General features: G+C 36.8%; 9 protein-coding genes, 1 long non-coding RNA gene, 1 other non-coding gene and 1 pseudogene across 19 annotated transcripts; 7 read left to right on the top strand and 5 right to left on the bottom strand.

Moving 5' to 3' along the window:
* Positions 1 to 3,416: 3,416 nt before the first annotated feature.
* Positions 3,417 to 11,555, bottom strand: LOC128221862 (uncharacterized). The gene is made up of 4 exons (XR_008259008.1): positions 11,215 to 11,555; positions 6,147 to 6,188; positions 4,730 to 4,935; positions 3,417 to 3,952 (listed from the first exon to the last, which is right to left on the bottom strand). It is a non-coding gene; the product is annotated as an uncharacterized LOC128221862 (long non-coding RNA).
* Positions 11,556 to 17,535: 5,980 nt separating this feature from the next.
* LOC128217795 (uncharacterized) lies at positions 17,536 to 23,934 on the top strand. Of its 2 annotated transcripts, none has more exons than XM_052925197.1 (5): positions 17,536 to 17,685; positions 19,126 to 19,797; positions 20,174 to 20,422; positions 21,178 to 21,280; positions 23,313 to 23,934. In XM_052925197.1, exons 1-5 carry the CDS (start codon positions 17,681 to 17,683, stop codon positions 23,505 to 23,507), a joined length of 1,224 nt encoding a protein of 407 aa, XP_052781157.1. In that variant the 5' UTR covers positions 17,536 to 17,680; the 3' UTR covers positions 23,508 to 23,934. The 2 variants fall into 2 exon arrangements, with proteins under 2 accessions (XP_052781157.1, XP_052781147.1); XM_052925187.1 differs by having other exon boundaries at positions 21,178 to 21,439.
* Positions 23,935 to 24,570: 636 nt separating this feature from the next.
* LOC128217808 (uncharacterized) lies at positions 24,571 to 35,471 on the bottom strand. The gene is made up of 8 exons (XM_052925208.1): positions 35,451 to 35,471; positions 35,061 to 35,159; positions 34,407 to 34,475; positions 33,243 to 33,380; positions 30,960 to 31,407; positions 30,024 to 30,195; positions 29,084 to 29,281; positions 24,571 to 27,897 (listed from the first exon to the last, which is right to left on the bottom strand). Exons 3-8 carry the CDS (start codon positions 34,472 to 34,474, stop codon positions 27,611 to 27,613), a joined length of 1,311 nt encoding a protein of 436 aa, XP_052781168.1. The 5' UTR covers position 34,475; positions 35,061 to 35,159; positions 35,451 to 35,471; the 3' UTR covers positions 24,571 to 27,610.
* An 11,065-nt stretch (positions 35,472 to 46,536) lies between these two features.
* Positions 46,537 to 52,593, bottom strand: LOC128219699 (H/ACA ribonucleoprotein complex subunit 1-like). The gene is made up of 7 exons (XM_052927623.1): positions 52,446 to 52,593; positions 51,030 to 51,200; positions 50,698 to 50,754; positions 49,470 to 49,618; positions 48,974 to 49,033; positions 47,798 to 47,900; positions 46,537 to 47,218 (listed from the first exon to the last, which is right to left on the bottom strand). The coding sequence occupies exons 2-7, from the start codon at positions 51,157 to 51,159 to the stop codon at positions 47,073 to 47,075; spliced, it is 645 nt and encodes a 214-aa protein (XP_052783583.1). The 5' UTR covers positions 51,160 to 51,200; positions 52,446 to 52,593; the 3' UTR covers positions 46,537 to 47,072.
* A 3,407-nt stretch (positions 52,594 to 56,000) lies between these two features.
* Positions 56,001 to 68,226, bottom strand: LOC128223504 (ferroxidase HEPHL1-like). The gene is made up of 14 exons (XM_052932786.1): positions 68,143 to 68,226; positions 67,221 to 67,536; positions 66,512 to 66,756; positions 66,059 to 66,271; positions 64,353 to 64,547; positions 63,958 to 64,090; positions 63,023 to 63,129; positions 62,193 to 62,358; positions 60,860 to 61,128; positions 60,265 to 60,464; positions 59,363 to 59,507; positions 58,500 to 58,712; positions 57,691 to 57,907; positions 56,001 to 57,115 (listed from the first exon to the last, which is right to left on the bottom strand). Exons 1-14 carry the CDS (start codon positions 68,168 to 68,170, stop codon positions 56,188 to 56,190), a joined length of 3,375 nt encoding a protein of 1,124 aa, XP_052788746.1. The 5' UTR covers positions 68,171 to 68,226; the 3' UTR covers positions 56,001 to 56,187.
* Trnah-gug (transfer RNA histidin (anticodon GUG)) lies at positions 63,600 to 63,676 on the bottom strand. Its single transcript has one exon. It is a non-coding gene; the product is annotated as a tRNA-His (tRNA).
* Positions 68,227 to 77,967: 9,741 nt separating the features above from the next.
* LOC128246425 (uncharacterized) lies at positions 77,968 to 95,169 on the top strand. 6 transcript variants are annotated; one of them, XM_052964641.1, is made up of 13 exons: positions 77,968 to 78,090; positions 82,345 to 82,431; positions 85,801 to 85,976; positions 86,612 to 86,750; positions 88,272 to 88,322; positions 89,575 to 89,673; positions 90,305 to 90,454; positions 90,776 to 90,892; positions 91,239 to 91,382; positions 91,569 to 91,595; positions 91,950 to 92,100; positions 93,209 to 93,291; positions 93,665 to 95,169. In XM_052964641.1, the coding sequence occupies exons 1-13, from the start codon at positions 78,058 to 78,060 to the stop codon at positions 94,532 to 94,534; spliced, it is 2,127 nt and encodes a 708-aa protein (XP_052820601.1). In that variant the 5' UTR covers positions 77,968 to 78,057; the 3' UTR covers positions 94,535 to 95,169. The 6 variants fall into 6 exon arrangements, with proteins under 6 accessions (XP_052820601.1, XP_052820574.1, XP_052820591.1 ...); XM_052964614.1 differs by lacking the exon at positions 77,968 to 78,090 and adding an exon at positions 78,959 to 79,453; XM_052964631.1 differs by lacking the exon at positions 77,968 to 78,090 and adding an exon at positions 80,241 to 80,291.
* A 1,318-nt stretch (positions 95,170 to 96,487) lies between these two features.
* On the top strand, positions 96,488 to 107,195 carry LOC128222165 (solute carrier organic anion transporter family member 2B1-like). Its single transcript, XM_052931046.1, has 9 exons — positions 96,488 to 97,346; positions 97,511 to 97,597; positions 98,247 to 98,444; positions 101,875 to 102,039; positions 103,066 to 103,255; positions 103,951 to 104,080; positions 104,775 to 104,932; positions 106,021 to 106,085; positions 106,304 to 107,195. Exons 1-9 carry the CDS (start codon positions 96,692 to 96,694, stop codon positions 106,624 to 106,626), a joined length of 1,971 nt encoding a protein of 656 aa, XP_052787006.1. The 5' UTR covers positions 96,488 to 96,691; the 3' UTR covers positions 106,627 to 107,195.
* An 8,159-nt stretch (positions 107,196 to 115,354) lies between these two features.
* On the top strand, positions 115,355 to 115,816 carry LOC128213593 (uncharacterized). Its single transcript, XM_052919473.1, has one exon. The coding sequence runs from the start codon at positions 115,355 to 115,357 to the stop codon at positions 115,814 to 115,816; it is 462 nt and encodes a 153-aa protein (XP_052775433.1).
* Positions 115,817 to 117,787: 1,971 nt separating this feature from the next.
* Positions 117,788 to 121,853, top strand: LOC128244163 (toll-like receptor 4). 3 transcript variants are annotated; one of them, XM_052962197.1, is made up of 2 exons: positions 117,788 to 117,829; positions 118,757 to 121,853. In XM_052962197.1, exon 2 carries the CDS (start codon positions 118,771 to 118,773, stop codon positions 121,519 to 121,521), a length of 2,751 nt encoding a protein of 916 aa, XP_052818157.1. In that variant the 5' UTR covers positions 117,788 to 117,829; positions 118,757 to 118,770; the 3' UTR covers positions 121,522 to 121,853. The 3 variants fall into 3 exon arrangements, with proteins under 3 accessions (XP_052818157.1, XP_052818149.1, XP_052818143.1); XM_052962189.1 differs by lacking the exon at positions 117,788 to 117,829 and adding an exon at positions 117,842 to 117,898; XM_052962183.1 differs by lacking the exon at positions 117,788 to 117,829 and adding an exon at positions 117,992 to 118,098.
* A 1,015-nt stretch (positions 121,854 to 122,868) lies between these two features.
* LOC128213586 (toll-like receptor 4) lies at positions 122,869 to 128,692 on the top strand (annotated as a pseudogene).
* A 3,262-nt stretch (positions 128,693 to 131,954) lies between these two features.
* LOC128213580 (toll-like receptor 4) lies at positions 131,955 to 135,625 on the top strand. The gene is made up of 5 exons (XM_052919450.1): positions 131,955 to 131,964; positions 133,864 to 134,043; positions 134,421 to 134,645; positions 135,155 to 135,364; positions 135,492 to 135,625. The coding sequence occupies exons 1-5, from the start codon at positions 131,955 to 131,957 to the stop codon at positions 135,623 to 135,625; spliced, it is 759 nt and encodes a 252-aa protein (XP_052775410.1).
* The last annotated feature ends 8,554 nt before the right edge of the window (positions 135,626 to 144,179 follow it).

Here is a 144,179-nt window from a genome sequence, read left to right as displayed (position 1 = left end):
GTGGTTGTGATGATGTTGTTGATTATGGTGATGATTAAGATTAGGGCGCTGTCATTTTAAAGAAAATATGGGAAAAGTTGGCAGGCAAGTTAAGTCAAAATGGAAATTGAAAATAAACCATTGGAGTGTTCAAATGACTAGTGCATAAAAACACAATCAATGAAAGAAAGAAGTCCATGATGACCCTATTATCAGTTTGAAATGACGTTGAAAGTATGTACGTGAAGTTAGCGGCCTAGCGGTCCAGCGGTGTGAAGTTAGCGGCCTAGCATCATAGCGGCCTAGCGGTGTGAAGTGAGCGGCCTAGCGGCCTGGCGGCCAAAAATGCTATCCTATTTTAAAATTATGTATACATGCATTTTCTTATAAAACAAAGAAATATAAACTGATTTTTTAAGCACACACTATCACTCTGAGGCGATTATCAACATTTTTTTCAAAAAGTCGAACAAGCAGTGAGCTTTTCAAAGCATGTGAACATGCCTCTCCTTCTATTTTTTTGTATGTATTTTCTGTTTTTATGCCCAAATTATAACTCTTAAGCAATTATAAACATTTTTTTCCAAAAAAATCGATCGAGCACCTCAGCGGCCTAGCGGCGTGAGCCTAAAATGGTTTCCTATTTCAAAGTATGTATACATGCGTTTTCTTCCAAAACAATGATAAATCTATGGTTTAACAATTCGGCTAAATCAAAAAATGAAAATGCTGATATTCGCTATAATGGATTTTTTAGGCAGCTTGGTCGAGTTTTGGGTGAAATGCAGACATTCGCTAAAGGATGGTGATTTGTGAAAAGAAACCATAAATTTGTCATTTTTTTTAGAAGAAAAGGCATGTATACATGGTTTATAATAGAAACCAACTTAGGCCGCTAGGCCGCTTTGCCGCCAGGCCTGTAACTTCACGCCGCTGATCCGCTAGGCCGCTGAACTGCTTGATCGACTATAAAGAGAAGATAGTTGCCTAATATTGATAAATTGTGCATAAAAACAGTAAATATATCATTGTTTTAGAAGAACAGGCACGTTTAATGCTTTGAAATAGCTGACTGCTTTATCGACGTTTTTGAAAAAAAATGTTGATAATAGCTTCAATGTGTTTATTTGTGCATAAAAACATTTAATATGTCATTGTTATAGGAGAAACTGCATGTATACATGCTTTGAAATAGGATTCAATTTTAGGCCGCTAGGCCGCCAACTTCACGCCGCTAGGCCGCCAGGCCGCTAACTTCACGCCGCTTGGCCGCTAATTTCACGTACATGTTGAAAGTGCGCATTGTCAAGGATACAAGCCCGTCAGTCTGACAATAAGGCGAAAATATATGTTACGTCATACGACGATTCAGTTTTCTGATTGTCCCAAATGACGGTGTTGTGCTTTGTCGCAACATTTATTCCAGCCTTTAGTCCGGTTAAACGTCATTTCAAACGTTTTCGCAGAAAGATCAATTGGTTTGGTTCACATTTAAACCGATCTTACTTAATCGTTGTCAGAATTTACGTCTCTAAAAGTCTAGTTTATGGCTTGGTTAAATGGACATAAAAAACTAAAACCGATCTTGATGAAACTTTATCAACCACTATTGTACTAGTAACTGTTTTAATTGCTTTTTATGCGGCGAAAATGTGCCTTTTTGCCACATAAAAAAATCCTTTTTATGCGACCTCTGGATTGACAGTCAAACTCGTAACCATTAGACCACGGATCCGCCGCATCTAGTTTTTAATCTGTTTGAGCTGCTATATACAAGTCCAATAACCTCCATTCGGAACACCTCAGCCAATTTCCATCGAAAACAACCTCGTATATATGCTGGTACATCAGTAGAAGTAGTTCGTAAAAATAAAATAAAAGTATTGATGAATTGTTGTGTTTTACGTGTATTTTGTATTACTAAGTTTAACTTGAATGCCAGTGAAATGTGATATTTCGTTTATATGTAAGATTAATTAAAAATAGCAATTATTAAGTTTAACTACTAAATTGAAATTAATACGTAATATCTACTTGCAGCGTAGTTAAATGTAATGATTTCTGACATTGTAAACCTTCCATATACATCCGAGGTTGATTTCGATAGAAAATGGCCGAGGTGTTCCGAATGGAGGTTAACGAAGGAGTTCCGTATTGCACAAACGTGACAAACACATCAGTATCGCTTGACAATAACAGCATACATTTACAACAACATAAAAAAAAACGGTTAAAACGACATGAATAGAAGTAGTTCTTTGGAGTTTGCGGTCTTAAGACTACCTGCGCGCATGCGCAGCTGTCTAAAAATCATAAAATGTTGCGGTAACGTGCTGTACATATATTCCAGGAATTCACTTGGGGTTGGCGTGGGGCCGGGTGTTAGGTAACCAGAATACACGTTTATTTAAGTATAAAATTTAATGTATGAAGTTAGTAAAATATAACATTTTAACACAGAATCATTCACAAGAGTATATAGACGACAAATAGATGGCCTAACGAACTGACAGATGTCTAACAACACTCGTTCGATAACTGGCAAATTACATGATCACCATTACGTACATATACCTACATAAGGCATCTTATAAGAATATAGTTTAAACGCATTTTATTTAATTTCGATAATAACTTCTGAATTGCTTTAGCATTTCTTTTTTCAGACTTTCATACATTCTATAACCGATCGCCATGTATATATGCAACATATTCAATTTATTAATGATCAAGGGCCATCTTAGACTTATATCAGTATGTATATTGTGTGAACTGTTTAATACGAAATAAACTTTGTTTTATTCTGTTCTGTGATTGCTCAAATTAAAAATAACAATATGACATCTGTGGCTCTTTGGTTAAAATAGCTTAAAACAGGTTTATATACGCTTGATCTGGAGCAGTATGCATAAAACATCTTAAGTAATTTCTTAATTTAAGTCAATTTTCTAAATCTGTCGTAGTCAAATTAAAATTCGTACATAAAAGTATGCATCTTGAATCAAATTAGGAAATCATTAAGATGTTTCTGAATACCGTCCCTGCGGTGGTATTCAATATTCAAATTAGGCCAATCTTATGGTCATACATCATTGCCTTCACACACTCTAATGGTCAGTTATTAAGTAATCCGATTAGTTACATCGTTGTGAGATCCAATTTAGACCAATATTGAATACAAGCCAAGGTATATAAATGATTGAGCTTTCTTTTGGTTACAATCTCTTTTCACGAACCTATTTTAAAAGCCAAAATTTCAATTTAAAACAGAAACATTTTAGAATGTGTGTTAATATCATTTCAGATCTATATCTATAATAATTAAGGTATCCGACCCCCCAAATAATGTGAATCTTCGATGTCTTGTCACCCCATATAAATTTGGTACCATTTGAAAGGTTTTATGTGCAGAAACAAGCGTTAAAAAAGACAGAAGATAAAGTAAACAAACGTTTATGGCATTGAAACATTACAAGTATGTCTTTCACATCATATTTCACATGAAAATAGAGCAAAAAACAACAACTAACAAATTGTATAGTATATTAGTATTAAGTTATTTATGTAAAACATAAGTAACCAGCAAGAAATACCTTTTCCATACCATAATTACATCGGGCCACAATTATCAACATTTAACAGAATGGTTAATAGAGCTACCAGTGATATAGCTTATGTGTGGGGGTCTGAATCCTTAAATTGTTTTAATCAATATGTAATGAAACAAAATACATCAAACAGAGTTGTAGACGACAAACAAGACATACACGATCGACGAGAAGTATGACGTCACAACTAACAACGTGTGACGTCACTGCACTATAACGTCTGGATTGGCGCGTGACTACATAGGTGCCCCGCAGTGTGAACAGCGTCGTTCTGTCATCATTAAGCAGCAGATAACACCAAGAGGGAAAAACAGGATCGCGATGATGATACCGATGACACTGTAGTTTTCTCTGGCGACACCGACCTAGAAGCAGACGAGACTTGATAATCACTGTGCGGAATCACGTGACATTAAAGGGGTTCTCACATGGGTCGCCACGGGTCACAACCGATGTAAACAAACAAGAAAGAGACGTTAATTTCTTAATAACGTTTTTGACACAAAATATATGAAAATATTTCACAGGCTATAAAAGGTTTATATGATATTTTCTGCTTCTACATGTGTGAAATATTTAAGATATTCTTGTATTTTGATGGTGCAATCCTTTGCAAAGATTTCGGAAACTTGACGGAATTTTGTAGAACGAAACAACGCTGAAAATTTGGCCAAGGATCCAGGAATTTTATAAAAAAGCTAAAATAAGTATTATCAATGTCATCGATAAAAACATTTCTTTGTTTACTTCATGAAGTATTTTAAAATGGTAAATTAGCTGTTTCAAAAAAGATTGATTTTCATGACGTCCATTTCCATTCAAACAAGCTATAGATATGGAACTTATCAATTTGACCATAATCACAAGTCAAATATTTACGGTGATCGCTTTATAAAGACAGACCTAGCTTCAAGTCATTGTTCATCATCGACTTACCTTCAATGACCGATAAGTAGACAGAACAAAAATATTAATGGAGATGTCCGCCTTCAAGCACTGACCCACTTTCCATGTGAACATGTTATTCACTGACTGAATAACAATCTGCAAACTACCCAAGTTGCAAGGCAACAAACGTTCGATCCAAACAAGAAACTACAGATCTACTTCGTCTTCTGAAGTGAAAAACCAAGTAAACTAACCCCACATCTACCGCAGGATCCCACGACCCTCGTTCCCGGCTGTGAGACGACTACCACGTTGTGTGTCTGCCCGGTCATCATCGGCTGGGGCTGCCCATAACCCTGTTGTGGGGGATAACCCGGCTGTCCTGGGGGTGGGGCATACCCCTGGCCCGGGGGTTGGTATTGTGGCGGTGGTCCCGGTTGCTGCATAACTGGTTACTGTGCTGAAAATGTGGGTAAAATAGCGAACACATTTGAATCGAAAATATTGTATAAATCAAAAAGTACTGCCATGTTCCATATCAGTTATGAACCAACGGATTAGTAATTTGTGGGCTACATATTTGAGTAAATAGGGAAAAAGACCTAAAACTTCCTGGTCCATAAATGTAAAGATCATTATAAAACTATACATGTCATGTTATCAGAAATGAAAGACAGCATTGAAATTACAAGCGGAAAAGAAATGTCACGATAGATATGATAATTGTATGTTTTAGTGTAAGATCATGATATATTCCACCGAGTGACAAAAAAAGCTATATATCATGAGTAGCCGAGAGTGAACTATAGCTTTTGGTGCTCACTCGGTGGAATATAATGTTCTCTTACACTTGAACAAACATTTTTTTCTTCCTTTTACTCTATGACTAAAAAGGATATAAAATGACATTTAATAGTGGTTTTTCAGAAAAACGCGCCAAATTGTATGCCAACGTTTACCGATGCTTATTGAATTTTTTAGTATGTTGTAACAAATGTTACCATGACAAATAAAGGTAATTGTTGTTGTTGTTGTTGTTGTAAGGTCATTTCGAAAATGACGTCATTAAAACTGAGTCCCTGCCCTGTGCGCGCCGACATTTGATTTGGAAGTGAGAGCGCGCTTAAATTTCAAAACAAAGAAAAATACAAATGTTATTTCACTGTTTAAAACAGTACGTGAAGTAACTTTTTTTGACTGATAAATCTAGATAAATCTCCGGAAAGTATATAATAAATGAGTCTAATATGAATGAATGTTTTTTTCCCCGCTAGTTAAGGAACAATAGCTGTGCTATGTGGCCAGTTGCCGCACCCTTTATTAACACAGTTATTCTTCAAGATAGAAAATAAGGCTGTATTGAATCCATATGTATATTTCTATTCTAAAATATACTTTTTAGCAAACACAGTACATTGAATGACGTGAACAGTCGAACCCCGTTGGCTCGAACTCCCAGGGACCAGCGAAAATACCTCGAGCCTCGGAAAGTTCCAGCCAAGCGGCAAAGCTTATATTAAGTTTAAAGAAATTCGAGCCAAGCGATTTCGAGCCAACGGGGTTCGACTGTATGTGCTCAAATGAATTACAATCTTCCTGGTTACTTTGGTTTGCGTTTCCTTATAAATCATGAAATAATCAACGATAATACTTAAGAGAACTGAATATTACCTGCAGTGGTTTTATTAATGTCCTTTTACACCCGATTCAGAACTGAAAAGTATAAAGAAAAAAAACTTACATGTATAAAGAAAGAAAAATTATTTGACACCTGACCCCAATTTCTCAAAACTGCTTACGCTTAACAGGTTTAAGTTACTTATTTCAATTAGCCAACATATATTTAAATTTGATTTTAATTCATAAAAAAATGGTTTAATCATCATCAATAGAAAATCTATTTAAAGTCTATAAACTCTCAACGAAGTAAATATTAGGCAAATTATAGAAAAACAAAAATAACGAGCTTAGCTTAAACCTGTTTTAAGGGACTAAGTTTCGAGAAATTGGGGTTTGATGTTCACATACCTGGATATAATCCTTGTTATTATTAATACATCCGTTGTTACACCTAAAAGTCCCCCGTTGTATCACTAAAGCATTCGATTTTTGAAGTTAGGCCATGCCCAATATATATAATGATTAGCGTCATCGGGCGCGTGGGCTTTCAGTGTGCATTCAGAATTAACGAATGATAACATTGCAGTGTAATATTATTGGAAATGTCGTTTTGTAGCACAGAAATATATCATCATGTTTGTTTTCTAAATAATACCCAGCTTGAGTAAAGACATACATGTATTGCGTTTACAGGGAGGATTTTATTTGTCTAGTAGATGTATGTGGGCCAGTATTCAATATTGATCTTATCCTTATCCTTAGACATGCCTCAGTGATTCCATTCAGCCTATTGGTCAGCTAAATATACAGGCCAATCAAAACGCTTAGTTTCTTATCTTAAATTTCAGTTCAATCTAAGTTGGTTATTAAATATAGCCACAAGGCTGCAAATGTTTACAATGATGTATACGATGTTCAACGTGATACGACTATAGGGTTTAATTAAGCCAGGGTTTAAGAAGACAGGGTGCTGCAGAATTGGGACATGATGCTAAGGGTGAAAAGGGCACGTTTTGATCAAGCTGTAATTAACTTGAAAACTATGAACTTGACATAAAATGTCCAGAATTAAGTTTAATTAAATGAATAAGTTTTAACTTCCAAATATATTAAAATTGTATGTATTTATAGTCATATTTTATGATTAAAACTAAAGAAATAGTTGACAGTCTTAAGTCTTAAGCATTACATTCAACGAATGCAGAATGGTGCCCATGTTGGTATTAATGAGGGCAGACGTGTGCTACCTTAAAACGACAGGGTGCAGCAACCTCCCTTAACTCTTTAGATCAAACCGTACGATGATATGATTTTCATCGATGATTCTATTATCAAGAAAATTTGTTGTTTCGAGATTCAGATTTTTAAAGCACTTTTTCATGGCAGGAAAATCATGATGGCAGATTTTGAAATTGGAACCTGGCTATAAACACAAATCCTATTTCATGTGGTCTTATGATATTGATAAAGTTCAGTTCATAAGAGTGTGTTTAAACACTCTGTAAACTTGAATCTCAAGTGGTACTGAAAGTGAAAATATGGTTTTGTCTCATAATACTTAACTAAAAAATCCTTATGTTTGATATAACACTTTTGCATTTGAATGTTAGCGTGTTAACTTTTTTGCGTATATTGTATATTGTGCAAAAAGTTAGTCTTATCCCAAAAAGTATAACTTGCATCTGCTTCAACTTTAAGAGTTTGTCAGGGGTTATTACGGCTATTATATGAGGAAACGGGGTTCTTTTTTCGATTTGTTAATTTCAGTGTTTGGTAGTTTGTTTGTTATTAACCAGGGCTGGTATTAGTTTAAACGATACATATTTTACAAAGATTGTGCAGAAAGCTACGCTAGCTTATACTAAGTCACTCTCGTTGGCATGATGTTGCGCGAGAGTGTGGTCTTGTGATTGTGGGGGAAAACGGAGTACCCGGAGAAAACCCACTTGTCCGGCTTGGTGACCACTCACCAAACTCACATATGCCCAGGCCGGGAATCGAACCGGGGTCGCCTTGGTAACCGGACAACCCGCTGGTATTCAATATAGGTCTTAATTTGGTCCAAGAATGATGTAGTTAATCGGATTACACGTTATTAATAACTGACCAATAGAGTGAATTAAGTCAACGAGGTGATATGATTAACTTAGTTGATTATTGAATACCACCTCAGACTGTCACAGATAATCTTCTAGGTTTAGTTTCTAGATTTTGTTTAAAATGACTTTGTAAATGACTGTTATTGAGAAGTGTATTTATAGATTTTAATTTTGATCTAAGATACATAGTTGTTACTGTTTCAGATTTCATTGCATTTGTTTTGATCCTCTACACATTAATATGATTAAAGTGACACTCTTTTATTCTGAATACTACACCTTTAACTACTTCAATTCAATTCAATATTCAATTCAATATTCTTTATTTCCACCAATAATTGATAGTAATTACTGATAACAAGATTATAACCGTGTACTTAATAACTGAAAACGCAAAACTATTAAATGATTGGTGAGTGGTAAAAGATTAACTGTGCTCTGCTTTAGTCTCATAAGAAAGAAATACCACGTTTTCTGCACCTTTCTTTCAAACTAAGCTCGTTATCCTTCATAAGAACTATACTTGTTTTCGACATTTATTCCTCCTTTTTCGGCATATCAAAACAATTGTGGTAAATCTTATTTGGGAGTAAGAGTGTACTTTAAATATTGTCGACACGTCTTTTAAAATGTGATTTATTAATATAAAACAAACTTGTGTGCATTAGCTCTCGACAAAGTTTCAATTGCGGTTTGCAATACAAGTATAAGGTTCTCATCATTGTTATAGCTTAGCGATTATACAAATATGTTAAACGACTTCACTTGTTCAGTATTCCTATAAGACAGTTTGTTATTATCTATATTATAAAGACTATTTTTAAACGTTACGTCGACTCGTCTCAAGATTCAATAAAGAACTATTGTACAGGGTCAATCGTTAAAAATATATTTCAGAGTAATCATTAGCGGACTCAGGGGAGGGTGGGGTGGGGGGCGATCGCTCACCGCACCCCCTAAATATCGTCCAAGTTTACTTTTTATTTCAATATAGGAGAAAAAAAGTAATAAAATAGGCCAAAAATATAACATTTTGGACTAGATCTTTTTCTACGGGGAAAAAAACCCAAACCCCCTTGCCAACGCTTTAAATCAAATAAATTTCAGTTCTGAGAAGAGGCGCAAGTCAATAAGGTTGCACCCCTGAGTTAAGCCCCTCTATTTCTTTTAGACCCACCTGGCAGATACACCCAACGACCGACTGGCAGACATAATATACAGTATGCATTTTCACCCAAAGAAAATGCAGATAATCTATCATTTAGTAATAGGTGTAAACATAAAGAATTTCAACTTAAACGGGTATTTAAGGTCCGCCTACTGCCATTTATCCGAAACGACAGTCCCTGAGCCAGATGTTGCGTTGACAATGTGTCAGCCAATGAGGTAGTATTCTAAGACATTTAGATGACATGAAGAAAACTCATAATGATTTAGAATGGGCTCGTTTGCTACGCTCACTCCGCTTATGCTTAAAATCATTTAGATTTTACTTACTGTCGTCTAACAATTGCGTAGACGAAATTGATCTGCATTTATAATTAGTTCGTTTGTTACCTAATGTTATCAGATCTGCATATACCAAGTTTTAACTGCTAAAGAATGCAAAATAAGGATAAAATTACCAAAACATGTACACAATAACATCCGTGTTGCACACTGAAAGTGTTTTAATACAAATAATTCGTACTTAAATCATTTCATCCATTTTATTTGGTTTCTAAGCGTTTTGTCTTTTTTTGCTTAAATAGCTTTACAGTCGAACCCCGTTGGCTCGAAATCGCTTGGCTCGATTTGCTCGTTGGCTCGAACTGGATGCTTGCCTCGAATTTTCCGGGGCTCGAGGAATTTTCGCCGGTCCCTTGGAGTTCGAGCCAACGGAGTTCGACTGTATAAATATTTAAAACATTACAATAATTTAAGAGCTCTTCTATACCATACTTTATGTGAATAATTGCTTTGAAAAAACAGGCATTCAAAAAAACCATACTAACACATAGAACAAGACAAATTTTCGAAGGGACACCTGACAGGACGGGACAATAGATTTCAACAGGTGGCGTTCCTTCGGAATCCATACAGGAAAGAAAATAAGTATCAACTCCTGCATGTAGGCAGAACATTGACGACACAGACACACAAAAGGGCAGACAATCACACAAAAAAGTAACGAAAAAACTAAAAACAACAAAGAACTTGCTACCATTTTTTAGTTCAATGATGCAGAACGACTCTATTTTTATAAAATTTGATTTTGTTCGATGTTTTATAGATATAATTATAATAAATATATTTTTGACTAGCATATTTAAAAATCGGCCCAAAACGGTCCTATCTCCGGTTTTCTCTGCGATTATTTTGATAACATTGTATAGCAATTCGAACACTTCGGCCGTTATAGAACAGGTATGACTATTCCGAAGATCGCCGGATATGGCCGAGTCGTAACGAGTGACTCGTGAAGGTTTTACTGGTGTGGATTACACACTATGGTCCACTTGGTACACCATATACTTAGTAATATGTTTCGGTCAAGAAACTAGGACTTGAACGTACTTGTCATCAGAACGATCTTAATTGTTTAATAGAACGCATGAAAACTGTCCAATGTACATGCTGGTCATCGGAGTAGTCTTATTTGTATAATAGAAAGCAGGAAAACTAGGTCAAATTCGTATAATTGAAAAAAATCAATTTAAAATAGAAGATATCACATTAAAAGGATACATGTAATTGAGTAACATAAAATAAGCGTTTAGACTCAAGAACAGCATAAAAAATCATATTAATCTATATATATTGCGTAATCAAAGCCACGTCTTTAGACTTGAACTGCAAACATTGTTATGCTACCATAGTCGTGTCAATGTGCAGCGATTTTGAAATACAATGTTTGATCGACTTCGTTTCTGATTTATCTTTTATGAAATCCTCCAATACATAACTTAATATAATTATTAAAAAAAGCTACATTTACAAACACGTTATAGTTTTATACGAAAGAAATGCATCCAACTTACCTGCTTCACAAGATACGGTAATCCTTAATACAATCGCAAGCAAGCTGGTTGCAAAACTGTGTTCAAGTATGTTGAAATTTTGCAATGTACAATTTAAGTTATTCAACCATATCATACAGGTTGAGAGCTTCAAGTCACGTTTGAAAGTATCCCCACGGATGTTAGTCACAATTGAATGTCGATGTTGAAATACAATATTAAGCGAGTATTGATAAAATGTTGAAAAATCGATGGCGATGGACAATCCTCTCTCTAATTTAGCAACTATCACCTTGCTTGGACGAGACATTTATTGAGAAATACAACGAAATGGCGTTTGCTTTTGCTGTTTGTAGGTCACGGCTGACAATTGTGAACTTAAACGATGTTTACAATTTAACGCTTTCAACCTATATTTGGACATTAACACAAGTGTTTATAAACAGTCTGCGTTCTGATGTTTATGAGACTACGGTCTATTTTTAGCGACGCTGAGCCGTGCGACGCTGATCTGTGCGACGCATTGTAGTAACGCTGGAATGCAATGATCACAAGGGATCAAACATTTGCATTGAATTATTCAGTAATTCGCATGCTTTGGAACCAATTTTTTAAAGGGACCGGTTGACGTTTTATGGGTTCAGATTTAAAAACTAAAGTTACACCAGTATTTAAAACCAATACATACATATATTTTAAGCGATAAACCTTTAAATACTTCATAAATAATGCATTTATTGAAAATATTAATTACTGATAACAAGATAGTAACCTAGTATTTAACAGCTGAAAACGCACAGATATTAAATGACTAGATGGTTTTTAAAATATTAACAGGGATCAACTATCGTCTCATAAGATAGAACTACTACTTTCTGCACTTTTCTTTCAAATTAAACACGATATCCTTCATAAGAACCACTGTTTTTGATATTTATGAATTCTTTTCGATAAATAAAAACAATTGTATTCATTGTAGTACTTTTTGGGAGTAAGAGTGCACCTTAATTGTTTGAAATGCGAACGAAATGCGGGTAACAATGATAAAACATCCAAAAGCTCACTCTTAACCACTTTTCTAAAGAAATATGGTAAAAAGAGCTTTATTTCGCCGAACAAAAGTAATGCTATTGAAAATGGAATGCCTTTAGGCTCGAATTCTCAAACCATGTGTTAAAGTGAGAATCTGTAAGTTTAGTGCTTGTTAAATAACTGAATTTGAAAGAAAAAAAGGAAAAATGTTACAAGCAATTTTTGATGGTGTCACTGTGAGTGCTATCAGGATTTTATTTTGAATGTTATCAATAATTTAGCGCTGAGGCGCTCGTGCATAATTCCCTTGTGGGTGTCATACTGTACAGTTTTCACGTGAATATTGAACATTAAATATTCAAAGTTGGAAAGAAACCGCTTAAATTATGCACTTTCACATATTGTGAGACATACAACCAACATATTTCCTACCAATGCTGGATGATATAAACATGTCATTTACTGCAAAATTGTAGTAAAGATATTGATATTTAAACTTAAAGACATAAGAATGTCTGCCGATATGCAGCGATAATAACTGGCTATCATAAGTGACGTCATAACGAAACCGGAAACATTAGGAACACACGAAAAGACTCGCATTGGTAATTAATGCTAAAATTAGCACTAAACATTTCAAGAAATCACATGATTGAATGATCTATGTACTGTAAAGTAAAAGAGGCAACGTCAGTCAGTCAACATATTAGACGGTTCCTTTTTTGACACCGATCTACACATAGGATGAAATAAAACACACTCATGACCCAAAAAGTATGTTTATACTATCGACAATTTATAAATATAGTTGTGCCCTATTGATAACGATGAAATACTGTACTGTACAGTACATCGGCTTTCTCAACAACAGTTATTTCTTACAACGATAACATCGACTTTTCGGTTTTCCAACTATAACTAAATTATCTCATTCGAGAGAATTTTTGCGTTATTTTATGCAAATTTTAATAGAACACATATACATTGGATTACTGTGCCTTTAAATCAAATATATCATGACAAAATTCTACAGTTTACCTTTTAGACCGATATTAATCGAAAGAGGATGTGACGTCATATAATCGATGACAAAGATGAAGTATTTGTTACATGCAAGCCGGCTACCGGAATCGAAAAATACAGTAAATCTTCATATGTATCGTCAACATAAATTATATAGATCATCTGAAATACGTTTCTACCGCTAATATAAACAAGATAACACGAAATACAAAACAAACGAAAATAGGTAGGTGGCAGACGTTACAATCAGTACATTTGCATAAAGCTAGCACTGGATTTTGACTTATGACATTAACAAACCGATAACAATGCATCATATTCGTTCCATCTTAAATCAAGGTTATTTCTTGACATCTTAAGAATAAATTGTTAAACGAGAAAATCTTACATCATTCTTGCATTAAGATAGATTTCAGACGTATATTGAACCAGTCCGCCCCAAAGCGAAAAAAATCAGACAATTTTTGGAAGGTCGGGAAAACAACAACAACAACAACGCATTTTGGTGATATATAAAATAGTAATGCAGGACAACATTGGCACACTGCCACAGCACCGTTAAAACAAAAGGGGGGTCATTGTGTACGAAGGTACAGACAAGGCACAGATTTTCCTAGAACAGTTCAGCTCAGTTTTCACACAGTAATAACTTCCGGCGCTTGAAAAACAGTACAAGTATGAACTTTCATCATCAAATATTACTGCACCTGGCGTCGAGAAACTGCTCTCTAAACTGAACAAATCTAAAGTTTTGGGTCCAGATAAAATCTCAAATGTTACACTGAAGAACTACCAACTAACAGCGGCTTGCTAACGAACGACTAGGTAAAAAAGAGGCACGTTCGCCTTGCTGAGAACTATAGGCCAGTGTCCATTACGTCTATACTATGTAAGACACTTGAACATATTATATGTGAACACCTGCTTAACCACATGGAAAAGAATACAATTTTAACAAACTTGAATCACAGGTTCCTCTCAGGATATTTATGTGAAACACATCTCTTAGAAATGGAGAGTGAAATGTAAGGCAGTGATTACGAACAGTCTCAAGTCTGAGTTCAGACTCAAGACTCATTATGGCAAAACTTCATTTCATTGTAATATTCCTTCTATCGTAGCATTGAAGGTAAAATTTGCTGAAATACATTACTATTTGAATGTTTTATTAGTATTTATAGATTTTTTTTTGTAAAAGAAATGGAAAATAAAATATAAAAAAATGGAATAGATATGATTTTTTTGTTCCTTTATAAAAATGCTTTTCTGAGTCTGAGTGTAGACATGGACTTGAGACTGTACGTAATCATGGCCCAAAAAGTGCTATGTTTAATATGAGCGTCATTAAAAACGCACATTCTTTACTATGTGTACATGTATATGAACAAGTTACACAAAATTCGTTACTTATGCACCAGTCAATTATAACCACGGCCCCAGGTCCGGGGAATAGCGGGGACTTTCGGTCCAGCCAACCCCGCCTAAAATCCCTGCCCTGCGGGAACGAACAGATGGTAAAATCCCTGCCAAATGCCCCCGCACCCCAGGGACCCTAGGTAAGGTCCATTCCCCGCTATATTTAAAGCGAAGACAAAACCACCGCATTCACCCGGCACTGCGCGGCCACCTGAAAGGTAGGTAAAAACACGGCCCATTTCCCCGGCTATCCCCGGTATACCTCCGGACCTGGGGGGGGGGGGGGGGGGGGGTCGTGGTTACAATTGACTGGTGCATTAGGCTAACTATCTACGATAATTTTACATGGTTAACCACTGTTAATAGAAATGTAGAATATCAGCATATCAGTAAGTCTATCCTTCATTATGGTGCTATTTATATTTGCACAGCCAAGTTTCCGCAGTTCATTTGTGGCAAAAGGGAAAAGGAAGAGTAACTCCGAAATGGTTTGAAAATGTCTGGCAGGTATAGATTTTGCCAGACGGATTTATTTCTTAAGTTTTAAATTAGGAAAAAGGTTTGTAAAGTTTAAAAAACGATCACAAATTTGGACCCATATCATTAACAGGACCATTTAAAACTGGAAAAAGGATTCTGTTTTATAAACTGGGACTACAGGTCCTGAGAAAAAGGGTGTGTGTCAAATATACTAGAAACTTTCAACTCTTCAAGAACGACGAACAGGCAGCAGGCTGATCTTCTTCTTTACGATAGCCTAGATTTCTACAGCCATCTAGGCAAATGAGGCAAATAAGAGGTACTGAATTCAAGACTGTATTACATCAAATATTTTTGACAATAAGTGATTAAACACGACAGAGGATTTATAACTCGACTGTGTAAAACTGAAACAATTATTCTTTGCCAAAACGTGTCAGGACTTGAACCATCTTGAGAACAGGGTAGTCCACGCACAGATAGTGTGGGGGGGGGGGGGGGGGGGCTTTAGGGCCGCCCTTCATTTTGAATAAACGCACAACTCCCCTTCCCTATTCCGGCGTTCTCCGCCGTAACAGGTCCTTCTCCGTATCCAGGCAAAAGCAGAATGCTAACATAGACCGTCTATTTTAATCAATTAAATATGACATGGCCTGGCATATTAAGATCAACGAAAACATTTGAAATTTGGAGACGGTAGTACAGAAATCGCGAGACAGTTCAATGGCTCGATATGATACCGATCTAAACCTATCATAGCTTAGTCGGTATTTACAATCTTGAAGTGAATGTAAACTTGCTATGTGCGTGTTTGATACTCGCATGACTTCACCGGACAAAAACACTACCCATTGGAATACTCACATTGTAATACCAAGATTCTGTTTGGAATGTTTGTACCCATTGGGGAATTCACTCAGGGCGATCTCTAACTACTGGGATATTCACTTAAAACGTTTCGTATAAGACTCAAATTTAATCAGTTCAATCTCTGAAAAGGTTCTCCATACCATTCAAACATTCCAACCTCCAAAGGTCATGCCAACCTCTCAGTACTTTGATATACATGTATAAGACAGGGTTGACAATGGTTAATTTTATACATTTCGCAATTACACTGTGGTTTATTTTTAGCGGCATGGACATCCGCGGGGATTCCACATACTGAGGTGTTTTTTTTTTAATTTAATCATATTTTATTTAATGGAGATTTATGAATGGGGATTTGTTCATGTAAAAAAGCCATGTAAAGTGATATGTACTGGGCTGTCGGATTACCACCGAAACCAAAAGGCATAAATGCGTGCAATCAAAGATCATTTGGGCACAGACATATGCATTAAATTGTTCACATACTGTAGGGAAAAGGTAAGGTTTGCTATCAAGTATAGTTAAAATGTGTTAAAATGTGACATTTGCAGCGTAATAACATCTTCCATTCACATTACTATACACCGTTTTAAAGAAAATATAAGAATAAAATATAGTTTATATAAATGTGTATATTTGTCAAAAGGAACCCAATTATTTAATAGTTTTACTTTAAAGCTGCACTCTCACATGTGCAGAAACGTTTTGATAACTTTTATATTTATATTTGTCATGGAACGAGCCAATGTATGCGAATATGCATTGAAACCAGTGATATATGACTATTGACAAAAATCAGATCGCAGATTTTCATATTTAATTTCAAAAAAGGATGTTTTATGCATTTCTTAGACCGTTAGTAACGCTTTTAGCCATAAAACATCAATTTTCGAACGGAAATATGAAACTCTGTGACCTGATCTTTTGTCAGCAGTCTTATATCACTGGTTTGCTGATACTGACGCAAAAATTGGCTCATTCCAAGACAAAAAAATAAAAAAAGTTGTCAAAACGGTAAATCTGTATGGAAGGGATTATCCGCCAGTTCACTCTTTATGCTTTATGACATTCTAACATACAATTCATTTCGTATGTTGCATTTTAGAATTGCATTTTTGCTGTTTCTCACTTGTGTTATTGATTAATATGCTGTTATTAAGCTGTTGTACTTGCTGACGTGACTCGAGTTCTTATTGAAATATGCGAACATTCAATTTACACTTCAGTTCTAAGGCTGTAAACATGCAAACTATGATTAGATATTTAATTTGCTAGCTTTCAAATATTCTTTCCTTTATTTGAATTTGCATTGTAAAATTAATTTGATACACATTTTATTCTTACAGTATTTCAATATTTATTTTACAAAAATCATGGTAATTTTAGTCGTATGCTGACATTGTGTATTATGTATTCGAAACAGCAGTTTGCATAGCACACTAAGAGTTTTTCAAAATTAATTAGTTTTGTGCGCTAGAATTGGCCCTTTTAAACGACGGGGGATAACTGGTAAAAATGTAAAAAATAATAACCGCTCCCTGAACCGGTGTTGACAAATTTGATACTACGAAAACTAATCCGATCATGTGGAGAACAACAAACAACAACACATTAACAATTAAGTATACATGACAAGGAAATAGGAAGACCTTGACTCTTTCCAACAATGAAGTATGTAGAAGTATCCAATCGCCAACATCGATTGTATTGTAAACGGGTACAATGATCATTTAATGATTTAAGCTAGGCTGCCGTTTTTCCTAAAGCCAGTAAAGGTTGTATGTATTTTCGGATAATTATTATTCCGGAAATTCGGTAGTCTAAGTATTCTAGTCAATTGTGTATGTGTTAGAGGCACATGCAATGAATACTGATGATTCCACTTGTGAAAATATAGGTGCATTATCTATGTGCAGAGTTGCAGGGGTAGGGTTTTTTCCTCATCATTGGGAAGGGGACAAGGCCTAGTCATTCTAAAATGCCGTCCAGGCCATCAGTAAAAAAAAAAGCCTGGAGGGCATTTTAGAATGACTAGGACAAGGCCCCACTTCGTTTTGGAGTAAAGTATCGCAAGTTTATTTATATATTGGAAAAAAAGCACAGCAGGGAAAGAAAATATCCTGGGGTTAGATTAAATTTCATTTTTTCACATGAGAGTTACTGTACCTTTGATGGCAGAATATGAGCAAGAATTATGATTTATATGACCAAATTAAGTCAATATTCTATTGTAAAAAGGATAGCAACAGTCTTTCACAATTATAGTTATGACATTTTCATTAAAATGCACTGCTCCTCCAAATATTGGAGTGGCAGTTGCCGCCCCAACTTGACACCGTTGTTCTGTATAGTATTATTATTGTATTACACTTGTCCACAATCAAAAATTTTACAAATGTTGTGTGCAAGGCCCATCTCCAGAGGTCAAGGATCAAATGGACGGGTGAAATGGCAAAACATGTACAAACATTTTTTAGTCAAATAACTTAAATTCATGGTAATAGTTTGCAATTTTTAACTTTTGACTGCCACTGGTAACCATAACTTGACAGAGCTACATATAAGGTTTTTCAGGAATTGGGTATTACCCAATGCCTTTTCAATGCATTGGGTATTTCTAATTTTTAATAGGGTTTTTGTCAAATGTGAATTGGGTTTTCTGTATGGTTTGAATATATTTTTCAACTGATAAATCAGGTTTTCAGAATTTTATTTGCTTTTTGTTACCATATGATTTTGAAAACTATTGCTTTGTTGCCAAAATTAATTAGTATAATAGTTCTTGTCTGTGCTCCAACTTCCGCATGCATGGACAAAAATTTAGTAATTTGTTTTACATACACATCACACTATCTCATAGTGAACATTGAAAATAAATTATTTAAAAGTGCATGAGGAAGTTGCAGAAAGGACATGATCTTTTACATCTTTTCACATTCACCTCTAAATATTGCCTTGACCTACAAAGTGGGATCTTGAGTGCAACATGTCATTTCAACAAGCTATATACATTTGTGTTAAGTTAGTGTTCTCGCTAGAATGCAGTTGAATAATTTAACATTGCTTATCATGAGCAAAATGCATTATGAACATTTTTATTCGTATTTTCAGTGTTGAGGAACAGCTATCCTGCATCAAAGATCTCTGCAGACAGAAGATACTGCATGTGATTCAGAGTTTAGAGAATGCCCGCACTCTCAACATTACTATAGAGCTACAAGAGATATTAAGATATTTGTTACAGTTATCCAGCTTAACTTGTATAAGAAGCTGTATAGTATTTGTTCAAGAAGCTCTTCAGATCCTAGAACAGTTACCAACAGAGAATGAAATTTCGGAAATAGAAGTTTGTAAAAGACAAGGTAGAAAATATGATATCCCTGGTGAAACACTGCAGTATCTAATTGAATCCGGACTGAGAGTAAAGGAAATTTCAGAATTACTAAATGTGAGTAAGAGAACAGTTGAGAGAAGAATGGAAGAGTTCAACCTGTCAATCAGACAGACTTATAGCAATTTATCTGACAATGATTTAAGGCAAGAGGTTGAAGAGCTCTGTTCCAGTTTTCCAAATGTTGGGTACAGAACTATTCAGAGTCTTCTTCTTTCACAAGGATTGAAGGTACAGGAGTTAAGAGTAAGGCAGGCTGTAAGAGAGTGTGATCCTTGTGGGGTTTTGTTTCGCAAAGTTTTCCTGACTTCATGTAGAATACAGAGAAGAACTTACTCTGTTAGTGGTCCTCAAGCCCTTTGGCATATTGATGGAAACCACAAGTTAATAAGGTTTGTTTTATGTCTCATACAATGTATTTAACCAATCACCATATTGATTTTCAAGCCACAATCTTTTTCTTATGAAAGCAGAAACACACATTGTTTTTCGAAGCTTATGAAAGTGAAAACAGATTTGGCTCAAAATTTCAAGTTACAAAAAATTGGTAATATATAAAAAGATATGCTTTTTAAAGTTCACATACTTGTTCTGGTAAATAAAAACCAATTTTGTGCATACAGAATGAGTATTGGATAACAAAAATAAGATACATTGCTATATCGAAAGAACTCTGAGTTAAAAAGCTAAATATTTTACTGACAAAACTTTAAACCAGTAGGGCACAATCTATTCCTTAGAATATGACTTTTTGTATTTGTTTTACAGATGGCGACTTGTTATACATGGAGGAATAGATGGTTACTCCAGGTTCCCAGTATATCTGAATGTCAGCAATAATAACAGAGCAGACACCGTTCTATATGCCTTTTTAGAGGCTGTACAGCAGTTTGGTTTGCCGAGAAGGGTCCGATCTGACAAGGGTGGTGAAAATGTCTTAGTGGCTGAGTACATGGTTGAACACCAACCAATAGTCAATAGACCATTTATTGCAGGGAGGTCTGTTCATAATCAAAGGTATGTCATGTATATGACACATTGTACTTATTATACCTATGCTTTACAAGGTCAAGTGGGGGCTATTTATATATATATAGGAATCATGCTGGTTGTCGTGTCCCATCTATTACATCCCTGCCTGTTGTGTCACATCCCACGTTATACAAGATAAGTGCAGTATGTCAACAATGAATGCTGAAACATTAAGGAAACTTGGCAAATGCATTCAGTGACACAACATAAATTACACAGAGAATTAAAATAACTCTGTCATGTCTTTGTCAAGAGTCATGTGTATGTCATTATAGATGCATGGGACATTGTCTACTTTAATCTTTGAACTAAGCCTGGGTATATTTTACTTCACCTTGCATGGATAATGGTATTGTTTCGAAATAGTCTTTCTTTTTTCAAATTTTCAATGAACTGCATTTTTGGGCATAAATTATTGCCTTGACCTGCATATTTATCCTGAAAATGTTTGTCTTGCATATCTGTTGAATAAGTCATGCACTTGTAAGATAAAATCTGTTGCTAAGGAAATCTTGTGTATATATAGGCAAACGCCAATAAATATCAGATTATGGTACTTCCAAAAACATGGCAAGGAAACATATTAAGACACTCTTATTATTTCTGATTTTTACCTCTTTTCAAATGATTGTTACTCACTTATAGCCACTGTATTGTAAGGTACCTTTTTGCCAGTTTGACATCATTTATGATTTTACAACTGCAATTTCAAATCATTTTGACATGTGTTTATGTTTAAGGATTGAAAGGTTGTGGAGAGAAGTGTGGGCTGGCGTCACAAGCTTGTACTATGCCATATTCTACGGCCTAGAAAATGAGGGTATCCTGGATCCCACCAGTGAGGTACACATAATGATGCTACACCTCGTCTTTGTTCCACGGATACAAACCCATTTAAACCGATTTGCAGAGGCACTGAGGCGGCGTCCACTTAGAACAGAGAACAACCGTACTCCTCTTCAACTGTGGATGACTTCTAGACATCCACCCACTAATGAACAGGCAAACCCACAGCAATATTGATTAAATAATAATTCTATTAGACTTTTCGAGCATTAATGTTGACACAATACAAAATTTAAAAAAATGATGTTTTGCAGGGTTCAAAATATATTGTTTAATGTTATATTGTAAAATGCTCTATCAAAATACCGTTCACGATAAATCCAGAATTACCCAACCGATTTCATTTATTTTGTGCACATAAATGAAAATATGAATGACATATTTTAGCAGAGTTCAGACAAAATGTTGACAGATAAAAAGCTGATGGACAGAAAGGCATTTTACAGGGGGTCTGAAATGACTAATAAGCAGTTCCATTTGTATTATAATCAAGCACTTGTATGCTTAAAACCTATTTTAAGCTCTTCCATGCTCATAGCCATTGTCTGTTGTCATCGACTTGAATGCCAACACTGCTTGTTAACACTAGAGATCTAAGCAATTATCAGACCTTCATCAACCTTGCTGAGTATGTTTGATTCTTTAAAGTTGCACTCTCACAGATTGATCGTTTTGAAAACTTATTTAGTTTTTGTCTTTGAATGAGCCAATTTTTACAAAAGTATCTTGAAACCAGTGATATAAGATTGAAACCAGTGATATAAGACTGCTGACAAAAGATCAGATTGCAGTTGTTCATATTTACATTTGAAAATTTGTTTTAAGGCTAAAATCGTTACTAACGCTTTAAGAAAAACGAAATTTTGCACAGTTTTCCAAACATTTGAGATATGTTCTACTGCAAGTTATCTTATATGACTGAATTGAAAAAATCAGCTGATTCTGAGACTAAAAAATAAAAACATGTCAAAACTGTCTGATAATCAGTGAGAGTGCAGCTTTAAAATCTAGTTCACTTTTGAAATTTTGTCACATGGGCTCAAAAAACATTGGCACTTGGTGAATCTTGAAAACATACATGTTAATATTCTAGAGGTCACATTTTTATGTGATCTTTGCCTCAGTGATATCTAGATAAATTTCAAAACTGTGTCATTAAGGGTTAAAAATATGGTCACTCTGAAATCCTGGAAAAAACATGTGAATGATGTAGAGGTCACATTTTTTATCCATCTTCATGTCACTTGGTCAGTGTTTCTCTCAAATCAAATCTAGGACAAGTTTGAAATTGAGTCATGTTTGGTCAAAACCTAGGATACTAGGTAAAGCTCGTAAAATATGTGTGAACATTGGTAGAGCAATTTTGAAATTTTGTCAGAGTGTTTGCCTCTATAAAGTCTAAGTCAAGTTTAAAGCTTGGATCAAAATCTCAGTTCCTAAATGCAAGATGTTGAAGTTAAAGTTTTGATTTTTTTCTTTGTGGTGCACTGTAACTCCTTTATAGCACTATATTTTTGGTCTAAGAATGCCCATAACGTAATAAAGGGTTTGTTATAATTTATGACTGTTAGATAAAAGGGGTCTTATTTCGGAAATACAATTATACCAATTGATGGTGGTTTCTTATAATACCACTTCTCATCTACTATTTCTAAAATTGAAATCTGGAATAGTTTTGGAGATAGCGCTTTGAATATTGTAAGTCTTCAGCTTTAGTCAATAATATAATCCAGGCTCTGTTTTAAAGATATTATTTCCAAACTTCATGTGTTTCATCTTTACTTGTAAGTTTAAAATTCCTACATGTAAGATATTAAAGCTCAAAGCTTTCATTTTGTGCCCAATCTGTTACAGCACGCATCATGCTTTTGCTGAAAGTCATATGTCGTTCATACGCACATGAGCCCTGAAAAAAAAGCAACATTGAAGATAGTATCTTGTTTGTACATACCATATAATTGTTTGTTCATACATGTCCATATATACGGCACATATAACTGACTGTTCTCTATCTTGTCTGGTATTGCAGGTCGATACAGATGTTTATGGTATAGACTACAACCCAGAGACAGTGTTATTCCACCAGGAATCAGTTGAAGTTCCAGCTACCATGGAAATAGGCGATGATCACAGACAGCGGATACAAGATATTCTTCAAAAAGATTCAAACAACTTAGGTGTTGATATTTACAAAGAAATACTGGAATTTTGGACTGTAAATTGATTTAAGTGCACTGTTTCTAAGGGGAATTTAATATTCTCAAAGAATGATACGATTCTGTCAATAATTAAATGTATAAAAAGAAAATGAAACATTTGGACACCTAACCCCTTTGTATATTTTGACTGAGTTTGATGACTTTGGAAATTGGTTAAATTTGTATTTGAGTTAATGTCATAAGGACATCAGTCAACATCACAGAGTTCAAGCCTATATTTTATAGACAAAATTTGCTTCAAGTGATGGACTCATAAATGCAACCATTATTATTATGTAAAGAGAAATATGTTGGCTATCAGATTATGCCAGTAATAGTTCTGTATCAGTTTTCATGTAGTCAAAATGTTCAATTTACAAAAGGAAGGGGTCCAAATTATGAAACAGTTGATGTTATGTTTTTAAAGAAATAATTAAAGCATTGCAATATTAATCTTTTATACTTACAGTTTCAACTAAAAACACTGTATATTGTCATTCATAATAGAAAATGCTTTTTTTATGAAGATATTCGGGAAAAAAATGACCGGTTATTATTATACATGTATATTTATGCTCAACATGATTATAAATCCTAACACATGTTTGTAGTGTTTTGATAGATTTGTGAGAGTATTAAGCATTTAAATGCCTATTGAACAGTATTTAGTTATTAAAGTGTTTATCCAAGAGAACAATGGAAATACAGCAACATTTTAATTGTAAAGTTGCCTTTCAAAATTAATTATCTAGTTTTTAAACATGCATATTTTATGCTTGCTTATTAGCTGTGCTGAGCACAAAGTGCTCAAGGGTGAGCTATTGTTGTCAGCTGTTGTCCAATGTCATGCATCCAACAAAAATTTATTTCAAACGACATCTACTTAAGCCACTCCATCTAAATCACAGGACCTTTGTTCTTCAAACTTTACATAAATGTTTCGTTGATGGTACTTTTTCAAAGTTATTTAACAGCTCCACTTGGCTCCACATACATGTAGGGGCTGCTAGAGCAAAAAATAGAAAAGTGTTTGACTGCATCTCCTAAACCGTGGTTTGATTTAGATTATTTCATAGAAATGGTCCATTGGTGACCCTCCAACAAGATTGTTCAAAATAAAATAATTTGTAAAAAAACATGGCCAACAGGGGGCAGCGCCCCTATTTCTTATATGTACATATATATAGTAGAAACTTAAAAAATCTTTACAGAAACTACCAATTTACCTGTACATGCCATAGAAGCATCATTTTAATTAGATCTTCTTGAAATTTTGTGTTTATGATTTTCTAAACATGTTTGAAAACATGGACACCAGGTCAAATATTGAGTTTCTGATCAATATCTTTTGAAAAGTGAACTAATTTCAATCATATTTTGCACAAAGATGCCAATCTATTTTTTTTCTCTGCCCGAAAAGGCCACTCTAAAATAACAATTGAGAGTCTGTCAAGATTTACACAGTTGGAAAATGATTTTGGTCTAGACTTTCTCATAATTCCCATAATTCATTTGAACCTTAACATGAGAAAATCAACTGAACGTTTGTGCCCATTTTGTAGAGCTATATTGAATAATGCCTGTGCAGAGTTCTCACAGCTTCCTGTAGGAAACTTCAGTGACTGAACCGAGGGTCACGTAACTGAGCAAACATGTAGGCAGATTCCGGTGTACATTTTCGATTATAATAAGTTGGAATTCTCACATTCCCTAAAAAGTTCCACATCATACAAGGAATCGATTGAAAGGTCCCTTGACTTATGTAAGAATGAGTGTAAGAAAGGTCTGGTAATTATTTTTTTCAGAATTTAATTTAATGGTAGGCTTTTACAAACATTAAAGCACAAGGCTTGACTAACTTTAAGTTAATAATAAGGCAGAGGGTTAAGATATATGATTGAACATAAAATTCCAGGCCAAAGAAATTAAAGTTCTGACTTCCAGTTATAAGATCTATGACAATGCAAAACGTAATTTCTCAGAAATATCAATTTATTGTGAATTATTTTAAGCAGAATATCGCCTAGGTTCATAACATCATATTTCAATGTTACAACATGATTTAAGCATAAATGTGACTGAAATAATACAACATTATACAAACTATAACCCGGGCCTGGACCCTTCAAGTATTGAACAAAATTTACTGGTAAATGTGTCATAGTTACACCTTAAAACATTATAATATAACTATTTTTTTGTATTATCTGAAAGGCAGTAGAAATAAATTAATATATTTTTAGTCGTTTTAGATAATTTTGTACGGATTTTACACATTGAGTGATACATAAATCAGACAAATGTCTTTCTAAACCCAAAATTCTCCATGAAATTGTTGATGATGTGATGTCATTAATTTTATCTTCAAAGTTTACACAATATATGTGGTCGATGATACATGCTAAGTTTCAAGTAATTCAATTACATATTTATTGTATCATCTTGATTTTCCTCCAAAATAAAACTGTTTCAGTTGAAGGGTTGAACTTATCTTTTTCTCGTCTAATACAGATTACTGTATTTGAAAAATAATTTATTTGAAAATGACTGCTAATTAGTGGAAGACTATAAGTATCTCCCATGGCCGAGAGTGTAAGATAGGATCATTCCGACCCGAGCGTAGGGTCGGGATGAAACTATCTTACACGACTGGCTATGGTAGATGCTTTTTCTCCCACCTCAGTTAAACAAAATTAATTAAAAATGTATTTTTTGCTGGAACTCTTTTGTGCTTAGTGAAAATAATTGCGTATGGATATGCGATAGCACGTGGTAGTCATGGATACGCGCGCAGTGATCAAGTTGATATTAATAGTCAAATCGGTATTTTTAAATAGTTCTAAGGAAAATGAAGCATTATTTCTTGAATGGTGCGTAAAAACTATTTTATGGTGACATTTGAAGCGAGAAATAATTAATAAGCGTTCTAAATATTACCATAAGACAAGATTTCCTTGATGCTACTGACGACAGTCTTCAACAAGGGAGGTTATTATAATGTGGTGACCATTAAAAAGGAGTTCCATACGGGCATTTTATCTTCGCCCGTGGGCAAGATAAGAATATCTAGCATGGTTAAATTATTGGATCTACTTATCTGAGGTGGGAGAAATCCACAGCTTAAACACTTATCTACAGACACTACATAAGTGATGTCGTGAAACTGTGTAGGTATTTTTTCCTTCATGCTTGAATGAATACATATTATGATTATATCACTGTTAGTGATTATATCACTGTTAGGAACCACTGCTATGTGCTAATATTAATTTTGAAAAGTTATGACTATTTTACAATAAAGCTTGTTAAAGTCAGACATCAAACAAGAGCTGTCACAGTATGTGACGAATGCCCCCGAATGTGACATTGACCTATGAACAAGGTCAGTACATGAAAAGTTAAAGATCAAACAATTACATATGGCAAGTTATTTTAAATTGCCTCTGAACATAAAAAAATACCACCCATACTTGACAACTTACATTCTTATGTCCTTATATTCAGCATTCCATTGTGAATAAACACTAACTGTATCTTTCACCTTAGAGGTAGGGACATGGGCCTTGCACATGACACGTAGACTTGGTATGTCGAACACATGTGGCAAGTTATTTTATAATCTGTCCATACAAGAAAAAGTTACAGCCCGGACATAACAACCAATACTCTGTATCCTTATATACAGCACTCCATTGTGAATAACCACCTGACCTTGACCTTAGAGGTAGGGACACGGGTCTTGCACCCAACACGTCGTCTTAGTATGCCGAACACATGTGGCAAGTTATTTTAAAATCTGTCCATACAAGGGAAAGTTACAGCCTGGACACACGGACGGACGGACGGTGTGATTTTAATATGCCCACCTTCGGGGGCATAAAAATAACTTTGGCTATAACTGAAAGTGATTAATACAACAATAGCAACAACAATGGGCCAAATGTCTAATTTCTAAGGCCTGTGGTTTCAATAAAGTGTTGTAATATTATTTCCAAAACATGACTTTAACACACTACACCGTGCCCTCTAAAAGGTCCTTTACACAAGATATAGTTTCCAAAATAAAACCTTTAATTACCTCACCAGCCTCTGCTGGGGCTCTAAACATATAGATCTGCTAAATTAACATTTATTCACGTCCAAAGCCATATGATCCAACAATGACATTTTTCATCAGTTCTTCAAATGAACTATAGTTCTTTATCACTGATAATTTGCTGAAGTTTATTGAAGGGGCACATGTGTTTACAGTTGTAAGATAATCACTTTTGTGATCAAAGGTTATTATTCCCTCTGTAATACAGCTTGGGAGAGCTGGGCATCCAATCAGTGCTTGAAGGAGATGTCCTGTGTTGGGGTTTACTTCAGATGAGGACCCAGTTTCAGCATCGATGCTAATGCATGAAATTTTCCCTCCTGGAATATACAAAAAAGGAAAAAATACTGATAATGAAATGAAAAACATACTGTACCGGGGTATTTGCTGCCATTGTTAGGACACTAATAATATTGATATGGGTGTTTCTAGAAGCAGATGGAATACATGTAAAACTGTCCAAACACATAAAACACTTTTCTTACTATTAGTGGTTATTATTAGAACATAAATGGCAAAGTTAAGATTTAAAATGCCAAAATTAATCATATTTTGAAATTGAATTGAACTACACCTATATTGGATTAATACCCTGATCATTCTGCGTTGTTGGAACAGTGTTTTTTAATATAAAGATAAGTACTGTTTTTTTTCTAATAATTGGATTTAATTTGACCATAAAGCTTCAATAATCATAATTTAGAGGTTGACTCCATACTCACTATGTCATTTGAAAATCAAGAAGGCTTTTTTCAGGACAACTTTGTAAAAATCACTCGTGTGTTTAATTACATTTTCTGTCTTAGTGGAATGAGTGTGGTATGCATTCACAGACAGGTCTTCATTATATATATATTGACTATTTCTATTACCCAAATTAAAACCCATGTTTCAATCTGAACATAAAAAAAAAATAATTAAACCATGGCCTTTATGTGCAACTTTGGCCAGTAACCTACAGACATGATTGTACTCATGGTGAGCATTTACACATAGCCAAGTTAATGCCTGGACAAGCCGAACTAGAAGGAACTTAGACTAATCTTATCAACTCCAATTTTGCTCAGGTGAGCTTATAATATGTGTGTTACTCTTCAAAACATGGTTTAAGAACTTTTTTCTCAGTAAATCTGTTGTAGGAGCTCAGAAAGTTAATCAAAACAACAACTACAAAGTAACACTAAACAGTATGCCAGGGGAGATTACTCAATAAACATGCATGATAGGATTATGGTTCTTGTGCACTGCAGGACGCCACAAATGGATACATACGTGACTATCTCAAATATATTTTTAGCCTCGTAAGAGCAATTTAGCCTCCTAAGAGTTCCTAATGAACTGTATATATTGTTTTCCTAGCCACCCAAGTACCCATTTTTCAGCTCCGACAGACAAAGCAGCAACTAAATCTTGTCAAATACCAAACCAACAAGTCATAGTGACTTTATGCCTAGTAAACTACAAAATCACCTTTGGTGTATAGTAACGGCTACAAGTGATACATACGTTCAAGTTTCTTCAGGAACTGGTGAAAGTTGCATAGAATTACTTCTTCATCTTCTTTTTCTGCTTTATCGGAAGAAAATACAGGCTTAAAAAAACCTTTGATGGTCAAGCTGTCCACATGCTCTGTCTGCATAAGGTAACTGTATGCCTTCTCCGGACATTTCCGCAACATGTCTAGCATGCCATGAAGTTTGAGACCTGAAACAATTAGGGTAAGAAGATTTGTAAAACTTAAATTTTCCTATGGGTATCTCTGTGCTCCAAACCATGAGTCATATGCTTTAATTTTAAATAATTATTATTAGAATATTGTTATTAGCAAAACTGACATTACTGAATTATTGTAAAGCTTCATATTTTAACTTCTAAAGAAGAATTCAAATAAACCACCAGGAGGGCCAATATTGCCCTAAATCGCTAACCTGCTTAAAATGACCAAATCGTGAGTGGTTACTTAAGGAAGTTGCTGCTTGCTAAGGAAGTTAGTGGTTGATAATTGATTTTAACGGTCGTTTGTTAAGGGAAATCAATAATATTGCTAGGGACATCGAGACGATGTCAGCTGGTTATTCTAGGGATGTAAGGAGCTGCCGAAGATTTCTGTGATGGCAGACAGTGGACTGCTATGGTAGTCAAATGTCCCTAAGGAGTCCACAAGTTTATTAAGTGTATCTGTTAACGCACCAGTCCTATAGATTTTAACAATCTTTACTTAAAACAGTGGAACAATTTTAGTGGGGTCAAATAGCTCAATACACAGATGCTCAGTCTTAAGGCAGACACACAGTGCCAGAGCTTGGTATTCCTTACACCTGTATATGAGTAGCAGTGCAAAGAAGCTGGCCAAGATAATGCAATATTGCAACTATAATATACAATAATTAATCTACACTGAACACATTATCCACAAATATTTAGGGGAAAACACAAATACACATACCTTCCACAAACTGCAGTAGACTTGGAATAAATCGGTTGAACAAGTAATAGCTCTTCATCGCAGACACAGCATTTTGTCTGCTTTCTACTGACAAGACTTTTCTAAAACCACAGGCTTCCAGCAGATCCCCATATTTCTCTATCATCTGGTTGCAATCAACTGAATCCGAAATCTGTGAATAGCAAAGTATTTGCATGTATTTATATATAAGAGATTAATTTCATTTAAACCATACATGCCATATCCCCCGGCAGGGGGAAAAATCCCCCGGAATTTCTACCCATCCCCTGGTCCCCCGTCGGGGGATCCATATCCCCTGGAATTAAAAAAAAAAAAATGTTTAAAAACTTGCTTCAGGTTGACAGTGGAAAGCATCAATAATATTATGAGTGTGAAATTCCATGAAGGACCATGATGACTTTGTCCAAAAATTATTGTAATTTGAATGTATTTCTGTATTTATTCTTATATTATAAATGCAGATATTGCGCAAATTTTCGTCGTGTAAAAATCCCCTGGTATAATATCAAAATCCCCTGGAATTCAGACCAAAATCCCCTGGGAAGCCTCTCAGAAATATGGCATGTATGTTTAAACAGTAATTATTACAAAAACAGAATAACATGAAGTGTACCATGACATTCCTTTAGGTTATAGACAACCAAATAAAATTGTATAGTCACTTCCTTATTGGTGTTGTTTGCCCTATGCCAGAAATGTGTCAATAGTACATAGACACCCCAACTTCTGAATATTGCCAAAGAAGCAAGGGCAATTATAACTTATGTAGTTGATGAGTGTGCATGGAAATAACTTAATAAATAACTTACAGTTTTTTTCAGAGCACTAGCCTATTCCGTCTGGTAACAGAGCACAACAACTAGCCTGAAAGCTTTTTATTTAAGCCTAAAAATACCATTTAAAAATATATTTTACCTCTTGTATAGCTGACACAGCATCCAATCGGCCAAGTTGATCTACAGGTATATCTGTTATACCTGTGGTTCTTCCACTGACAATGTAGTCCACAACATGTTTCATGAGATTCCTTGGTCCTGGATGGCCACTTAAAATGCCCATTGTAACCATTTGTCCCATTAAGAAGTAATGCTTTTTTTCAAGTAATTGTGCATCAAAGCTGAGAACACTGTTCTCAAAAACAGGGGAATGGTCATAAAGCAATGTTAAGAACTCTCTCGTCAATCCGCCGGAGTCCAAACCTTCTTCCCCTATGAATGTTATACAAAACTTCCTGTTCCATTCTTCTTCTGGCGCTTGCTCAATTTCTTCCATGGCCTGCTGGACAAGCATTCTTCGGATTACTGATATGTCCCAGAGCTTCTCCCCATTCAGAGTCTTTGATGACAAATAATCATCAAATGAGCTGCAATGATACAAATGAAGAAGTGTGACATCAGTGATTTTTTTACCTCTGCGTCCTGCGTCCTGGTTCTAAGAAAAAAGATATTTTAAGTTGAATACCAAGAGCCATAAATCTTACAATATTTCAGTTCTTATTTTATAACATGTAAAGAAAAAGCACATTGTCACTGTAACTAAGTGTATGAATTTTGAAGACGATCTCTTCAGTGGTTTAAGTTATTAGGAAAAAACTTGAAATGTGTAATTTAACAAAAGTTGCAAAGGGCCATATATCTTAAAATATTAAAGTTGGAAGTATATTACTTGCCATGAAGGAGCACATTGTTCCTATGAGTAAGTGTATTAAGTTTGCAGATGATATTTTCTATGGTTGTAGTAAAATTATTAAGACTAGATGCCAACAGGCGAAATGTCGAGCCCGTTGAAAGAGCCTTTGACACAGACATAATGCTCTTCCATGCAATTGCACCAGTTGAACAATAAGCAGTTATATATATAATATATATATATATAATAAGTATTATGAGGTGCACTTTTATGTAATTTAGAAAGTGCATTTCTTTATTTAGACGCAAAGGTCTAAATATAGAGAAGAATCTCTATTATCAACCAATTAAGTAGAGGTGCACTTCAAAATTTAGACCTGCACCTCTGTCTCATAAATTTTGACCCAAGCGTGACCTTTGAGGTACAGACCTGGGTCTTATGCGCGACACGCTGCCTCATGATGGGGAGCCTTCAGAGAAAGTTTTTTGAATATCCTATAATGCATAATCACGACACAGCCTGGACAAGGTTCAGTACTCATTCAAACTTTTGACCTAAGCATGACCTTGACCTTTGAGGTACAGAACTTGGTCTTGTGCGTGAAAAGCCGCCTCATCATCGAGAACCTTCATGGAAAGTTTATTTCAAAATCCTTTAATGCATAGTCAAGATACAGCCTGGACAAGGTTCAGTACTCATTTCAACATTTGACCTAATTGTGACCTTGACCTTTGAGGTACAGGCTTGGGTCTTGTGCGCGACAAGCCGCCTCATGATGGGGAACCTTCATGGAAAGTTTCTTTCAAAATCCTTTAATGCATGGTCAAGAAACAGCCCGTACAAGGTTCAGTACTCATTTCAACATTTGACCTAAGTGTGACCTTGACCTTTGAGGTACAGACCTGGGTCTTGTGAGCGACAAGCCGCCTCATCATGGGGAACCTTCATGGAAAGTTTTTTGAAAATCCTAAAATGCATGGTCAAGATACAGCCCGGACAAGGTTCAGTCCGGATGGACGGACGCACGCACACACATACACGGAACCGGCATTGTGACAACTATGTCTCGCTCACCACAAGAGGGCTCGACAAAAAAAAGAGGAAAATGTTGATGAACTGATAGACGAATGGACAGACAGGGTGATTACTATAGGGCACTTGCATTTCTTTGCGGGCCCTAACTAGCATGTAGTTTCAAGCAAAACTTGAACCAGAACTTATGAGTTGAAAAGTAAACAAAACGATACTTGAAATAAATGCAAAATAGAGTTATCTAACTTAAAATATTAAAGCTGGTGTGCAGATTGGGAAGGCTTTTAAAAAGATATAGATTTGAGTGTAGTTTCAGACAGAATCTTAACCAGAGGTTTTAATTTGAAACTTAAAGGGTCGTAACTTTATCCAAATGTTATTAAATATATAGAATACTGTCAGTAAATACTGATTTTCATTTTACAATCTAATTACTACAGGACATGAATTATTAGATTTGGCCGACTGTAAAACTATCATCATGTGGTTTGATCTTTAGCACCAGAAATAAATTCAGTGTATTGTTTTAAGGCTTACTTGAACACATGTTTAGCTTCAGCTTCCCCTGACTGGCAAACTTCATCAGACTGGCAACAAACATCAGCGTGCTCTGGTAACAATTCTATCGGGAAGATTTTATCACAAACTGGACATACACCAGACTCAGTCTCTTTCCTGAAATATTTATGAAACATGATATTCACTCTGTTTGAAAGCTAACAAAATGGTGAAATAAAACATCTGCATGTACATAACAATTTTAGATGAATTCACCCAAAACATGAAAAAATAAGACAAGAGGGCAAATGAGTGAACGCCAACACACTTTACATAATAAATTTTCAAAACGACAACTTCAAATGCAATGAAGAATGTTGGATTTTGGGCAGGAATTGTCCTCCATATACCTGTCTTCCTCATTGTTTTTATGCCTCTAAACCTGTGTGCCAAATTTCATTGCAATATCACTAGTCATACTCGAAATATTTAACTTTGTTTAATGAGTGACAGGACGGAACGGCGCGGGATGTGACGGACGTGACATGTCAACATGGGTGATTCTTACATGTATACTTCGTAAAGCAGGGGTACAATAACAGAGAACAGAATGACAATTGTTTTATAATATCACCATCCTGGAGCATGAACTGTAACAGTCAACAGAACATAAACTTCAACATAAACTATAACAATATAGTTACTGTGAAAATGGACTTCCAGGGCAGCTGCTGGCACTCTGGAAAAATTGTGCATAATGCTACACAATATCAATGTAAAGATACATGATTACCTCTTCAGGTTTCCAAAATATTACCAGACACAACATTTACTGGCATAACACGATTTTGCATTAAAAATTCCAAAGCCTCAGGCAAACATTTCATATATTTCTATAAAAAGTGTTTTGGCTCTACGTCTGCAACATCTAATTCCCCCCATTAGTTTCATTGATTTCCTAGATATAAGATCAAAATGTATAAGAAAGGAAGGCAAAACAGGTCAATTTTTAGGACATCACTAAAGATGTTAGGAAAAAAATTCAAGAGTGAAGCTACATTAATTAGTAGTTTGCAATACTCTACCCATGATCCTAGTTTCATGTCTATTACATGTATCTTCTAAAACTCTACCAAGTAACATTACATTTTGTAGTCCACAAACTTTTTGATCACCCTTCATATATATGTATTAAATACTTACACAAGCAAATTGGCACACTGGTGTCTGTATAACATTTCTCTTCTTGGGAAATGGTGGTAGAACTTCATCCTGAATTTAATACAAAACTAGGTTGTTTATACACAAAAAACATATTGCACCCCCCTCAGCTATAACCTTGACCTTTAGGACATGCAGATGGTTTATGGGTTCTGCTTGGATGGTTAATGGGTTCTGTACATCGTCTTGATGAGGTAAATATTTGACAAGTTTCATGAAAATCCTTCAAGGGGTTTAGGAGAAATTGAGTGGACAAGAAATCCAAGGCTCAGGCCTTTGACCCTCAGCTGTATTCCTGACCCTGAACTGGTGCGTTGGTTCATTGGTTCTGCACATCGTCTTTATGAGCTATTTTGGGAGTTCCATAAAGTTTGGCAAGTCCCACATTTAGTAATCATAGTTAATTGGTTCTTTTATAATGTGTGCTCAACTTCTGCAGACACTGAAATATGGTCTTCAAAGCTCTAGTAGGAGAACCTTTGGCTGATCATATGAATATTAATTAATCACTAGTAAAATTTTAAGCAAGAATGAATGTTTTAAGCAAGAATGAATGTTATACATGCGAAAATGTAATGTTTAAGTGGTTCAAATGCCCTGGGATTATTGTGAGGATTTTAAGTAAACATAATTCACCTCCTCTGTAACTCCACAAGTCACAGCATGCTCCCTAAGTAGTCTCAGAGGAATCATCATGTGACATCGAATGCACTCTTCCTGAATACCATCATCATCCTAAAATAACACAATGTCTTTAGCCATAATTCACTTAAATTAAAAGTACAATTTAGTGTGCAAACACAGAAAAAACTGCATTTTTCATAGACCAAGTCTCATAACATTTTGTCTCGCCTTCTGGTTAAATCTGGCAAATAATCAAGGTTATCCAAGATCAAAATCATACACATATTAACTGTATATCATAATGGATTGGATCAATGCAGAAATTAAGTAAGAAGTCTGTATAACAATATCTATTACTAAGGATTGTTTGGAGACAAATCCCTTATAATTATGTTTACTTACAGTGAATTCTTGTCCTTCCAGAGACAGATTATTTTGTATAGGTCGTATATAGCAGACTGCCTGACCAAGGTTACTTTGATTCGACAGGAAGTTTACAGTATAGCCACCAGGAGGCACACTTATCACTTCCAAGTCGCATCGGCTCCGTGCCTGGGTCCTCAATAACTCAAATCCTCCAATTCCACTCAACTTGGGGTACTGCTCCTCCAACTGACTCTTCAGATACGTGGCATCATCATTTTTTTCAAATGATATTTTTTTTTCACCCAAGTTGGCTTTATACAGCCTGTCTTTTTCTTCTCGGGTAGGTGCAACATTCTAAATGAAACAATAGGAAAAGGTAAACTGTAGTGATACATATATGTCCACCATTAAAGCTATCATTCTGAATATGTTGGTTTAACTAGATGAACACTTCTATCACCTGCATTTTCCAACAAAAAATCACTGAAACCTTTACTAACAAACCCCAGAAACAATATGGGTCAAAAATGAAGTTTGAGGATCAAACCACAATTGTTTTTTACTACAAAGTCACTGTGACCTTGACCTTGTGACCCAAAATCTGTGTGGAACATCTATTGATTTGTCAATAACCAATAAGCCTGCCAAGTTCAAGGGATCTAGGCCAAAGGGTTCTATGGATCATTTACAGACCATGACCAATATGCCTACTGAGTTTAAGGATCCTAGGCCCAAGTTATTGAGCTGAAACCATTTTCAACTACAAATCAAGGTGCCTAGTGATCCCAAAATCAATAGGGGTCATCTACTGACCATGAACAATAAGGTCTGAGAACCCAAGGGTTCTTAAGTAATCAGTCGGAAACGAAATGCGTGATACCAACTATGGATGACAACGCCGCAGCCGACAGACCAACCAATGGCCATACTGCAATGTTCATGGAATCAATAAATCAATTTTGATGCTCCAAATTCAGTGTACAAAGTAAGAAATTTTAAGAAAACAGATCAAATGGATAATAAACTTACATCTGAAGTCTTCCCAAGAACACAAAATCTGTGTGTCCAGAAACTACGTGCTTGAGTAGGATTAAAACGTCTGCCACGAGCCCCTGTTCTGTTGGCGCTGTAAGGCTGGTAGGGAGCAAATATGTTCCTTACTGCTGCCATAGTCCTTGAAGTGGAGGTGGCTGACTGGCTAGTGTTAGCAGTTGTGGCAGTATCAGTATTAGAAGTAGAAGAAGTAGTAGAATTCCCCCTCTCCAAGGCAGCAGCTGCCTGTCGTAGGAGTTCAAGTGCTCTCTGTTGACTCATGTCTGACAGTAATAAAAATATTCATATAAAATACATTGCATCCAACACTGGATGTTTTTCCCCAACATAACCATACGTCCACCCCCTCCCCCACTCAATATCAACTTATCGCTGATATAATTTTTGGAAGTAGGAAAGGTGAGAATGGTAATAAAATTTTAAATTTTAATCAGGCCAGTCTATTAACTGACATTTCATATGTCCCTGAAGTCATATTCATCGCTTAGTGTAACCTTGATCTTTAAGATGAAGAACGCATTTAATGCCCAACACCTTCCCATAATGATCTGCAGTTATAAGTAGATTGAAAATATTAATAAAAGGTATTTGTAGGCAAGTTTTTATGCCAAAAGTGAGTAGATACCAAATTGTTTAGAATATTTGACAAAAGAAAAATTCTGACAAATCTTTCATCTGTGAGTGTGTTCGCTCATGAATTTGGCTTTGTATTGTAATAGATTCTATATTTATAAAACTGTTAAGTGTTTCAACTCTGATTAGAAAAATATATATCATTTTCTAAAACGTTTTAGTTTTGAGTTCACAAGATGTTATAGATAACGAAAGGGCAAAAATATAACATGGAAGCTGATATGTAAAATATACTAGCATGATTTAACTTAAAGCTGCACTCTCATAGATCGGCAAGTTGACAAAAAAATATTTTTTTATCTTAAATTGTGCACATTTTTGCTAACTTGTCTTTATGCCAGTGATATAAAGTACCTCACCAAATTTGCGAATTCCAAATGACAGGAATAAACTCTGAAAAGCACATTTTCCTTAACCCATTATAAACGCTTTTACCTTTCAAAAATAAAAGTTGATACGGACTGTTTCCTAGGTTAGTTTTGCATTGACTTAAAAGATTGCTTTTATAGAATTATATGTTACGATCAGTAGCATGTTAGCCTTTTGATCAAAAGGATGTGAGTGTTACCTAGGTTTCATATTCATATTTTATTAAGTTAATCCCTTAAGGAAAAGAGCATGTTTACTTAAAATGTGAACTCAAGTGTGACTACGTGGTCAGTTGTGTTGTATATGTATTGTGCTGTCCACTGTCTTCATGGGTATGTGTTTACAAGAACTGGTTTTTCAACTTATTTATTTTTATTAAAAGACACTAACATTTTTGCATATTTCCCGCTCTTATTTTCACAAATCACTTTCGAGTCAGGTTTTGAGGTGTCAACATCTCAAACATAACTTTTCCATATTTTTATTCCACTGCCCGGTAAGTTTTTGCTTTACAGTACTTTGTTTTATTGGAGATGTATTGTAAATGCATTTGAATTTATCTCGTGCTTGATGTATTAGATAATTATTCATATTATCTGAATTGTGTAATTTATTACCTTTCCAGTATTAAGAAGTTAATTGGATTATTTTGTATATTTTAGGATTTTGTCAAAGTCAAACCTTTGGAGTTTAAATAAAGTGTAAACAAAAAACCGTAATCTTCCTTATGAATACTAAGAGACGGGGCACGGGTAACATGAGTAATATTTATTTTTATTAGAATAAATAAATAATAAAACATAGACAATAAAGTCAAGTTTTCAAAATTCGACCCAAATCAGTAAGAAACAGCTTTTAACATTGGCAGAGCATAAGATGCATTCAGATTTATATTCCGACTGGTCAAACTGTAACCAAACTATCAAATGTCATGATTTTAAAAGCAGCCTTTCCGCAACAAGTAAACATGTCAAGATTGTCTAAGCTTTTACCAATAAATTCCATCAAAACTCTGGAAATTTTACAATAAGAGTAATAAATCCCAATTACAGGCAGTAAACATAAAGGGATGGTATTAAAATAATAATGAATTAAGCCCGATTATTTTCAAGAAAAAAATGCTGTCCGAACCCTACGTCCGAATACACGTTCGCATAACTGAGGGCGGCAAGAACTCTTATTAAAAGTATTGGCGTCCAATAACAGATATAACAAATATATTTCAACAATAAATAAATATCAACAATAAACACTTGATTCTTTGTCGTGTTACCTTCGTTGTTGTTGTAGTAACAGCTTTCTTGTTGTTGTTGTTTTCTTCAACTTCAGGCAAGGTTTGACAAGGTTTGATTGAATCTTTTCCATGAGGTGATTTTGACGTCCACACCAAAAGGGATCAGTTAGTATTAAACAGTGACCTCTGTCGTAAGAAAACGCACTACAAAAATTGGTTCCCCGTTTCATTTTTTGATAACGTCAACATTGTAATGCAGACGATTTTGTTTAAATGTGTCAATGTTAAACAGCATTTTATACTGCGAATGATGTTTCCATTTTTTTTATTAAGTGTTGAACATTTTATTACAAATGAATTAACACATATTTGGTAGCCTCCATAAACTGAATACCTAATGTTGATTTTAATGTTTGATTTTGAATTAAAATGTATTAAATATATTTTAAGGGAAATCTTATCAATTTTCAGAATGAAACAACAAAAACGTGTATAAAAATAAAATTAACATATAACAAAGATAATTTCAAAATACGTTTATAATTATAAAGATACGAAATACACTAAGTCTTGAAAATAACCAAAATCTAACATCAAATTCACTATCGCAAAAGTAAAACGGAAATTGGAATGTCATAAAGCATAAAGAGTGAACTGGCGGATAATCCCTTCCATAAATCTGTGAAAATGCAGCTTTAATACGATCAATAAAATATGGTAGCAGAATATTTATGAGCTTACAAACTGAAGCTTGTAGTTAAATAAGGTAAACACCGTCTGTAATCATGCTGACCTTTGTCCCTTCATGTTCTTGCTCGAAAATGACGAAAGCTGATAGGTCTACAAGCGCCATAGGCACTTATATGTGTATCCTGGGTGGGGATCCGAGGTCTACAAGCGCCATAGGCACTTATATGTGTATCCTGGGTGGGGATCCGAGGTCTACAAGCGCCATAGGCACTTATATGTGTATCCTGGGTGGGGATCCGAGGTCTACAAGCGCCATAGGCACTTATATGTGTATCCTGGGTGGGGATCCGAGGTCTAATGGTAACACACTTGACTGTCAAGCGAGGGATCGCAGGTTTGATTACCCACTGTACCACTAAAATACTTCTTCCGGAAGAGACATTAAATTGGGGTGTACTTTACATAGACCGTGTGACATTGCTGCACACTGGTGCACGTTAAAGAACCAGGAAAGCTCTAACGAGGGTTACAGTTTGTCTGTACATTATGCTCCCAGACATAATATGACTAACAATCGCCGAATGGGCCTTGCCTGAGAGGGAGTATAGATAACCTTACACACCAATTTTGATGGGAGGTGGATACAGAGGCGTAGCCAGCGTTACGCATTTACGCATGTGCGTAACATCAATTTGAAAAAATAAATATGGCCAAAAATGGCATCAAAGTCGAGGGTTAAGCTAAAAAATGATATCAGAATAAAAGGAAGACCAGCTAAAGAAAGCATTGATTCTTTGTGATAGATAGCTTACTGAGCCTAAATCAATCACTTGGGCACTACAAAGTCGGCGGCCTCGAACCTATAAATCCCTCCAAGTACACCTCAGAGCTCAACATGGTAATTCCATTTTCCATTTTTTCCCTGGGGAGGCCCCCGAACCCCCAACCGGCTCCAGGGATATTCCCCCTCCCACACCGCCCCCTTTCGTGCGTAACATTCAGTAAATCCTGGCTACGCCCCTGGGATACCAATCAACCTGATAGGAACCAAGCAGTCAAGATAAAGAACAACAAGTATGAGGATGCAATACATATACAGAAATACATTATACGACAAGCATAGTGTACATAAAGATGATTAATACATATATTTAATTATTTATGTCTTGACAATCTCCTACGCAGTGATCTCCCTTGACTACCAGAAAAGAAAGTTGTACTGCAGAAAGAAATCGTATATTTTTCCTGGCGCGTATTTCTCGTTATGCCCTTTCCCCCCGAAAGACATGACTGTAATAAGAATGATGTAAGACATTCATGTAATTTAAAAGTTCTTTGCAGTTAATAAAAGTACCTTGCTCTGGTTTAAGTATTTAATTTGTACAGTTACTCATGCAGGGGCTTATAAAGTCGTGTCCTTAACATTATCTAGTTGTAACGATTCGGATTAACTCGACTTCTTTCTGTGAGTTATCGTTTTCAGTGTAATCGGGTGGTGAGTTATCGTTTTTAGTGTAATCGGGTGGTGAGTTATCGTTTTTAGTGTAATCGGGTGGTGAGTTATCGTTTTTAGTGTAATCGGGTGGTGAGTTATCGTTTTCAGTGTAATCGGGTGGCGGCGGAGGATTCTCCTCGTGGCGGATTGTCCACCGAAATATGTATTTCGGGAAATGTTATTATATATATATATATATATATATATATATATATATATATATATATATATATATATATATATATATATATATATGCTATTGACTCGTATGTTTTGTTTTACGATATTTCGTAAAAACACTTTTATGGCAGTACTAAATGCCCTATTTTCATTCAAAGATTGTGTTACGTTTTCCCTTCATCCATACGAGTTCGACCCGGCCTGTGACTTAGTACCTTGACGTTGGACAATGCATCAAAACGTATGTCACAACGAACCTTCATTGTAGTATTCTATAATCGAGTTTCAGAGGGGAATGTGGCTATATTAAACCATGTGTACGCGCCTTATTTATTTTTCAAAATATCGGTAAACGTAGAAACTGCAAATTCCAAACACCAGTTAAGCCTTTAGATTGTCAAACACTACTTTAAAGCACTGTACTAATTGGCACAATCGATCACTTCCATAATGGACACAGAACTGTTCAGCATTCTACCCTACCTCTCGCTAAGGTTACGAGAAAGTTGGTAATAATTAGCTTTTAATATTCAGATGCGTATAATTATAAAATAAACAACCGTGAACGGTGATCAATCTTGATATATTTCCTCCGTACTCTTAATTAAACTGGGAATTAAAATAACAAACCAAAATCGATAATGTCACAGTAAGTGACGACCGAAGTGCCATGCAGTTCAATAGAGCATGCAATTACTAATATGCCTACATTCAGGAAGAACTATATGATAAACTATAAATATGTGCCGGTTCCTTTGATGGTAAATTTGAAGAGTGGGTCAGTGATGCAGCAAGAGAGGGTCGTGGTTGTTACACCCGACACGTAGTCTTTATGTACCAAACACATGACGTGCAAATTATATTTAAAATATCTCCGTGCATGACACAGTTACAGCCCGGACTCGACCAGCGCATTCCGAAATGATCAAACTAGATCTTAGATGGTAGATCTTGCACGCGACACAAAGCCTTAAAATATGTCCGGAATACATGGGCCATTTTCTTCTAAAACCCCATTCGGAACTCCTCGGCCATTTTTTTTCAAAAACAACCTCGGATGTATTAGGACGGTTTACATTCTCAAAAAGAGGTACGTTTAAGTCCGCTGTAAGTAGATCGCGTAGTAATTTTATTTAGCAGTTAAACTTTATGTCTTTACTCTTGAAAATCTTAATTATGTTTGCAATAATATACTTCACTGGTAATCAATTTAAACTTAGATCAATTAATACAACTCTAAAACACTAAATTTAATTAACGATATAATTTAAAAAATACGAATTACTTCAACTGATGTACCGGCATACATCCGAGGTTGTTTTTGAAAAAAAATGGCCGAGGAGCTCCGAATGCTAAAACCGCTTCGTTTATGACAACGGTACAGCCCCGGACACAGCCAACTATGCTCTATCTACATGTGTGTGCATATAGTCATCACTCCATAATGGTTAAACTCAAAAGAGTGATCTTGATCTGCAAGGTAGATTCGTAGATTTTGCATACGATACATCGCCTTTATGTGCCGAACATATGTGCAAACTTATTTTAAAGACCCTCCGACCATGACAAAGTTGCAGTCCGAAGACGACCAGCTATACTAGTAGTATATCTATGTCCATATATGCAGCATTCCATAATGATTAAACTCTTAGTGTGACCTTGAACTTTGGGGTAGGGTCTATGGTCTTGCAGTTTCATATCGCCTTTATGCCCCATACACATGTATTTTAAAATCCCTCTGTGCATGGCAAAGTGACATTCCGGACACGGCCAACTTTACTTAAAAATGCATTTATGCAGCATTCCATGTCGAATAAAGTCCGACATAGAACTTCGAGCTAGTGACGTGGGTCTTGCGAATGACGTGTCGTCTTTATGTACCAAACACATAAGCCAAGTCATTTTGAAATTCCTACGTTCCTGTCAAAGTTACAGTAATGCAACTACCAACTACACTGTACAAGACTATATGCAGCACTCCTTACTAATAAACATGTAATTTGACCGAAACGTTTCATTAAATAATACAAAGGAAACTACAGGGGTAGTACAATGGCAAAAACATACAAAATATATGATGACAGTGACTTATTTTAAAGCATTTACTCGACTACAGGTTTTTTTTTTGGTTATCGTTTTTAATTTATAAATTTTCAAACACTGCAAAAAAAACAACTGATTTATCTGAAACTGTTGTGTTCATTAAAATTACAAATACTAAATTATGTTAATTATATTCGTAAATGAAAAGGAAATTGAAATAGCTAGTATGAGCAAAAGATGCAATTTACTTATAGACTTAGGTTGAATCTTCTTTTAGTGACAGCAGGCCAATATACAGAGGACAGAGGACACATGGCCGCCGAATAACAAGCAAATCAATATTTAAATTAAGCCTTTAAACTGTCGCTTACATTACTTAAAGATCTGTAAATGCATCAAAGAAAAAACCTATGATCATGACCCTATAATAGGAACATTTTCAAAAAAATGCTTAAAACATATAAAAAAATGTTTCAAAAGAGAAAAATAATGTTCCCAACATTCAAAGTCCTTGATTCAGGTACAGTTTTGCAAAGATGACACACGTTGTAGCGGAATATGTAATAAAGAGAATATACGAAACCCAGCGATCGTATGTATTGCCTACTTCCGTCCATGTTATGGTGGGACGGTTTGTTTCGTCGTCATGGTGCTGGTATGGTCGTTTCTTATTGTCACTGTATCCATCTGGAGATATTTTTCCCCCTCGGGCACTATGCCGACAACACCAACAACGAAGGCATATAACCGCCGATTTTAGACTGTCCGCGACTGGCCCTTGTTTACCGTGGATGATCAATGAAATGAGGCAAAGAACATTAACTGTTGAGCTGTACACTAACAAAAACAGGACGTATATGTATAAGTAAGCCATTGGAGATGAGCTCTGTGGCAGATTGGCGTTGATCATTTCCAAGTATACAATGAACGACAGAAACGTAGTGACGGAAACAGACATCCTTTCACCAGACGAAACCGGCATTGCGAACACCATGTGGTTTATTAGTCCGAGAAATACCAGGGGCACAAGTATGTACACGATGAAAAATTGGCTGCGTCGTGTTAGGGTCAATTCTATTCTAATTGTTGACAGATACAGAAAATCGGGTCCAAATTGAGCACTACTGACATTTGTATCTTTTAATTCCCATTGCGAGTTTTCGCTGTACCATGATGTATCAATCTTGTCTAATCCTGCGTACATGTAAACCTCATCAGCGTCATACGACCATCCTGATAACGTAATAACACACTTCTGAACGTCAAACGGAAAATAGGTCACGTCAACGGAGCAAGAAACTTTGATAACAGCTCCTGGATTCCAAGATACGGTACCATTCGCGTACACTCTGGGCATAATGGAATTACTGCCAATATCTTGTAATTTTCCAAATGATTGCAAAATAATTAACTGGGGATGCCAAATATCGTCATTACCGACCAAAATAGAATCTATTCCACCGTACGCCAAAGGATCCCAAGTAATTCTTTTCTCGAGCCACTTCGCAAAGAAAACCATCGTGAGATCAAGTTCTCCAGACACCTCATCGAAGTTGTTCATGCTTATTATCGCGACGGCTATCTCCACAATGACGACGTCTGTATAGTTTGCAAGTGGCAAGATATTTTTGTTGTACCCCCTGAACATTTCATCGTACAAACTCCAAAAATGTGAGACGTTCTTCGTGGAAGATTGGGCGCTTGAGATCCGTTGCAGTAAACTTCCTAAGAATATCAACACATTCAGTGTGGTAGAACGAATCTTCATGGTGGCAAATCGAGTTTTAGAGCAAATTGGACAAAATAAAGACTATTCACTTAATAAATGCATCATATCTGGGAGTTGTGTATTATTGGTCCCAGATCATATCTCTCTTCAAAATATAGGTTTATTAAGAACATTTCTGAAACTATTTAAAATATCCTTGTTTGATTTTACAATTGCTTTTAAAAGAAAGTCGGCGGACTAAAGAGATACGTGTATGGTACTGATATTTTTATGATAAACACAAATCTGTTCCTCATTTTTTTCTGTTTCGGAACCTCTCGCGCTAAGGTTTGCAAATTCAGAAGCGTATAATTAAATGAGTCATGTGACTGATCATTTAACCATGGTACTTTTAATTAAACTGGGAATTAGAACTGTAAAACATGTATGAGCATCTCTCATTATCTACAAAAAATATCAACAAATAATATCACGCTTAATTACGTATTTAAACCTTGAATAAGCACGTTTCTCCCACTCAGATAAGTAGATCCAAAAAATTAACCAGGCTAGAAATTCTTATCTTGCCCACGGGGTAAACCTCGTTTCCGCAAAGCACCCTACGCTCGGGGCGAGATGAACCTATCTTACACTCTCGGCCATGGAAGATTCTAATAATCTCTTTTTGCTATTTTTGATTCTTTATTTCATTGAGACTGAAATAAAATAGGCTCAAGGGAATTAACTGTTATCATAGATGACGGTTAAGTTGGGACGTAGTTGGGTAATCGAATATTCCATTATTAGTAGTAGTAATTTGTATTTTTTTAATTATATCATTAATTAAATGTAGTGTTTTAGAGTTGTATTTATTGATCTAAGTTTAAATTGATTGCCAGTAAAGTGATTAAAATCCAATTTATCTTAACAAATGCCTTCAAATTAAATTTCAAACGTTATTGTTGAGCTATGATGTCCATATTGCGCAACACTGACTTCCAAATATGACCTTGACCTTTGAGATGAAAGCACAAATACCTTGCACGACACAGCTTCCAATGGAGCTTGACAAATATGTGACTTCATTAATATCTAAAACGTTATGGCTGAGACACAAAATACTGCTATGAAATCTATCGTGCAACAGTAACTTTGAGGTGTTAAATTGGCCTTTGAGGTGACATCATAAATCTTAAACGTGACGCATGATGCCTTAAACAATTATGATGTGCGATTGATTTCCCATAAATAGTAACAGAATTATGGCTTAGACACCAAGAAGGGCTTTTAAAATTGTACTACTTTGACCTTTAGTGTGACCTTGAAATTTGAGATGAGAGCATAGACTTCATGCGACCCTACTTCTGATGGAACTCTACAATTTTGATCGAGTTGCCATCAATAGTTAAACAAATATGACCTAGACATTAGTTTCTAGGAAATGCATATGCATAACATTGACATTTGTCTTATATTTTGTGGATGCTGTCAGAGAACCAGAAACATGCAACAGACGGATAAAGCTTCATTCCCAAAAAGCTTTGTGAAGTTTTTACCACATGCAAAACCCCACTTTATATTAACCCCACCCTTGGCTTCAGGAACAAGAATAACCTTATAAGCTGTTTGACAGAGGATTAATGAATACCGAGACATTCAAACAACAATCATGTCCAAAGTTGAGCCAATCAACTTTCTCTTGGATTTGTGATAAATCTAAAACATTTGTACTTTTGAAATTTTTTAATGTAAAATATTTTCAGTCTGCTTCCTAGAGCAGTTCCTCATTACAACATGATTGAAACATATAATCAAAAATGAACACATGAATATAAAATCATTTAAAAATGAGCCTTCATATCAACATAACAATATCATTATTGACATATTTTTAAAGTATAACATTAAAACTTTTTAAAGCAAAATGCTTTTGAGAAAATTCTTAATGATGAAGAAACATTTATATCAATGAACATTTATGAATTTTTTTCCTAAAACAATATACATGGGATATAATTTGTTTTCCATTTCAAATGAAATATGACATATCTCCAAATGTATGTCAGAAATGTCTGACCAACAGACAAGAACAATATCAAGCTGACACTGTTGAAAGAAGAAAAGTTGTTGAAAAAACAGACAATTCTTCGACCTTTATAATACATATACATCCTCCATATGTCACTCACAACTTTCCCCTGGCGTCTGATAGAATCATTATGAAAATCAACAAAACAAGTCACTGTGGGACGATCAGAATCGATTGAAGCCACCACCTCTCCCTCCTCCCCTGCCACCGCCACCCCTTCCCCCTCGGAATCCGCCCCCACCTCCTCGACCTCCAAAACCACCCCTGCCTCCGCCACCTCGTCCCCCAAATCCTCGGCCACCTCCACGACCTGTAAAAATACAAAATGGGACAGCATGAAATACAGACAATCTTGATTAATACAGAACCTACACATCATTTCCCAAAAATCTGCACTAGCCAAAGTAGGCTGAAGACAAAACTGCTGAGGTAACACTTCAGAACACACTTATTCAGTCTTGAAAGTCAAGAGTTCCTAACCCTTTAGACAGATTGTCACAAACTTTCACTGTTTTCCAAAAGACCACAATTAATAATTTGTAAGGCACTTCCCTGCACACATTTATATTTTTGTGTAGGTAGGTTTTAGTTTGTGTCCACCAGTTAAGCTAACAATGTCAACAAGGCGGTTGAACTATTGTGGCTTATAACCTTTTTGTAAGGATTGCTGGACATGCATAAGAAAATGCTAAATACAAAATCAAGCATGGATGTTGATAAACATGTATATTTCCATTCGACTTATCATTGTAACCTTGGCTACTATAATTTCATGAGCTTATCATAAAATTCTGAAAAGTAAACAATAGACAATCAAAAATACAATTTCCTTAGGTAAACTTATTTGATGCTTGTTCATTTAATTTGTAGGGCCGCACAATATACATACCTCCACGTCCCCGGTCTCCCCCACCGCGCCCTCCTCGACCTCGTCCTTTTGGCTTCTCTAGGAAGCGCGCCAGAGGTAGCAGTTTGTACGGGTCAATGTAAAACTAGAATAAGAAAATCAACTCTTTTGACCAACTCTCCTTCACGGTTTAAACAGCAGGCCCCAATTTCTCGAAACTTCTTAAGTCCTTTATAACAGGATTAAGCTAATCTCACTATTTTTGTTGTTCTATAAAATGTGTTCTATTAACTTCTTAAAGAATTTTTAGAAATTATGTAGGAATAATCTGTATGATTATCAGAATAAATCAATTTTCATTTATCAAAATCCATTTTCAGTATGTATTTTGGCTAATTGAAATAAGCGACTTAAGCCTGTTAAGCTTAAGAAGTTTCGAGAAATTGGGGCCAGGAGTTGAAGCCTGACATTGTTTATAAATTTATTTAAATGAATTGCGGAGGCTGGAGCAAACATTTAGAAACTTTTTTGGACGCTTCTAAATGTATTCAATAGTAAACTTATGGCATACTTTTACCAGCTATTTTCTAGGAATTAGAAACCAGAAAATGGCAGAACTGTATCTTAAATACATGTTTGATTCAGGCTGGTTTCCGGCATGGTTCATGGTGTATCCATGCCAAAAAGTATGTTTTTTTCCCAAATATAGGGTATAGATAATTTTTCCCCAATACTGGAAAGAACAACCGTATTCGAAGTTATTTAAAACATCACCAATGGCAGTACTAAAAGATAAGACATCAGTGCTCCAGCTATTCCTAAAAAGCGAAGTGGGGCACCCCTTGCCCTTTCAGGCTCCCTGCTGCCTTCTTATTTCACCCCCTTGTGCCCTATTGTTTGACAAAGTCAATTTTCAGAATTAAGTATAAAAAAACAATAAATATATATGCATAATTCTGACCTTTAAGTAAAGATAAGAGCTAAAGGTTTTCATAACAAACTAGAAGTTTTTAAAGTTGTTACAACACATACACAATATGAATTGAACATTGACTCTTGCAAGAGTCCCATTAAGGCTCATTCAATGTGCATCAAAAGTGCCATTTCTGACCAAGCACACTGCCCTTTTTTAAATCCTGGCTGGATCACTAAGACAGTATCAATGGAAAACACTAAATGATAAGACATCATAGTCAATATTAGAATGTATACTCTTACCTTTTGATCCTTAGAAAACGAGCCAGATTTCATATTTTCTGATAACTTTATGGAGAAATACTGGACAGAGTTAAGGAAAAGGCAACAGAAGATCATGAAACAACATCTAATGATGCATTTGAGCTGATATAAATTGAATATTTCCAAACATACTAGTGCCATTTAAACTAGAAACAGGAAGCTGTTTATAGCGTGGAAATAAATAGCTGGAATATTCATATTTTGCGAATTTGTTATATTTCAACTTATTTAATCAAGTGCGTATGTAACGATTCACCGAACAATATGCAGCCGAACTACTAGGATTGAGTACATGTAAAATCAGTAATGCTTAAATTATTTAAAGAAACGAGACACTATTTTATTTCATTGTATATTTAGAATAAATGCGACATCGATTTCTCAAACCTTAAACAAACATACATGCATTTCGTATTTAGATATACATACATGTACACCGTAACATGTGTATATAAGCAACAGAAAAAAAGGATACAAAGTCTTGTATTTGGCCGAATATTTCATCCACTTTGCCGATCTGTTCTTTGTTTTCAAGGAATATTGGTGCATTGAAATATGGCACCTTTTCATTTGTGCCTTTACACACTAGGTCATCTTCACAAGTGTGGGCCATTGTTCCCATTTCTGAAATATTGGCAATAACACATCAATGTATCAATAAAACAAATCATATCTTATCGCATTATGAAAGGTACATTCTAATCCAGCTGATATGAAGTATATAGCTACATAAACCTGCTTCACGATGTTATTTTCAAAATGAAACTATGAAAAGGTAATTCGTAACTGCAAATAAGATTGAGTGCACTGTGAAACTTGTCCCACATGATAACAATTGTAATTTCCACCTTGCAACTATTGTCTTTTCTTCTTTTTCACCAATAAATTTATTTCATAGTTTTCTATCATGATCTGTCTCATAATCTCCTCAACATAAATAGATTTTCAAAATACTGAATTGCATCATCTGTCTCCTAAATCAATCCTTAGCTTGTTAGATGGTTTTATATTGAGCTTATACAAGTTTGTTTTTTCTATAAACTCTTCCCACCTTTGATGTTAAGCATAATTTAGATACAAAACTGATCTGTAACATTCCCTTTTTGGGACGGTTCAGCCTAATGTCATTGAAAGGTTGTCTGGTCACCAAAGAGACCCTGGTTCGAGTCCAAGATTAGGCTCATGTGAGTTTGGTAGAAAGACAACAAGCCGGACAAGTGGGTTTTCTCCCGGGTCTCCAGTTTCCCCCACATCACAAGACCACACTCTCGTGCAACGTCATCACAGTGAGAGTGACTTAGTTTTTGTTAATATAACCTTCACAATTGTTGTAAAATAAATAAAGTTCAAACTAAAGTTATTTAGAACCTTAGCTCAATAAAATGTATCAAAACCAACATGATAACAGACAGTTTTACACATGATGGACATCATTCTGAATAGAAGATAAATTTGAAAAAGTAGGCTGAGCAAACAAGTAGAAAACTTTTTTTACAGATATCAACTTTTGGGACAAATTCTAAAGAATGGCATGTCTATGTCTTCGAAAATTGCTAATATCACAAGATCTCCTTTAAAACTGCAATTCAAGTTGAGTTAATAAATAAAGACATCGCAAATTTCACATGTGTCATCACTGGCCAAAACCAAAATATCTTTAGAAAAGGACCTCAAAATTTAAGTTATCGACTATAAATACATACCAACAACCTGGTCTGGGGGACCCTGATCAAAACCTCTGTTAAAACCACCTCTGCCACCTGAAATAGGATATAATAACTTTAAAATCTACATTTACTTACCTCATATCAAAACAAAAGCCTGCAAGCCCTGCATTAATGAACATGAATTCAAACACAACTTGCCTGTTCAGGTCACAGATATATAAAAATTACTTGCAAACCGGTAATTATACTTTTCCTTGGCTTCGGGTAAGTTGGCTATTTTGAAAACTGATAAAGGCATATATCTCAGTATATTGGATTGATCATTCAAAATTTGATGATGCTATTTCTGAAAAAAGTAAATGTCCTACCTCCTCTCCCTCCAAAGCCACCTCTTCCCCCGCCCCGGAAACCTCTGTCTCCTCCACCTCTGCCTCTACCACCGCGATCCCCGCCTCTACCGCCTCGAAAACCTCCCCCACCTCTATCTCCAAACCCCATGACTATCTGTAGTGTTCTGTACTTTCAATGGGTTTCTAAAACTATACAAACAAATTTTATCTTAAAAATCTTTCATTGATTTGAGGACCTATAAACCATCGATTAGAAACATTAATTTATGTCCATATAGATTATTTTAATTCTTATTTGCAGCGAGTGTCTATTCCAGATCAGATCAGCAACAATATTTTCATCGGAGGAATTCCCCAATGCTTGCATAGTGCTCACTTATGATTGGGGGTAAATATAAATAATATTTTTTTTACCAATTCACACATTTCTAAATTATTAATATCAATTTAAATCAATTCATAACCACAGGTGCTTGAAACAAACTTTTCTTAATGTTCTTGTGGCGTTATAGGGAACACAATAAATATCCAAATGTTAAAAAACGTTTCCTAAACGCGCATTATTGTGGCTATATATATACTATAATTAGATATAAGGTCTCCAACGGAACAAAAACATCATGCTGAACAAACAAGAACACTGCTGCAAGAATCGAACAGATCACAGTTATCTGATTGAAAATAATGGCATTTTGTGAAACTTTTCTTCATTTCTTTGCTATTTGAGGGATTTTAATAAAATAAAGAACATCAACGCTTGGATTGATGCTTTCAAATGGCTTCCACAAAGAGATAGCCGTGATCTGGTCGTTTCTTGCAGCAGTGTTCTTGTTTGTTCAGCATGATGTTTTTGTTCCATTGGGGGCCATGTATCTCAATATACAAATATATAAGCCGATTTTGTAAAATATTTGATTATGTGACTAGCGTTGTGTTCATAACTAGATACATAGCAGACCGAAGGAATTTAAGGAGCAAGGTTGCTGATTAACCAAGATCCAGGAACTGGCAGAATTTCTTGCCACATGCCTAATGCGAGCTTATGATTGTGGGTATATAATTTCTTCTTTAATATAGCTTGACAGATAACCTGCTAATTCCAATGTAAGGTTTATCACTATCAGTGCATTTTTTATACAATTATTTATTTTATTTTTCACAATACATTTCGTTTTCATTGATTCTGATGACAGTTTTATAATCTCAGTACTGCAATGATATTCGTTACCCTAGGGTTGCCTTTGTTACACATTTACACTTAATAAAACTTAATAAATGATTTTTTAAGAATTTCGGATGAAAGTTCGGATTATTCACAGAATGCGAATGTTTTAGTTGTAGTTATTAGTAGCGCATGTCAGGATTTAACCATGGAAATATCACATTTTATGCAAACATGCTAACGATTATTAAAGTTAAAACATATAAGATCACCTCTGAAATGTTGATTTTGTTGCGGCTTTTCCACAATCCCCCACGTGCAATTTCAAAACAGTCAACAAGTAATCTTGATGTGATGTCGTAAAACTATATTTTTTTTACAAACGTGATTCCTTGATAAATATTAGGCTTTCAAAGACAAAGTCAGATAAAGGTGTTTTCCAATCCATTAAAATATATTATAATAATAGTTTACGACTCACTTTAGCGACAATGCATTTGCGATCAAGGTTACAATAAACTAATACAAGCCAATACACAGTGACGTCCCCTTACAGTTATCTGCCCGAGCAAGGGACCGTTTCATTAAAGTTGCACTCTTACTCCCAAATAGGATTTACCACAATAAATAATATTGTTTTATTATTCCAAACAGGATGAATAAATGAGGAAAAACAATGGTTCTTATTAAGGACACCGAGTTGAATTTGAAAGAAATGCGCAGAAAACACGGTATTTCTACCTTATGAGACTATAGTAGATCACAGTAAATCTTTTAACATTCAACAATTACTTTATATGTTTGTGATTTCTGCTTTTAAATACACGGTTACAATCTTGTGATCAGTGATTTATATTTTCCATACATGCATTATTTAGTAAGTAGTTAAAAGTTTATCAGTCAAAATTGGTTTATGGTTTATAGGTCCGTGTACATGTGTATGTATTGATTTTGAATAAGAGTGCCACTTTAAAGGTCGTAAGTACCGATATCGTAACTTTTTATCACAACTTTTAGTTTTTTATCGTAAATACGTTTCATTAAATATTGTCGTAGCTAAAAATCATAACGTTTTTTGGAAACTTAACGCGTGCTTACGAGGTGCTCGTAACTTTGTCGTAAGGCCAAAAAAAAATAAACCTGTGTTTCCGGTAACACGGCGAAAAAAAATAGTGTCGGTCGGTCGTGATAATTTTTTTTTTTTTTTTTTTTACAGTTTCCATATCATGCAATTTTCTGTTGAATCAGATCAATTATGTTATATCTAACCGTTTCATCATTTACAAAAAGTCGGAAAAGAACAGCATTGTTTAATGTTTGAAATCATTTCTTTACCTTCGACTACCTTATTTTCCCGCCCATTTTGCCCATGAAATCTGGTGATTTTTTTTGTATACAATACTCGTTTATAAGTTGCGATCGGGTTTCAGAACAAATCCAACACTTCAATTTCTACAAATTTGTGATAATGTTCTACCCAAACAGTCAATTATCAACTGAATTTGTTAATTTCCTTGAGGAATCAAGTGGAGGTAGGTTAAAAATAGAACAAGTAAACGCGGATATGGATTTATTTTACTTATCTTATTTTCGTACAATCAAAGTTTCATTTATATTTATAGTGAATTCAAACATTTCAGTCATTGTTATAAGATTCCCAGACGACGACTATTGATTATTATGTTTTCGATCGTATGGTATTTTCTTACCAGCCTAGGCGAAATCCTGGCAATCAAATGGGATCATACGGTATCCGACTGACCGAATTAAATACAAACTATAGCCACGCGCCTTTGATATTATCACCGCTCGTGCTCTGACGTCACAAATTGTACCGTTTGATCTGCAGCCGACACATTCCAACAAATGTGTCGTTAACTTTCGAAGTTTTTTGTATGCATTTCAGTTGATGGGACTTATTAAAATAAGGCGAAATAAATAACCATTGATAATTGCGGATAAATTAATATAACGATTAATGAAATGTGTATTGGAACCTGGCAGTCAGCCTGCATGAATTCGCAAAGCCTAATTGTAAGAAGCCTGCATGACATACGCAAAGCCTAGTCTAAAATAATAGACGTGTTATACGGGATTCTTCCAATCCCTAACGTCTAAACGGGAATGTGCAAAAAACGGGGGTGTTTTAAAAATATTGAAATTGTTTTAAATGAAGTATTTTATGGTTGAAATTGATCATAAAGAGTTATATTCATATTTCACCATGTAAATGAAATGCTATTTTGCACTAAACAAGCATTTAATGCATTAAAACAAGTTGTTTACCTTTCCAACAAAACGAAAGTTGACTGACACAGACAACAATAATACGAAGGGGAACAACTCGATACAATCGTTATAACTCCGACAAAGCTTCGAGATAGACCTCGTTATACAATCGTAACAACTCGGCCATGGCCGAAATGTTCCGAGCGATTTAAAACTGCGCACTAGAGCCTTGCAGGTGCCCTTCATGTATATATCGTTATGTTTTGACAGAATGAAATGAAGAAAAGCCGTCAAACTCATAATTATAAGTTGGATATTTATTTTTTGTGTACGGAACTAATATAAAATAACATTATCTGGTAATATTTCTTGTTTTTATGATATTTTATAGACGCTATATGCTTTAACCCGGAATCCTGATCGGAATAACTACCCACTTTTGATACTTAACAATTTGTACGTGAAGGATTTGCCATATCAAAAATCTAAAAAAAATCCGTCAACGTACAATTATTTGGACTAACGCAAAGCCTAATCGTAAAAAAGTAAGTTTTATTTTGGACATGAATAAATAACACCGCGAGCTGTAATCTTAGATATTTTCATTTTAGAGACAGCAAAATATGTCTCTTGTGATTAAACACGTGTTTGGACCGTAAACATGCGTTTGCCAATTTGAAGATATCAGACAGGGTTCGCCGCCCTCCGCCATTTTGTTTTCCTGTTGACATAGCGTCTCGGTAATACATAATAAGGATTAAGTTTATTCTCCGGGGACATAGAAAGACAAACAACGAAAATAATGACGATATATTTAAAAAAAAAATACGATAGAATTATTATTATTTTTTACTTTATTGCCAAAAAAAAAGATTAGGGTCGGCGAGGAAAAATTTGGGTCGGTCGGGTTACCGGAAACACAGGTATTTTTTTTTTTTTTTTTGCCTAAGCGTTCGTCAACATGGCTGCCATATATGGCGTCCTTTACGGTCAGCAGAGAAATCCTGCACAACGTCTATTCCACCTACGCCTTACAATGGCTGGGTTGTGTGATCATGAATTCATCAGTCTGCATCGACTGTCAATGCAATTAATAAAATATTTGGTCGGTTTGATAAGAACGGACATCGATCCTAGGACGACCGTAACCGAAGTGGTTTGGGTTAAAGGAGCGAATACGTAGCTGGCCCAAACTTTCCTTAACTCTTCCCTTTTTTATCTGTCCAAGCTCTTCTCACTATCTTTATTTTGGCCTTCAAATTTCTCTTTTTCTTGACCAGTGACCACCCGTTGCGTAATAGTCAAGTGTGACTGCGTCGATGTATGATGTAGATGTTGATGTAGACCCATCGAGTGACTAAATGCGGAGACGAAGGTATGACCGTATGTTAACTGTTTAATACTTAATTATTATTGTTTTTCGAGAACAGCACAGAACACGTTAGCATATAAAATCCTACTTCTAACGATACAGCAATTTTGTTGTGACCCTCAGTTAGGATATGCACGAAGCTGTGTCTTAGACTCTAAGTCATGGTCACGTGTTGCCCAGACGAATGCAAACATACTAAACAGAATTGTCGAAACATCACGGTACATATTTATTTCTTGCAATGAAATGAAAGAAGAAACAAAACATCTTTTGTATAACACTTGTGAATGTTACCTCACTATATGACCTCATTTCAAACACGTATGTTAATTACATGAACCAAAATTGCTACAAGCGACCCATAGTTAAACACGGAAAATAGTTCGACTGAACAGTGTTTTAGTTGATAAGAGTTATTCAACAGTGTATGTGGCTATCATGCCGTCGACCATGTGTAACCCTACATGACAGTGTATAAGCCACGTGCCCGGGTTACTCGCGTACATTTCAACCGTCTCGTACGTGCCCGGAAACACTTCTATGACGTCACCTTCGTGCGTCTGATCGGTGCGGTAGATGTAAGTTTGCCCGTGAAAATGAACCGTATGGGTATCACCTTCTTTACCGAGAGCGGATATGTACCAAGCTACATTGTCACCAGATTGCATGGTTAAACCCTTTACATTGTTAAAAATGTATCCATTCACACTTGCGTAAATATTACTTTTCAGAAATTCCTTTGTTGTCGTGTCTGCCCCTGGACAATTTTCTTGAATGTTTTGACTCAGATACCAGCTATGTGTTTCATAGTATCCAACAAAAAGCAATGAAAATTCTTTTTCAATAGAGTCAGATCGAGAACCGTCATCATTTAGGATTCCTTTCCGACAAACTACAATCGTCCCGGCCAGCCCCGAAAAAATGTCCTTATCTAAATTCACCGCGGAGTAATACAGGAAGTTAACACAGTTGGGACCGTTTCCGGAGGGGGCGGCAGTAAAAGGGACCTCCCATCGGTATGTGAACGTCGCTCCCGGCGTTACACCGTCACCGGAAGTAACCGGCTGTCCGTCCGCGTAAGCCATTCCCTCATACGAACTATTGTATCGTAAACCTTGAGCATGTATAGAATAAGGCCTGGAAGCCATGTTTTTGAAAACCACCTCAACAACATCTCCGACTTCTGCTTTGATCATTGGACCTTGGATGCCGAGATGAACTTCGTCTGCAGTTCTCTGTTTCTCAGATGCGAACGTTTCATCTGTAAATTCCCGGTAGAAGGCCTTTGTGTAGATACTGCCGACAAATTGACCGTCCTTCTGGACCAGTATGTGCATATTACTGAAAGAAATGTTTCGACTGTAATACATGATTATTTGAACGGCTAACATGGACACAAAATACAACCAAAGGCTGGCTGATTGGAAATAGCCAAAGAAGGAGAAGAAGAAATAGGTACACGAGTTTTCTTTTTACTCAAGTTGTTATGCTTTATTAAAATACTGCAGCTATTGTATTTAACTCAGTCTGGTTAAGTCTTTGGTTTGGTTCAAGTTGGTCAAAATATTTATTGATTGGTCAATATTTATCTGATAATACCTGTTGACCAATCAAATTGCTTTAATGTGCAAACTAGCCAAAAGATAACCTGTTGATAAATTATCCAGTTTAAAACGATTGGCTGCTAGTAACACACTTGACTCTCAACTATACACTGGAGCACGTTAAAGAACCACAGTAGCTCTAACCAGGGTTTCATTCTGTCTGTACACTATGCTCCAAAAAACACAACATAAAATGACTAACAATCTTTTCGGAGCACTCACCGAAAGGGCAAGGCCCGAGTGTGAGTATAAATAAGCTTACACACCACCTCATGCTCTTGCAGTCGAATAGGCAAATAAATGAATACTTACTGGCCAGGATCTGCAATGTCCATGCCGTCCAGGGGATGTGATGTGTTTGGACAGTAGTTCCATTTCCGCTCGACAGCCGCTATAAAATACCGGCGCGTTCTGCCCGTGCGCTCGAGGAAAGGAGGAGGGTTAGGAGAACCACACGCTTCTACGTGATAGAGGGCTGTCATTCCTGCGTTATATTCCACAGAATTGTGGCAATGGAGCGACCAAGTTCCTACAAGGTAATCAACTTTCTGATAAGCCAGTGTTACGTTATATATTTGTAACCATTAGTTGTGATTGGACAGCAGTTTGTTGTAGAAACTTGTTTGTTGATTTTAAGATTACATGTACAAAGCAAAAACATGAACAAAAATGGTATGCGTATGTTAATTCAAAGATAAATCAAAATTGCATTGATACCAAGCCTATAACGAAATTATTGATTATTTGCTAAAATTTCATCCATTTTTGTGACATTTTATTTTTCATAGATGACTGTTTCACCGTTGAATATGTGTTTATGCTCTTTCTTATCGCGTGGACCATATAATTATGTTTCTAGACTATTAAACCACCACACCATAGTGTTAATTCTTATGTTTTACATGAATGTTTACATCGACACCGGCTGGTATGAATAAACACCGTTCCCGGACGGTACTGGAAATACAGATTCCATTTGTATTTGAGTCAATGATGCGGCGGAAAAAAGAGGGTGCAGCTGGGGTTGAAAATCTAGCATTTATATTATAGTCGCCTGAACGGTCTTTATGGCATTTCCATTTCATAAGAATTCTGTTTTAAACTCAAACATGGCTACAAACCATCATTGTCCGGCTTCATGAAAGCGTTGAACGCCTGACCGGATATGATGACGTGGGAGTCCCTTGACCTGCCGTCAATGACGACGTTGTTTCCATTGAACGTCACCACGTGCAGGCTTTCCGTCGACCCGAAGCTGAGCACGTGCCAGACGACGTTCTCGTACCGACATAAACTGAGTCCTTCCAGGTTACCGTATGAGAAACCATTTATAGCTAAAATGCAATTTATCCAGAAAGTCTAAATGTCGTTACTATATTACAATCGGCAAAAAAGGATCAAACTTGTGATACCATTAAGTATTAATTAAAGAAGTGATTTACATTCAATTCAGCTCATTCCAATTCCATTAATATCTTATTTTCTCCTAAATAAAACTGAGCCTTTATCACTAATGATACGTTTAAACAGTATGCACACTTCATGAACTATTTTATTATATGCTTTCTAGTATTGTGGCTTTATAGGGATTTATCTGTGAAATAAAAATGGTATTTCATTGTTTCAATTTCAACCCGTTCTCATGTCAGATCAAACATCACCGCGCTCAAAGCTGGGACACAATTTCAACGACGTCATTTCCGAAATGACGTTCCTTTAACATACAAAATGGGGCGCTTTTCTGATAGACTAAAATAAAATCGCATTTAATATCTTTTTAAGCATATAACAAAATGAAAAACTGTTCCTTTCAGTCAACGATCGGAACATATTTCACCTCGTGAACACAATAAGTCAATATTTCACTTCTGGCTACACCACTCGTAAACTATATCTTTTGGCGCTCACTCGGTGAAATATATAATGCAATCTTTCACTATAACAAACAGTTATCCTCTATTTTACATTAATGTGTTGCAAATACCGCTCATGACGTTGGACGCAACAAAATCTGCGCCATTCCTGTCCACGGAGCCGTTAACGTACGTGGCGACGTTATGGTCGATGTACCAGGACAGGTTCTCGTCAATACTCGCGAAATACAGGAACATCTCACGATCTATGAACCTCTGGAAACAGACATTATTTAATTTAATGATATAATCAATATTTCGTTATTATACTCCTTTTTGTAGATTTTATTTACAGTCGAACCCCGTTGGCTCGAACTTCCAGGAACCGGGGGAAAAACCTCGAGCCTCGATAAATTCGAGCCAATCGAGAATTGTTGTATTCAGTAGGAACACATCGGTCCTTTACATCCAATTCGAGCCAATGAGGAAATCGAGCCAAACGATTTCGAGCAAACAGGGTTCGACTGTATAGGGTATCTAGATAATAACATATCGTTTTATGTTCATGATGTGCCTTTTTTCTCTTATAGAACCTCCCGTTGTTGTTTGTTTGAATTCAATTCATTTGGTCACATGCAAATGAAAAATGTGTATCTTTTTTGTTCGTCTTTAGTGTGTGGCAAAGTCTTTAATCATAACCATAATGCAGACACCGTGGTGGTATTCAATGTGCAACCTAGGTTTATCTTAGGGTCATGCATAATTGACTTCATTCACTCTTTTAGCCAGTTATTAATAAGTAGTAATCCGATTAGCTACATCGTTCTAAGATCCAATTATGATCAATATTGAATACTAACCTAAAGCATTCAAATGAACTTGTGTTGCAAGGCTCATAACTCCGTCATAGTTCATATTGAGTTATGCCTCTTTTCAACTAAAAGACAACACTGACAGACGAGCGTTGGTATGGACTATCCTCCTGCAGGGTCCTTGTTTTTAATTACATATTTTTTTCTAAATAATGTCTTACCTGTTTGCCGGTGTTAACGTCAAGGGCTCCCGGTTTGCAAATCAGCATTGGACCCACGAGCCCCGAGTTGACGTCCCTCTCCATATTGACGTCGGAGTAGTAAATGTACGTAAGACAGGGAGGGTCGTCGTCCCCCGGCCCCACACCCCACGGGACCGTGAACGTGTAAAAACCCAAACCCCCGGAATTTACGCGTCTGTCTGAAAATTGTTCATAGTGCACATTTGATTTTTTTTGCTACTTTCGTTTTGTCGTTCTTAAAGGGGCAAAATAGGTTAATGCAAATATCTTCTTTTTTTATTTAAATGCATTATCATGCTCAACTCATTTTTCTTTATGATAAAATCATGATAAAAAATGATTTAGTTACAGATAAAAAATATTAGCATTTATAAATGTGTTTTTTATTTATTAATAGCTACGTGGCCACGAAATCCGCGTCTACAAAGGCATATATAGGTAAGCATTGGTTTAACAACGTTTGGTTGCGAGACGAAACTACAATCGAATACCATTGACCTAACAAAACCTTGGTATTGGAACATATGCTTTGTCACTCAGTTAAACGAAATCTAACCATACGCTTGATACATACAGAAGCCGTTCATCGACATGCTGACACTGACGCCCTGAAACGCGATGGAGACCGGATATGGCGTCAGATTCCTGAGCGTCACGTTCACCGTGTCCCCTACTTCCGCCCGGATCACCGGCCCCAGTAGCCCCAGGTGGCGCTCATGGGTGGACTTGGACGCATGGGTGTTGAATGCGGTTGATGTGTACTCATTAAAGCGTGACTTCCGGTATGTGCCGCCGATCATAGGTTTTCCATTGTAAGTCTTGGCAAAATACTTTTCTGACTCCCTGTAAAAAACAACTACTAGAGTCTTGTCTTCAACAATGTCATCAATGCACTAAAATTGGCTATTGTTTGTTGACAAAGGAAAATATATTTTACTTTAAAGATGCACTCTTACTCCCAAATAAGTAATACAGCAATAAATACAATTGTTTCAATTTACCGAAAAAAATAAATTAATATCGAAAACTATGGTTCTTAGGAAGGATACCGTGTTGAATTTGAAAGAAATGTGCAGAAAACACGGTATTTCTACCTTATGGGACGATAGTTGATCACTGATAATCTTTTAGGACCCAGCAGTCATTCAATATGTGTGCGTAATCAGCTATTAAATACACGGTTTCAATCTTGTTATCAGTTATAAGTATTTTCCATAAATGCATTATTCAGTTATATATATAAAGGTTTTATCACTCAAAATTTATGTTGGTTATAAATATCCGATACAATAAAACTTGTCATTTCATCAAGCCATTGGTAACAAAATTAAAATATGAATAAATCTAGTTTTATTATAATTTGAATGAGTTTTGCTAACTGATTACTGATGTAGAAGAAGTGACTAAAACTCGTAATAGATATGTATTTCATACAATCGAATCCCGTTGGCTCGAACTCGCTTGGATCAAAAGCCACTTTGGCTCGAACTGAATATAAAGGACCGATTTCTTTATACTAAAGATAAGCATTCTCGCTGAGCTAAAATTTTCCGAGACTCGAGGCTCTTTCGCCGGACGTTGGAGCCAAAGGGGCTCGACTGTAGTTGTATTCTTAATTATCATATTACAATTATTGAAAGCCAAACATGATGCTTGTTTGCTATTTGTTATTCGGTATTTTTTTTATATTAATTCTCTAATCATAAAATCCCATTTACCCTGTCAAATGATACAATATAGTATTAAGTCACCAGGCATAAAAATATCACATTCTTGTACACAATGAGATACTTTGATACAAGTTATCCACCAAATATGCTAGCAATAAATGTTTGACTTTCTACAATGGGTACAAATTTATCAAAAAGTGGTTAAAATTTATCAAAAAGTGGTATAAGTTAATATACGTGTTAGGTATTGTTAATTCCTGGTCCATGTAAACATTCCGGCCTGTTGGGGCGTAGTTCCAGTCCTCCACCTCAGCGGATAGGAAATAGCGACGGACACGGCCGCTCAGCTGTTGTGGGGAAACTTTCCCACAATCCTTCACGGTAAGGAGAACTTCCATGCCGTCTGTAAGAAGTTAGTTATTTTGCTTACATTAGTTTAAACTTATTTATTTTTCAACGATTGTGAAACAAGTTATTACAACATTATATTAATCTCTCTCGCTGACACGATTTTACGCGAGAGTTGTGATCTTGTGTTGTGGCGGAAGCCAGAGTACCCGAAGAAAACCCAAATGTCCGGCTTGATGTCAAAAAACTCGCATGGGCCAACCCCGGGAATAAAACCTGGGTCGCCTAGGTAAGAAGCGAGTGCGCTAACTGGACAACCATTTATTTTGCTTTACAAGAAAAGTGAATTGCGATACATTGGATTATAGTGAATATCCAATAATAAAATATATTTATGATGTGCGAACATAACAAACAAAACATTTAAATCAATAATGCTGATGAAAGTGTTACGTTTTTCTTACCATTGCCTTAAGTTTTGTTAAAACTGAACACTTCATCTTTGTTCAACAAAAATGACTAGTTTGACATGTTTTGTATTTCAGTTATATCGAATAGTGGTTATCTCGAATTATTGCCCGAGATCCCAACGACTTCGACATAGCGAGTTTTGATTGTATATAAATTAAAGAGTCGAAGATCTTTGTTTCTGAACAATCACTTTTGATTGATTGGCAAAAGAACCAGTGCCAGTGACACTTCATAATAGTCTTACTAACTGTGCCAATGTTCGTAGTTTATACACTGCACTAGCCAAGTCCCCGGGCTGTCGGCGACCATCACAGCCTCTCTAAACGTGCCCGGCCAGATACCTATTGTGGAGGACCTGTCGATAAGGTTTGGAATGATATTAAAGTTACCCAGGCAAAATGATGCTACACGCCAGAACAACGAATCCCATTAGCCATAAAATATATAATTGTCACGTTGTATATTATTGGAGTATGTGTTCGGTGTTTCGCCGCAAGGTTTTGATTTTCAGGTGCTGTAAACGCCAAAATAACGCACATGTATATATTAGAGCTCATCTACAGAATATCAAGCGAGTGGAACGTGTTCGCTAAGTTGATGGTGGTGTTAGTAGTTTATACTCCGGGTCCCGGCGTCAGCACATTGAAGGGTCCCAGAGTCACAGTTCAACTACCGCACACCTATCCTGGGCAGACTATCTGGTTAACCAGTACTAGGTGCCTTCACCCCTGCATGGAACTGACAACTTCTGTACATGCCAGGGGCAGTGGTACAGTGCGAATGGTCGTAGAAAGGATTTCATAACCAATCACAATAGAAGTGACCCGGTCCGCCCGGGAATCGAACCCGGGTTTCCCGATTCACAGTCCAACGCTCTTCCGATTGAGCTAACCGGGCGGACCAGGTCACATCTCGCTAAGTTGACCCACTAGCTCCGCCCTTTGTTTAGTCACGTGGTCTGTTGATGACACCCTTTACTGTAAATCATATAAACTTTGCCCATGCGCAGAGGACAGTGCCGTCTATGAAAAATAGACGACCTTACCAAACCATGCTGATCGACAAAGTACTCTACGAAAATAAACGTCAGTATTCACCGTCAAATCTGCTGCAGTAAGTAGGCTAAATCCTCGAGTGTCATTGGCCCACAAATATGTGCGAACCCCAACTGAAGCACACGCACCTGTGTTTGTTGGAGATGAAGGTCTGTCCATCAATGTTGAAGGTGTGTAGCTCGGCACTGAGTGAGAAGATATACCACGCCACCCGCTCTCCCGCACACACCGTCAGGTTAGGCAGATTGCCGAACATGTAACCTTCAAATAATTTACAGTGATTGCTTCTTATATTATCATATTATCAGTAAAAGCAAACATCATAGTATGCCAAACATATTTCTCGAATTCAACATGAATGCAATAAAAAGACCAACATGTAATTCTGCAACGATGTCTTCATCACGGCGAAAGGCCGCTTTCACGGCAAAGGCCGCTTTCAAGCCGCTGTTATTTCCGTCCGTCGCAATTTAAGTCAAAATGCTCATAGAAACAAGTACTTAATGCGTATGATTAATTTTACCATTTATGGAATCCTTCATTAAACTCATTTTAAACTTTTCATCCCCCGACTCATACAGGCGCTTGCACTCATCCGGATCAACGCAGCGCTTGAGGTTCTCCGCCACCAGCCACGAGTTCCCCTCCAGGATGGAGTCAAAATACAACACGTGCTCGCTGTCGACGTCATTCCTCGAACCCGCCGCACTCAACATTCCTTTAAAACGTATTTAAAATAGTATTAAAGTCAAATATCCTTTAAAATTAAAACACGAATTGTAATTGCCATTCTTAATTAAAATGGTACTGTATCAAAACTAATAAGGGAATATCGGGCTCTTTCAATAAATGCTGCAGCATATTTTTGTTTCTAAATAAAATTGCTTTCAAAACACACAATAAATTATCATCCTGTGAAATTGTGTGGTGGTTTTAGTAGTTTATACTCCGGGTCCCGGCGTTAGCACATTGAAGGGTCCCAGAGTGACAGTTCAACCACCGCAAACCTATCCTGGGAGCTTAACCAGTACTTGGTGCCTTCACCTCTGCAAGGAACTGACAACTTCTGTACATGCCAGGGGCAGTGGTACAGTGTGAATGGTCGTAGAAAGGATTTTATAACCAATCACAACAGAAGTGACTTGCTCCGCCCGGGAATCGAACTCGGGTTGTCCGATTCACAGTCGAAATTTGTCTGCAGACGACACTGCTTTTGGGGCAGTCAAAACGTCAGTCGAAACTATCTTAATGGAAAACGACACTTCGTTAACGTTTAGTTTTATTTTACAACATCAAACTAAAGTCGTAGACGTATCTACAGTGAACTATAGCGTATACGTCACCGGAGGAGCGTTGCAGAAGGCAGACGACACTAGCTTGGGAACACACTATACCAGCAATTACTTTTCAGGCTTGTTTTCTTTGCTGATTCAACTTCTTCGCGCTGACGGGTTCACAACTACTATGCAGACGATAAACGATCGTTTGTAAAAACATCGTATTTAAACAATGCAGACAACACTCACGGCCTCTAAACGCCAGCTCCACCACTTTAAGGTGGTGCAAAGAAAAAGAGCTGTCGACACTTCCGTGGTGGAGCTGTGCCCTATGTTTACATGAACGAACGTGAGTATAATTTATATTTTATTTGATAATTTCATTTAACGGAATATTTCGAAAATCGGACAATGTGGTACCGTGAAAGAACACTTCTACTGTAGGCTGGTTACTATTGTGTTTCAATATTGTGCAAACTGTGGTGCCAGGAGCTTTTCTCTCGAATCGGACTTGTGCATATTTTTGATCTGATTGCATGTAGCAAGTACATTTCGGTGCTTTCACATCCTGTAAGAACATTCTCACGCATGCAAACATAACTGCTATGTATAGTTCCTATGCCGGAACACAATAAAACTGATAAGCACTTCTTAAAAAGGAAAAATGCACATATTTATAAAAGTGGTGGCGCTGTTGCCGTAGTAGTGGCGCTGTCGAGTAGTGGTGGCGCTATCGACTCCGTAATCGAGTATGTTTTTCGCTTGAAGTAATATAAAAAAGTTAACGCTTTTGGAATGAATACAAAGGTTGCTATGTTTATCATTCATTGAACATTATGCTGGTTATGCATACTATTTGCGGAAATAAAACTGTACGCAAACTACCTTAACCTTACTGAAAACTCTTTCGAAACCAAGTGGTGGAGCTGGCGTTTAGAGACCGTGACACTACCTTGTTTGCAGACGACAAGCAATCCAACCAGCCCGGAATTGATTTCCTTATCCGGGTCCACGTGCGAGTGGTAGGCAAAAGGCATACAACTCGGATCATCATCACGTGGAGCGAAATCTGACGTCAGCTCCCACACGTAAGTGTACTCGGATCCAGGTGAAACGCCGTCGTCAACTTTTGACGTCGCGTTAGTTCCGTCGGCGTACAAAGCACCTGTCGTGTGATTGAATTTCACCTTAATATAACTTAAATTTAAATTTGTTTAGTTAAAAAAATCCGTGGTGTTACATCAGGCGTTGGTTTTGAATGTCGAAATGTTTGAAGAAACTAAACTCTCAATCCAACTCTTGGCGGCATGCGAACGAATTAATCTTAGAGATTTAAAAAGAATTAAAAAGTGAATGTATTTGAAAAGAATGTGAATGTCTTAATACAAAAATTTGTTCCTCATACCTTCATTAACCTTCGTGTATCTGACACCGTGCGGATGGACGGACACCGGAATATGTATGTCATTCCGGAAGCGGACACGGATAACCTCTCCTACTTCCCCTCTCAGGAGCGGGCCGACATATCCCTGGGAAGCTGGCGACTTTATTTCTTGCGTGTAGTTTCCGTCAGTATAGAGCCGGAACACAAATTTACTGTACTTACTTCCGATTCTGTTGGCCTTGGTTTCAAGAGTCTTTTTGATATGCCTATAAAAATATTTAAGAAAGGAGAATACATGAAATAGTCTTCCAATGTATGGATGTTGTAAAGGATCAAATAAGTTGTATGCTGATCTTTTACCATGATTGCATAGCGTGTAGTAGGCTAAGCTACTAGGTGATGACATCATATTAGATAAAACAAACTATTCTATTATTTAGGGGCGAGTACAGGAATTGACGTTAGAGGTGGCGTAACTTATGGGGTTAACCTTTTGACATGCGCCCCTCCCTTACGAGCACATGGCATAAATTATTTTCATGGGGGTTTGGGATTTCTCTGTTTATAACAATTTGTAGTCGGACATGGTGCATTTTTAGCGTATTTCATTACTTTTTTCTCCCACATTGAAATAAAAGGTAAACTTGAATGATTTCGTAGGGGGCGCGCGCCGGGTGCGCCCTCTTTAAATCCGCTAGTGTTATTGATAATCTGCATATTTCAAACTTACTCATCACCAAACCCAGAAGTGCTGCTATTCAATGGGAGGTAATCCCATGTTATCTTTTCCGCCCGTAAGAAATAGTCCCTGTAATTGCGGACCGTGAGTGTCTGCTCACGTAGCTTGCATTCCGGAAGCGCTGTCCAGTTGTACGCCTGTGGGCTCGAACCGGGAACCGGTTTACAGCTGACTTCAGCTTTGCCAACTAGTTGGTACCCGGTCCTGCACGTGTATGTTACAGTAGTGTTCGGAGCGAAAGTCAAATCTGAAGTCCTTTGAATCAAATGTTGATTGCCATTGGGGATACGGAGCGGAGCGGCACAGCCTATTATTTTTATAAAATGACATTAAATTGTTAAACTGTAAAAATGTATACACATACTGATGAGGAGCCTTGTGGCCTAGCGGTGTGAAAATAGCGGCTTAGCAGTGTTGCGGCTTATCGGCGTGAAGTTGGCGGCCTAGCGGCGTGAAGTTGGCGGCCTAGCGGCCTAAAAACTTTCTGTATTTGAAAGCAATTGTTCATGCGTTTTCTTGGAAAACAATGATAAATCAATGTTTTTTATTCATACATTAATATAGCGGCCTTAAATTGTTTTCTATTTCAGAGCATTTGTTTATGCGTTTTCTTCTTAAACAATGATAAATTAACTGTTTTAAATAAATAAACAAATTATCAATCTGAAGCGATTATCAACATTTGTTCAAAAATGTTATTCAGCAGCCTAGCGGGGTGAAGTTAGCCTGGCAGTCTAGCGGCCGAAAATGGCCCCCTACTTCAAAGCATGTATACATGCTTTTTCTTCTAAAACAATGATGAATTAATTGTTTTTATGCACAAATTATCAATCTGAAGCGAGAATCAAGACTTTTTTCCAAAATGTCGATCAAGTTTTTTTTCTACTCAACAGAGAATATAAAAGACAGGAACCTGAGAATGCGCAGAACGGATCCATCATGTGAGTGGACGCCGCATCCCAACAGCGGCTGTTTATGTCACCTCCGTGATGAACACACACTGGAAAGAGTTTGATAAAAGTGTATGTTTCCCAGTGAACATTTTCCTGACCGTTCCGAGATTGAAAACTTGACATGGATTATTTAAGGAAAATACTATAGGTTAAAGGGGCAGAGTATAGGTAAAAGGGGCACACTCTAGGTAAAATGGGTTCAATATAGGTTAAAGGGGCACAGTATAGGTAAAAGGGGCACAATATAGGTTAAAGGGGCAGAGTATAGGTAAAAGGGGCACACTCTAGGTAAAATGGGTTCAATATAGGTTAAAGGGGCAGAGTATAGGTAAAAGGGGCACAATATAGGTTAAAGGGGCAGAGTATAGGTAAAAGGGGCACACTCTAGGTAAAATGGGTTCAATATAGGTTAAAGGGGCACAGTATAGGTAAAAGGGGCACAATATAGGTTAAAGGGGCAGAGTATAGGTAAAAGGGGCACACTCTAGGTAAAATGGGCACAGTATAGGTAAAAGGGGCACACTCTAGGTAAAATGGGTTCAATATAGGTTAAAGGGGCACAGTATAGGTAAAAGGGGCACACTCTAGGTAAAATGGGTTCAATATAGGTTAAAGGGGCACAGTATAGGTAAAAGGGGCACACTCTAGGTAAAACGGGTTCAATATAGGTTAAAGGGGCACAGTATAGGTTAAAGGGGCACACTCTAGGTAAAATGGGTTCAATACAGGTTAAAGGGGCACAGTATAGGTAAAAGGGGCACAATATAGGTAAAATGGGTTCAATAAAGGTTAAAGGGGCACAGTGTAGGTAAAAGGGGCACACTCTAGGTAAAATGGGTTCAATACAGGTTAAAGGGGCACAGTATAGGTAAAAGGGGCACACTCTAGGTAAAATGGGTTCAATATAGGTTAAAGGGGCACAGTATAGGTAAAAGGGGCACAATATAGGTAAAATGGGTTCAATACAGGTTAAAGGGGCACAGTATAGGTAAAAGGGGCACAATATAGGTAAAATGGGTTCAATATAGGTTAAAGGGGCACAGTATAGGTTAAAGGGGCACACTCTAGTTAAAATGGGTTCAATATAGAATAAAGGGGCACACTATAGGTAAAAGGGGCACACTCTAGGTAAAATGGGTTCAATATAGGTTAAAGGGGCACAGTATAGGTAAAAGGGGCACACTCTAGGTAAAATGGGTTCAATATAGGTTAAAGGGGCACAGTATAGGTTAAAGGGGCACACTCTAGGTAAAATGGGTTCAATATAGGTTAAAGGGGCACAGTATAGGTAAAAGGGGCACACTCTAGGTAAAATGGGTTCAATATAGGTTAAAGGGGCACAGTATAGGTAAAGGGGCACAATATAGGTAAAATGGGTTAAATATAGAATAAAGGAGCACAGTATAGGTAAAAGGGGCCCACTCTAGGTAAAATGAGTTCAATATAGGTAAAAGGGGCACAGTATAGGTAAAAGGGGCACACTCTAGGTAAAATGAGTTCAATATTGGTTAAAGGGGCACAATATAGGTTAAAGGGGCACACCATAAGTGAAAGGGGCACATCATAGGTTAAAGGGGCACAATATAGGGTAAAGGGACATAATATGCGTTAAAGGGGCACACTATAGCTTAAAGGGGAGCAATATAAGTTAAATGGGCTAAATATTGGTTAAAGGGGCACAATATAAATCAAAGGGTTCGATATAGGTTAATTGGGCTAAATATAGGTTAAAAGCGCACACTTAACGTTAAAGGGTCTCAATTTAGGATAAAGGGGCACATTATAGGTTAAAGGGGCACACTTTCTGTTGAACGTGCTCAATATAGGTTAAAGAGGCCAAATATAGGTTCAAGGGACACACCATGGTTAAAGGTGCATGATTTAAGTTAATGGGGCATACTCTAGGTTAATGGGACACAGTTTAGTCAAAATGAGGCACATTATGAGTAGATTTAAGGGTTACAATTAAGGTAAAATGGGAAGATTGTATGTTAAATGGGTACACTAATGTTAAAGGGGCACGATATATCGCCAATATTTGTTTATCCGTACACACATCATACGCCTTTGTTTTGGTTTGATCATAACAGTCAAATGACTTAAACATAATAATACATTAACATTAAAAAAACAACAACTAATATTACCATTGTTAAATTTATTTAAAACAATTGCAAAGAAGTGAAAATTTACCTGAGGTACTCGTCAAAATGAAAATTATAAACATGTGAACAAAACATGATGAAAACCTGTAAGTTAAATTCATACTACTGTACTGAGAAGTAAACCTGCAATAAACCTAGCATTACTGCATATGGCATTCAGGGCTTATTCTGATAAGAGTGCAGATTGCATCCAGGAACGACATAGATATACCGAGGGCCATTTAGTGCTAGGTCAGTTTGATTGTCAACATTTTATCTAAAAGAAAATAAATAAAAACATACTACAGTCGAACCTTGTTGGTTTTCGAGCCAAGCGGGAATGCTTACCTTCAGTATAAAGAAATCGGTCCTTTACATCCAGTTCGAGCCAACAAAGAATTCGACCCAAGCGAGTTCGAGCTTACGATCTTCGACTGTACGTGTATTTAGATATATACGAAGCATTGCTTGCTGTGAAAAATGTCAGATAATTTGTGAAATTGTGATTCTATTTTATTTTGTCCAGAAATTTCACAGAAATTGTGAAACATTTTACACAAAATTTCACCTTTTTATCAAAGATTTCACATAAGTAAATAATAGCACATTTTCCCCAAATTTGAAAAACATGATAAGTGAAATATGTGCTCTAACAAGCGTATATTTCATGTTTATCAATACAGAGATTTTTTTGATTTTTTCTCCAATTTTGAAAAAAAACACCATGATATTTGATATACATGGCCTGACATACGTATATTTCAAGTTTATTAATACAGAGATCAATTTTATTCACGACCTTTTAATTGCATTACCCAATGGTACGCTTAAGTGCTAATGAACAAATGACAGGTCTATAATTCAATTATGGATTGAAAACTCTAGACATTCATAACACGATTAATCAGATTAAAATCGTTAAAATAGTAATCTTTGTTTTGATAAAAGTGATTATTTCTGCCACCTAAGGACATTCTCATAGAACAAATGCCAGGCCCATTCCCTTTTAATCTGCAACAAAAAATACCCTCTCTGACGTGGTTGGGAAATAGACATTCCAACCATTTAGGAATTATATCATTGTCCGTATATTAAAAGCCAAGGGGTTAAGTTTGTTTTTTTCTTCAAATGATATCGATTGTTATTAATTTAATATCTTAAAATCAGCGAGGGGTAAAGATTAAAGAACAAATAATATGACAAGCAGGAAAAATGTAAACATTCCCTTTTGTAAATGATCGCGGGATGTAACGTTTTGTGTACACAATAATATTTTTCTTCATGGATATAGTCTAATTTCATTCTTATAGTTTTCATGACAATATTTATTTTGCGGATGAGCAAGTCTGGACACTCTAAACTGATCAGACCCTTATCATTTTTGTTGAGAGCACTTTAGACAAACAGTGACAAAAAGTAGGGCTTCTTTTTAACTCGGACGAAAGTTCCCTAATTGGGTACTCAAAGTGAAGAGGGGTATTGTGGTTATTTTGTACACATAAAGTATTAATATTATTTTAATTGAGATTATGGATAAAAAGAAGACAAGGCGTCGTATAATCGACAGTTCAGTAGTGCCTGAATCAAGGAGAACGGGGGAGAAGCCGAAAGAAGTCTCAATGGACAGCCACAAGTCAACTAATAGTGAGAAACATGAATGTGTGTCAGGAGTTAATGATGAGACCTTTGTTATAAGTTCTAGATGCGAAAGCGATAACGACGTACGCAAGTGTACCGAAAATAAAGCAGTTTGTGAAGACGAATATCAAAATGCTGATGCTGCAAGTGATATTGTTGGAAGTGCATGCGACGAAAATGAAAACAATTTCGAGGAGGTTAATATACAAGGTACTGAAATTTCAGTTGACAACACTGCCATTAAAGATAATATGACACAAAAACAAAATCTCTGTTCGCAAGATGTCAAAGGGAGAAACAGTTTAGACATAGAAAATGATACTAAAGAATTACACGATAGTCGATGCAAAGATGCTGACATCGTTAACATTGCGGAAGAACGCGGTTGTACTAACAGTGATGAATACGTGACGGTGGATTTTACAGATTCAGATATTGATGAAATATTTGATTGCTTGGAAGAGCAAACCGGACAATCATCGCCATTGTTTACCGGAGTAAAAAGGACTTTGCAAGACAAAAATGTTGAAAACACAACAAGTAATGTTGATGTACCTGTTGTCGGTATGGAACCGAAACATATTGACCTTTTAGAATCCTTAAAGGAAACGTGCATGGATCAAAAACATTCACCAAAAATGATGTCTGACGGCAGTCCGAATAACACACACAGTAAATTAAAAGGTATGTCAAGCAACCCTCTACATACTTCATACCTACAAGAACAGAGTTATTGCGAGTCACCACTCAATTTTGATCTTTTTGAGGACAAGCAGGCAAAACTACAGCAGCTGTTTGGTGATGAAGAAATCGTCAGCTCTATCTCAGCAACGAGTCCTCTTTCAACATACACAATCGATTCTTTAGAAACAATCAGATGTTGCAAATCACCCACCAACTTCTTCGGTGAATCTAAAAACGATACAATAAAAGCAGTCAACAATGAAGAAAATGAAGAAACAAAATGTGAAATGACGAACAACGTTAATCTAGAGTTTGCATTTAAGCAAGCTCATGGACTGGACCCTTTCAGTATTGAGCTTGAGTTGACTGGTAGAGGTCAGTTTGGCAAGGGGAATGATAAGAAAGAGGCTTTTAATGCAGGAGAAGTGGAAATCCCCGTGGGTCAGCAATACCGGGACAGTCCCGTAGGTCAGCGATACCTGGAAAGTCCTGCAATGGAGATGCTGACCATGATGACGCAAGAACTGGATGAAGACACAGATCAATCATACAATGTAAGTTATGACCATTACTACCATTGTACTTTGAAATACTTAACCCTTACATTATTTTACATGTACATACTAAGTGTTAGTTATTTGGTTGAGTGAAAGCAGGCAAAACTATTTGACAACGTAGTGAACAATTTTCCATTAGGTGGTCACGTACTTGTAGTTTTCTCTTCATTACATTTCAAATATCTACTTTAGTTTGCCTAATGTAAAGTGTCACCACTCTCTTAACAATGCGTGAGATACTATAAAGTTATAGAAACTTCGCACAATTCTTCTTATCAATCAGCTAATGTTTTTGTAGAGATATATATCTTATCAAAGTCATCATAATTAGTATCCTGTTTTGAAAAAGAGATCACAGGCCAAGTTCATGGATGTGGAAAAGTTGAATGATAATTTCATTTAAGCGGGGGGTCAAATGTCACACTTACATGTCAGGGGGCATGGAATTAGTTTTTACGGTCATACAATATTCCGTTTTTGCATTGCATTTATACATTCAATACCCCTATATCTTCAAAACGAATAGACAAAATCAATGAGGTCAAGTCAACCATACAATGTTTTCTTTACACGTTAAGTGTAAAGTAAATAAAACAACATATCAGATTCATTGCAAAATATTAATTAGAGGCTTTGTTGTCTTAAAGAGGTTCCCCCTGGGGACAGGTACTGTTACAACCTAGAACCAAATGACCCCATAGTTCATGATAGTGTATTCTGAAGAGTTTTCAAAATTATATACAATATAATAGTTTGCTGGTGAAAGTGATGTAACGTGCTGCGGCATCAATTTGTCAATAGTTTTACTATATTTCTAGGTAAGTATACATGTGCCTGGTAATGTTTTCATGTGACGACAGTTTTCAAAACTACCCAAGACTCTTCCAATTTTATGCCGATGCCGTCATGTCTGTTCTAATGTTTTGATAATCGTGGCATAGCCTACCGGGATTGGAATTATGACAATTTAACAGCCATCATTTAGCCCCGATTTATCCCGGCCCATTGTAGAAGTATTGGGAGAACATGGCGCCGATTTTGTACAAATGCTGACGATCACCCTACGATTGGAATATGAAATATACCACACCAACTAAGGAAGATTCCTTACGGTTAATCAAATATCAATCCTGAATTGCGTAGCAATTGATCGTACTAAATCGTAGGATAGTCTTGTTCGTTCGACTTAATTCATCTTTTTTGTACGATATTACATGGCCAAGATACAACTAAGGGAGATAACTGCCGAAACAACATGTTTTAAACAAGTGAATATATTTCCAATAGATTATATAAGGGATGACCGATTTGCACACGAAATAAGTCTGATTTATAGTGCTTCACGACACGAAACACCATATATAGGATAACCATAACATTAAATAACATTTGAAAAAAACGCAACGTAATAAGAAATTATTCTAAAACAGTAAGATGACCTGAAGTAATATTTAAATGATTAAGAAGGGTTCGTTTGATACGCTCAGTCCGCCCATTATTAATCATTAAAATTATACTTCATGTAATCTAACGATTACATAAGCCCTATGCAACAAATAGAGCCTGTATTTTCCTGTCCCGGGGAAAGCAGTGCTCATTCAAATGTCATTTCCTAGATCCGCCCTTGATAACTACACTTATTTCTACTTTAACTACTATAGTAACTACCAAACAATTTGACAAGGACGACCTTAATTAACCGGGCGCCGCAATACCTTTGATCTTACTTAAAAGTTAGAAGGCGAAGAACGAAGTAAAACTTGACAAAATTGTACTTGACTTGTTTTATGTTCTAAATGTAATATTTGCGTGACAATATATAGACAGCAAAAGTTAAAGAACAAAGAATACATTCCTAATGAGCCATGCTCATAATTGAAGGATATCTTTTGATTTACTTGCTGGTCAAAGGGTCATGTCGATTCGTAGGTGATATGCATGTATTAATTTCGTTAATATGAAATTCAATACAGACAACGTTGACACCTTATTATGAACTCATGAGTTAACGCTCTTATAAAGCTAAACTGATAGCTATAAATCAAACGTTTTGAAGTCATTCAGATAAAACAAAAGTCAGATATATTTTATGTGCATACTCACAACCACCCGCTTGATTAGATTTTGTTTTTTGTTGATCATTTACAATATTAACACTTGTTGCGTAACTGTTAGGTTGAACTGTAATGTTTTTTATCTACTAATAGTTCGATAAAAAATTAACATGCATTTTTAGTAATAAAAAATTCTTAAAATCTGTCTCTTTTTGGTGTTATCACAGGACTAAGTTAGAAGTGGATATGCTTAGATTAGGTAGTGAGAGTACATTTTTCATATTAAAGTCATAACGTGATTAACTTAATTGAGTACAACGAGGGTCGGACAAAAACACGGCTGTCATCCGTTTCTTAATGGACTGATGTTTTGGTGATTCTGATATGACATTTGACACTAGAGACCGGGCGGCCACGGTGTTTGTGCCACCAGCCACCTTTGTATGTACTAACAGGATGTTACTAAGCCTTTTGTGACTTGATAAGATTCAGATTTTGTCAGGACAGGGCTTCTGTCGAGGGACTTTGTTGACCCCAGAGTATATTTTCAGACGTTTGTCTCACCGTTTGGGGTAAACATAAACTTGACCTTTGGATTAACTAGGAATTCTGAGGTTTCATGTTTCTGAAAAACATGAAAATGATTTTACAATGTGTAAAATTTGAAAACTGTGGAATGTTTTAGGCTGTTTTGTATATGTGTATGGGAAATTAGCGAACAAACATGGATGGCGTGAAAGATGTATTGACATCTACTTTTATTATTCACGGAAAAAGTAATAAAAAACAGAAGGTAATTAAATTTTATTGTAATTCTATACATTAAATAGAGGAACCTGGACTTGGGCGTTTGTTTAAATGCTTCTCACCCATTTGTGAACTGTCTCTGATTGGATGTGTTATGTGCTTTTAAGATTCACCTATATAAATATAGTGTTATAAAATCCGTGTTGAACGAGGACTGAACAGTAAATCCGGCCCCGATTTCTCGAAACATTTTACCCTTTATCTGTAATTTTATATATCATATAAGAAACGTAACCTATTTCTTGATATTCTCACATTGTTTAATGTTATGTTAACAAGTAGAACTTTCTCCTGCGTATGGTGTTGGAGGTCTTCAAAGCTCTGGAAATGTATGTTATTCCAGGTGCAAATTGGTCAATTCACTATAGCATTTATAAGAAATGAATTTAGTGGTATCTGACCTCAGATTGAAAGATGCCAATACTTCATAGCTGATAGTCCTTTTCTATGTTGCAATAATAATTGTAACTGAATGAAAGAAACTATTTTTATTATCACTTTTATAACCATGCACTCAGCTCTTAAAGACAAAAGAAGTGCAGGCACCCGTTCTGTCTGTTTCTCGACAGCATTTTAATAGAAATCACTGTCTTGTGTTTCAATAGGTGTAGTTTAGATGAGCCCTTTAGCTCACACAGCTGTCTCTTGAACGCAGTCAAGTGCGATCTTTTTTGCCCGTTACGTCCTATACTAGCTTATTATTACAGCATCTTGTTTAATAATTTAAAAGTTTGCATCATCAAAGACTAGATGTTCATAGTGCTATTGTTTGGTACCTTTGATCACTTGTTTTAAGTGGGTTTTTTTTTCTTATATCTTATTTCGGATAAAAGATGGTAGGTGACTTCATTGTGTAGGTATCGTTTATAATACAGTCGAAACTCGCTATGTCGAACTCTGCTATCTCGATTTTATGGTTATGTCGGACTTATTTCGGTTCAGTTATACACTTTTTTGTATTTCGGTTAAGGCGAATATACGTTATTACGAAGTGTTTTCCTAGGTCCGAACGAGTTCGACATAACGAGTTTTTATAGTATTACTGCTTTCTGATGATATTGTTTGCCATACCAGCGCAAACACTTATATGGCCATGAACAGTCTTTATTTGAAACCTGTTAACATGGCGTTACATTGGTGGATAGGATCACATCGTTTAAACACTGTGTCAAATTAGCCTACTTTTTCTTTCTGCAATTGAAAAACAATTAAACTTAGATCAACATTGGTATTAAACCTGAGTACAATCAATATGCTTACTGGAGCAGCCGGGGTGTCAAGTGCGGAATGGCGATTTAATTGCTGGAAAAGATTCTGATCATAGTTTTACATCGGATGAATTGATTCCTGTATCGGAATTGTATTTTATGTCAAATACCCAGGAGAAAATTGCTCTAAATCTGATGTCGGATTTAGACTCTGGTGCGTGTGTTAGAACAATATGGCAATTCAATATCTGCTTCTTTTGATGTGATTACTGCTTTAGATGATGTCAACGAAGTTCTTATTCTTATGGAACTTAAATAAATCACGATTTGCTTATTAGATCTTGTCCTATTCAAGCGTCACTGCAATGGCTTAAAGGGCATGGATTTCTATCTAACTCAGGTTTCTTGTGGTTAAAATTATGGGGAAATTTATGAGTGCATCGTTCTTTTCTTATAATATAGAATCGAGAAAATGAAAACCATGAATGTACTACTTTAATCAGAAATGTTATTTCCCTTTTCAAAAGGGATCCGTCATGTTCCTGCTGTAATAACAATCATGTTTGAAGGCTCCAAGCAATATACCTTTGACACACAGGGTGACTTTTATTCAAGAAACATCAATCATCATTTGATATGACAATATACCACTCTGATGGGTTTAATTCAGGCACTGGATTGGTTTTATTGATTGGATCTTTAATTAAAATGTAGATAGTCGGATCGTTGAAATAGTTCACCCTGTGTCAAATTAAAAAAGAAATACACTGTGGATGGTATCGGATGTTTGAAGAATTTGAGGGACTTATTTTACTGGTATGTAAATCTGGTACTTATACATGTTTTTAAGAACATAGCATGGTTATTATTGCTTATATTCATCATCATCATCATCAGTCATTATCATCATCAGTCATCATCATCATCATCATCATCATCATCATCATCATCATCATCATCATCATCATCATCATCATCATCATCATCATCATCATCGCCATCATCATCAGCAGCAGCAATTACAGCAGCAACTGCAGCAGCACCACGGGTTATAAACTTCTTTGTTATCATCGACGTCAAAAGAAAACAGAACCTTGGGGATAAAAACATGCTGATAATGACGCAAAGAGGAAATTGGAAATACCAGTACTTCTTAAATTTGATAAAAGTGGTACTGTCGTTTGTTAAATTCTGATTGGTCAAGAAAAACAGGTTAGTCATTTACTAATTGCTTATGTCTCATTTTTGAAACAGCGCTTTGTTATAAACTGTTAATGAAATAACTTTTTTGAAAAGCATATTTTGTTTCCACGTCAAACGTCTGACATAAAAATTATAAAATTGAACTTAATTATACTAAACAAAAGCAAAAAATACAAAGGAATGAAACCAAAAATTGCATGTTTTGTCCTGATCGTTCAACAGAAAGCGCTTATCGCTACATCTAACGGAAAAATCAGCATATATTGTTAAGAAATGCTGTAATTTTTGTGAAATATATTTTTCCTATTATTTAACAGATTTCAATGGAAAGTCATTAGGCGTGGGATAAAGTAAAAGTGAATAGAACGCCACGATTTGAAAAAGTTAATTTCTCATTCATTTTTTCACATAATTTTTTTTAAATAATTGTTTTATGAGTGTGTTAAAAATGGTTTATAAATAAGTAAGTCGTTATCAAAGTCTTCGTCGACGAAAACTGTATTGGTACCAACGTTTCGCATGACATGTTTGGATATTGTTAAAGAATGTTATGTGGAATAGTTGAATCACTTTATTTAATAAGCGGTATCATATTAAGCGATATCATCGTGTTTGTTTTGTATCACAAACGAAGATGAAACATAAACTCAATTAATGAAACAAGTGGATTTACGGACGTAGGCAGAGGGTTGAGATGATGACTTTAACCGGTTAAGTTCAAACAAGATTGACTGACCTATCGTGCGAACAACGAATGAAATTGCCACACAAAAAGCGGACATGGGAATAAGTTCTTAAAGGAAAATGATGTGCTTGAACTGTTAGATGGAAGTCTTGAACTTACTTTAAACCAATAATTAGCAGATAGATAACTATATAAGGTGGATTTAACTTAAAAGTTACCATGGAATCAAGGGACAAATTGATGTATGCGAGGTTTTTTATCCCCTCTTGTAAGACAGAGAGGCATTATCAGGTAGGTGAAAATTGACATTATACTCATCATCCTTTCATCATCATCATCATCATCAACATCATCACCATCATCACTGCCCTCCTCCTCCTCCTCCTCCTCCTCCTCCTCATCATCATCATCATCATCATCATCATCATCATCATCATCATCATCATCATCATCATCAAAACATTACCACCGCCGCCGCCACCACCACCACCACCAGCAGCAGCAGCAGCAGCAGCAGCAGCAGTAGCTGAACCACAAAAGCTCATAGTACCATATCATATTAAAAACATTTGACTAAAGTGATTCAAATTTTACTTTTAGATTACATTTTCTGTATCAACACTCAATTTTTATAGAAAGACTTCAAAAAGAAACTCTCAATCTCCGGAATGTCTAACATGTTGCCATTTGTTAATTAGCAATGATAAATGTATTTATCAAGTATATTTACATGGTTTTGTACATCAATAATGGTGAAATATCGAATAATTTAAATAAACATCTTTATGTAAGAAAATTGTTCGCAGACAATTGTTGGTCCTACATTGTTTGGTTAGACAATTAGAGTTTCATGTATTGTGCAAATAAAAAGGGCAGTCGTAAGTATACGTATGTATTTAGAATGAACTACCTTAAATAAGATGACTGGCATAACAGAAAAGAGCAGGTTTATTAGGATAAGTTTGGCGTTCACTGAAAGGCTCACACAAAAAATACTATAACCTAAACGGTTTGAGCCTCTTCGGTGAGAATAACTTTTGGGATATGATTGTGTTTCACTGCGGAATAAAGCGGTAGGTAGGGCCAAAGAAAAATGGTTAAGTCAGTGTTTCATCCTTTTCCAAAACAGGTAGGGTAGGTAGGCTTTTTATATATTGCTTTACTTCTTTTACTAGGCTTTATATAAGAACGTTATTGCCATAATTGGAGAATGGTGTTTAATTAATATTTTGTATAAAGCTTGAAAGATTGTTAACTACATATTAAAACACACACTTCAAACACAACAAAAACACACTAAAAACAACTGACTATAAATACGGTAGGGTCGGCGCCAATTTCGTAGGTAGGGTCGGGTAACCTGAACCAAATGCATTTTTAGGCCTAGGGAAACGACAAACGCAATTTATTAAGGGTGGCCTTGGCATATAAAACTGTACTCGTGCTCCTCTTCTTCATTAAAGTCCGCCCGGTTAGCTCAGTCGGTAGAGCGTTGGACTGTTAATCGGACCAGGTCACTTCTGTTGTGATTGGTTATGAAATCCTTTCTACGACCATTCGCACTGTACCACTGCCCCTGGCATGTACAGAAGTTGTCAGTTCCTTGCAGAATTGAAGGCACCTAGTACTGGTTCACCGCCCAGAATAGGTGTGCGGTGGTTGAACTGTCACTCTGGGACCCTTCAATGTGCTCACGCCGGGACCCGGAGTATAAACTACTAACACCACCAATATCTTCTTCATTAGGATGAAAAGCATCGCACATTTATCCTTAAAAGTTTAATAGCAATACTTATTCATTCTCATTCATCAAAGGTTTGATAGCGATAAATCTGTGGTACGCATAGCCTCATCACTCTGGTGTTACTACGAGAATGTACTTATTAATATGATATTGTTAGAAATCAATGTAAATGATAAAGTTGTTGTGAACGCATAATTTTAGGCATATCATTTGATAGAGATTATACTATAGGTTTAAAAAAGTAAGATGGACGTAAGTTTAGTTATGAATGTTTGATGAACCTTTTTTGGCTGGCTATTTTAGCTCTTATATCTAATTACGTTATATTTGTTTCATGTTTTTAATTCTTAATTAATACAATCCAGTTCGTTCTTTTTTATTTTCGGTTGAAATCATGAATGAACACATTCGACCTTGATTTACCGAATATCTTCAAGAGGCGTTGATTTTAATATCACCATCCAATCCATATTGGTGGTTACGGTAAATGAATTTGCAGTTTTAAAAAAGTAATTTAGAAAGAAGCGCATTCAGCCTTTTAAGTATGTTCATGCTTTAATTGCATTGAGTAGAACATAATGGGTAAAAAAGATGAAATAAAATACCCCATTGAAGTCTGGCAATGTCTAAATGCTGCCAACATATCGTATACAAATGTCATTAAAATAGTAACTGATCTTGATCGAGTTCCTCATTAAGTTATTGATGGAACTAAAAATAATGTCATCTGATGAAGGGCTTTGGAAATTGCAAATTCATACTTTGCGAATAAACGTCAATATTTTGCAAAATTGACCAAAGTGTGGAATAACATTAGAGTTTATGTCACTGTTGAATTGGATTTTAGAGAAAATTCGATGATTGTGACACAATAAATGCTGTGAAATGAATGTGTGTGGTGAAATGTATTTGGAAATGCGTGGCCAGGTGAATGTGTTTAGAATTGAATAAAGTTGTAAATTTCTGCGGGATTTTATTACGTGATGGTGAATTAAAAAACAGATTCTTAGAGTATCGTTGTGCTTTTTTCCAGTGTAAAAAAAAATAAAATGAAATCTAGTATATGTGATATTTATTCTTTATTTTTGCTTATCTAATCCATAATTTTGTTCGCCGTGCTGCGCCCGGCTTATGCTGATTTTTTGGTTTTGTAAAGCAAAAAATAAATGATAAACATTATTTAGTGTTGGCGCAAAATGCCTCTATACAATGGCGTGTATGTCCGAACTTCTAAGAAACGCACTTAATAAAAACAATCAATGACTAAATAAATTTCGGGTGAGTGTTTTCCTCAGAGGCTTATTAAATGAATAAATAAAAAATTTTATATATCAAGTATTAAAATACGTGCAGTGAGCCGATAGGCAGGGGCATGAACGAAAAGACTTATTGTATATTTATTAACTTGGAATTGACCAGTAACTTTCTCTTCCGGCAGGAGGAGACGGCACACCTGATGGACGACGGCACCGGTACTCCCCGCCTCCTCTCCATGGAGGAGAAATGGCAGATCATCTTCAACGAGGTAAGCCAAGCCGCCACTTTTAATAAACTCAGAAACGCCCTTTTGGGGTTCGAACCAGCCACCAATACGATGGACGCGCGAAGCAGCCACATAATGTCAACCTTTAATACATCTTAAAGCTGCACTCTCACAGATTTTCTGTTTTATAAAACTTTTTTGTCTTGGAAAGAGCAAATTTTTGCTTTAATTTCTGCAAACCAATGATAAAAGAAATGTACGTTAAGCTAGCGGCCTAGCGGCGTGAAGTTAGCGGCCTAGCGGCGTGAACTTAACGGCCTAGCGGCCTAGCGGCGTGAAGTTAGCGGCCTTGCGGCCTAGCGGCGTGAAGTTGGCGGCCTAGCGGCGTAGCGGCCAGGCGGCTTAATTATTTTTTTCTATTTCCAAGCAATTGTTAATGCGTTTTTTTAAAAACAATGATAAATCAAGATTTTTTATTCATATAGTTACATAGCGGCCTTAAATTGTTATCTATTCAGAATATTTTTCTTTACCTTTTATTCTAAAACAATTTTAAATTAACTGTTTTATGCACAAATTATCACTCTGAAGCGTTTTTCATTTTTTTCCCAAAAAAGTCAATCGAGCACTTCAGCGGCCTAGCGGCCTAGCGGCGTGAAGTTAGCGGCCTGGCGGCCTAGCGGCCTAAAATGGTTTCCTATTTCAAAGCATGTATACATGCATTTCCTTCTAAAACAATGACATATTAACTGTTTGAATGTACAAATTAACACTTTGAAGCTATTAGCGATTATCAACAGTTTTTTTCAAAAGCGTCGATAAAGCAGTTAGCTATTTCAAAGCATTAAACATGCCTGTTCTTCTAAAACAATGATATATTTACTGTTTTATGCACAAATTATCACTCTGAAGCGTTTTTCATTTTATTTCAAAAAAGTCGATCGAGCACTTCAGCGGCCTAGCGACCTAGCGGCGTGAAGTTAGCGGCCTAGCGGCCTGGCGGCCTAAAATGCTATCCTATTCCAAAGCATGTATACATGCATTGTTTTTCTAAAACAATGATATATTAACTGTTTTAAGCACACCCTATCACTCTGAGGCGATTATCAACCTTTTTTTCAAAAAGTCGAACAAGCAGTCAGCTTTTCAAAGCATGTGAACATGCCTATCCTTCTCAAAAATATGTTGATAATCGCCTTAGAGTGATAGCCTGTGCATAAAAACAGTTAACATATTATTTTTTTTAGAAGAAAATGCATGTATACATGCTATGCAATAGGATAGCATTTTAGGCCGCCAGGTTGATAATCTCTTCAATGTGTTAATTTGTGCATAAAAACAGTTAATTAACAATTGCTTGGAAATAGAAAAAATAATTAGGCCGCCAGGCCGCTAAGCCGCCAACTTCACGCCGCTAGGCCGCTAGGCCGCTAGGCCGCCAGGCCGCCAACTTCACGCCGCTAGGCCGCTAGGCCGCTAGGCCGCTAGGCCGCTAACTTCACGCCGCTAGGCCGCTTGGCCGCTAACTTCACGTACATATAAAAGAAAGCTGACAAAACATCAATAAAACATCAATTTTTGAACTTAAATTAAAAAAACCTGCGATCTTATTTTTGTCAGCAGTTTTATATACCTGGTTTCTATGCATTTTCGCAAAAAGTGGCTCATTCCAAGACAGTAAAGTTGTCAAAACCTTCAATCTGTGAGAGTGCAGCTTTAATTGATATATACTTTGAATGATTGCATAAAACAGTTGTATGTCTTCACAAAAGGTTTGAGAAATACAGATATTATCATGGACCAAAGTGCATTAAAGTCTTAATCGCAAAATGACCTATCCCTATTAACAACTAGCAGTTATTTACTTCATAATAATATTATAAAAATATCATGAAATCGATGAAAATATTATTTCACAAATCGTTCATTAATTAAATAATAATAAAATAATAATGGACATATAATTGAGGAAAATATTTTGAGAAAAGAATGTAGTTGTTTACTTGGTTACAAATTCCCATCATTATTATAAGGACAAAAGAAAATGACATCGACCCCATGATTAAAATCTCGAGAAAATAACTAAACACCCAACGCAAAAAGTTAATTTGCTGAGGCGTTTGTTAACCATTATTTCAATATTTATTTTCCATAAACTTCCCGCCCACTAAATTGACACAATGTTATCCTGATAAGTCTAGTAAGGTGCTCACATGAATGCGTGCAGAAATGTGTTCAATATCTTCCTTTTGTCGCGATCCACGCGACTGACAGGGTGGCTATTGTTTACAAAATAGTTCTACCTTATGGCATTGTATGGCGAATTCAGCAAGAGCTATAAATTACCTCAATGAGAGCGCAGTGCCAAAGTTATGTCAGAAGTTTATTTGAAACAAACGGTGCATTGGGTATATATCATTTAATATAGTTTATACGCTTGTTAAAACTAATTTGTAATTATCATTGTCATTTCACATGATACATAATATCCGTTCACTCACTCAGGCGCGTACCTTTAAACGCTCAACCTTGATATACAGTCAAAACTCGTTATGTCGAAGTCGTTGGAACCTCGGGAAATACTTCGAGATAACGAACATTCGATAAAACCGAAATATCCAAATTGTATTACTGAACTGAAAAAAGAAATTAAAATGTTCGACATAACCAGAACATCGAGATAACACATTCCGGCGCAGACAGTTCGACTGTAGTTGGATTTTTTGCCAAAACAAACCTAAAATTCAATCACCGTAATTCCTTCTGTGGAGGCAGTGGGGATGTGTGAAACCATCCTGTCCCCTGCAAACAATAGATGTCCTCTATTTTTGCGAATTATATACGTCTAGAGTCGAACGCCGTTGGCTCGAACTCGCTTGGCTCGAATTCCCCGTTGACTCGAACTGGATGCAGAGGACCGATTTCTTTATACTGAAAGTAATCATTCCCGCTTGGCTCGAATTTTTCGAGGTTCGAGGTATTTCGCCGGGCCCTGGGAGTTCGAACAAACGTGGTTCGACTGTATGCACATATATTTTATCCCTTAAGATACTACCTGGGTTCCGTGTTTATGCATCAAAAATCCCAGTGCCGTCCATGTGTTCCTCCCTTACTTTCGCGTTTCGGCTGCGTCTCAAGCATTTTTTTTCTAATTTAAATCATTCTACAATGGGAAGATGTGTCGCGCATTAATTTTGTGCTCTCTCGCATTAAAGAGCAAGGTCATACACTTACAGGCCAATTGTCTATTACTCCGACGAGGGCAGGGACACTTGTCATGTTCCTTAGACAGTTCTCGTTCAATCTTTAACTTCCATAGCCGAGTTGAAAAAAATATGATTTTCCTAATTATATTATTTAACGCCAAATCTTTATTGATCAATGTAATCACTGTGAAATTTTCTCTTGTAGAAAACAAGGGCCCCGATTTATGCGGTCACTCAATACATCGAATACCTGAACCAGTTCGTGAATGGTCAGAATGCTGCGTCACGTGATAACGATGACGTCATCAGAAGGGACAGTATCAACCCCATTTCGTACCTACTAAGGAAACTAAAGCTCGATCTTAAGATGTCATATGAGAGGTTTGTACGAATGCTCATATGAGTAACAGAGTAGTTATGTGTACTTTTCCCTACTCTTATCTATATGAACTAGGTATTATGTGTTTAAAAATATTCATTTTTAGATTACACATCAGTGTAAGCCGTGGCCCATTGAAATGCTTTATAATTGAACTATATAGTTATATAATATATTAACTCTTTACACCAGGGGCGCACCTAGCCATATGCCCGGGCCTACAAATCAGTTTTGGTTCCTCAAAATAAGGACAAGAAATAGAATCTCCAAATCAGGAATAAAAACTACAGGCTCTAGGCTTATGAGTTTTTTTATGCAAACAGCGCTTTACTGGATAACGTTTATGATAATATCACGGAAAGTTGGCAAACAGAATGCTAAAAACGGTTCTTTCATTATTGTTTTATTCAAACAATCTACGGGAGGGAAAATCCGTCCCGCACTCACCCAATATAACATTTGGAGACCATCATTTACATAAAACACCTTCACAATTCTACAACTCACTCAAGAACATTGGCGTACAATTCAAAATGCTTCGGGAACACTCTTGAACACTATATATTAAAGAAAGCCTTTGTTGGTATCCACTGAGCTAAACATAAGTAAAGATTTGTTTTCTGTCTGTCATTTCCAGTTTCTTGGAAGAGTTTATTAAACCGGAAATGGGCGGCCTTGGGCTGCTGGTCCGCCTACTCAAGTCAATACAGAACGCGGGCGCCCGCCAGTCCGGCTCCACAAATATGGCCCAGCTAAAACACTACAAGAAAACTATGGTAAGAGTTGGTGTTTGTCACCGCCGTCAACCCCAGTACTTTATTTTGTTAAAACCACATAAGTGCACACAGTCGTTTAAAGGGAATACACTTTGGTGTCATATGACCTCTGAAAAGATAAGTGATATTTAACCTAAAAGTTATTTTTTCTTCTTTTCAGATTTATCAAAGGGGTCACTCCTACCACCGATCTAGCATATAGGCCTTACGATATTTTCTAAAATGTTATACTGCAGTAATTCATAGTTATTTTATGCTAGATCCATTGTCGGAGTGACTTCTTTGATAAATCTGAAGAAAAAATAAATACTTTAAAGTTAGATGTCACTAAATATTTTACTGTTCATTAGTGCCTTGACAACTCGCGTTTTCCGACATGAATAGTAATGGGGAGAAAACCATCAAATGAAAATACTCTTCAATTTAGAATATTAACTGTGACGTCATACAGATGTTTTGTTATTGAATATAGAAAACACAGACGATGCTATTGCATTGGCTTAGATTCCACAGAGTTCCCATTCGGTACCAATGGAATTGTATCATTAATTAATCATTACCAAGAGTATTTCCTAGCAAATGACCCACGATATAAAGAGTCGTGGCTCTGGTGGCTGGAGGGGGGGGGGGAGATATGAGTGTTTATGAGGGTACGCGGTAAGGGCGGTATCAGAACACCACAGTTCCACTCATCTAAATAAATCCGCACAATCCCGACAGTGTCAAGTAACGATACAGAGGAAGAACTGATCCCTAGCTTTAGAAATATCTCAGGCAATAATAAATAAAGCTTTTACGGTCGAGAGCATTAGACTTTTTGTTATTATGTGTTTGTTAAATGAAGATTTCGTTTTCATTTCAAGAAAATAATCCAAAATTCGGTTACTTAAATGTAACCAGTGTTTGAACGTAAATGTGTTTTTTTTCAAAATTTTCTACTTCAAATTTGGTTCACACGTCCGCGAAATGTCTGCATCAAAAAAATATTTATGATCGTTTATATTGCAAAACAAGTTGCATATAAATAGTCTTCAATCTGTTGCTCAACATCTGTTTAGCTTTATTGAGACGAGGATAGAAAGGCGTTCCCTAAGCGCTATCAGTTTCATAATCTTACATTTATTTATCTTTTTCTGTACCGAAAATCCATTGGCGACTAAGTTATGGTGAATAAATATATTTTTATTTGTTATTTCATTCAGAATGTTTCGATATATTTTACATAACCATTACAAAGCGTACTGAACCTAAAGCACAGCTCAGAGTAAAAATGAAACATTACATCAATAAAACATCTTTTCGGGTGAGACTTAATGTACCATATACTAAATGCTGAAAACTTTCTCACGGTTCGAAAGGAGGTCGTTTATTATTAATATTTGTATAAATTTGCTCAATTAATTTCATACACTATTTGTTCATAATCCGAATATCTGCGCCAAATCAAGTATTATATCTGATTTATGTCAAGTTTATCGCCTGCTGTAATACTTATGTAATTATGATATATATATTTTTCAGACGGACGAACATGACTGCCTTTTGTGCATCAAATATTCATTAAGGCCGAAGGTATTTGAATTTCTTATCTAAAGGTTTGAATTTTCTTACAAAAGTTTAAACATAACTACAAGTAGTTGATAAAGTTGAGTCATGTCATTGATCCTAATTGCATTTCAATAACCTCTTGGAGAAAAACAATGGCACCACCAGATCTTTTAACTACAGACCAAGTGCTTTATAATAATAATAAAATGTGTAAATGAAATGATCAAAACGTACTCCCAAGTAAACTCGAGCCTTGAATGAAATTAAGTGCCATTCTGTTTCTGAAATCATCACAAATGCTTACAGACAAAACTTCTTCAATAAATCCAGCATAAAACTCTCGTCCTCATAGACTCTTAGCGATCTACCTGAGTTCTATGGACGGACGTGGCCAATTCGAAAAATCAAAATCCTTCAATCTGCTTCGTTGTTGTACTAAATAATGTTCATTGGGAATTCCCATCAGCAAAACAGGTTACTACTACACTGAACGCCTTTGAAAACGCACCACTTGTGCACAAACATACATAAATAATGTTCTACAACCGGTGCTTTTGCCGTTTGTGCGACGTCAATTTCCACATGGACGTTACATGTTTCAACATGATAATGCTCCCGCCCATACAACCCGAAGGACCACTCAGTTTTTTGTTCAAAACAATGTAACTGTTTTGGACTGGCCGTCGTTGTCTCCAGACATGGCTCCTATTGGGCATCTCTGGGATGAGCTTGGTAGGTGGGTTTATGCACGAAATCCTCCTCCACGCAATGTTGCAGAATTACGCAATGCTCTTGTGCAGGAGTGTGCCAACATCCCACAACACCGCATAGCAGCTCTCACACTGTCCATGAGGCGTAGATGTCTTGCATGTATACAGGCAAACGGGTCATACACTCCTTACTAACAAACTGTGATTTGTGGTGTTCGACCGTGTCTTACGTTTACAGTTGTTTTTCAGCTAATACCACACACGTGGCTATGAAATTTGCATACAATATTTATAACATATTGTTTGTTGTACCTAGAAATTTTGAATACATTCGATGCACTATTTTTGAATAAATTTATGAAAATGTAAGTGGTGCTTTTTCAGGTGTTCAGTGTATTTGACCAATTTTACGTTTATCCGCAAGGACGAAAACATGAAATGGTAGAAATTAGCGTACACGCGTTGTGAATTATGTTGACCTTTGTAAATTCCATATGCTGAAAATATATCTATGAAAAATCTATGCGACATTAAGCCGATTCTAAATTAGCCGGTTATTCTTCCAGGGTTCCCTGTCGGCTCTGCTGGCGGTGAACTACGGGTTGGAGACGGTTGCCTCCAGTCTGCTGAGTACCTACACCAAGTCACGTGGTACCGCAGTAGAGGTTAGTACTTCCGGGGTTAGCATTGCAGTTTGTTTGAGCAAAATATGTGTCTTCCCGAAATACTTCAGCTCTACAGTAATATGAACGTACATTGTCGAATTCTTAACATACCCTTTATTGTACCATATTGGAAGTTATACATTCAGTTAAGAACTGCTTGTACAAAATTGAAAGGTGTTTCTTTCTTTTCGTTTATACATTAGTTCTTCAATATCAGAAGCTTCCGTTCAATAACTAGCATGCGGATAACAAACAACTATGTATCAATATACACATCCTACTTATTGCACGGTAAGTTTGGCAATGCTGCTAAATGGTGAATTAAACAACCAGTTAATAATGCAGCCACTATTTTCGTAATTGAAATTACACACTCGCTATGTATGTCATAATCAGTTATATATACACAACTCGTTAAGTCGTTAAGGCATAGGGAAATACTTCAAGAAAACGAGCATTCGACCGAAATACAAAACAAACTATATAACTAAACCGAAAACAATCGAAAAAAAGATCGACATGATCAGCACATCGTGATAACAAAGTTTGACATAGCGAGTTTCGACTGTCTGTTGTAAATTATAGAATTTGATTTAAGATGGATGAACATGATTTTTTTACTTTTTGTAAGATCCTGACGGTTGCCATGTCGGCAGTGGACGGGTTCTCCAAAGTTCTGGACTGTTTTACTTATATTCAGTTGAAAATTGGCGAACCAGTCAGGTTCAAATCCCTCGTGAACATGATGAACATGAATAGTCCACAGAATGTCATCTTCAAAGTAAGACTTTATAACACGGTTGCCGCGTAAATTGGTGTTATAGATACGTTTATTGACATTGAGTACATTCAAATAGTGTTGATGATATATCTTGGCAGCTGTTTCTGTAATAGATTTGTGTATTGTTTAACGCATAAGTTTCAAGTTTTGCTAAGTTTTGTCATAAAACATAAAATTTCGGCATGTGCCATCGGTCTACAATGGTACTATCAACAACACAACGCTAAAAAATTCATTCTTGAATAGCAACAAAAGAATCCTTGCTTTTAATACAATACGATCAACACTGTACTTAATGATTTTAATCCAAACCCCCTTTAGGTATGTGGTCTTAAATTTGTGAACACGCTGCTGGCGGCCGCTTCCAACACGAACATCCGGGTATTTCTGCAGCATGAGCTCCAGAATGCGGGCCTAGATGTCCCCGATATGTTACAGGTTAGACCAGAGGTTAAAGCACCTTATAACTGGAAAATCAAAGTTTATTATACCATTTAATGCTGGTATTTTTGTCCAAAATGCCTTCATTATGCAATTAATGTGGTGACTAACAAATGTTTTAATTATACTACTACATGTCGAAATATTAATTCATTTTTTTTGCTAGCTGTACGTTATTGTCCTTGTGTTTTTGAGCTAAATAAAGTGTATATACAGAAAACTTCGGAGACGGGCCTCTTGTATTCAATCTCCACCACGAGCCGCAGGGCGTGGGTCGGACGTCAGCGCACCGGGGAAGCTATTGTACGTTTTTTCTTAATAAAAGGTTACTTGATTATTTCAGAACACCTCCGGGACGGGCCTCGAATATGACGATCTCCGTCACGAGCTTGAGGAGTGGCAGCGGACGTTCGTGGACGTGGACGCCCTCATCCACCAGGGGCCGCCCCGCGTGTTTCCAGATATAGCCAACATTAACCCGAAACTGGTAAATTAATCAAAATCATTTTGTATGTTTTACATGACTGTATTTAAATTATCACCCGAAACTGGTTTATTGATTCAATTATTGTATGTGTGTTTTTACATGATTGTATTTAAATTAATTTCGGAGTTGAAGTTTCGGTTGCTATTTGCATAATCATTGAGGTATTCTGTTTATGCTTGTTTATAGGTTGACGATCTTCAAAATCAAGTCAAGGTAATAAATTATTATGAAACATACATTTCTCATTATATCATTTTTCTTCCGCAATCTCCTTACAGATAATTAAGTTGAAAAGTTGCTTAGGTGCAGCGTTGTTAAATGTACATATTTACAAGTACTCTACACACAAAAGAACGTATTTTATAATACAGTCTAACCCCGTTGGCTCGAAGTCCCAGGGATCATCGAGCCTCGGGAAATTCGAGCCTAGCGGAAATGCTTCCCTTCAGCATTCGAGCCAACGAGGAAATCGAGCCAAACGAATTCGAGCCAACGGGATTTGACTGAAGATAACCATGTTTGTCTATTGTACTAGTATTTTAATCAATTCTAATTCATTTAATAAAGTCCTTGACGGAGGAGAAATCTCTACTGGAGCGGAAGTTGCGTGCGGTGAGCGGCGAACTGAAGCGTCGGCACGAGGAGCTCCGGCGGCGCTCCATGTCCGGATGTGACGCCTTTACGCAGACGTACGGTCCCCAAGAGGCAGACAGGGAAAGTAAGATACTTTCATTTAACATATTGAAAAGTTGGCGATATATATAGTGGGTTTTGTTTTTTTAAGCAAAACATTGTGGCAATAAACTGTTAATTGACTTTAGGAATTTAACTGATGTTGAAAGTACAAAACACGTTTAAGACATTGTTTATAAACAAATATAAACCATGATGAAGCAAAAATTATGCCAGATATTTCATGGAATTAATGCTATGAAGGTAACTTAATATTATTGAAGACATGCAGCCAAACAGTGATCCAGATATATTATATATATGTTTACTTTTATCGATTGGGTACATGTTCAGCCTTCAGAAACTATTTTTATTAAAATTAAAAACCAAAGAAGCGTGTTTCTAGAACTTCATAATGACAAAAACAATGCTTTTATTCAAGAAATATATCATGTACATGGAGAAGTTCTATATTCTGATGCTATATTGACCTGCAAATGTCAAGGAGGCTTTTTTATGAAGGGCTTTGCTAAAATCTGCTATCAAATGCATTCATCGTACGATTTGTTTATCTATATCACGTTGTTTGTATTTCTTTCCGGGTATAAGGTAGGATTTATAACTGGATGCTTAACTTAGTGCGTTTTTGTTTGTCAAACAAATAGTTTCGGTTTTATACGGGTTTCACGAACTGTGTATTTGTTGTAACAGTTTTGAATTAAATAAAAACCAGTTACATAGTTTGTTTTACGAAAACCGAAGCAAGTTTTTGAAACTATCGGAACCCCCTCCAGAGGTGGTTTCGTCGGTTCGTTTTATCCGAAAACTAGCCAACTTTAAAAAAAAACCATGGCTGACAATGTTTCAACACATGTGTTGAATCACTATTTAGCTAACATGGGTAAACGACCATCTGCGGTATCATTGTTTTGAAGAAATTTAGAATTAATGGCTTCATTCAGGAGCTCGGTCATGTTGCTGAAGCTGTACACAAAACCACGCATTTGTTATTGCACGCAAAACTTTCGAAACAGATTTCCAAACCGCCGAAGCCCTTGCAGCCAAAACTGATACTAGTTTGGTATCAACAATAACGCTCATAGACTCAATATCGCCTTGTCTTATACTTACAACTGATGGCTTTATGTTTGCAGGTATAGGATGCCAGTGTGGATCAAACATATCTTCCAGTAGCGAGGACAAGCGGAAAACCACCGCCAAATACTTCGGTTGGAAGGTAGGGAAACCTTGCACAAGTATAATACGTGGTCGTATATAATCTGACAGTCGAAACCCGTGGGCTAAAACTCGCCAGTACACTCGAAAACAAACAAGACCATGCGAAACTTTAATAGGTTTCATTTTTATGTTATTTTCATTAAAATATGAATGTTTCCAAGATTTATGGAAATAAGAAAATGATTTTTTTTTTCAAATCAGTGTGATTAGGTATGCATAAAGAAACATGTAAAAATAAATTCAAAACTTCAAAACAAATTCAATTCAATTGAAATAAACGATTACCTTTTGATATACAAGTCAATGTCCGTGGTCTTATAGCCTATAAGGTATTCTGGAAATCGAGTGCATGAAATGTTTTTATTTTGCAGGATGTGTACATAAGCCAAAATGAGGACACAACATACTATCCGTCTAAGCAGCGCAGCGGTGCCGACGGCAGAGGTGAGGAAAAAGATGCCGACGAAGCCGACGACGCCGACGACGATATTCCGCCAACGCCAGACGAACAGGGACTCGTTAAAGTTAAACAGTGGCTGAAATGCCATTGTAGTTCGTCGGAAATCTTGGACGGACACAGGGACATGAATGGTGAAAGTGAAGATCAAGGTCATTCGAATGGACTATATTTTAAACGCAATAGTTTCACCAGAAAGAACGTGAAAAAGGCAGACTTTCCTGGAAACTGGAAAATTATTCCTAAGTCAATTGAACAGTTTCCTGCAAGATTTTCATCGAACAAGTGTCACAAATCGAATTGTGATAGGTGTGAAATGAAAATTCCTTCGAAAAATATTAATAACCTTGATCAAGGTCAGCCAGAAGTTGTGATTCATCAAGCGTCTGTTGAACTAAGACTTCAAGAGCTCGTGACCAACAAAAAACGGAGCGACGTGCGATCGCAGAGCTCCGACAGTGCCATAGGAGGCTCCGGAGAGCGGCTGTGGAATGACCGACAAATAACGCTACTTCCGCCGGAAACTAGCGAAGCGGAAATTCTCCAAGAGCTCATACAACCGGACGACTCGGCCAGTGGAGTCCCGGAAAACGAACCTTACCCGGATTATTCGACGGTACCAAATAGTCCGCGAAATCAGGAAAGTTTTATGACTGAACTATCAAGTGTTCTGCGAGAGTTTGAGGGAAACTTGACAAGATATGAGTTGCCTGCTACTGTAGTTAAAAACGTTACTAGTCCACAAACATCGGTAGAAACGTACGTGACACTTGGTGATGTATAGTGAAAATAGAAATTGGTATTGAAAGCGTTTAAAATCACTCTGACGTCGTTTCATGACGTTAAGTTGCCGTACAGCCTGTAACGTGGCGTTGTCTGAATTATTAGTTTTATACTAATATTTTTTGCTCGATTGTGAAGAAAGCTAATAAAATCTCGATCGATTCTGGTTCCTGGGTAGAAACCAGATGCCAGTTGTTTAAAACTTGGATAGGTTGTCCACAGGTTATCTTTTGGCTAGCTGACTCATTGAAACGATTTGATTGTTTAGTAGTTATTATTGGGTAAATATTGACCAATCAGTAAGCATTTTGGATAACTTTGACCTATTCAAAACCTAAGCCTTGTTTTATACAGTTGGCTGCAGTACTAGCATCCATTTTGAGAAGCGGTGAGAAAGTTTTCCTGGTGGGGATCGAACCCTAAGTCTGTTGGGTAAGAGGCGGACACCTGTGTCACTGCACTGCTCTCACCCTTCTGTCTTAATTGGCGAGAATTTGATTTTAATCTGGTAAACATACACAGTTGTTTAGCACGTATAGATGTATAACATTAATAAAATATAGTATATCATTATTACTTTGTTGATATATGTTAAATGGTAATACACACAAAGGCAATAAACACATATTTCTGTTATTGTTTTGCTGTTGTTTTAAAGACATTATCAAAACGCCCTTCAACACAAAGATGATTTATCTAAGTGTTTGTTTTAATAGTGGAAGATAATTTTGTGAAAAATATACTTTTGGTGTTCACAAGGTGCAAATATTATCAGTGTGTGTAAACCACGTGATAAATTATGTCATATATGCTACGTCGGAAGGCATTTTGCTAAAAATGAAGACTTAAAACACTACACCATTTTAAATGAAAAAAGGGCAGTCTATGCCCCGCCTTCGTTTTATTACCGGAGTTTGATAAGGTGATTAGTTTCATCAAGGTATTTTAAGAAACTAAACTCTCAATCAAACTCTGGTAAAAGACCGAAGGCGGGATTCCGTAAGCGGCGTAGACTTTGCTATGTTTCATTTAAAATGGATAAGAAAAAGTGAAGTTTTCTTTGAATAAAGTCTTCATTCAAAGCAAACTGTTGCCTTCCGACGTAGCATTTATGACGCAATTTGTCACGTCGTATACATACACTGAGCCTAGCGAAATTACGCTGAAACACACTTTTCCTTTTATGCACCAGTCAATTGTAACCACGGCCCCCAGGTCCGGGGGTATACCGGGGATAGCCGGGGAAATGGGCCGTGTTTTTACCTTTCAAGTGGCCCCGCAGTGCCGGGTGAATGCGGTGGTTTTTTCTTCGCGCAAAATTTAGCGGGGAATGGGCCTTACCTATGGTCCCTGGGGTGCGGGGGCATTTGGCGGGGATTTTACCATCAGTTCGTCCCCGCAGGGCAGGGATATTACCCGGGGTTGGCTGGACCGAAAGTCAAAGTCCCCGCTATTCCCCGGACCTGGGGGCCGTGGTTACAATTGACTGATGCATAATATAAAGGATATAAAACAAAATTTATTATTTTGTCCTTTCAAAACAATCAAAGCTGTTCGTAAACAAAATAGCAATGAAATATGAAAAATATAAATCCAGTTCCATTGATTTAAGTGATCTTCTAGTGCAAATATCATTTTGACGGTCTTGATTTTGAACTTAGTATATCATGACTATTTTATAATATATATAATGCAGCCAGTTTCGTATTCAGTAAGAAGAGGCGTTTTTTTTTAATGTATTTGATTACAGTGTGTTATGACATGTTGAAGTAGTGCCTGAACAAGTGGTATATCTCCACATTTAGTGTTGACAAAACAGTGCACCCGTCCTGTGTTATATTGTTATCAAAGGCCCGAATATTAACTTTAAACAACGTTGACCCATTTTCCGGCTTAATATATATAACGAGTTTAATCATTTTAATGTAGATGCGACTTTATCGTAGGACATAGATATTGTAAACTTTACGTTTTCTTTTAATGAAACATCGCTATGTAAGCTGCACAGTATAGGGCGTGTGAGGATATATGTTTCTAAATTAGGGCGTTCGGAACAGGTTCTTACATAGAATGGGATAAGTGTTAATACTCGGATTTTGAACTTTACTTGAAATTTTCATATAAGTAAATTATAAAAAAAAACACCACAACATCCACTATGGACCTAGAAATGAAACCAGTGTGCGGTCTTGGCGCGTGCCAGCCGCGCGTGCTCCGGAAGTTTGCGTCCATCCGCTGGTTCACGGCGTTTTACAGCGTCACTGGACTTTTGACGACATCACTCAGTATGTACATGATATCACAGATCACGACCATTGAGCGACAGTTTGGGCTGTCCAGCACGAAAAGCGGCTACCTTATGGCTTGTAACGACATTGGCTATTCCGCTTTCATTCTAATTAGCAGTTATGTCGCGAACAGGGTGCATATTCCAAGATATTTAGCAGCTTCCACAATACTCTATGGAATTTCAGGGATCATTTGTTCCATACCCCATTTCATATATAAACCAGATCCATTAACAAACGTAATTAGTAATCAAACATCAATGTCAAGAAAAATGGCTCCCCCAAACATCTGCCTAAACACAAGTTTTCTGCAAATGCCCACCACGACGCCATCTGCAAATGTAGACACTACCGATATGTTCGCGTCAGTAGCAGACGACGCTGATTCCACGAGGAGCGCGGTTGCCATGGCATTTATCGCCACGGGGATGGTCATACAGGGGATCGGGAAGGCCCCTCGCTACCCCATGGTGGGCCAGTATGTTGACGACAACACCAGGCCTCGGGAGACAGGGTTCTACATGGGTGGGTTCTTAAATTTTCAAATTGCTAGCCTGCGATTTTCGTTAAAACAAATGTCAACTGGAAAAAAATCTTACGATAACAACTGTATTGTTTGCCAGTTTTGACTATTCACATGGCCACTCAATTATACCACGTAACTAACTTAAGTATAACTTTCTTTTCAGGAATAATTACAACACTTTCCGTTTTTGGACCGGCCATTGCATACGGACTAGGGGCATTATTCAGCAGAACCTATGTCACACTCGAAGGTGAGGATTCTCCTTATAAATTACGATATTTTTTCAGTGTGTACTCGTATCGTGCAATCATCATAAAATTTATGATGTTTTAAACCGTCGTAAATTTTACCTCTACTGATTGAAATTGTTCTTATATACTCGCTGATTAAATAACACGCGTACTAGGTGCTGGTGGTGAGTAAGCTTATTTATACTCGCACTTGGGCCTTGCCCATTCGGCGAGTGCTCCGTCATTTTAAGTTGTTGGAGCAAAGTGAACATACAGAATGTAACCCTAGCTATCCTGGTTCTTTAACGTGCACCAGTGTATAACACTGTCACACGGGACCCCAATTTAACGTCCTCCCAGGAAGACGATTAGTATTTTTAGTGATGCAACGTGGAATCGAACCTGCGACTCCTGGATTGATAGTCAAGGGCGTTACCACTAGACCACGGATCCGTCAAGATTCTCGTTTTCTATTTCCTGATTATGATTATTATAAGAGCCGGACCGAAAAGGTGTTTCAAGCGACGAAAAACATGGAAAATTCCTCACCTTTGTCCGAATACAATGTATGACCCACCTAGTATATTTAATGGTAACTTGATCAATTTTTAATATTAATATTATTATTATACTCATGGATAATTATATGAAAACCCCTCTCTTACACAGACGTTGAGCTGCATCCCCGGGATCCCCGCTGGATCGGCGCCTGGTGGCTGGGCTTCCTCGTGTTCGGGGTGGCGGCCGTCATATGCGCGTTTCCGCTCGCATTGTTCCCCGCTCAGCTCACCTCCCTGCGTCCACCTCCTTCCAGGACGCCCAAAAAAGACCGTCCCTGTTTCACTGTGCTCTGTTCGAACATATTCGGTTCGTATTGAAAATTATCATCTTTTTTCTGTGTTGATAAAACAACATTTTTTTTTTTATTGAACTAGCTCCGTGTAGTGTTTTAGTCTTTTGACCATAAAAACTATTTTTTTGCTGTGCATGATCCATCATTATATTTTATCATATTTAAAGCGACTTTGGTTTTTCATACACGTGTTTGGCTTGCAAAAAGATTGTGTACCAATTTCTTTCAAATGTTTTATCATGTTTTGTCTAGTCCGTGTACTTTTACATAATACTTGTGGATATTAAGATAAACTATCGCCTCTAAGTGATAATACTGTATGTTTAATGGGTGATAGTTTACATTGATATCTTTATTCAAGAAAACAGTGATTAGATTATATTTATGACAAAGAAAAACTAACAACCCAAAATAGTGACACGAAACAGAGGGAATTTCAAATTAGAACATTTTCAAATTAGAGCATTTTTAATTAAATCTTAGAGGAGTGATCTCAAGTTTCATCCTGAACTCATGTCATGGGCGGATTCATGATTCGACGTTAGAGGGGGGGGGGGCGTAACTCAGGGGAGTAACCTTTTGACTTGCACCCCTCCCTTGCAACCGAAATCTGTTAGGTTGTAAGTGTTTGCATGGGGGTGCGGGTACTCCTCTAAGATAATTTTAGCAATTTCTAGTCCAAAATGGTGCATTTGGTGCGTATTTTATTACCTTTTTCTCCTATATTAAAATAAAAAGTAAACTTGGACGATTTTTTTCGGGGGGAGGGGGGCGGTGCGCCCTCTTTGGATATGTTGGTGCATATAATGAACAGAAGCATATTAACCATATAAACAGTTATTTCAGTAAATGCATACATTTAGATCTTCTAAAAGAAAAATCATCATAAAAGTTTTACACATATTGTTTTTATTATTGTATCATACATTTTGTAAACGATGCGTCTGGGCGACACAGACTTACTTAAATCGTACGATTGTGATTACCGTATTCTTATCGTACTGCCAATCGTGACAGTGGACAATGGTGCCATTTAAAGTCGTTCACTCCAATTTCTCGAAAGAATCTTAAGTATCCAATTTTGTTTAGCCAAATAACTTCCTTAAGTTGAACAATACATGGTTTATTGTAGATAATATTATCTAAAGTATATTTTGCACCAAAATATGAAAACATTATACAATTTGTCAAAATTAAATTAGTGTTTGCTGAGCTTGATCCGGTTATAAGGGACAGTAGATTGTACGAGAAATTTTGGCCAGCAGTCTTACATGAGGTTGGTTTGCAATATCTTTATGCTATTAGCGCGCATCATTAACGTGCTGGGGTACGTGTAGACGTTTGAGCATATTCAAGGCCTATCATTATGCTTTTAGCGCGAATCGTTAACGTTGTGGCGTACGTGTAGGCAGTTTAGCATATTCAAGGCCTATCATTATACTTTTAGCGCGTATCGTTAACGTAGTGGCGTACGTGTTTGACCGTTGAGCATATTCAAGGCTTATCATTATGCTATTAGCACGAATCATTAACGAACTGTCGAACGTATAGGCGGTTGAGCATATCCAAGGCCTATCATTATGCTATAAGCACGCATCGTTAATGAACTGGCGTACGTATAGGCGGTTGATGATATTCAAGGCCTATTATTATGCTATTAGCGCGCATCGTTAATTTACTGGCGTACGTATAGGCGGTTGAGCATATTCAAGGCTTATCATTATGCTATAAGCGCGCATCGATAATGTACTTCCGTACGTATGGGCGGCTGGGCGTAATCAAGGTCTATCATTATGCTATAAGCGCGCATTGTTAACCTTGTGGCGTTCGTATGGGCGGTTGAGCATATTCAAGGCCTATCAATATGCTATTAGCGCGCATCGTTAATGTACTGACATAAGTATGGGCTTTTGAGTGTATTCAAGGTCTATCATTATGCTATTTGCGCGCATCGTTAATGAACTGGCGTACGTTTGGGCGGTTGAGCGTAGTCAAGGTCTATCACTATGCTATTAGCGCGCATCGTTAATGTACTGACAAACGTATGGGCGGTTGAGCGTATTCAAGGAATATCATTATGCTATTAGCGCGCATCGTTAATATAATGGCGAACGTGTGGGCGGTTGAGCGTATTAAAGGCCTCTCAATATGCTTTTAGCGCGCATCGTTAATGTACATGCACGTGTATGCGGGTGAGCGAATTCAAGGCCTATCATTATGCTATTAGCACATATCGTTAACGTACTGGTGTAAGTGTAGGCGGTTGGGCATATTCAAGGCCTATCATAATGCTATTGGCGCGGATCGTGAACGTATTAGCGTACGTGTAGGCGGTTGAGCATATTCAAGGCCTATCATCATGCTAATAGCGCGTATCGTCAACGTATTGGCGTACGTGTAGGCGGTTGAGCATATTCAAGGCCTTTCATTATGCTATTAGCGCGCATCGTTAACGTACTGGAGTACGTGTAGGCGGTTGAGCATATTCAATGCCTATCATTATACTATTAGCGGGCATCGTTAACGTTGTGGCGTACGTGTTGGTTGTTGAGCATATTCAAGGCTTATCATTATGCTATTAGCGCGAGTCATTACCGAACTGTCGTACGTAAAGGCGGTTGAGCATTATCAAGACCTATCATTATGCTATTAGCGCGCATCGTTAATGTATTGGCGTATGAATAGGCGGTTGAGTATATTCAAGGCCTATCATTATGCTAATAGCGGGCATCGTTAATGTTCTGGCGTACGTATAGGCGGTTGAGTATATTCAAGGCCTATCATAATGCTATTAGCGCGCATCGTTAATGTACTGGCGTACGTATAGGCGGTTGAGTATATTCAAGGCCTATCATATGCTATTAGCGCGTATCGTTAACGTACTGGTGTTCGTGTAGGCGGTTGAGTATATTCAAGGCCTTTTTATGGTATCAGCGCGTATCGTTAACGTTATGGCGTATGTGTAGGCGGTTGCACATATTCAAGGCCTATCATTATGCGCGTATCGTTAACGTTCCTGCGAGACGGTTGAGTATATTCAAGGCCTATCAGTATGGTATCAGCGCGTATCGTTAACGTAGTGTTGTACATGTTGGCGGTTGAGCATATTTAACGGCACTATAATTATGCCTTTAGCGCGCATCGTTAACGTAGTGGCGGACACATAAAGTAAGCATACTTTTTTATAAGCGTCCAGTGAAAATACATAATTATGATGCATCATTTCTACCGTATGGATTTTGTCGTGTTAGGAACAAAATAAGGGCGCAAACATACCATAAAATGATGCAAAAGTGTGCACAATTATTTATTATGGTGACTTATTTATGCTTTTTCGTGTTGACGTGTTGGCGCCTCGCCGATTGAACTTACGTATTTGGTTCCTTTTTTGTTGTCAACACGCCTGAACGAGATTACATAAATTCTCTATTTTCTTCCTTCAAGGCATTTTCAAGACACTATTCCGAACGCTGAGCTACCCGGTGTTCACCATAATGCTGATAGCGAGCATCCTGATCGTGATGGCATATGGTGCCAGCATGTCATTCGGGCCCAAGTACCTCGAGGTCGAGTTTAATGTTCCAGCATGGCAGTCTAACATTATCATAGGTAGGTCCTCACCTATATATATAGCAATTGGTCACATCCACGCTACGAGCTTTGTACGAGTAGGTTTTCGGTTGAAATTTTGCAAAATCGTACGGACATCGTTGACTCTGCGAGGATCGTACGTTTTTTTGAACTCGTAGGGGATTCGAGGATTCGGTGCTAATTTTTCATCGAGCTACCGAGCATTCGGTATCATCGAGGTATGATTTAGTAAATAAAATCCGTATTTACAGCCGCTCTCGGTATCGTCGGGTTTGAATTGGTACATTACATTAGTACTTACGCCGCTTTCGGTATCGTCGTGGTATGAATTGGTACATTACATCAGTATTTACGCCGCTTTCGGTATCGTCGTGGTATAAATTGGTACATAACATCAGTATTTACGCCGCTCTCGGTATCGTCGGGGTATAAATTGGTACATTACATCAGTATTTACGCCGCTCTCGGTATCGTCGCGGTATAAATTGGTACATTACATCAGTATTTACGCCGCTCTCGGCATCGTCGCGGTATAAAATGGTACATTACATCAGTATTTACGCCGCTCTCGGTATCGTCGCGGTATAAAATGGTACATAACATCAGTATTTACGCCGCTTTCGGTATCGTCGCGGTAAAAATTGGTACATAACATCAGTACTTACGCCGCTTTCGGTATCGTAGCGGTAAAAATTGGTAAATAACATCAGTATTTACGCCGCTTTCGGTATCGTCGCGGAATAAATTGGTACAACACATCCGTATTTTGCTATTTACAACCGCTTTCGATACCGTCGTGGTATGAATTGGTACATAACATCAGTATATAGAACAGCTTTCAGTATCGTCGCGGTATGAATTTGAACATAGCATCCGTATTAACAACCGCTTATGGCATCGTTGCTGTATGTAATGGTCCACAGAATCTGCATATACTACCGATTTCAGTATCGTCCCGGTATGTATCAGTACATAGAATCCGTCTTTACAGCAGCTTTCGGTATCATTGTGGTATGTATTGGTAAAAAACCTCTATATTTTCAGCCGCTTTTGGTATCATCGCGGTGTGTATTGGTATATTCAGTGGTGGAGTGCTTACCAAGAAGCTCAAGCTGTCCCCATTCCGGTGCTCGATGCTCATGTTTCTACCCCAAGTTCCCACCCTCGCCTTGCAGATGATCACAATGTTCATCAAGTGTGACCAGCCCCGAATAAATAACTGGGAGGAACAACAGTGAGTAGAACACTTCGAATAATGTACGAGGTTTATACACACTACATAGTCCCAGTGTCAAGCACTAGACAAGAACTTTGAGAATCCTTTAAGAATAACTGAATAAGATTGTCAATTATCGAGTTTATTATACACTTCATGAAATTTGCTAGGCATCATGGAATTTGCTATCCAGGCATCATGCAATTTGCTATCCAGGCATCATGCAATTTGCTATCCAGGCATCATGCAATTTGCTATCTAGGCATCATGCAATTTGCTATCATGCAATTTGCTATCTAGGCATCATGGAATTTGCTATCTAGGCATCATGCAATTTGCTATCCGGGCATCATGCAATTTGCTATCTAGGCATCATGCAATTTGCTATCTAGGCATCATGCAATTTGCTATCTAGGCATCATGGAATTTGCTATCTAGGCATCATGGAATTTGCTGTCTAGGCATCATGGAATTTGCTGTCTAGGCATCATGGAATTTGCTATCTAGGCATCATGGAATTTGCTATCTAGGCATCATGGAATTTGCTGTCTAGGCATCATGGAATTTGCTATCTAGGCATCATGGAATTTGCTGTCTAGTAAACATTGAGTTGGCGAGCTCGGCGTCTTGGAGTTTGCTAGTTTTCCATTGATTGTTCATTACAAATGAACAAATTATGTAGTAGCTAGCTCAACACCGTTGTTTTCATCTAGGTCAAGCATGTTGCCGTCGTCGTGCAACAGTGATTGCGCATGCTCGAATGCGTTCCTTCCGGTGTGTGACGGTAACGGTACCAACTACTTCTCACCTTGTCATGCTGGTTGCACCGGCGGAAGCTTCTACGTAAGTATGGGAATTTCCTATACTCTTTAAATAACAAGTTGATAATCTACCCACATCTTATAGAGGGTTTGATACGATATACTTTCTCTTTTATGAATGACACCTCAAGACCAAATTAAAGAAATGATTATTTATTTGATGACCGATCATCACCCAGAAATTACCGTGTAATGGGCACATAAAAGCGAGGCCCCAGTACTACCAAAAGTCTGAAGTATTTACTCAACTCAGTTCACTATTGTAAAACCTGGATATAATGTAAAAGGAATTAAAATGAGTTTAGGTAAATTTCCATTCTGATTTAATTTCCATTCCTAAATATATATTTTTATAAAAATAGGTGTGTACTTTCTCAAAAAGAATATCAAATTTGCAAACAACTAAACTTTTTGATTAATTGCTATAAGAAGTGTAAAGGTGTATTTCTTCTTCTAAAACAACTTTTGTTAAAGAAATTTACCAAGTATCTATATCATTATAATCGATCAGAGAATATTATTATAACAGATTAAATTATTTAATATATTGAACCAAGACTGTAAAGTGGTCAAATGAGTTGAAGTACATATTGAAAAGTAGTTTTGGTGGACTGGGGCCTATATTCTGCATATTGCAACGACACGAGACCTAAATCAAGCATGACACAGATGAAGTTTCCAAACTTCTTAAAAAATGAAACCATTTTCTTCAACAGAAGTTCACCAATTGTTCCTGTGTGCCCGGGGGTGAGGTCAGCACGGGGCTGTGTGAGTTCCAGGGCTGCAGCTCCATGTGGTTGTTCCTGGCTATCAACTTTCTCGCGACCGTTTTGGGAGCCAGTCTAATGATGCCAACTTTTATCTTCACTATCAGGTAAACTGTTCAGCATCACAAAATGGCATCCGTATACCACCATGTTGGATTACTGATGATCCCATATTCATGTATTCCATGTTTCGCGAGATAGTTTCATGAGGCCAACGTTTATCTTCAACATCAGGTAAAGGGCTCAGGTTTACATGGTATCCGTTAAACAAGTATGTTTGATGGCTGGTGATCCCATATTTACGCGACCGCTTTGGGAGAAACTTCAATATCAGGAAATGACTGGTGACCTCATATTCAAACGACCGTCATGGAGGCCCCTCTCAACATGCAAACGTTATCTTCAACATCAGGTTAAGGGCTCAGGTTTACATGGTATCCGTTAAACAAGTATGTTGGAATACTCATGACCCCATTTTCACGCGACCGTTTTGGGTGAGAGTTTCATGATGCCAACGTGTATCTTCAATATTCGGTTAAGGGCCCAGCATTATTCTTTCCCTTATACAAGTATCTTGGATGGCTAGTGACCCAATGAGCATTTGGTATAGTTTGAAAGCGTCTGTGTGCAGAGGAAGACTATGAAAAATATTTACCAAACAGTCACAAAAAAGGACTTTTCACATCCGATTCTAGTTGAATTTTACAGTAGCACAAAATTGCACTAATAGTATTTTTATCAACATGCAAGTGATCAGCAATCAAACGGGTTTACCAGGTATCAAAATAGAATGCCAATGATTCGATTAACATACTAAGTTATTTGTACAGGACTACCTTAAGAAATGCTGATTTGCTATTAAGGTAACGATTTGTCTGTATTGTGCGTTTGTAAATAATCCTAATGAAGGGCGGAATATAAATATAGATGCACAAAAGAAGCGTTTTTATTTTTTTGTATTTCATGTTTAACGCTTTTGACTAGTAAATATAATAAAAACTTTAAAACACCATTTTTGCTCAATATATATTTAACGTTTGATTTTTTCTTCGAAAAAAAGTCAGAGCCAGACGATTTTATGGGTAGGGAAACATAATTGACGCCAACAAGAAAGCACACTGTTGTTTTTTTGTAAAATAATTTAATGTATTGTAATTTTCTTATCACGTGATTTTTTTTAAATATATTTTTTCAGAATTGTTCCCAACGATCTAAAATCGATGGCTATTGGACTTTCCGCTTTAGCGACTTCGCTTTTTGGTAAGAAATTACCTGTGTATATCCTATTTTCCTATTTCCTGCATGTCGTTCATATAGTCAAAGGTTTGTTGTTGATTTTCTTGGCTGAGTGGTTAAAAACAAGTTATACTTACATATAAAAGTATATATTGAATTAAATTGCAATGGTTTTGCTTACGTATTTATTATCACTGTCAATAGAAAGGACCACCTTTTAATCGATACACTGTCTAATACAGGTTGGCTACCGGGACCGGTGATTGGCGGGAAGCTGGTGGACGCCGCCTGCATCCTGTGGTCCGGCGGTGCCGCCACTTTGGGCTCGTGCAGCTACTACAACTTGGAGACGCTTAGATACAATATGTACGGCATGGCGATCGCGTGCAAATCGGGCGCCATCGTTCTCCTTGCAGTTATCGTCTGTTTCACGTGGAATATGCACAAATGGCCAAACAAAGCAGACGAGGAAAATGAAGTTGATTTCGTGTACGAGTCTTATATCAAGCAGAAACCTGGTGCATTGTTGGACACAAATGGACTTGACATGAAGGAGAAATTATGATAAATATATTTATTGGATTAAATTAAACATGTGTGCAATATAAATGTATATAAATTCCTAAGTCGACACACCATATAACTTAGACTTATGTAATAATTTTATATAATAATTTTAAACGATGTTTCTCCTTTCATATTTACAGATCCTATCTACATGGAAACTACTTAAAGCTGCACTCTCACAGATTGAACGTTTTAACAACTTTTTTTATTTTTAGTCCTGGAACGAGCCACTTTTTGCAAAGATCCATTGAAACCAGTTATAAAAGACTACTGACAAAAAATGGATCGCAGATTTTTTTATATTTAAGTTCAAAAAATAATGTTTTATGCATTTTTCTTAAGCAATTAAACATTAATTTTCGGACGGAAATATGAAAATCTACGATCTGGCTTTTTATCAGCAATCTTAAACTCTTTAGTTTGCAGAACTTTATGCAAATATTTTCACTTTTGAAGACAAAAAATAAACAGTTGTAAAAATGGTATATCTGTGAGAGTGGAGTTTTAAATGCCCTATCTTTATTATTTTCCTTATGCTTTGTTTTTACGAGAGCGCCATCACATATTTTCAGTGAGTTATTTATGAAAATTTCTGAATACGGTCCAGGAAACTTGCTAGGGAGATAGTTTATTGTGGAAAATGATATTAAAGTAAAAAATATCAAAAAGATTTTGGAAAGATAATAGAAAAGAATTAATTTGCAATATTTTTGTGTAATTGCCGTGATTAACGCCAATGGATTTAAGCATCCGTTTTTCTTTCAGAATAAATAGAATGGAATGAAATAACAATTAAAACAAATATACTTTACATTATAAGTATCTTCCATGGCCTAGAGTGTAAAATAGGTTCATTCCGACCCGAGCGTAGGGTGTTTGGCGGAGACGAGGTTTACCGAGTTTCCGCAAAACACCCTGCGCGAGGGTCGGGATGAACCTATCTTACACGAGCGGGTATGGTAAATGACTTTTCTCCCACCTCAGTTAAACAAAATTAAGTAAAAATGTATTTTTGCTGGAACTCTGTTGTGTTTAGTGAAAATAATTGCGTATGGATATGCGATAATTTGTGGTTGTCATGGATATGCGCGCTGTGATTCAGATTACGTTTATAGTCAAATCGATCTTTAAATAGTTTTAAGGAGAGTGAAGCATTATTTCTTGAAAGGTGCGTGTAAACTGTTTTATGGTGACATTTGAAGCGAGAAATAATCAATTAGCGTCCTAAATATTGCCACAAGACAATGTTTCCATGATGCTACAGACGACACTCTTCAAAAAGGGAGGTAATTACAATGTGGCGACCATTAAAAAGGAGTTCCATACGGGCATTTTATCTTCGGCCGTGGGCAAGATAAGAATATCTAGCATGGCTAAATTACTGGATCTACTTATCTGAGGTGGGAGAAATAAGATATCCGAATATCGTGGTTGGAGGTTTTATATAAACAGTAGCTTTATTTTGCTTTTTCGATAACTAAAACGTGTAAAATAATTATTGATTGACTGTTAATCAGAATATTGTATCATTTGTTATGTCAGATTTTGAGATCTTGATGCATTTTAAACGTGGGAAGATAAGTTTGGATATGACAGACTTAACTTCCCTTGAAAATGCAATGCACACGAAGGAATATTCTACAAACATAATATGCATGCACTTCAATGGAAGTCTTCGACGACTTCAATGCATTGTTGTTGTAGTTTTATATTCGTTTATGTTTTTTTTAAAGAAAGAATAGCAAAAACTTTAGTTCTCAAAAAGTATCGTTAATCGTTAAAAACAAATACTTATGAAAATATTGTTCATGTGGTTTACGCACTCTGCATTAAAACATATTAGTAACACTCACTAGCCAATGTCTCTGCATAGTGTAATTTATCGAAAAACAAAAACACAATTGATATTTATATTGTAACTTTAAACCTGCACAAAAATGCGCCGGCTGTGTGGCTCGAACCACTGACCACCGGTTTATTAGCCCAATGCGCCGGCTGTGTGGCTCGAACCACTGACCACCGGTTTATTAGCCCAATGCGCCGACTTTGTGGCTCGAACCACTGACCACCGGTTTATTAGCCCAATGCGCCGTCTGTGTGTCTCGAACCACTGACCAACGGTTTATTAGCCTAATGCGCCGACTGTGTGGCTCGAACCACTGACAACCGGTTTACTAGCCTAATGCGCCGACTGTGTGGCTCGAACCACTGACCACCGGTTTATTAGCCTAGTGCGCTGGCTGTGTGACTCGATGGTGGTGGTTTGTGAGCTTATTCATACTAGCACTTAGGCCATGCCAATTCGGCGAGTGCTCCGTTAAAATTGTTAGGTTTAAGGAGCATAGTGCACAAACAAAATATTATCCTGGTTAGACATACCCTGGTCCTTTAACGTGCACCAGAGCAAAGCACTGTCACACGGGACCCCGAATTAACGTCCCTCCCGGAAGACGATTAGTACTATTTAGTGATGCGACGGGGAATCGAACCTGCGACCCCTAGATTGATAGTCAAGTGTTACCACTAGACAACCGGCTCGAACCACTGACCACCGGTTTATTAGCCTAAGGCGCCGACCGTGTTGCTCAAACCCTGACCAACGGTTAGTTAAAATATACGCCGGTGATGTCAACACAGATTTATTAGAAACCTGGCTTGAACCACTGACCACCGGTTTATTAGCCGAATGCGCCGGTTGTGTGTGTCGAACCACCGACCAACGGATTATTACCCTAATGCGCAGGCTGTGTGGCTTGCACCACTGACCACCGGTTTATTAGTCCAATGAGTCGGAGGTTTGGCTCGAACCACTGGCCACCGGTTTATTAGCTAATGTACCGACAGTGTGACTCGAAGCATTGACCACCGGTTTATTAGCCTAATGCGCCGACTGTGTGATTCGAACCACTGACCACCGGTTTATTAACCGAATGCGCCGGTTGTGTGTGTCGAACCACTGACTAACGGTTTGTTACCCTAATGCGCAGGCTGTGCGGCTTGAACCCCTGACCACCGGTTCATAAGTCCAATGAACCGGATGTGTGGCTCGAACCACTAACCAGCGGCTTATTAGGCCATTGCTCTGGTTGTGTGGCTCGAAGCACTGACCATCGGTTTATTAGCCTTATGCACCGACTGTCAGGCTCGAACCACTGACCACCAGTTTATTAGCATAATGCGCTGGCTGTGTGTCTCGAGCCACTGACCACCGGTTTATTAGCATAATGCGCTGGCTGTGTGTCTCGAACCACTGACCAACGGTTTATAAGCCTATAGTGCCGGCTGTGTGGCTCGAACCACTGACCACCGGTTTATTAGCATAATGCGCTGGTTGTGTGTCTCGAACAACTGACCCCCGGTTTATTAACCCAAAGTGCAGGCTGTGTGGCTCGAACCACTGACCACCGGTGAATTAGCCTCAAGCGCCGGCTGTGTGGCTCGAACCACTGACCACCGGTTTATTAGCCTAATGCGCCGGCTGTGTGGCTCGAACCACAGACAAATGTTTTATTAGCCTAATGCGCCGGCTGTGTGGCTCGAACAACTAAAAACCGATTTATTAGCCTAATGCGCCGGCTGTGTGGCTCGAACCACTTACCACCGGTGAATTAGCCCAATGCGCCCGCTGTGAGGCACGAACCTCTGACCACCGATTTATTAGCCTAATGCGCCGACTTTGTGGCTCGAACCACTGACAAACGGTTTATTAGCCCAATGCGCCGGCTTTGTGGCTCGAACCACTGACCACCGGTTAATTAGCCCAATGCGCCGACATTGTGGCACGAACCACTGACCAACGGTTTATTAGCCCAATGCGCCGACATTGTGGCACGAACCACTGACCAACGGTTTATTAGCACAATGCGCCGGCTGTGCGACTCGAACCACTGACCACCGGTTAATTAGACCAATGCGCCGGCCGTGTGGCTCGAACCACTGACCCCCGGTTTATGAGAATATTGGCCCGTTGTGTTAACACCGATTTATTAGCCTACTGCGCCGGTGTGTGGCTCGAACCACTGATCACCGGTTTATGAGAATATTGGCCCGTTGTGTTAACACCGGTTTAATAGCCCAATGCGCCGGATGTGTGGCTCGTACCACTGACCACCGGCTAATTAGCCTTATGGGCCGACTGTGTTGCTCGAACCACTGACCAACGGTTTATAAGCCTCATGCGCCGGATGTATGGCTTGTACAATTGACCACCGGTTTATTAGCCTAATGCACCGGTTGTGAGGCTCAAACCACTGACCACTGGTTTATTGGCCTAATGTGCCGACTGTGTGGCTCGAATCACTGATCAACGGTTTTTTATCCTAATGGCGCTGCGTCAGCTAAGTGGCTCGAAACACTGACCAACGGTTTATTAGCCCAATGCGCCGGTTGTGTGACCACTGGTTAATTAGCCGAATGCGCCGGTTTTGTGGCTCGAACCATTGAAAACCGATTTATTAGGCTAATGCGCTGACTGTGTAGCTCGAACCACTGGCCACAAGTTTATAACCCAATGCGCCGGATGTATGGCTTGAACCACTGACCACCGGTTTCTTAGCCTTATGCGCCGGCTGTTTGGGTCGAACCTCGGACCACCGGTTTATTAGGCTGTTCGGCTCGAACAACTGTCCCCCGCTTTATGAGCCCAATGCGCCGGTTTTGTTGCTCGAACCAAAGACCACCGGTTTATTAGCCCAATGCGCCGGTTGTGTAGCTGGAATTACTGACCACCGGTTTATTAGCCTAATGCGCCGGTTTTGTGGCTCGAATCACTGACCACCGGTTTATTATCCTTATGAGCTTTCAACTGAGCGTACTTGGCATCTTATTAATATAATCGAAAACTACATTCATTAATAGTGTGTTTGCCACTTAAGGGGGCACACTATAGGTTGCTGCCAGTTTTTTTTAATGCATTATCATGTTTAACTCATATGACTTTAATAATAAACTAGATAAACGAAACAACGTCAATTTTGCTTGACCCTTGCATATCACTAAATCGATTATTTTCATTTTTTATACACACTACTTGAATATGTCATTCATTTTGCTAGGCTTCTTGTCATTTCCATGTGATAATATTGACATAATCCAACAAATACAAAGGCTGCTATAAGACTATTTCTCACGTTCTAGAACATTGATAGTGCTTAGTCCTGGTACTACTTTGATTATTCAAATTCGCATTCGGAACTCCTCGGCCATGTTCAAATTCGCTAACGGACATCCAATTAAAATACAGCGTATAAAAACATTACGTCATTGACACCCTGTATTCGCCCTGAAGGAATGACGTCACCATTACGTCATATGTACTTCCGTTGTGTGGAAAATTCTCAATAAAAAAAATGTTCTTATGATTGATAGACATGTTTTTACATGCTTAATACACTGTAAATCAAAAATATCATTATTCCTGAAACTTTTATACCTTAAGTATCTATTCTTGCTTGATGTATCATTTAGAGTAGAGATTAAAGCATAAACCGCTGCCCTATAGTTGAAAGGTCATTTTGGAAGAACTGTCATTGCGGACGGTGCAATTTTTAGAGTTTGTTTTTCAAGTGCAGTGATTTTTCTTAGGAATAACTTGACCCCCCTTTTTTATTGGCTTAAAAGGTAATTTAAAGCTTGTACTTTAAGAATATATGTGGTTATCATAGCCTGCATTCGCTCGAAATGCCTTTAAATGTTGTCTAAAAAATATAATTTTACATTGAATTATATAGGGAATAACAATGGTGGTGTGTAACCTGAAGATGCAGAAGATCGTTTGCACCACTATGAAACTTTTGCACAAGTGCCCTAGTCCAAAAAAACAACAGATAATTTAGGTACAGAAATATAAAATATAAGCCTTTAATAATGTAATAATTAATAACTACATGGTTACAAAATCCCTAGTTAAAGATCGCCGAAGATTCGCTAATATTATTTTATCTGTATCTACATCACATGAATGTTTAGTTCTGATCATTAAGGTTAAATGAGTTCAACATGATTATGCATTAAAATTAAACACTTTTCTTTTTGCATCAAACTATAGTTTGTGTTTTTAGAATTTCTTAGGGATCAAATGAAACTTAATAAGAAAGATATTACTTTTTTAAAAGGACGAACATTCTGTCTATCAAGTTACCTTAAAGAACAAAACCTACCTGCGGATTTGAAAGCGAACTTGTACTGAATCTACACACCAGGTATGTTAGTTATCATGATATCCATTCCTTGGTTAACATAGAAAATATATTTTCTGTTGTTTAATATGAGCCGTATTGCAAATAGTGTATTATTTACTTATGTTTCCTTTTTAAAATCATTTACCCCAAATATGTGAGGTGTTTTTTTTTGGCTCCAGAGAAATAAACGTCGACAATTGCTAAAACAATTCATCATGGTTTGTTTATATTTCAGATTTAGGACCAGTCATGACGTCAGGATTTTTTACTTCGGTAGCTGTTTTGTTCATTTTACAATTATCGCAAGATGTTTGCGCCACATATGGTCCATGTCGCCCATGCTTATGCTTTGAAAAAGAAGCTGGTGATCTGCTTCTGAACTGTTCTGATCAAAACTTAACCGACATTCCTAGCTTTGATGAAATAAGAAAAAAATCAATCATTAGTTTAAATATGTCAGTGAATGTTCTCGAGGACTTGACAAGGAATACTGTATCGCCTTTCCAGGAATTTAACCGATTAAAATCACTGGATTTATACTTCACTGGTTTAGGAGAATTTTACTACAGTACATTAACTTCTGACACATTCAAAGGCTTGTCAAACTTGACACATCTTAACCTTTCTAGAAACAGTCGGTCCCCATTTACTGGTGATACAGATGAAAATATTTTTTCTCCTTTAGTATCCTTGAAAAGCCTACTCATGTATCAAACGACCGGGACTTTCAATGAAGGAAAGGGGTATGCGGAAAAGGCAATAGCCAAACTGACGAACCTAGAAGAATTATGGCTCGACGGTCTTCCTAATGCTACATTTGGAGAACTGTTCCGAAACCTGACCAGCCTAAAAACACTGAAAATATCCGGGGAAAAGGTCGAACCACCATGGTTATATAATGAGTTTTGTATGATGGGTTTTATTGGAAAGAACTCTCTATCTAATCTCATCAATGTGAAGAGACTGACTATCTCCAACTGTGGATTGAAAGAAGTGCATCCCGATGCCTTTTCGGGCTTTACACAAAGATTGGAACTGTTGGATCTTTCATATAATATCGAACTCGGTATAAAAAATGTTACAACCAGTCTTAAAAGCTTAAACAGTGGGTTAGATGAACTCATTATTGACAATTTAGTAAACACGTATTCTCTTAGCTGCGACCTCAAACTAACAGAAGAAATGGCGGAAAATCTGGCTCACTTGAATCTGAAGAATATATCAATGCGACTGAACAAAATCAAATCAGTACATGAAAAATTGTTCCAATTACTACCATCTATTGAAAGAGCAGATTTATCTTGTAACAGATTTATCGTGGGGTTTTACATATTATACGCGCAATATATGAAAAACCTGACACGCCTTGATTTAACATACAATTTTTTCGATTTAGATTTCAGCTTTTGGAAGCACATAGGAAAACAAAAACATGCGTTTGGTGACGACGAAAAAAACGAATACACACAGTACATACATGACATGTTCTTCAGAGCCGAAAGCAGAATGACAAGTGATTTGAAACCTGTTCATAAGACTCGCAATTTGCTCAGGTTTGACGATCGTTGCCCGCAGAGTTCATTTCATATACCACCCAGTGCATTTATCGGACTTTTACCACCCAAAATGGAAGAAATCGACATAAGCTACAGCAAACTGGCATTGCCTCTCTATGAGGTTTATGTCCACAAAAACAACAGTCTTAAAACTGTCCGGGCAGCAGGTTGCATGTTGTACTGCTGGGAAGGACCTATTCATGGCGTAGAAATCATTGAAAATATTGACTTGAGCTTAAACTTTTGTGATCATGTCAAACTTGATTTTTTCACGGGATTTAAAACTGTAAAAAACCTAAATTTATCGAATAATTTCATTGCCGTCTCAATTGCAAATAAACCGCTTTTTGAACACAATCATGAACTAGAAGTACTTGACCTTTCAAACAATAAGATATCTTTGATCAAACCCGATTTGTTTAAAAATCAAAGAAACTTGAAGTATTTGAGTCTTTGCAACAATAACATGATGGATTTTGAAACTAATATATCCCATCTCACACAACTTGAGTATTTAGGTCTCAGCAACAATCATATTCTAACATTATCAGAGACCTTGTGGAAAGAGTATCTTCCTAATATCATTAACCAACGCGAAAGCGAACAACTAACAATAGATCTTAGAGATAACCCGATTGAGTGTAAGTGTGAAAATCTGGACTTTCTGAAATGGATTTATTCCAATATGGAAAACGGTTCTAAACTATATGTACGTGTGTCGTATTGCATTAATACCATCCACTATAAAGTCAGTGTTAACATTTCTGAGAAAAACCAGTTGAACACTCAGATAGAATATCTTGAAAAGGTTTGCGCATCATATACACACCTAATTATTGGTCTTAGTGTGGTTTTTGCTATTGCGGTAAACATTATTGTGGCTGTCATAGTGCATAAATACAGATGGAGAATTCGATATTGGTTCTACGTGAGCTGGAACAAAGCGGAATCCAGAAAAGGTTATACGTCACTTGATCACCGTGGTCCTTTCATGTTCGGATACAAGTACCATGTTTACGTTGCATCGTTTGAAGAAGACAAGGAGTTTCTAATGGAACATCTGGCCCCAAAACTTCGCGAAAAAGGCTACAAACTCTTTCTGCAAAACGATGATATCCTCCCTGGGCAAAACTTGTGCAATGTGATCGGAAACGCTCTTCACGTCAGTCAAACGTTGCTTTGCGTAGTCTCCAGAAATAGCTGTCTTAGCACTGAGGAGTGGAAGGTCCTGATTCACATGGCACACGAAGAAATGAACAAACGGGACAAACGCATGTGCATGGCCATGGTTTTAAATACAACTAATTGGTCAGTGTCTTTGCCAAGGACATTAAAGGAACTGTGTGTGTCGGAGATAATCGACTTTCCCGAAAATGAAGATGAACAACCGGCGTTCTGGAATGATTTGACGGTAAAGCTTGACGAGGTTGACAATACACCTGTTTATATGTAGAGACATATTTTTGGAAAAGTGTTACTTGCCGTGTTGACTTAAAGCAAATACTTACTTTGGAAAAAGTTAGCCAAAGTGTAAGATGGGTTAATATTTATCCAATAATAGCTACTTACCATTGGATGGTTTTAATGTGCAAACTAGACTTAAGTCAAACTGTGGACAACTAATCAAACTTGAATACTATCAGCTGCTGATATATGTATATGTATATACTGACTTATTTGTTTACTATATAAACGGTATAAAGCGTATACAAGGATTGTTGAAAAAATGGTTAAAGTTTATATATATATATGTGTGTGTGTGTGTGTGTGTGTGTGTGTGTGTGTTTATTACATTATGAATTTATGAAAACATACTGTATATAGGCGTGGCAAGATAAAACTAATGCAGTTAATTTATTTAAAGAAATAACGGCGGTTCTATAACTCCTTTCCTTGATTCTAATAGTTCAATTAACGTGTACATTTGTAAGAAAAGGTGTAAAGTGTGTTAAGATTATTGAAAATCATTAGCATTAAAATGGCCATTGGATCATTTTGTTATTGAGTGTTGATTATTTTAAGACCTCAAAACAAGCGGCTTTTTTCTTCAGATAATTTACTACGCACATATAACAAATGTTTTAATAAATTTTGAAAGAGTAAAACATCTAGCTTCGGGCAAAATTCAGCGACAACAAAGGGGTAGTTTAAGAAACATTAGTTTGTTCAGTTTACGTTTTAAGGTTTAATTGGATCAGTATGGTATCACTCGTTAGTTTATGACCCTCATTTCCTAACCGTCACTAAATATACTAGAGCAGGAACAAAAGTTGACTGTATTTCAAAATAATGTCAGTGTCTTCTATAAATTGATGAGTTTATGTTGGATGAGAAAGCATTTCAAATGTGTCCGTATATTATGTCTGCAGATTCATTGTCACTTATCATTTACCTGGATGACGAAGTGTATAATCCTGGAAATAATCAATTAGGAACCACTGATGATATGTATGCTATATGAAATAATTGCTCTGTCCCCAGTTGATAGTTTCTACTATTTCGACCCGTGAGTCAAGAGGTAGTGGTATTTAATCGTGATGATACAAAAATTGCCATGGACTTTTAGAATAAAGAATAAATGGCGACGAGTTCAATTCATGTGATACTATTTAACACAGGGGTACTTTTAGAGACGACGGATGAGAATACCATAAGAGCTTTACCTACGTTGTTCGCGATTTTAACACATAACAATGGTTAACCTTGTAACTGTCAGCATATTCAGATTGTAAGTGAACATAGATTGTTCTCATAGAGAAATTCACGCTATTGCAAACCGCTAAAACGGACTGAAAGAATAAACATGTCTTCAAGAGATTTGCATAAGTTTAAAATGAAACAAAAGTCTAAACAAAAGTCTCCATTCAGCGAATTTGTTCAGTTGAAGACTTTGGACCTCTATAACACCAGTTCGAGTCACAATTTTATTTCGTGATCTTCTTCAAGGGTGATTGGTGGGAAGCTGGTTGATACCGCCTGCATCATGTGGTCCGGCGGTGCCGCCACTTTGGACTTCTGCAGCTTCTACCACTTGAGACGCTTAGATACAATATGTACGGCATGGCGACCGCGTGCAAATCGGGCGCGATCGTTCTCCTGGCAGTTATCGTCTGCTTGACGTGAAATATGCACAAAAAGGCCAAATAAAGTTGATTTCGTAAACGATTCTTATATGAAGCACTGTTGGACACAAATGGCCTTGAAATGAAGGGGAAATCATGACAAATATATTGACGTATTGTCGGGATTAAATTAAATGTGCGTGCAATAATTCCTCTCAAACTTGAACCGAAATCGGCACACCATCATTTTAAATAATATTTCTCCTTTCATAGTTACAGATTCTATTAAGATGAAATCTACTTTAATGTCCTCCTTTTATTATTTTCCTTATGCTTTGTATTTTCCGAGAGTGCCGTCAGATATTTTCTATAGGATGTAATTGAAAACTTCCTGAATACATATGGTAAGGAAACTTGCTAGGGAGATATTTTATTGTTGATAATTTGTTGACACGCTGTCATTACAGTAAAAGGTATCAAAAAGGGTTTAGCATGATCATAGAAAATATATTAATTTGCAATATTTTTGTGTAATTGACGTGATTAACACAAATGGATTTAATCACCCGTTTTTCTTTCAGAACAATTAGATTGGAAAAAAAGAACTATTAGAAATGAAATATACTTTACATATAACATATCCTAATATTGTGGTTGGAGTTTCTTATTAAAAGTATCTATATTTTGCTGTTTCGATGACTGAAACGTGAAAACTAATCCTTGTTTGACTGTGAATCAGAATATTGTATCATTTGTTATGTGAGATTTTGAGATGTTGATGCATTTTAAACGTGGGAAGATAAATTTGGATTTTACAGACTTGTGTCAATCGAATGAGCAATGAACAGATTGGACAATTTTAACAAAAAAAATATGTATACACTTCAATGGAAGTCTTTGGGGACTTCATGCATAATATTTGTAGTTTAATATTCGTTTGGATATTTTTGAAGAAAAATGTATGGTTATACGTTAAAATTCATAGTTACTGCAAATATGTTTATGATTTGAACAATCTGCATTAAAACATTTTTTGAAACACTTGCCTCTCTCTCTCTGCATAGTGTAAACTATCGAAAGGCTAACAAAAATACAATTGATGTTCATATTATAACTTAAAACCTACAAACCAGGTTTGTTAGTTATCATGATACCCATTTCTTTGTTAAATATATATTATGTTATTCAATACGAGTCATATTGCAGAGAGTGCATTGTGTTATCTTCTTTTTCTCATCTTTAAAATTATTTGCCCAAACATATTTTTGCTCCAGAGAAGTAAACGTCGACAATTGCTTAAGCAATTTCATAATGGTTTATTTAAATTTCAGATTTAGGACCAGTCATGACGTCAGGATATTTCATTCCGGTAGCTGTTTTGTTCATTTTACAAAATGTTGGCGGCACAGATGTTCCATGTCTTCCATGCTCATGCATCGAAAATGAAAAGAAAGAGCTTTTTGTGAACTGTTCGAATAAAAGCGTAACCGACATCCCTAGCTTTGATCACATAAAAAGGAATTCAGTCATTAGTTTAAATATGTCAGTAAATGTTCTCGAGGACTTGACGAGGAGTACTGTATCGCCTTTCCTGGAATTTAACCGATTAAAGTCACTGGACTTATACTTCACTGGTTTAGGACAATTTAACTACAGTACATTGACTTCTGACACATTTAAAGGCTTGTCAAATTTGACACATCTTAACCTTTCTAGAAACAGTCGGTCCCCATTTACTGGTGGAACAGATGAAAATATATTTTCTCCTTTAGTATCCTTGCAAAGCCTACTCATGTATCAAACGACCGGGACTTTCAATGAATGGAAGGGGTATGCGGAAAAGGCAATAGCCAAACTGACAAACCTAGAAGAATTATGGCTCGACGGTTTTCCTAAGGTTGTATTTGGGGAGGTGTTTCGAAACCTAACCAGCCTAAAAACACTGAAAATATCCGGGGAAAAGGTCGACCCACCTTGGTTATTTAATGAGTTTTGTATGATCGGTGTTATTGGAAAGAACTCTCTATCTAATCTCATCAATGTGAAGAGACTGATCATCTCCAACTGTGGATTGAAAGAAATTCATCCCGATGCCTTTTCGGACTTTACACAAAGATTGGAACTGTTGGATTTTTCATATAATGTCGAGCTCGGTATAACGAATGTTACAACCAGTCTTAAAAGCTTAAAAAGTGGTTTGGATGAGCTTATTATTGATAATTTAGTAAATACTTATTCTCTTAGCTGCGACCTCGAACTAAAAGAAGAAATGGCGAAAAATCTGGCGCACTTGAATCTAAAGAAAATATCAATGCGACTAAACAAAATCAAATCAGTTCATGAAAAATTGTTCCAATTATTACCATCTATTGAAAGAGCAGATTTATCTTGTAACAGATTTGACATGGGGTTTTACATATTCTACGCGCAATACATGAAAAACCTGACACGCCTCGATTTAACATACAATTTTTTCGATTTGGATTTCAGCTTTTGGAAGCACATAGGTAAACAAAAACATGCGTTTGGTGACAACGAGAAGACCAAATACAAACAGTACATACATGACATGTTCTTCAGAGCCGAGAGCAGAATGACGGATGCTTTAAAACCTGTTTATAAGAGTCGCAATTTGCTCAGTAATGACGATCGTTGCCCCAAGAGTTCTTATCATGTTCCACCCGCTGCATGTACCGGACTTTTACCACCAAAAATGGAAGAAATCGACATAAGCTACAGCAAATTGGCATTGCCTCTCTATGAGTTTTATGTTCACAAGAACAACAGTCTTAAAACTGTTAGGGCGGCAGGGTGCATGTTATACTGCTGGGAAGGACCAATTCATGGCGTAGAAATCATTGAAAATATCGATTTGAGCTTAAACTTTTGTGATCATGTCAAACTTGATTTTTTTAAGGGATTTAAAACTGTAAAGTACCTGAATTTATCGAATAATTTCATTTCCGTCTCAATTGCAAATAAAACGCTTTTTGAACACAATCATGAAATAGAAGTACTTGACCTTTCAAACAATAAGATATCTTTGATCAAACCCGGTTTGTTTAAAAATCAATTCAATTTGAAGTATTTGAGTCTTTGCAACAATAACATGATGGATTTTGAAATAAATATATCCCATCTAGCAAAACTTGAGTATTTAGGCCTCAGCAACAATCATATTCTTACATTATCAGAGGGCTTGTGGAAAGAGTATCTTCCTAATATCCTTAGCCGACAAGAAAATAAAACTTTAACAATAGATCTTAGACATAACCCGATTGAGTGTAAGTGTGAAAATCTAGACTTTCTGAAATGGATTCATTCCAATATGGACAACGGTTCCAAACTGTATGTACGTGTGTCGTATTGCATTAATACAATCCATTCTAAAGATAGTGTAAACATTACTGAGAAAAACCAGTTGAACACCCAGATAGAATATCTTGAAAAGGTTTGCGCATCATATACACATCTCATTATTGGTCTTAGTGTGGTTATTGCTATTGCTGTGAACATTATTGTTGCTGTCATTGTACATAGATTCAGATGGAGAATTCGATATTGGTTCTACGTGAGCTGGAACAAAGCGGAATCCAGAAAAGGTTATACGTCACTTGATCACCGCGGTCCTTTCATGTTCGGTTACAAGTACCATGTTTACGTTGCATCGTTTGAAGAAGACAAGGAGTTTCTTATGAATCATCTTGCCCCAAATCTTCGCGAAAAAGGCTACAAACTTTTCCTGCAAGATGATGATATCCTTCCTGGGCAAAACTTGTGCAATGTGATCGGAAACGCACTTCACGTCAGTCGAACGTTGCTTTGCGTAGTCTCTAGAAATAGCTGTCTTAGCACAGTGGAGTGGAAGGTCCTGATTCACATGGCACACGAAGAAAGGAACCAACGGGGAAAACGCATGTGTATGACTGTGGTTTTAAATACAACTAACTGGTCAGTGTCTTTGCCAAGGTCATTAAAGGAACTATGTGTTTCGGAGGTAATCGACTATCCTGAAAATGAAGACGATCAGCCGTCATTCTGGAATGATTTGACGGTAAAGCTGGACGAGGTTGACAATACACCTGTTTATATGTAGAGACATATTTTTGAAAAAGTGTTACATGCCGCGTTGACTTAAAGCAAATACTTGTGTAATACTGATTATGTTTTGATTTGGAAAATGTTAGCAAAAGTGTATATCAATATATATCCGATAATAGCTAGTTACCATTGGATCATTTCAATGTGCAAACTAGATTAAGGTCGACCTGTTGAAAACCATTCCAATTTGAATACAATTAGCTGCTAATATATATTATGCATTGCATTATTTCAACTGTGTATTTGTACATATTGCCTTTTTTTGTTTTCTATATAAACGGTAAAAAGCGTATACAAAAAAGTGAATAAAGTTACTTTAGATCTTTATATTGAAAATTATTGGCATTAAAATGGCCATTTGATCTTTTTATTATTGAGTGTTGATTATTGTTAATCCTCAATACAAGTATTTTTTCCTTCAGATTATGTGCAATGCATATATAACAAATGTTCGTGACCGTAATAAGCATTTTTAATAGATTTTGAAAGAGCAAAAATTCTAGCTTCATTTTTATTGAGTTAATTTCAGCGGCAACAAATGGGTAGTTTCTAAAACATATATTTGTACGGTTTAAGTTTTAAGGTATAATTTGGCTCTGTGTGGTATCATTTGGTTATTTATGATCTCATTTCTTAACCGTCACGAAATATACTAGTGCATGACTAGTGTATGTCATATTAATGTAATTGTCCTCTGAAAATTAATGTGTTTATGGTTGATGAGGTAGTATTTCGAATTTGTCCGTAGTATGTCTGCAGTTTCATTGTCACTTATCATTTACCTGGATGACTTAGTGCGTAATCCTGGCAATTTAGGAGGCAATGATGATATATATGCTATATAAAATAACTGCACTGTCCCCAGTTGATAGTTTCTACTATTTCAACCCGTGAGTCAAGAGGTAGTGGTATTAAATCTTGATGATATTAAAATTGCCACGGACTTTTAGAATAAAGAATAAATGGCGACAAGTTCAATTCATGTGATACTATTTAACACAGGGGTACTTTATAAGTCGAGGGATGAGAATACCATAAGAGCTTTACCTGCGTTGTTCGCGATTCTAACACATAACAATTTAAAAGTCAAATGATTTACCTTATTACTGTAATACCGCCAGCGTAAACTCGAATGTAAGTGAACGTAGATTGTTGTCAGAGAGAAATTCACGCTATTGCAAACCGCTAAAACGGACTGATAGTCTAGACGTGTCTTCAAAGATTTGCATAATTTGACAATGATCGTAATACAAGTCTCCATTAAATGAAGATGTCCAGCTGAAGACATTGGACCTCTGTAACATCAGTTCAAGAAAGATTTTTATTGGATTGATCTTCTTCAATGGTGATTAGCGGGAAGCTGGTGAATGCCGTCTGCATCCTGTGGTCCGGTGGTCTGTCAAAGTTAAATCTATCAAGCATTTTGACAAAATTATGCCCCTTTTACATCTTAGAATTTACGTTAAAGTTGGCGTACCATCTTAAATATTTTCAAAGTCCATTGACATCTGGCTTTGAAACTTCGCACGCTTGTTTACTATCATGCCCCAACCTGTATGAAGGAGGAGGTTACTCTATCAAGCATTTTGACAAAATTATGCCCCTTTTCCACTTAGAATTTACGTTAAAGTGTGCGTACCACCTCAAATATTTTAAAAGTCCATTGACATCTGGCTTTAAACTTTTGTACGCTCGTTCACCATCATGCCCCCAAACTGTACACAGGAGGAGGTAACTCTATCAAGCATTTTGACAAAATTATGCCCATTTTACAACTTAGAATTTACGTTAAAGTTTGCGTACCATCTCAAATATTTTCAAAGGCCATGAACATCCGGCTTTGAAACTTTGCACGCTTGTTCACTATCATGCCCCCAACCTGTATGCAGGAGGAGGTAACTCTATCAAACATTTTGACAAAATTATGCCCCTTTTCCACTTAGAATTTACGTTAAAGTTTGCGTACCACCTCAAATATTTTCAAAGTCCATAGACAACTGGCTTTGAAACTTCGCACTCTTGTTCACCATCATGCCCCAAACCTGTACACAGGTGGAGGTCACTGGGTCAAGCATTTTGACAGAATAATGCCCCTTTTTCTACTTAGAATTTACATTTAAGTTTGCGTACCACCTCAAATAATTTCCTATTCAATTCATGTAAATATCTCAGCACATCATGTATTGCATTGAAATCTAATCTAACAGTGATCCATGCATGTTTCGCCAAAACTTTTCAATCCATACACCGAAAAGCGGCGTAATAGTTGAGAGCGCTGTCTCTGTTACAGGTCTTGTTAATGATATTTCTACTAGCGTATTTTCACATTCTATTTTAATGGAATCTCTTTTCATTATTTTCCTTATTATTTTGTTTTCCGTCAACGCCGTCACATATCTTCTGTAAGATGTATTTGAAATATTCATGAACACATACGGTTAAGAAACTTGCTAGAGAGATATTTTATTGTGGAAAATGTGTTGAAATTTAATATTAATGTAAAAAAGTAACGAAAAAGGTTTTGGAAAGACAATAAAAAAAAACATTTGCAATATGTTTGTGTAATTGACGTGATTAACACAAATGTGTTTAATCACCCGTTTTTCTCTCAGAATATATCAATAATGAAATAAAATAACTATTAAATACAAATATACTCTGCATATAAAACGTCAGAATATCGTGTTTGGGGCTTTTATATAAACACTAGCTTTATTTTGCTGTTTCGATAACTAAAACGTGGAAAATAATTATTGATTGACTGTGAATCAGAATATTGTATCAATTGTTATGTCAGATTTTGAGATGTTGATGCATTTTAAACGCGTGAAGATAAGGTTGGATTTGACAGATTTATCTCCCTTGATTATGCAATGAACAGATTGGACTATTTTAACAAACAAAATATATAAACATTTCAATGGAACTATTTGAGGACTTCAATGCATTGTAGTTGTAGTGTTATATTCGTTTGGATATATTTTAAGAAAATTGTATCGTAATACGTTAAAAACACACACTTATTGCAAATATTTTCATGTGATTGAACAATCTGCATTAAACATTTTGGTAAAACACTTGTCTCTGTCTCTGCATGGTGTAAATTATCAAAGGCTAAAAAAATACTATTGATGTTCATATTTTAACTTAAAAACTGCACTAAAATGCGCTGGCTGTGTGGCTCAAACCACTGTCCAGAGGTATATTAGCCCAATGTACCGGGTGTGTGGCTCGAACCACTGACCACAGGTATAATTGCCCAATAAGGCTGTGTGGCTCGAACCACTGACCACCAGTTTATTAGCTTTATGCGCCGGTTGTGTGCCTCGAACCACAGACAACCGGTTTATTAACCTAATGCGCCGGTTGTGTGGCTCGAACCACTGACAACCAGTTCATTAGCTTTATACGCCGGTTGTGTTGCTCGAACCACTGACAACCAGTTTATTAGCTTTATGCGCCGGTTGTGTTGCTCGAACCACTAACAACCAGTTTATTAGCCTAATGCGCCGGTTGTGTGGCTCGAACCACTGACCACCAGTTTATTAGCTTTATGCGCCGGTTGTGTTGCTCGAACCACTGACCAACGGTTTATTAGCTTTATGCGCCGGTTGTGTGGCTCGAACCACTGACCACCGGTTTATTAGCTTTATGCGCCGGTTGTGTGGCTCGAACCACTGACCACCAGTTTATTAGCTTTATGCGCCGGTTGTGTGGCTCGAACCACTGACCACCAGTTTATTAGCCTAATGCGCCGGTTGTGTGGCTCGAACCACTGACCACCAGTTTATTAGCCTAATGCGCCGGTTGTGTGGCTCGAACCACTGACCACCAGTTTATTAGCCCAATGCGCCGGTTGTGTGGCTCGAACCACTGACCACCAGTTTTTTTAGCTTTATGCGCCGGTTGTTTGGCTCGAACCACTGACCACCAGTTTATTAACCTAATGTGCCGGTTTTTCGCTCGAGCCACTGACCACCAGTTTATTAGCCTAATGCGCCGGTTGTGTGGCTCGAACCACTGACCACCAGTTTATTAGCTTTATGCGCCGGTTGTTTTGCTCGAGCCAGGGACCACCGGTTTATTAGCTTTATGCGCCGGTTGTGTTGCTCGAGCCTGGGACCACCGGTTTATTAGCTTTATGCGCCGGTTGTGTGGCTCGAACCACTGACCACCAGTTTATTAGCTTTATGCGCCGGTTGTGTTGCTCGAGCCTGGGACCACCGGTTTATTAGCTTTTTGCGCCGGTTGTTTGGGTCGAACCACTGACAACCAGTTTATTAGCTTTATGCGCCGGTTGTGTTGCTCGAGCCTGGGACCACCGGCTTATTAGCTTTTTGCGCCGGTTGTTTGGGTCGAACCACTGACAACCAGTTTATTAGCTTTATGCGCCGGTTGTGTTGCTTGACCCAGGGACCACCGGTTTATTAGCCAGTGCGCTGACTGTGTGGCTCGAACAACTGACCACCGGTTTATTAGCCCAATTCGCCAGATGTGAGGCTCGTACCAATGACCACCTGTTTATTAGCCTAATGCGCCGGCTGTGTGGCTCGAACCACTGACCACCGGTTTATTAGCCTAATGCGCCGGCTGTGTGGCTCGAACCACTGACCACCAGTTTATTAGCTTAATGCGCCGGCTGTGTTGCTCGAGCCACGGACCACCGGTTTATTAGCTTTATGCGCCGGTTGTGTTGCTCGACCCAATGACCACCGTATATTAGCTTAATGCGCCGGCTGTGTGGCTCGAACCGCTGACCACCGGTCTTTTAGCCTAATGCGCCGGCTGTGTTGCTCGCACAACTGACCACCAGTTTATTAGCCCAATTCGCCAGATGTGAGGCTCGTACCACTGACCACAGGTTTATTAGCCCAATGCGCCGGTTGTGTGGCTTGATCCACGGACCCTATTTACTGGTGGAACGGATGAAAATATATTTCTCCTTTGATATCATTGCAAAGCTTATTCTTTGATCAAACGACCGGGACTTTCAATGAAGGGAAGGGGTATCCGGAAAAGGCAATTGCCAGACTGACAAACCTAGAAGAATTATGGCTCGACAGTCTTCCTAATGCTACATTTGGGGAGGTGTTTCGAAACCTGACCAGCCTCAAAACACTCAAAATATCAGGGGTGAAAGTCGACCCATCATGGATATTGAATGAGTTTTGTTGTATCGGTATTATCAGAAAGAACTCTCTAACTAATCTCATCAATGTGAGGGACTGACTATCTCTAAATGTGGATTGAAAACGATTCATTCCGATGCCCTTTCGAGCTTTACATCCAGACTGAAACTGTTGGATTTTTCATATAATACCGAGCTCGGTATAAGGAATGTTACTACCAGTCTTATAAGCTTAAAAGGTGTTTTGGATGAGCTTATTATTGACAATTCAGTAAATACGTATTCTCTTAGCTGCGACCTCGAACTTTCTATAGAAAGAGCAGATTTATCTTGTAACAGATTTGACATGGAGTTTTACATATTCTACGCGCAATACATGAAAAACTTGACACGCCTCGATTTATCATACAATTTTTTCGATAAAGATTTCAGCTTTTGGAAGCACATAGGTAAACAAAAACATGCGTTTGGTGACAACGAGAAGACCAAATACAAACAGTACATGCATGATATGTTCTTTAGAGCCGAGAGCAGAATGACGGATGCTTTAAACTCTGTTTATAAGAGTCGCAATTTGCTCAGCAATGACGATCGTTGCCCCAAGAGTTCTTATCATGTTCCACCCGCTGCATGTACCGGACTTTTACCACCAAAAATGGAAGAAATCGACATAAACTACAGCAAATTGGCATTGCCTCTCTATGAGTTTTATGTTCACAAGAACAACAGTCTTAAAACTGTTAGGGCGGCAGGGTGCATGTTATACTGCTGGGAAGGACCAATTCATGGCGTAGAAATCATTGAAAATATCGATTTGAGCTTAAACTTTTGTGATCATGTCAAACTTGATTTTTTTAAGGGATTTAAAACTGCAAAGTACCTGAATTTATCGAATAATTTCATTTCCGTCTCAATTGCAAATAAAACGCTTTTTGAACACAATCATGAAATAGAAGTACTTGACCTTTCAAACAATAAGATATCTTTGATCAAACCCGGTTTGTTTAAAAATCAATTCAATTTGAAGTATTTGAGTCTTTGCAACAATAACATGATGGATTTTGAAATAAATATATCCCATCTAGCAAAACTTGAGTATTTAGGCCTCAGCAACAATCATATTCTTACATTATCAGAGGGCTTGTGGAAAGAGTATCTTCCTAATATCCTTAGCCGACAAGAAAATAAAACTCTAACAATAGATCTTAGACATAACCCGATTGAGTGTAAGTGTGAAAATCTAGACTTTCTGAAATGGATTCATTCCAATATGGACAACGGTTCCAAACTGTATGTACGTGTGTCGTATTGCATTAATACAATCCATTCTAAAGATAGTGTAAACATTACTGTGAAAAACCAGTTGAACACTCAGATAAAATATCTTGAAAAGGTTTGCGCATCATATACACATCTCATTATTGGTCTTAGTGTGGTTATTGCTAATGCTGTGAACATTATTGTTGCTGTCATTGTACATAGATTCAGATGGAGAATTCGATATTGGTTCTACGTGAGCTGGAACAAAGCGGAATCCAGAAAAGGTTATACGTCACTTGATCACCGCGGTCCTTTCATGTTCGGTTACAAGTACCATGTTTACGTTGCATCGTTTGAAGAAGACAAGGAGTTTCTTATGAATCATCTTGCCCCAAATCTTCGCAAAAAAGGCTACAAACTTTTCCTGCAAGATGATGATATCCTTCCTGGGCAAAACTTGTGCAATGTGATCGGAAACGCACTTCACGTCAGTCGAACGTTGCTTTGCGTAGTCTCTAGAAATAGCTGTCTTAGCACAGTGGAGTGGAAGGTCCTGATTCACATGGCACACGAAGAAAGGAACCAACGGGGAAAACGCATGTGCATGACTGTGGTTTTAAATACAACTAACTGGTCAGTGTCTTTGCCAAGGTCATTAAAGGAACTATGTGTTTCGGAGGTAATCGACTATCCTGAAAATGAAGACGATCAACCGGCATTCTGGAATGATTTGACGGTAAAGCTGGACGAGGTTGACAATACACCTGTTTATATGTAGAGACATATTTTTTGAACTTTGAATTTTTGAAGAGTTACTTGCCGTGAGGACTTAAAGCAAATAATTGTGTAATACTGATTATGTTTTGATTTGGAAAAAGTTAGCAAAAGTGTATATCAATATATATCCAATAATAGCTAGTTACCATTGGATCATCTCAATGTGCAAACTAGACTAAGGTCGACCTGTTGAAAACCATTCCAATTTGAATACAATTAGCTGCTAATATATATTATGCATTGCATTATTTCAACTGTGTATTTGTACATATTGTCTTTTTTGTTTTCTATATAAACGGTAAAAAGCGTATCCAAAAAAGTGAATAAAGTTACTTTAGATCTTTATATTGAAAATTATTGGCATTAAAATGGCCATTTGATCTTTTTATTATTGAGTGTTGATTATTGTTAATCCTCAATACAAGCATTTTTTTCTTCAGATTATGTGCAATGCATATATAAAAAATGTTCGTGACCGCAATAAGCATTTTTAATAGATTTTGAAAGAGCAAAAATTCTAGCTTCATTTTTATTGAGTTAATTTCAGCGGCAACAAATGGGTAGTTTCTAAAACATAAATTTGAACGGTTTAAGTTTAAATGTATAATTTGGCTCTGTGTGGTATCATTTGGTTATTTATGATCTCATTTCTTAACCGTCACGAAATATACTAGTGCATGACTAGTGTATGTCATATTAATGTAATTGTCCTCTGAAAATTAATGTGTTTATGGTTGATGGGGTAGTATTTCGAATTTGTCCGTAGTATGTCTGCAGTTTCATTGTCACTTATCATTTACCTGGATGACTAAGTGCGTAATCCTGGCAATTTAGGAGGCAATGATGATATATATGCTATATAAAATAACTGCACTGTCCCCAGTTGATAGTTTCTACTATTTCAACCCGTGAGTCAAGAGGTAGTGGTATTAAATCTTGATGATATTAAAATTGCCACGGACTTTTAGAATAAAGAATAAATGGCGACAAGTTCAATTCATGTGATACTATTTAACACAGGGGTACTTTATAAATCGAGGGATGAGAATACCATAAGAGCTTTACCTGCGTTGTTCGCGATTCTAACACATAACAATTTAAAAGTCAAATGATTTACCTTATTACTGTAATACCGCCAGCGTAAACTCGAATGTAAGTGAACGTAGATTGTTGTCAGAGAGAAATTCACGCTATTGCAAACCGCTAAAACGGACTGATAGTCTAGACGTGTCTTCAAAGATTTGCATAATTTGACAATGATCGTAATACAAGTCTCCATTAAATGAAGATGTCCAGCTGAAGACATTGGACCTCTGTAACATCAGTTCAAGAAAGATTTTTATTGGATTGATCTTCTTCAATGTTGATTAGCGGAAAGCTAGTGAATGCCGTCTGCATCCTGTGGTCCGGCGGTCTGTCAAAGTTAAATCTATCAAGCATTTTGACAAAATTATGCCCCTTTTACATCTTAGAATTTACGTTAAAGTTGGCGTACCATCTTAAATATTTTCAAAGTCCATTGACATCTGGCTTTAAACCTTTGTACGCTTGTTCACCATCATGTCCCCATCCTATACACAGGAGGAGGTAACTCTATCAAGCATTTTGATAAAATTATGCCCCTTTTTCTTCTTAGAATTTACGTTTAAGTTTGCGTACCACTTCAAATATTTTGAAAGTCCATTGAAATCTGGCATAAAAACTTTGCATGCTCGTTCACCATCATGCCCCCAAACTGTACACAGGAGGAGGTAACTCTATCAAGCATTTTGACAAAATTATGCCCATTTTACAACTTAGAATTTACGTTAAAGTTTGCGTACCATCTCAAATATTTTCAAAGGCCATGAACATCTGGCTTTGAAACTTTGCACGCTTGTTCACTATCATGCCCCCAACCTGTATGCAGGAGGAGGTAACTCCATCAAACATTTTGACAAAATTATGCCCCTTTTCCACTTAGAATTTACATTAAAGTTTGCGTACCACCTCAAATATTTTCAAAGTCCATAGGCAACTGGCTTTGAAACTTCCCACTCTTGTTCACCATCATGCCCCAAACCTGTACACAGGTGGAGGTCACTGTGTCAAGCATTTTGACAGAATAATGCCCCTTTTTCTACTTAGAATTTACATTTAAGTTTGCGTACCACCTCAAATAATTTCTTATTCAATTAATGTAAATATCTCAGCACATCATGTATTGCATTGAAATCTAATCTAACAGTGATCCATGCATGTTTCGCCAAAACTTTTCAATCCATACACAGAAAAGCGGCGTAATAGTTGAGCGCGCTGTCTCTGTTACAGGTCTTGTTAATGATATTTCTACTAGCGTATTTTCACATTCTATTTTAATGGAATCTCTTTTCATTATGTTCCTTATTCTTTTGTTTTCCGTCAACGCCGTCACATATCTTCTGTAAGATGTATTTGAAATATTCATGAACACATACGGTTAAGAAACTTGCTAGAGAGATATTTTATTGTGGAAAATGTGTTGAAATTTAATATTAATGTAAAAAAATAACGAAAAAGGTTTTGAAAAGACAATAAAAAAAAAAACATTTGCAATATTTTTGTGTAATTGACGTGATTAACACAAATGTGTTTAATCACCCGTTTTTCTCTCAGAATATATCAATAATGAAATAAAATAACTATTAAATACAAATATACTCTGCATATAAAACATCAGAAGATCGTGTTTGGGGCTTTCATATACACACTAGCTTTATTTTGCTGTTTCGATAACTAAAACGTGGAAAATAATTATTGATTGACTGTGAATCAGAATATTGTATCAATTGTTATGTCAGATTTTGAGATGTTGATGCATTTTAAACGCGTGAAGATAAGGTTAAATTTGACAGATTTATCTCCCTTGATTATGCAATGAACAGATTGGACTATTTTAACAAACATAATATATAAACATTTCAATGGAACTATTTGAGGACTTCAATGCATTGTAGTTGTAGTGTTATATTCGTATTTGGATATTTTTTAAGAAAATTGTATCGTAATACGTTAAAAACACACACTTATTGCAAATATTTTCATGTGATTGAACAATCTGCATTAAACATTTTGGTAAAACACTTGTCTCTGTCTCTACATGGTGTAAATTATCAAAGGCTAACAAAATACTAATGATGTTCATATTTTAACTTAAAAACTGCACTAAAATGCGCTGGCTGTGTGACACAAACCACTGTCCAGAGGTATATTAGCCCAATGTACCGGGTGTGTGGCTCGAACCAATGACCACAGGTATAATTGCCCAATAAGGCTGTGTGGCTCGAACCACTGACCACCAGTTTATTAGCTTTATGCGCCGGTTGTGTGACTCGAACCACAGACAACCGGTTTATTAACCTAATGCGCCGGTTGTGTGGCTCGAACCACTGACCACCAGTTCATTAGCTTTATGCGCCGGTTGTGTTGCTCGAACCACTAACAACCAGTTTATTAGCTTAATGCGCCGGTTGTGTGGCTCGAACCACTGACCACCAGTTTATTAGCTTAATGCGCCGGTTGTGTGGCTCGAACCACTGACCACCAGTTTATTAGCTTAATGCGCCGTTGTGTGGCTCGAACCACTGACAACCAGTTTATTAGCCTAATGCGCCGGTTGTGTGGCTCGAACCACTGACCACCAGTTTATTAGCCTAATGCGCCGGTTGTGTGGCTCGAACCACTGACCACCAGTTTATTAGCTTTATGCGCCGGTTGTGTGGCTCGAACCACTGACCACCAGTTTATTAGCCTAATGCGCCGGTTGTTTGGCTCGAACCACTGACCACCAGTTTATTAACCTTATGTGCCGGTTTTTCGCTCGAACCACTGACCACCAGTTTATTAGCCTAATGCGCGCCGGTTGTGTGGCTCGAACCACTGAACACCAGTTTATTAGCTTTATGCGCCGGTTGTTTTGCTCGAGCCAGGGACCATCGGTTTATTAGCTTTATGCGCCGGTTGTGTTGCTCGAGCCTGGGACCACCAGTTTATTAGCTTTATGCGCCGGTTGTGTTGCTCGAGCCTGGGACCACCGGTTTATTAGCCAGTGCGCTGACTGTGTGGCTCGAACCACTGACCACCAGTTTATTAGCTTTATGCGCCGGTTGTGTTGCTCGAGCCTGGGACCACCGGTTTATTAGCTTTATGCGCCGGTTAATTGGGTCGAACCACTGAACACCAGTTAATTAGCTTTATGCGCCGGTTGTGTGGCTCGAACCACTGACAACCAGTTTATTAGCTTAATGCGCCGGTTGTGTGGCTCGAACCACTGACAACCAGTTTATTAGCTTTATGCGCCGGTTGTGTTGCTCGAGCCAGGGACCACCGGTTTATTATCCAGTGCGCTGACTGTGTGGCTCGAACAACTGACCACCGGTTTATTAGCCCAATTCGCCAGATGTGAGGCTCGTACCACTGACCACCAGTTTATTAACCTAATGCACCGGCTGTGTAGCTCGAACCACTGACCACCGGTTTATTTGCCCAATTCGCCAGATGTTAGGCTCGTACCAATGACCACCAGTTTATTAACCTAATGCGCCGGCTGTGTGGCTCGAATCACTGACCACCGATTTATTAGCCCAATGCGCCGCCTGTGTGGCTCGAACCACTGACCACCAGTTTATTAGCTGTATGCGCCGACTGTGTTGCTCGAGCCAGGGACCAACCGATTTATTAGCTTTATGCGCTGGTTGTGTGGCTCGAACCACTGACCACCAGTTTATTAACTTAATGCGCCGGTTGTGTTGCTCGAGCCAGGGATCACCGATTTATTAGCCCAATGCGCCGTCTGTGTGGCTCGAACCACTGACCACCAGTTTATTAGCTGTATGCGCCGACTGTGTTGCTCGAGCCAGGGACCAACCGATTTATTAGCTTTATGCGCTGGTTGTGTGGCTCGAACCGCTGACCACCGGTCTTTTAGCCTAATGCGCCGGCTGTGTTGCTCGAACAACTGACCACCAGTTTATTAGCCCAATTCGCCAGATGTGAGGCTCGTGCCACTGACCACAGGTTTATAAGCCCAATGCGCCGGTTGTGTGGCTTGATCCACGGACCCTATTTACTGGTGGAACGGATGAAAATATATTTCTCCTTTGATATCATTGCAAAGCTTATTTTTTGATCAAACGACCGGGACTTCCAATGAAGGGAAGGGGTATCGGGAAAAGGCAATTGCCAGACTGACAAACCTAGAAGAATTATGGCTCGACAGTCTTCCTAATGCTACATTTGGGGAGGTGTTTCGAAACCTGACCAGCCTCAAAACACACAAAATATCAGGGGTGAAAGTCGACCCAACATGGATATTGAATGAGTTTTGTTGTATCGGTATTATCAGAAAGAACTCTCTAACTAATCTCATCAATGTGAGGGACTGACTATCTCTAAATGTGGATTGAAAACGATTCATTCCGATGCCTTTTCGAGCTTTACATCCAGACTGAAACTGTTGGATTTTTCATATAAAACCGAGCTCGGTATAAGGAATGTTACAACCAGTCTTAAAAGCTTAAAAGGTGTTTTGGATGAGCTTATTATTGACAATTCAGTAAATACGTATTCTCTTAGCTGCGACCTCAAACTTACAGAAGAAATGGCGGAAATCTGGCTCACTTGAATCTGAAGAAAATATCAACTGCGACTCAACAAATTCAAATCAATACATGAAAAAGTTTTTCAAATACTACCATCTGTTGAACGTGCAGATGTAACATGTAGCAGATTTGACATGAGGTTTTACATATTCTACGTGCAACATATAAAAAACGACATAAGCTACGGCAAATTGGCATTGCCTATCTATGAGTTTTATGTTCACAAGAACAACAGTCTTAAAACTGTTAGGGCGGCAGGGTGCATGTTATACTGCTGGGAAGGACCAGTTCATGGCTTAGAAATTATTGAAAATATCGATTTGAGCTTAAACTATTGTGATCATATAAAACTTCATTTTTTCACGGGATTTAAAACTGTAAAGAACCTGAATTTATCGAATAATTTCATTTCCGTCTCAATTGCAAAGAAACCGCTGTTTGAACACAATCATGAACTAGAAGTACTTGGCCTTTCAAAAAATAAGATATCACTGATAAAACCCGATTTGTTTAAAAATAAAATTAATTTGCAGTATTTGAATCTATGTAACAATACCATGATGGATTTTGAAATAAATTTATCCGATCTAACTCATCTTCAGTATTTAGGCCTAAGCCTCAATCAGATTCAAACATTATCAGAGGGCTTGTCGAAAGAGTATCTTCCTTATAAATATCCTTAATCAACAAGAAAAGAAAGCGCTAATCATAGATCTTAGACTAACCCGATTGAGTGTAAGTCTGAAAATTTAGACTATCTGAAATGGATTCATTCCAATATGGAAAACGGTTCCAAATTGTACTTGTACTTGTGTCGTATTGCATTAATACAATCCACTATAAAGTCAGTGTTAACATTTCTGAGAAAAACCAGCTGAACACTCAGATAGAATATCTTGAACAGGTCTGCGCATCATATACACACCCCATTATTGGTCTTAGTGTGGTTATTGCTATTGCGGTGAACATTATTGTTGCTGTTATAGTACATAGAAACAGATGGAAAATACGATATTGGTTCTACGTGAGCTGGAAGAAATTTGAATCCAGGAAAAGTTTACACGTCACTTGATCACCGCGGTCCTTTCATGTTCGGATACAAGTACCATATTTACGTTGCATCGTTTGAAGAAGACAAGAAGTTTCTAATGGAACATCTGGCCCCAAATCTTCGCAAAAAAGGCGACAAAGTTTTCCTGCAAGATGATGATATCCTTCCTGCGCAAAACTTGTGCAATGTGATCGGAAACGCACTTCACGTCAGTCGAACGTTGCTTTGCATAGTCTCTAGAAATTGTTGTCTTAGCACAGAGTGAAAGGTCCTGATTCACATGGCACACGAAGAAATGAACCAACGGGACAAACGCATGTGCATAACTGTGGTTTTAAATACAACCAATTGATCTGTGTCTTTGCCAAGGTCATAAAAGAATCTGTGAGTGTCGGAGGTAATCGACTATCCCGAAAATGAAGACGAACAACCGGCATTCTGGAATGATTTGACGGTAAAGCTGGACGAAGTTGACAGTACACCTGTTTATATGTAGAGACATATTTTTGAAAAGAGTTACTTGCCGTTTTGACTTTAACAATATTGAACAATTTTTATACAATTAACAAAATATAGGGCTGAATATAGCATCCTTACATAACTAAGCTTTCAGTCCTTTGACTTTATGAAGATTTTGCTAATTCATGTTACATTTGTATTTTAAAAACCTTTTTTTGGCTAAATCTTTTTTGACTCACTCGGATTGTTTTGGCATGTCACTTCATCTTCTTCAAATATTTGACATTTTCAAATCATTTGAAAGAAAAGGTAAGCTAATACATGTCGCTTTTATTTGTAATAATGTTTATTTGTTCCCAGTTTTAGTACAATTATTTTATTATGAAACTCTATAATCACACAGTTTTAAACCTTTTTTTATAAGGCAGACTGTGTTTGATGTTCATAGTTTCAAACAACGACTGCATCGTATCGTTGAAAATGTTTTGCATTAGGTAATCTGAATTGTATTCCTCCGTCTGCAGATATAGTTGGGATCTCTTATCATAGAAGAACTTGGGATTTACCTATAAGTTTTTATTATTTGTTTTATTGTTTAGTTTCCTCAAGTTTATACATACTTTGATAAGATTTACCTTTTGTGTTTATCTTTATTTAGGATTGTTGGGATAAGAGTGTGGTTTGTGCATTTAAACTGGTTTTAATCCCTAATAAATGTTGTTTTTACTGACCATTCTAATTCGGTACCTAACAATCCTTGATAAACATAACTAGTTTTTTTTTTATATATATAGTATGTATGCACTATGCTGCTTGAGTTTTGTGCTTTTCTTCATTTTTTATTGTTTGTGATTTTATGTTCTATGTCTTTGGCGTTTACCCACTTTATGTTTAAAGTTTTTGCTACTGAGCTTGTTTCTGAAGCTTTTCACATAAATATTAAAGCAAATACTTGCTTTGTATAAATTGGTTTGCAGTCAATTGTGTAACTACTTACCAGGTAATCATTTCAATGTGCAAACTAGTCTAAGGTCAACCTGTTGAAAACTATTCGAATCTTAATACAATATGCTGCTAATATATACTATGAATTACATTAATTGAACTGTGTACCTGTACATATTGTCTATTTTGTTTGCTATATAAACGGTATAAAGCTTATACAAAACTTGTTGAAAAAAATGAATAAAGGAAAACTTTTGGCATTAAAATGACCGTTGGATCATTTTGTTATTTAGTGTTGATTATTTTAAATCCTCAATACAAGCGGTTTTTTCTTCAGATTATGTACAATGCATATATAACAAATGTTCGTGACCGTAATAAGCATTTTTTTAGTAAATTTTAAAAGAGCGATCAATCTAGCTTCATTTTTATCGGGCAAATTTCAGCGGCAACAAATGGGTAGTTTCAAAAACATTTATTTGTACGGTTTAAGTTTTAAGGTTTTATTTAGATATTTATGGTATCATTTGGTTATTTATGATCTCATTTTCTTAACCGTCACGAAATCTACTAGTACAAGACACGTGTATGTCATATTAATGTAATTGTCCTCTGATAATTAATGAGTTGATGTTGGATGAAGTAGTATTTCGAATTTGTCCATAGTATGTCTGCAGTTCCATTGTCACTTATCATAAATCCCAAATTAGGAACCAATGATGATATGTATGCTATATAAAATAACTGCTCTGTCCCAAGTTGATAGTTTCTACTAATTCCACCCGTGAGTCAAAGGAAGTGGTATTTAATCTTGATGATAAGATAATTGCCATGGACTTTTAAGATAAAGAGTAAATGGTGACAAGAGCCATTCATGTGAATTCATGTGATACTATTTTATACAGGGGTACTTTTAAAGACGACGGATGAGAATACCATAAGAGCTTAACCTGAGATTTTAACACATAACAATTTAAAAGTCAAATGGTTGTAACTGTTCTCTGAGATAAATTCACGTTATCCCAAACAACATTCCGATAAAACAGACAATCTAAATAATAGATAATCTAAACATGTCTTCAAAAAGTTTGCATCAGTTTACAATGAAACAAAAGACTCCATTCACTTAATTTGCTCAGTTGAAGTATTGCGACCTCTATAACACCAGTTCGAGTCGCCGTGTTATTGAAGTGATCTTCTTCGAGGGTTTTTGGCGGGAAGCCAATCCTGTGGTCCGGCGGTTCCGCCACTTAGGCCTCTTTTAGCTACTAACACTTGGAGACGCTAAGATACAATGTACGGCATGGCGATCGCGTGCAAATCGGGCGCCATCGTTCTCCTTGCAGTTATCGTCTGCTTCACGTGGAATATGCACAAATGACCAAATAAAGCAGACGAGGAAAATGAATTTGATTTTGTGTACGAGTCATATATCAAGCAGAAACCTGGTGCATTGTTGGACACAAATTGCCTTGAAATGAAGGAGAAGTTATGATACATAATATTGACGGCATTAAATTAACGTGCCTGCAATAATGCTTCTACATTCTGAAGTCAACACACCACATAACTAAGACTTAGGTTATCATTTTAAATGATATTTCCACTAACATATCTACACATTATAATTAAATGGAAATTACTTTAATGTCCTCTTTTCATTAATTTCCCTATTCTTTGTTTTTCCGTGAACGCCGTCACATATCTTCTGTAAGATGTATTTGAAATCTTCATGAGTACATACGGTTAAGAAACTTGCTAGGGAGATATTTTATTGTGGGAAATGTGTTGACACTTTGATATTAATGTAAAAAAGTATCGAAAAAGGTTTTGAAAAGATAATAGAAAAAATATAATTTGCATTATTTTTGTGTAATTGACGTGATTAACACAAATGGATATAAGCATTCGTTTTTCTCTTGGAATATATATATGTATATATAATGGAATAAAATAACTATTAAATACAAATATACTCTACATATAAGACATCCTGATATCGTGGTCGGGGCTTTCATATAAGCACTATTCTATTCGAATGGAAACTACTTTAATGTCCTCTTTTCATTATTTTCCTTATCCTTTGTTTTTTTCTGGGAACGCCGTCACATATCTTCTGTAAGATGTATTTGAAAACTTCCTGAATATATACGGTTTACGAAACTAACTAGGGAGATATTTTATTGTGAAAAATGTGTTGACACTCTGATATAAATGTAAAAAAGTATCGAAAAAGGTTTTGTAAAGATAATAGAAAATAAATTAATTTGCAATATTTTTGTGTAATTAACGTGATTAACACAAATGGATTTAATCACCGGTTTAATTTCGGAATATATATAATGGAATAAAATAACTATTAAATACAAATTTACTCTACATATGAGAATCCTAATATCGTGGTTGGAGTTTTCATATAAGCAGTAGCTTTATTTTGCTGTTTCAATTACTAAAACATGAAAACTAATTCTTGATTGACTGTTCATCAGAATATTGTATCATTTGTTATGTCAGATTTTGAGATGTTGATGCATTTTAAACGTTGGAAGATAAGTTTGGATATGACAGACTTTTCTCCCTTGAACATGCAATGAACAGATTGGACTATTTTTACAAACATAATATATAAACATTTCAATGGAAGTATTTAAGGACTTTGCAATGCAGTGTAGTTGAAGTTTAATATTCGTTTAGATATTTGTAAAGAAAAATGGAAAAGTTTAAAAACACATTTTTATGTCAAATATTTGCATGTGCTTTGCGCAAACTGCATTAAAACATTTTGCTAACAACTTGTCACTGTCTCTGCATAGTGTAAATTATCGAAAGGCAAACAAAAATACAATTTATGTTTATATTATAACTTAAAATCTTAACGCGCCGGCTGTGCGGCTCGAATGACTGACCACCTGTTTATTGGCCTAATGCGCCAGCTGTGGACTTAAACCACTGACCATCGGTTTATTAGCCTAATGCGCCGGTTGTGTGGCTGGAACCAATGACCTCCTGTTTATTAGCCTAATGCGCCGGTTGTGTGACTCGAAGCACTAACCACCGATTTATGGAGCTATAAAACTTGGCAACGTGTTTATCTAATCGAAAACTACAGTCATAAATAATGTGTTTGCCAATTAAAGGCGCATACTATAGCTTGCTGCCATTTTTATATTGTGTTATTTAAATGCAATATCATTTTTAACTCATTGAACACTTTAAATATAAAAAGCAGATGTTTCATGTACAGAAAAAAATATTAGACTTTAAAAATGTATTTTTGGTTACAAAATCCCTAGTTTAAGATCGCCGAAATTTCGCTAGTATTATTTTATCTGTATCTACATCACATGAATGCTTGGTTCTGATCATTAAGGTTAAATGAGTTCAACATGATTATGCTATAAAATCAAACACTTTTCTTTTTGCTGAAAACTATAGTTTGCCCCTTTATTTGGCATCAAATGAAACTTAATAAGGAAGATATCAACTTTTTTTATAAAGAGACGAACAATGTATCACGTTATCTGAAAGAACAAAACCTACCTGCGGACTTTACAGGGAACTTGTACTGCATCTACACATCAGGTAGGTCAGTTATCATGATACCCATCGCTTTGTTAACATAGAAAATATATATAGAGTGGATCTCAAATGAGTGTTTATTTTGTATCAAATTTATTAATCGAGTTCATTTTAAAACGATAAAAACGATGCGTTGTCGAGTTTTTATCGTTTTAAATGACGCGTTTATTGAATTTGATACAAAATAATCACTCGAATTTGAGATTCTATTTATAAAATAACTCAATTACTGTCGAAAACTAGCTAACATATACTGGGCATTATCTGTAGAACTCTAACATATACTGGGCATTATCTGTAGAACTCTAACATATACTGGGCATTATCTGTAGAACTCTAACATATACTGGGCATTATCTGTAGAACTCTAACATATACTGGGCATTATCTGTAGAACTCTAACATACTGGGCTTATCTGTAGAACTCTAACATATACTGGGCTTTATCTGTAGAACTCTAACATGTACTGGCATTATCTGTAGAACTCTTTAACATATACTGGGCTTATCTGTAGAACTCTAACATACGGGCTTATCTGTAGAACTCTAGCATAGCTGGGCTTATCTGTATAACTCTTACATATACTGGGCATTATCTAGAACTCTAACATATACTGGGCATTATCTGTAGTACTCTAACATGTACTGGGCATTATCTGTAGTACTCTAACATATAATGGGCATTATCTGTAGAACTCTAACATGTACTGAGCATTATCTGTAGTACTCTAACATATACTGGGCATTATCTGTAGAACTCTAGCATATACTACTCCAACATATACTGGGCATTATCTGTAGAACTCTAACATATACTGGGCATTATCTATAGAACTCTAGCATATACTACTCCAACATATACTGGGCATTATCTGTAGTACTCCAACATATACTGGGCATTATCTATAGAACTCTAGCATATACTACTCTTACATGTATTGGGCATTATCTGTAGTACTCTAACATATACTGGGCATTATTTGTAGAACTCTATCATATACTACTTTAACATATACTGGGCATTATCTGTAGAACTCTAACATATACTACTCTAACATGTACTGGGCATTATCTGTAGAACTCTAACATATACTGCGCATTATCTTTAGTACTCTAACATATACTGGGCATTATTTGTAGAACTCTAGCATATACTACTCTAACATATACTGGGCATTATCTGTAAAACTCTAACATATACTACTCTAACATATACTGGGCATTATCTGTAGAACTCTAACATATACTGGGCATTATCTGTAAAACTCTAACATATACTGGGCATTATCTGTAAAACTCTAACATATACTGGGCATTATCTGTAGAACTCTAACATATACTACTCTAACATGTACTGGGCATTATCTGTAGAACTCTAACATATACTGGGCATTATCTGTAGAACTCTAGCATATACTACTCTAACATGTACTGGGCATTATCTGTAGTACTCTAACATATACTGGGCATTATCTGTAGAACTCTAGCATATACTACTCTAACATGTACTGGGCATTATCTGTAGTACTCTAACATATACTGGGCATTATCTGTAGAACTCTAACATATACTGGGCATTATCTGTAGAACTCTAACATATACTGGGCATTATCTGTAGAACTCTAACATATGCTGGGCATTATCTGTAGAACTCTAGCATATACTGGGCTTTATCTGTAGAACTCTAACATGTACTGGGCATTATCTGTAGAACTTTAACATATACTGGTCATTATATGTAGAACTCTAACATATACTGGGCATTATCTTTAGAACTCTACCATGTACTGGGCATTATCTGTAAAACTCTAACATGTACTGGGCATTATCTGTAGTACTCTAACATATACTGGGCATTATCTTTAGAACTCTAACATGTACTTGGCATTATCTGTAAAACTCTAACATGTACTGTGCATTATCTGTAGAACTTTAACATATACTTGGCATTATCTGTAGAACTTTAACATATACTGGATATTATATGTTGAACTCTAACATATACTGGGCATTATCTTTAGAACTCTAACATGTACTGGGCATTATCTGTAGAACTCTAACATATACTGGGCATTATCTGTAGAACTCTAACATATGCTGGGCATTATCTGTAGAACTCTAGCATATACTGGGCTTTATTTGTAGAACTCTAACATGTACTGGGCATTATCTGTAGAACTTTAACATATACTGAGCTTTATCTGTAGAACTCTAACATATACTGGGCTTTATCTGTAGAACACTAGCATATACTGGGCTTTATCTGTAGAACTCTTACATATACTGGGCATTATCTATAGAACTTTAACATATACTGGTCATTATATGTAGAACTCTAACATGTACTGGGCATTATCTGTAGTACTCTAACATATAATGGGCATTATCTGTAGAACTCTAACATGTACTGAGCATTATCTGTAGTACTCTAACATATACTGGGCATTATCTGTAGAACTCTAGCATATACAACGCCAACATATACTGGGCATTATCTGTAGAACTCTAACATATACTGGGCATTATCTATAGAACTCTAGCATATACTACTCCAACATATACTGGGCATTATCTGTATATCTCTAACATATACTGGGCATCATCTGTAGTACTCTACAATATACTGGGCATTATCTGTAGAACTCTTATATATATACTGGGCATTATCTGTAGAACTCTAACATTTACTGGGCATTATCTGTAGAACTCTAACATATACTACTCTAACATGTACTTGGCATTATCTGTAGAACTCTAACATATACTTGGCATTATCTGTAGAACTCTAACATATACTGGGCATTATCTGTAGAACTCTAACATATACTGGGCATTATCTGTAGAACTCTAACATATACTGGGCATTATCTGTAGAACTCCAACATGTTCTTGGCATTATATGTAGAACTCTAACATATACTGGGCTTTATCTGTAGAACTCTAACATGTACTGGGCATTATCTGTAGAACTTTAACATATACTGGGCTTTATCTGTAGAACTCTAACATATACTGGGCTTTATCTGTAGAACACTAGCATATACTGGGCATTATCTGTAGAACTCTAACATATACTGGGCATTATCTGTAGAACTCTATCTTATACTGGGCATTATTTGTAGAACTCTAACGTGTACTGGGCATTATCTGTAGAACTCTAACATGTACTGGGCATTATCTGTAGAACTCTAGCATATACTGGGTATTATCTGCAGAACTCTAACATATACTGGGCATTATCTGTATAATTTTAACATGTACTGGGCATTATATGTAGAACTCTAATATATACTGGGCATTATTTGTAGAACTCCAACATGTTTTTGGCATTATATGTAGAACTCTAACATATACTGGGCTTTATCTGTAGAACTCTAACATGTACTGGGCATTATCTGTAGAACTTTAACACATACTGGGCTTTATCTGTAGAACTCTAACATATACTGGGCTTTATCTGTAGAACACTAGCATATACTGGGCTTTATCTGTAGAACTCTAACATATACTGGGAATTATCTGTAGAACTCTACCATATACTGGGCATTATCTGTAGAACTCTAACATATACTGGGCATTATCTGTATAACTCTAACATATACTGGGCATTATTTGTAGAACTCTAACGTGTACTGGGCATTATCTGTAGAACTCTAACAGGTACTGGGCATTATCTGTAGAACTCTAGCATATACTAGGTATTATCTGTAGAACTCAAACATATACTGGGCATTATCTGTAGAACTCTAGCATATACTGGGCATCATCTGTAGTACTCTAACATATACTGGGCATTATCTGTAGAACTCTAGGATATACTACTTTAACATATACTG

This window comes from Mya arenaria, chromosome 2 (genome assembly GCF_026914265.1).
Source record: "Mya arenaria isolate MELC-2E11 chromosome 2, ASM2691426v1".
NCBI classification, from domain to species: Eukaryota; Metazoa; Mollusca; class Bivalvia; order Myida; family Myidae; genus Mya; species Mya arenaria.
Note: the sequence above shows the minus strand (reverse complement) of the source record. Positions and strands in the feature narration are given on the sequence as shown.

Excerpts from the sequence above, each read along its gene's own strand:
- LOC128213593 (XM_052919473.1), top strand. The coding sequence starts at position 115,355 with ATGTTCGGATACAAGTACCATGTTTACGTTGCATCGTTTGAAGAAGAC.
- LOC128223504 (XM_052932786.1), bottom strand. The coding sequence starts at position 68,170 with ATGATGGATCCGTTCTGCGCATTCTCAG. Across the intron at positions 64,548-66,058 it reads GCTTGTCGTCTGCAAACAAG|GAATGTTGAGTGCGGCGGGT; the intron begins GTAGTGTCACGG and ends TACGTTTTAAAG. Across the intron at positions 60,465-60,859 it reads CATGTCGATGAACGGCTTCT|ACAGACGCGTAAATTCCGGG; the intron begins GTATGTATCAAG and ends AACAATTTTCAG.
- LOC128217795 (XM_052925187.1), top strand. Across the intron at positions 19,798-20,173 it reads GGAAACCACAAGTTAATAAG|ATGGCGACTTGTTATACATG; the intron begins GTTTGTTTTATG and ends TTTGTTTTACAG. Across the intron at positions 20,423-21,177 it reads AGGTCTGTTCATAATCAAAG|GATTGAAAGGTTGTGGAGAG; the intron begins GTATGTCATGTA and ends TTTATGTTTAAG.
- LOC128217808 (XM_052925208.1), bottom strand. The coding sequence starts at position 34,474 with ATGAAGTTCTACCACCATTTCCCAAGAAGAGAAATGTTATACAGACAC. Across the intron at positions 30,196-30,959 it reads CTGTGTCAGCTATACAAGAG|ATTTCGGATTCAGTTGATTG; the intron begins GTAAAATATATT and ends TGCTATTCACAG. Across the intron at positions 29,282-30,023 it reads TCTACTGCAGTTTGTGGAAG|GTCTCAAACTTCATGGCATG; the intron begins GTATGTGTATTT and ends TAATTGTTTCAG.
- LOC128213580 (XM_052919450.1), top strand. Across the intron at positions 134,044-134,420 it reads GAATGAGTTTTGTTGTATCG|ATGTAACATGTAGCAGATTT; the intron begins GTATTATCAGAA and ends TTGAACGTGCAG. Across the intron at positions 135,365-135,491 it reads GAAATTTGAATCCAGGAAAA|GCGACAAAGTTTTCCTGCAA; the intron begins GTTTACACGTCA and ends TTCGCAAAAAAG.
- LOC128244163 (XM_052962197.1), top strand. The coding sequence starts at position 118,771 with ATGACGTCAGGATATTTCATTCCGGTAGCTGTTTTGTTCATTTTACAA.
- LOC128246425 (XM_052964614.1), top strand. The coding sequence starts at position 79,382 with ATGGAATCAAGGGACAAATTGATGTATGCGAGGTTTTTTATCCCCTCT. Across the intron at positions 86,751-88,271 it reads AACACTACAAGAAAACTATG|ACGGACGAACATGACTGCCT; the intron begins GTAAGAGTTGGT and ends TATATTTTTCAG. Across the intron at positions 90,893-91,238 it reads ATGTCCCCGATATGTTACAG|AACACCTCCGGGACGGGCCT; the intron begins GTTAGACCAGAG and ends TGATTATTTCAG.
- LOC128219699 (XM_052927623.1), bottom strand. The coding sequence starts at position 51,159 with ATGGGGTTTGGAGATAGAGGTGGGGGAGGTTTTCGAGGCGGTAGAGGC. Across the intron at positions 49,619-50,697 it reads TCCCCCAGACCAGGTTGTTG|AAATGGGAACAATGGCCCAC; the intron begins GTATGTATTTAT and ends CCAATATTTCAG. Across the intron at positions 47,901-48,973 it reads CGTTTTCTAAGGATCAAAAG|TTTTACATTGACCCGTACAA; the intron begins GTAAGAGTATAC and ends TTCTTATTCTAG.
- LOC128222165 (XM_052931046.1), top strand. The coding sequence starts at position 96,692 with ATGGACCTAGAAATGAAACCAGTGTGCGGTCTTGGCGCGTGCCAGCCG. Across the intron at positions 97,347-97,510 it reads GGAGACAGGGTTCTACATGG|GAATAATTACAACACTTTCC; the intron begins GTGGGTTCTTAA and ends CTTTCTTTTCAG. Across the intron at positions 97,598-98,246 it reads AACCTATGTCACACTCGAAG|ACGTTGAGCTGCATCCCCGG; the intron begins GTGAGGATTCTC and ends TCTCTTACACAG.